The sequence below is a fragment of the Kwoniella shivajii genome, chromosome 1 (assembly GCF_035658355.1).
Source record: "Kwoniella shivajii chromosome 1, complete sequence".
NCBI classification, from domain to species: domain Eukaryota; kingdom Fungi; phylum Basidiomycota; class Tremellomycetes; order Tremellales; family Cryptococcaceae; genus Kwoniella; species Kwoniella shivajii.
The window spans coordinates 1489763-1624450 of record NC_085908.1 but is presented as its reverse complement, the minus strand read 5'-3'; the positions used below and the strand labels follow the sequence as shown (position 1 = coordinate 1624450).

The following is a 134688-nucleotide window of genomic DNA, read 5'->3' as shown; positions in this document are numbered from 1 at the left end:
TATAAGGCAGTATCCGTTCAGGGGGAGATTGATCTTCTTCACCGGGTCTAGATCTTCCAGCTTCGTAAGGGAATGTATCCAATAAAGTAATTTGGAAATCGTAGAAATCTTCATAGGTCCTGTATAAACTCAATGTATATGCAGGAGCAGATGGTTCATCGGGCACGAAGTTGACCTGCAGTCTGAACCAGTAGTTTCCTGATTCGTTATGGAATGAAGGAACACCTAAGGAAGTCAACTCTCCAGGAGGGAACATTGGATCTTGTTCCGGTCGATATACAGGTTCGATCGGTTGATTAGGTGGAGGAACAGATATTCGATTTTGACTTATCCGACCGTTTTGAGACTGATTGACGGAACTTGTGGACCCGGTTCGAGGTAGAGATGACTGCGATGCAGCTGCGCTTGAAGTTTGCGCTGGGGCATAAGGAGAATTGGTCACTGCTTGTTCTGGAGAGATATCGAAGCGTCCTAGAGGAATGGCAGCTGCTTTATAGTCCGCTGTAGCCTTCTTCCATTCTTCAACCGCCGGTACCATGTTGGGATTCATTTCAACAGGTTTACCCGTAGCAGGATCGCGAATTTCGACAAAAGCGACAGGTATCAAACCGGGTCCTCCCAGTCGACCGATTGGCTTAGCGACGAACCTTTATGAATTCAGTTAGATCAGTCATCGGCCTGGACTAAATGCTATGCATCTTTTGACATACCACTCATGATTGCTTTGAGCTATGACCACGATTGATTCTCCCTTCTTTGCGTCCAGCTCATCTGGTCTCTCTGCGTGAAAGTCGTATTGCACGATAGCATAAACGCTAGGTATCGTCACCACCATTAGCATATACATGCTCAATTCTCGATCTCAAGAGTGAGCGCATCGCCCGAAACACTCACGGCTGTTTAGGCTTTGCTCTTGTACCTTCTGCAGATTGGGGAGGAGAGGGATTTGTTCCGGGTGGTGATCGAGGGTCACTTGACTGGGATAGATGACCTTGCGAGGGAGTATATGGTCTGATCGTAGATAGGTCAGATCGACTGTCGGTCGTCCTGTCAATCACATAGCTCACCTTCCTTGATCAATGGACTTCTGGCCTGAAGGATGTCTTCCACCTTTAATGAACTCCTCGAAATCTGCTTTTGGTACCAAACCTCTTGATCCAGTCAGAGGATCTATGATTGGCACTACATCAATTTCTACCCCTTGGCATAATACCTTGCCGCCTTCACGGACTTTGACAGACGTAGGAGGTACTCACTCAGAGCTTCATACCATTCATTTCTCTCACCAGTGACATACCAGAAATCACCTTTATTGTAACTCAACTCTTGCGGGCTCGTACTCCTATGTGATTCAAGAGCTTTGATCACTTTCTGCGGTGGCGCGACTTTCTGGCTCGGTCGACCTAGGGGTAAAGGTGGTGATGGCATAGGTGAAGAAGATGATGATGATGAATTGTTGTGGGAATGATTATTTCCATTTTGATTTTTATCATTCAATGATCTTCGAAGTGACTTCATTGCGTCCACGATATATTTCTCCCTTCTATCGTCCACCCTATGGTGTTATGTTGTGAGAAGATGATGGAGGTACTGATAATACTGGTTCAGCGTATCCGTATGACGTGAGAGGAGTAATGTTCGGAGATTGGTATATCAGAAAGTTTCGAAGTGTTGGATAAATCCCAAAAAAAAAAGGAGACTAGTAACTACCTGAAGAGAAAAGAGTGGAAAATGAGGTTGAGAGATAATTCAGGGATTGGTTGTTGACAGGTTTTTACCCTTGTACCACGCGTCGAGTGGGGTGGGGGGTTGATATTTCCAGTACAGCTGTTAATTCTTTTTGTTCTCTTTTGTTGTCCTTTTCGATATAATCAAACAGCATACAAGGTAAGGGTTTTTCCATATCTTGAATGTACGAGTAGTGTACGTGAAAGCGGCGAGTTGTAACTCATATACAGCCCTTTGTATAAAGGAATATGTACATGCATGCATTTCGATTGCACTCTGATAAATCGAGGAGATTGATTGATTCCCAAAGGTGGTTCAATTCCCAACTGACACGCGCAATTTAGGCTCTGGAACGCGTCAAGTTAGAATTTCATAATTTGACATACGGTTTCTTTCTTACTTTTAAGGCAACGATAGATAGTTTCTCAGCATAGGAGGAATGATCTGGGTACAACACAGGATACCAATGTTGAATCTCATACTATGCGTGCCTTTTCCTTCTCTCACTACTACACGAAGCATGCAAATAGCAGTTCTTCGTTATTACTATTCAAGTCATGAAACAGATTCGCGTTATAACCCACAGATTACTGGCTACCGTAAGAAAATGGAACCTGAATCCACTTGTCAAGAGCACCAACTAATCATGTCTCTCTTGTCCTGACTGATCTCTTTGTTTCGAGATCTCACACAGCAGCCACGACCTGAGCCATGCACACTTGATACATCCAAAGGATGTACGAGTGACCATGATCTTGAGTGGCAAATGTATGAGAGGCGGCGCCCTTGCTCAATACCTGTCACACCTGCCTAGGCGAGATCGCAATGGGAATGTACCATCTTCAGTTGACCTTCTTGATTGAGATGCACAGATTACGGGCAATGATACTGGAATCGTATTCGCTTGACAATTCCTTCATAAACTAAAACTGGAAGAACGATATCGTCGTCTTCCCCTTTACGTACCAGTCAAAACGTTTGCAAGGATGTTCCCTAGTCTTTTGGTGATTGTGATTGTTTTGACTTCAGCATGTCTGGTACATGCTCAACTTACTTTACCAATCTTATCCGATCCGTCATTCAAGTTACTTTCAGGTGAGATAATAGTATCACAACAATTGAATTCATGGGGTGTAAAACTTGGTCCCATATCTTTGAATCTAGGCTTAGATTTAAGCTCTCTTGGCTTATCAAAACGGCAAGAAAGCAGATCAAGGTCATCGCAGAACGTGTCTGTTAAAGAGGCGAATGAGAAGAGATTGTTAGGTCTAGATCTTGGGTTATTGAATTTGGGGTTGAATCTTGGTGGAACAAAGTCGGCGATCACACAATCAACGCAGAGTCAAGGTCAAGCGAAATCAAAAGCTCTGATCAATCTCGACCTAGGTGTGGATTTATCAGATTTAGATATTCTTAATTGGGGCGATGGTGATAACGTCGTTAAAGGTGAAAGAGGTGATACTGAGGTGAGTGCGCCGTGATTACTTCTGCCAATGGATGGTTTGTAAGACCGTAACTGATAGAAAACAATACTTACTTGATACATTGTACATAGTGGTTCACTTATATATCAGTCGGTACACCACCTCAATCCATTCCAGTTCTATCCGACACTGGATCAAGTGATTTATTCATCTTTGGACCTGATTGCGTATCATGTCAGTTAAGTAATCATACATATTACGAACCGATAAAATCATCGACTTGGACAAACGGATCTGCATCGTGGATGTATGGATATGCAGATGGATCAGGTGCGATTGGGTATACATCGTCAGATGTCATTTCTTTCAGTGACGACGTCGGTCTATTTTCGAAGAGCAGTTTTAGTACAAATATGAATTTTGCTATTGCTACTGAAGTTGTAGGAAGTGATTTCGGTCCATCGAAAAGAAGTGGTGTAATGGGTTTAGGATTAGATCCAATGTCCACCTTACCTTCAAATCAAGGATCAACACTTTTCTCAAGATTAGTTAAATCAAACTCATTGGTAGAGAACATATTGGGAATAAGACTTGAAAAAGGTCAACAAAACCAAGGTGTAGTCACTCAAGAAGGTGGTGGACAATATACATTAGGCGGTATAGAAGAGAATTACGTAGTAGGAGGAAGAAATGGTTTGACCTGGACCAACGTTGGAAGTCAGAATTACTGGTGAGCAAGACGATGCACATTCGCTACAACTATCTCCAGATGGTATGAAGCTGATATGTCTTGTTTTGGGGCAAAAGGGGTATAACGATGGAAGATGTATCTGTCGGATCCCAATCTGCTCTGAGTCAAGATACAACTACGCCAAGAAGAGCTATTATCGATACCGGTGTGAGTATACCTTGAATCGAAACTCCATAGCATCCTCCACGGCTGAGTCGGTGTACTGATCAGCTGAGTATAGACAACTTTAATCATAACGTCTAACACTGCTTCATCACTTATACACGCTCACATCTTTGGATCATGGCAAGATCCGAGATCATCAATTTGGTATATTCCATGTACGACTTCATACCCATCTACTGGAAATGTGTTTTTCACCATATCAGGTAGGAAATTTGGTGTTCCGATATCTGATTTAGCATGGAAGAAAAGTTCGCAAATTGATGGAATGTGTATTTCTGGCGTACAAGTAAGTTACTCCTTTTTTAACCTACAGAGCATTGATTCGAGTAACTGTTACTGAGCGTTTTGATGTTTACAGGGCGGTATGGAAGGGTTCACTGTTTTAGGTGATATGTTCATCAAGAATCATTATGTCGTTCTTTCTTATGGAAATGATGGTAATGAGACACAAGTTGGTCTTGGGGATAGAACCGATGTTGCACAGATTCTGTGAGCTTAAGACGAATAATTTGGGGTAGGATAGCCAGATAGAGAGAGATTTGCTTGCTGGTCAAGGATATGTACAGGAGGAATGCTCTACACTTGACATGAACATTGGTCATGAACTTGGACTGTCCACGAACGCTATGATCGCAATTCCGCATGTACCTCATCGTTCAAGGTAGTAGTCAAGACGACTGATAGTATTGCTCCAAAACGCTGCTTACTGTTCCTCTCGATCGATCGTTGACCCTTCCTTTATCTTGATCATGGATGATTGGTGTCCTGCCAAGGAATGAAACAGACTCAATTCAAAGGATGCTATTTCCTAGTTCTAGACTTTCGATCACCCTCCATCGACGGGTTGTTGATACAAAGGCGTTTCAACCCTTTTGCGGCAGTTACTTCCCTCTCCCACATGCATCAGCGCAAGCAAAATGAGGAGACTGTACGGCCAAATATAAGTCTGAATCGAAACATCTCATGTTCTCATCATACATTGAAAATTTCATTTGCCACTCCTCTATTGACGATTAAGCTGTGCTCGGTCAAGATAACCGAATAACAAGTTTACCAGCGATAACAAATAACAAATTAACAAAAGATACCATCCGACGTGAACATCACTTTTCATAAATTCCGACTCCAACCTCAGCATCATTACGAATACATCATCTCAACGTCATACTTTGTTCGAAGTAAAGTATAAGCTTCGTATATCTGATCGAAGATCCACAGATGTGCTCAATCTCGGATCAATAGATCTCCAATTAGATCATGTCATTATCCAATATGACATATCGTCCACAACCTCCATCATCAACAACTTCATTTACACCACCATCAATGAACGAGCGAGGACAAGGTGAAGGATCATTACGTAGGATGCCTTCTGCAAAAGATATAGCCACATCCTCATCAACTTTTGTCAGTCCGTTAACTAGGTTAGAAGTGGAAGGCAGGAGCGCGAGAAGTAGAGTGAGTTTTTTTTTCAAAAAAAAACCTACTTTCACCCTCAATCGTATTGCATATACTCTCGATCAAGTATGAAACTGATATAGCATACAGGCAAACTCAGCATCGAAACCTAATGGGTCAACATCATCGCCAAACACGTATAACCAGTATCAATCACAATCACAATCACAATCACCTCCACCACCTCCTGTCCCAGCATTAGAATTCGGTAACCTCTTTCGAGATTCAAGATATTCAGTAGATTCACTTAGTACAGTTGGATCTCGCTTATCTATAAATTCATATTCAAGCTTTGATACCATCAATCAATCTCATGAAAGTTCAATTAACGATGATGATGATGATGATGACGATGGCTACGAATCACCTTCAACGCCAAAAGCGTCAACTTCGACCCAAGGGAAATCGTATTTTGAACAACAACAACAAAATAGAAAATCATCTCCCACAAGAGGTGAATTGCAGATGAACGACATTGGAAAGACGAGAATGCCCTCTTCGAATAGTCACACAGCTATAAAGGTATCGCCAGCTGATAAAGCTCTTACTCCAAAAAGAAGTTTTTCAGTCACATCCAGACGTGCTCCACCAAACCCAAAATCAGGTCCTGTTCCACCTCAACCGCCCTCTTTCTACCTGTCCCAGAACGACCAACCTATCTTCAACTTGGGTAATGTCCCACCAAAAGGAAGAAACAGATCAGTATTAGATACACGCGCTCGAGAGATTCCTGCGGCTCATCATGCTCATGAAAGAGAAGTCACGTTGGATTCCGCAAGTGTGCACGGGGAACAAGGAAGTGATTGGGGCGATGACGAAAGTCAATTCGAATGGGTTGATACCGAAAACGCACCAGAAGCTACTAATGGCGTCGACAGCTCACGAGGTGGGGCAGGAACAAGTCCGACCAAGAGATTATCGAGATTGGTGAAAGCAGCTGTCATTGGTGGAGGTATTGATGGACAAGGACCAAAGAGACTGAGAAAACCCTTGGTGATACATCGTAGAGCACCGCCGCCACCACCAAACACCACTCCAGCTTTACCATCATCACAACCAAATTCTCCAATAAGAAAACAGAGTAGCTTAACTCCTATAATACCCCAACCGACAGCGATGCTGCCTTCTCAATTACCACATCGATCAGGCTCGCTTCGTGCTGCATCATCTTCAAATACTGCTCGTCGACTACCGGTAAACAATCCAAACATCCATCAGCACCCAGGATTCACCCGACCTCCACAGGAAGCGGATCTATTCATCCCTCCTCAAGCGCCTTTTGCTCATCCCCTGAAACGTCCGTCACCCCTCATGGTCCCAATGAAGGTTGACGATGGACCGACCTCTCCGATGGGAGATGCAGATTCTCGTCGCTCACACATGTCATTCCAATCTGTCGCATATTCGTTCTACGATTTAGATGGAGAACAATCGCCAGCAGCGACACCTAAAGCAGAAGGTGAACTAGCTTTCCCGCATGGAAAATACGTCAAAGTGTCTGCCTCCGCCTTGGAAAGAGAAAGGGAGATCAGGATTAGATCTGATTCTGAGAGATCCAGAGGTAGTGGCGATGCTGGGAAAACACCGGAAGATTTTGTTCATGCAGGTATTGAAGCTAGGGGTAAAGGGGATTTAGCAAAAGCTGCTTGGTATTTTATGAGAGCTGCTGAGGGTGGTAGTGCGACTGGAAGGATGTATTGGGGTGAGTCATAAGTCTGCTTGTGATTGTGCAATTTCAGCTTATCCCTCTGTTTGATGTAGGCTTATCACTTCGTCATGGATGGGGAGTAGCCCGTGATGATAAAAGGGCCTTCGTAGAACTTCGTCAAGCATGTGATGATACGTTGGCAGAAGGTGCTTTGAACTTCCATAAATCACCTGGACATGTCAAACTGACATCTCAGCAGAAGAAGGCAATGCAAGTGAGTTGACACCATTGGTCTTATCGATACGACCATATAGAATATCAAGCTGACAATGAACATCAACAGAAAGAACTTTCTTTGGGAATGTTTGAAGTCGGGAATTGCTTTCTCGAGGGTATAGGAGTGAAAAAATCTCCTGAAGTAGCCATAGCATATCTCAAATTTGCGGCTGGAATGGGTGATGTAGCTTCCCAAGAACGTGGGTACTACAGAACATCTCAAGGCAGATGCTCAACACTGACCTCATGTATGTAGAATTGGGGTTCATATTGTCCAAAGGATCTCATTCTATCAAGAAGGATATGAAAGAAGCATCTAAATGGTACAGGATGGCTGTGAGTCAGATTTATCGACACTGTTTACACATCAGGGTAGGAAGCTGATTTTGATTAGATTGCAAATGGATCAAGCAATACTTTTGGATTAGCTTGGATCTGGAAGGTGAGTGTATCCTCGCATCAGCTGATAAGTATTCGCTAATGATCGGTATATGAAGGATAAATACATGAATCAATCTTAATGATAACGAACTTTACGACAAATACGAACATATGACGACTTCTTGGCGTGCTCGAATGTACTTTTCCCACGAATGAGATAGATCTGATGAAGACCTGATGATGGACAATCGCGTATGAGAAGATTATCTGGAGATGAATGTCATTCTATATCAGACAGCTATACGAAGCATAGTTGTAAAAGATCTAGGGTAGATGTATGTAACGACGCGTGACGACGATAATTCTAATCTGTGCAGACAGGAACGAAGGTCCTCACTGGATTCTGCGATTCTCAGTGTTTCAGCTGCGACGTAGATTTGTGAGAATGTACTGGTTGAATATGAAGCGTGGTCCAATTGTCAAGCTCTATATATACTTTTGTTTGTATTATTGTACACTGAATGTGCAAACAGTTGACTGGCTCTTGGAAAGCATGGTTGAAGGTAAAAAGCCCACGATATGGCATGAGGGCGTTGAAATTGTTGGTAGTTTCATCTTATTGAACATGGACGTCAGTATCGCGTGGGCTCAATCTCAGCGGACTACCGAAATTTCCTATGCAGCTGTGTATCTCGAATCCAGACCTTTGCGTGATCGACTAATTTGCTGTGACGTCGATTCCCTTATTTTTCTCAGCATCAGACTTCACAGACGAAGAGGAAAATCAATCGCGTACTAGGTTGTGCTGTTGTAGCGTTCCGAAAGATTGATTCAGAAGAAAAAACAAGTAAACAAGTGAACACTCTGAGTTCAGGGAATTTTAGGCGACTGCTTTTCCTTGCATACGATCTTTGATCGGTGTCAGTAGAGAGAGATATCGTTTTGTATTCCCTGAAGAAACGGGGTTCTGTTTATGTGCAGGAACGATATACGATATACACTCTACTTGCTCCTTGTCTTCTTCGATTGAACGCCTTTTTCACATAATCTGTGTAACTTGTTCAGCGTGCACATGGGATGAGATATCTCATAAGAATGCGCGAATGATTTTCTCTTCATTCAGGGAGGCAATTGTCATTCCCGGTCCTAAATATCTCTGTGCGCACTACTCGTAGAATACTAGAATAGTAGAATAATATAAATCGGCAATTTCTTCCAGAATTCACGTAAAAGTGATGGGTATACCTTCATATGTGATAAATCACTTTTCCTTCTTCGTCAAATGTGACGGTTTGTTTACTTCCAGGTGAATATTAGCCTCTTTTGTTCCTACCTCTCGAATGCTCAATAATTAATATCTACGCACATACCAGAAGGACCACAAGAATCCCATACGTAGCTGTTTTAGCGCAAGGGAGGAAGTTGAAGTGAGTGCATGAAATGAATAAAATTCAGAAAATATGGCACATAACGTACAACCAGGCTTCTCTCTATACAGTTCTAGTAAGTGTCAAATCACACTGTTATACTCACTATTCACTACTCACTACTACTACTACTACCGTACCTGTCCTGTTGTTTTGCTGTTTGCTGGGGGTTTAGATGTTTGATCTCTACTAACAGGAAATAACAACTTTAAATTCTTTACATTGTATTACTTGTTATGATTGGTCAAGTTTGTTTGGTTTCCTTTTAGAACCTTTGTTTGATCATCTGGTAAGGGAAAAAAAGAATCGGATTCGATTCTTCCATCAATCTATCTATCTATCTATCCTTTCTTTATCCTTTTCGAAATACTTGCAACTCCTAGTCATATTCGCAGTCGTGGTTACAACATCATATTTCTCACTATAGTCATTCTTTAATATTTATATATATATATACACACACCACAAACCCAACTGGACTCGACACACTGAGAATCGACAACGAACAGATTCAAGAAAGAACTAGAGGAAACAAACGAAATCAACAAACAAGGCAAAGCTAAAATACTAGAATAACAATTCCTCACTCACGCTTCTCTCTATCTCTTCGCAACAATCAGACTCGCCTACTATAATACGTGAAAACAATAAGAACGAAGTAAGAGAATCTACAATGGCGGCTGTCGCAAGTAGACACGAAGACCCTTCAGGATCATCTTCGAGGCAACCTACAATAAGTAGAAAGAAGACGAGTGGATCAAGCTCAAAAGATGATGCGAAGATGATCGGTCAATGGCGGATAGGAAGGACAATCGGTAAAGGAAGTTCAGGTGAGTGAAAGCCTCCTTCTTGACCTGGGACGGACGATCCTAATTCGCGTGTACTTGTCAATAGGTCGAGTGAAGATTGCCAAACATTCAGTAACGGGGAAATATGCAGCTATCAAGATTGTACCTAAAGGTTTAATATTGACCTCGAGAATGTCAATGTCCGAAGCTGGTGCAAGAGCAGATAAAGTTTTATTAGGTATCGAAAGGGAAATCGTCATTATGAAATTGATTGATCATCCTAATGTATTAAACCTGTATGATGTATGGGAAACAAGTTCTGAATTGTAAGTTTCTCCTTTGCTCTCATCGAACAACGGTATTGATTCGATCGATCATTTTGTCTTTGTTAGATACCTCATCATGGAATATGTACCTGGAGGGGAATTATTCGATTATTTAGTTAAAAGAGGTAGATTACCTATTTCAGAAGCATTGCATTATTTTCAACAAATCATTTTAGCAGTAGATTACTGTCATAGATTTAATATCTGTCATCGTGATTTGAAACCTGAAAACTTACTATTGGATAAAGATAAGAATATTAAAGTAGCAGACTTCGGTATGGCAGCTTGGGAAGCAGGTGAAAGAATGTTGGAAACTTCTTGTGGATCGCCTCATTACGCCAGTCCTGAAATCGTTGCTGTAAGTTGAAATCATTGTACGATTACAGTATCGCAATTACTCATTTGGCTTGACTTACCATCGTTTTCGGATATAATAGGGAAAAGCATATCATGGTTCTTCGAGTGATATTTGGTCTTGTGGAATCATCTTATTCGCTTTATTGACTGGTAGATTACCTTTTGATGATGATAACATTCGATCGTTATTACAAAAAGTTAAAATCGGTGTATTCGAAATGCCTGATGAGATCAAAGATCCAGCAAGGAACTTACTTAGTAGAATGCTGGAAAAGGATCCAGAGAGGAGAATCACCGTAAGTTCTCCCCAGTCACCTTTATCTTACATCTTACATCGTCATGATTGACTAGTCTGAGAAAGACTAACACGTTTTGATGCGATCCTGCAGATGCCTGATATCCTTCAACATCCCTTTTTCGTTTCAAGACCTGTTCGACCCATCCCTGGCAGATCACTTGTATCTCCTCCTTCTTTGAACGAAGTGGAAAGACCAGTAAACTCACCTGACGAAATCGATGCCGATATCATGGGTAATTTAAAAACCCTCTGGTCAGGTGCAACAGACGATGAAATCATCACTGCACTCATGAGCAGAGAGTGAGTTTTACAACCCCCTACATGCGATTGTGCAAGATGACCGCTGACGTACACAACATCTTACAGGAAAACTTGGGAAAAGGCAATTTACCATTTATTGATCAAGTACCGTAATAAACATCTCGAAAATTACAATATGGATGACGAGGAAGATGTTGAGGCAAGAGCACGTCGACATGCTCGAAAGGCACAAGTTGGATCACCAGCCAAGAGAAAAGGTGGTCCACCTACGCAAGTATCCAACAAACCTAAACTCGCACCTTTGGGTGAGAACGATACGATTGAGAATACACCTGTTATACGACCTCAAGCGCCTACACCTAAAAAGGCTTTGGGCCAATCAAACGTTGCTGAGGATTCACCTGTGTCTCAAAAGATTAATGGTAAATTAGCACCTGTTCGATCACCTATTGGACCTAGACCACCTTTATCCAACAGAGCTTCTTCAAACGACTCAAGCAGTGTACATCAAACGCCTGCAATCGTATTGCAAGAAGCTACACCAACGAAGGATATGCCACCACCTGATTTCGTTCCTTCATCTTCTAATCGACCTAGATCAGAAATCCTTTCTTCTCCTACTTTACCTGGGCCTGAAACTCCTCAATTACCACCAATAAACGCTCCAACAATAGCTAATCAAACATTGCAACATTTCTTCAATGAAGTTGCTGCTCAATTAAACACGATGAACATTCGTTCATCTGTAGCATCAAATTCTTCGACTACCAGTTCAGCAATTTTGGGTACGGATTACCAATCATATTTAGCTTTTGCTGGTGGTGCCACACCCAATAGTAATGGAATGGCATTGCCTCCAATGGAAGAAGGCGCTGAACAATTTGCAGATGCAGATGATGATGAGACTGAAGCGGACGTAGCTTCTATTCATTCAAATTTCACCGCCTCAGGTTTAGGAGGTCCAACTTCTCCTTTAGTAGGTTTAGGTCTAGGTGGTCCACCACCACCTTCGCATGGTGGCAGACCTGGTCTTTACCCTTTGGTTACACCAGGAAACAACAACACTCAAAGATGGTCTTATGCTTCTTCGACTGGATCTTCTCATCGTGGAACATCGGGTGGATCTTACGTTCCTGTTGAATCACCTCAGATATATTCACCAAACCCTAGCATCAACGTGAATCTTTGGGATAATCAATTGCCTCATCCTGTTCAAGCACCTCAACCTATCTTTCAAGCCGAACGACCTGCACCTATACCTCCTCCCAGAGCTAATCGACCAACTCCGATAACGAGGACGACTGTTCCTTCCACTCCTGCTCCTCAAACGACAGAAAGTCTGTTACCTAGAGATGCATCATATGTCATCATCGATGGTTCCGATATGGCATCTGATCCTTCAATATCTTCATGGTCAACTAAATCTTCTGGGTTCAGAGCTCATAGAGGATCAGACGGATTTGGTATGTTGAAAAAGAAGTCTAAAACAGTGTCGATCGATCCCGTTCCTTTCGGTGGTAACAATGATTTACTGGGTCCGGCATCAGCAACACCTTCATTCGCTTCAACCAGTGGCGGCAGTATGAATGGAATTTCACCAAAACGATCGTGGTTTAACAACTTGTTCTCCTTCAAAGCTCCTGCTTGTACACTCTTGGCTCACGATAACATCTCTTCCACTCGTGACAGGGTTAGAAAGATCTTGACTGATCAAGGTGTAAGAGTCGCGTTGGTTGAAATGGATGGTATAAGGGGATTAAAATGTCGTTTGGACGAAATACGTGATCCTGTTAATGGCAATCAAAGTGTAGTGAAAGGTGTTAGGTTCAAGATTGAATTTTCAAGAGCAAATCAAGGTGCCGGCCAAAGTTATAATACTTTAGTCACTTTGACCTTGGAGAAAGGTGCTCAATCTTCTTTCAGGAGTAAGTCTTAACGCCATGCTCCTCGTCAGACTTGTTACCCCACGGATCCAAACTGACGTATCTTTGTCTGTCTATCCACTGTTAGGTGTCTTTGGGAATTTGAAACAACACATTGAAAGCTCTAATCCAATAAGACCGACTTCTACATATGTGAATAGATCACCTATTCAACCTTCAAGTGCAACTATACCATCACATCCTCAACCATTACTTTCTGCACCTCCAGTAAGATGGACTTCAAGTGCACCTACCACTCCTGTCGTACAATCTTCACCTAGGTTCGGTGATCAAAGAACAAACTTACCTACTACTCCGCAAAGTGTACAAATCCCTTCTTCCATAAGGTTCTAATTCATAAATTCTATTTTTCAAGTATATCTTTCGTTTCTTTCTTTTCTTGTTCTGCATCTCCCTATATTGTTTCCATATTCTCACATTCCATATACCATCTCATCCTATCCACCATTTGACACGAAGACATCTACCTCATCTCACCACATCAATTCTTCCTCGCACTGCCTTTACTTTGTTACCTCTTTTCCGATTGGATATTGAATATTATACGTATATTGCCATGGAAAACAAAAAACAAAAAAACATACTCTATTCTACCGTTTGACTTCACTATATACAATAACAATACAATACGCAATACATGACATGACATGCAATGATATACGCCCAAATCAGATGAATTTTGTAATCATGCTCTCTCTCGTGGAAAGACTGGACAAATTCAACCATTTGACTATGATGTCACTAACACAAGTTTGGCGTATCTTGTGATACAGGCAAAAGCTTGCTCCATGCGTAATGTTCAAGTATCCCTCTTTCGTATTTCAAGGCAGTTGCCTTATCCGCCCAAAGGAAATCCATCATAAAATCAATGCATACAACCTATTATAAACGTGTTTTTTTTTCGTATCGTTTTATCGTATCAAGTCATTCAAGTTTTTTCTCGTATCATGGTCCTGTCAAAGTCGTACAAATGGTGACATATGTTATCAACTGTTTTTATGTATTTGTCAAGAGACCAGAGTGTAGGATATGAAGTATCACCAATGAAGATAATAATAATGAGATGCGATACTATAAGCGGCTCTTTGTTTCATGGTTCATCCAGAATTTTGTTGCTTCATGTCACCTCGGCTCATTTATGATGGGGGTGTACTATGAAGGCTTCCTATTGTTGCTGTTGATCGTCGGTAAAAGTTCGTTCGAACCACCACCTGTGTCAGTTGAGGTGGTGACATTCTCACCTGATAAATCGTAAGCAGTGGCAGTACTTGAACTTGATGATCCCCCGATTCCAGCGCCATCATCATGTTGTACAGGTTTGACTCCCGGTCGATGTGATTCTTTGATTGTTTCCGTCGACGAGTTCGGTGGTGGAGGTGATGAAACGGTGCGTTCGTTCTGATTGACATGATGATATAATCATAATTATATAAGCTATCATTCGGCAAATCCACTTTTATCCTTTATTTGGTTCCGATTGTTCTTTGCCTTACGTTTACGATGCATAAGGACTCAAGGATGAGAAAGACTTACTTTTCGAGTATTCAACTTGAACCCTTGCTTGGCGAAATGTTCTGCTAATTCAGTGGGTTTAGGTAAAGGTGGGACTCTGAGTTTTTCGTTGATTAGCACCTATTTTCTTTGTCAATTGTTGATAAGCATGACTCACTGTCTAGGTGAATATACTCTGAAAGGCTGACTTTGACATTCTACTAGACAAGGCGCGGGTACACCTAGATCGGGAGCGATTGCCGTGAGATCGAAACATCTAAATCTCAATGAGTATGTTCCTTCTTGTCTTACTGAGAGATCCTATTTGTGTTAAAATAAGTATATCAGCTTCTGCCTGTTTGAGGGCATCAGGTCATACATTACTTACAGTGAAGAGAAACCATGTGCCCATTCCACCTTCAGGAGCAGGAACTCTGACACCTGCTACATGTAAATTACCATATAAATTCCTCACACCTTTTGAGCCTATTATGCTGGGACTTGCGTTGGATCCTCCACTCTTGGTTCTGGGTGCAAGCGTTTGATGTTGTGAATTTGATTGTGGTTCGACTTTCCGTTTATACACATAGGGGGTTTCAACATCTTCACTTTCTTGCCCAGAATCGATGTCCATACGATCATCTTCCTGTGGAGTCCCGCTTACAGAACGAATATTCGATTCGCGTTCTTTCGAGATCATATCACGGAATGTAGCGGGAGTTGGAGGGGGATCTGGGGTCGTTGTGAAAGGAGGAGAAGGTCTCATGATTTCCAATCTTTCTCCATCTTCAAGTAAAGACACGTCACCATCTTCTCCATCTTCTTCACCATTGACAAAATGGCTTCTGTTCTTATTCTGACGTCCATTCGAAACTTGCTTCTTTGGATTGAACCGCCTTGATGGAACGGTGGATATTGGTTCTCGACTGCTTGACGAATTTACGGGTTTGTTATTGGTTGTCGAGGGTGATGCGAGTTCAGCTGCACAAATTAGATGACTAGGTTCCAGTGTACTATAGAATATCGTAATACCCAAATGGCCGAAAAAATCAACAATGCAATTCGATATAGGAATAAAACCTTTTCATGATAGTCTGTATCCCGTAAGGAATGATAATATCTTCGCGCGTCTGAATGAGGATGAATGAATGAACACTATGATTGTGATTGATTGATCAAAGATTCAAATAACGGACCTGGGATCTACTTCCTCTTCCGAATCTTCCCCTGAACTTTTACGTCTTTTACATTCCACAGCCCGAAATCTGATTATCGGTGCTGGTCCTAAAGGTCTTCTATCTTTCTCCGTTTTCCTTCTTCCCAAGACTGGTTCTTGCGCTACTGCGAGTGCGAACCTTGGAAGTGCACACCACTCCATGTCAGCTCAAGGGTATAGCAATATTTACTAAATAATAGAGTGCTATTGACTCACCTTAAGGATCTTCCTTTGAACATTCCATTTTCGACTGACACGGGAGGGGTAAATACCCAATCGAGATCATCTGCAACGACGTCAGAAATGAGCGAATCCGGTACTATTGGTATGGCGACCATTTGTGAGGCAGAAGTTGATTTACCTGTTCGAGGTATACTAGGCGGAGGAGGTGGATACATCGCTTCTAAATCGTTCTTTAATTTTTGAGATTTGGCAACTATATTATGTGTAAAATGGAAGAGAAGAGTAGATCCGTCGCAGTGGTAGACTTGAAGGAGCAATTCCTATGAAGTTGGGTAAGACAAGTGCTCGTGTATTGACTGTCTTGATGATGAGTATGAATGTCTAGGTGTCCGGTGTTTTGCTTTTCGGATTTGACTGTTTTATGAGTATTTTGTAGTTGATTCTAACCCGATGCGAATTTATAAAGTCGCAACGTATGATACCATGCAAGCGATGGATTGATCCGGTGGTAGGGGTTACAACGTATATCTATGTATGTATACACGAGATTGGGGCGTGCTTGTGAATGTATGCTCCCTGCATGAAGGCTGTTACACCTGTTCTATCGTGTATTTTGATGCAGTTGAAATTATTTTTGAAAAATGAAATGATTAGATCGAGCGTATGGTGTTCGTATGGTGGCGAAGAATGGAAGATGTAATTTACTAATGGTGATGACGAATCAGGACCAAAGTTTGTATGTGCGCGAGATAAGAGAGATTAATTCATATATGTAGTCTGTTTATATAATTTAATGATATATAATCGACAGTAATTTACAAAATGCATGTTTAGTCAATTTCTATGACGACGGTTCAATTGGAATCTCATTCGACATCTCCCCCCTTTTTTTGTGCAAAATCTTCTTCTTCAAAAACAGGTGGTGGAGTGGGAAGGAGATATAATTATATAGGAGATATCAAGATTGATTCCCACATGGAAGAAGGGAGACACACTAGTCAAGTTTCTTTTCGTTTGGCAGATGTTTCCTTACGGCAGGACCGCTGTCATGGTAAAATGCACCGGGCAAGTTTGGTCCATCGGTTTGGATGCAGGGTGCGATGATGCCTTCCCAGTCATGCCCACTCGTAGTAGCTTATTTATAATCAATCATTCATATCTTTTGTAACGAAAAAAATATATCTTTCTTCAATCCATTTTTGATCCGGTTCCTGAGTACGCCCCCCAAATATTTCACCCTGATGAAGTCTCCAAAGAGTGCCACATTCGATGACATATAAATGACATAAGACATCAAAATATCGTTTGAAGGTGGAGGTATAAAATGACACATCGTCTATATCCGATCAATGAGGACACAGCTCGAAATCGATTCATATACAGACTGAGCCTGCTAAAATATGATGTGTGACGGCCGAATCATGCAGAGCAATCCGGTCTATCAAGTGGTATCGTCATATCGCAAAAAGCAATCCATATATGCCTGGATACATCACTTCAACCTCTTACAAGCACTATCGACGTCCCCAGGTCCATATTCCAAACCCAATCCTGAATCCGCATAACTTTTGGATATGATGTTCTGCGCTCTGACCGTTTCTTTTATCAGTCCGGATGTTATTTCTCTCCAGACAGTCTGAACAAGTCCCGAGCTGTTGCTGGAAGAAGACGCATCCTCGTCATCCAAGAAATGTTTATCGACCCTTTTCGATATGACCTCGATTGCTTTCCTCATATCTTTCAATCCATTATCTTTCAATATTTTTTTCAAGGATGATCGATTATATGCCGCGTGCAATGGCACTTCTGAAGGTGGAGTTGTAGTCAACAGCCTTTCAATGCCATCAAAGAAGTCCTATATCAGATAAGAGTCCGATTAGCAAGTTTCAGGTTTGGAGTGACATAAAAGTAGTGAGTCGCCTACCATGAATCTTCCGAATGACCGCCTCAGCATCATTTTTACGTAAATCGACATGTTCTCCTCATACAAGCCTTTGGCACGTTGCAGAGATACACTCAAGACTGGCGAACTCAGTTTCTCGACGTCTTCGACGAATTGATGCATGTTCTCTGACGGAAAGAAATTATAGCGTTCGGCATTAGCATTGAGATTCACCTGGACTAGTGAAACGCCACACTTACCAATCATGATAACATGGTAATTCAGTTGACCTTTATCTTCCGCAGCTTGACCGTCGGCTCGATCCAACTTAGCTAACTGTTGCAGACTTCCGAGAACGCTATTTACTACCTTTTCGTATATGTCGTTGACCTTGCTTCTGATGAGCAAGTCATCGGAATCAACAAGTTGAGCTTCCATTTTTTCAATGAAAATGGGGAAATGTTTGACGAAAAATGCTACTCCTTTTCGTTTTCTGATGGTTGATTTCGACGCTTCGATCACTCGAATTTGCTCATTCTAGACGACGAACTCGATTAAGCAAGATGCAATGACGTTTCTGCAATTCTACTTACGACGAAGTAATCCAACATTTGCCTTTGTCTTGAAAGTTGTTTATCGAATAATTGCGCGAAGAAGATCGAGGTGTTTTCTTCTTCTGCTTCTTTCGCTAACCTTTCAGTGACTAGGATAATTCCTACTATTGATCTGCAATGGCAAGATATATATCAGCACTTGGAAATTTGGCGGCTCAAATGTTCAGATGGTTGAGCGGCCGAAGGTTGACTTACGCTGGAGCCTTCTCAATCGCGGCTTCGGTCCATTGTCTCAATTCACCCTCGACGAATCCAAACACTAAGTCCATCATACTCCTCACCAGTTGCATCATACCTACACTCATACCTTTACTTGCACGTCTTGCAGCTTGTCTCCTGAAATAACTATCCAACTCCATATGATCCGCAAAAGTAGACTCTGTATCAGTTAGATGTAAGAATGCAGAAATGAAGTCTTCTTCAGAAACGATCTGGTTGATCATCGCTGTCAAAGCTTGTCGGTAGAGCTAATTCAATAGACAAATAATTAGCAGTCAGTGCCCAAAACAAAACGTGATGAATCAATACATACATCTGATGCTCTGGAAGAGTAATCATCACCTTTCTTGTTACTCTTAGTTTGTGGATTGCTTGAAGCTGATCCTCCTAGGCCGATAGCATTTTTGGATTTGAGCAGGGCAGAAGGTTTTCCGACGTTACTGGCAGGTCCAGCGGCAACCGTGAAGGCTAATCATATCATATAAGCTCAAAGTTTATTGTAACGAGGATTGCAGAGAGGACGTACAAGCATCATTGGACTGATCTCCCACTGCAGCATTCAGTGATCCCATAAAGTTCATCAAAAGATCCTTCATTTCCGCTTGATGGAGTTGACTCGATGTTGACATGTAGTTCTGCGGTACAGTCAGCACTGTTCGGGTATGGCTCATCATCACAACTTACAGAACAAAGCTTTTGATACCTCTCCTCATCCATCTCCTTGACATACAACACCAGACCTTCGTAAGTCATTAGATATTCGCCCATTGATCTGTGAGGTGAGAGCGACATGGTCTTCTTTGCGGTCTTACGGTACTCCGACAAGGTGGAGTCGGACTGATACAATGTCCGATATCAGCTTCTCCCCAGATTCATATTACGTGGATTAGCTAACCTGATATTTGAAAGTGACATCCAAGTAATCTGATACCCTCTTACAGAATTGAGAACTATTTTCACGATACTCCTGCATTCGAGCAATAGTAGCAGCAACTTCGGCATTGGCTATGAACGACCCTTTCAGTGATGGTCGTCATTTCTGGGCAATTGAACTCACCGCTGTCCATACCTGCTTGTAACGCCTTGTACAAAGACGCTGCAGCTTGCTCGAGAGTTTGCACTCCTCTGGGTGTACTGGGTGATTCTTGCGCGAGTATACGTAAGTCTTCTGGTGGGACTTCGACGATTTGCTATGCGCCCAGCTGTGTCAGCATCGAAAAGAAATCTGAAGAGTTGTTGACAACTTACAAGTAGCTGCCTCAGCTCGTTTAACAGAGCTTGCTGATTGGATGTTTGTACTTGTAAACCTCGATTTTGAGACTCTATGAAGGAGATGTCGTCTGATACAGCCTACATAGCGGAATAATCAGCCTACTGCTATGCAAGACTCATCATAAGCAATAATAACTATCACTTACGTTGAGCTGCATTTTATATCCTGTTATTTGAAGATCGATATCATCTAATTCTAGCAGAGCTTCATCTATATGTCCTAATACCTGAGCTATTCGATCGTCTGATTCCAGGAAAGCGTGAATATTGGCCTTGTGAATCGATGTTAGCTTGGACGAAACAAGGAATATATGATTGGTGGTTCACTCACCGAGTCTAAAGCGGCCAGTTCATCCAACAATCTACCCTCAATAGCATCTGCACCTCCTTTCTTTCTTTCCCCAATCATCGTCCCATTGGAGAATCCAGCAGTCCAATCGAATCCTTCAAGCATTTCTTCCACATTATTCATGACCGCTTGATCGTTTTCTTGGCCGTCATCAAGGGATAGTCCGACCGCACCGGGCAAGATACCAGTTTTTGATTTAAGCAACACTTCCCTTGAAAAAGTAGTATCTAGAGGTGGAGGATGGAAAGACGCTCTTCTAACTAATTTCTTTTCAGTGGTAGGCGCAGGAGCGGGAGCTGGCGCTGACGCCTGAGAAGGGAAGAATGACGTTGTAGGGATCAGAGGGGAAGCTTCTGTTGTTGTGATTATCGGAGTTTGCATATTGTATGAATCAGATTGTATAGGTGGTGGGCGTAGAGTAGAGCTAGGGTTAGACATTGAAGTAGCAGGAACTGTTTGTTCTCTACTTCTCCTCACTGGCGAACTTGGTGGTATATCCCTCTCTGACTCCTGAATAGCTCTCATACCCTCATTAGAAACTTTTCTCGTCATTCTATTGTTTTGATTAGGCCCGTTGTTATCGTATTCTGAAGCAGCCGAGAAATTTCTTAATCCGCTTGGACCTAGCCTATCCTCTGAATTCTTTCTCTGTCCGACAGATGGTGGCGCTCCTACACCTATTCCAAGACCTGTGGAAGTAGGCGGTAGGTTGGTAGGCGTATTTCTAGGTGAAGTTGATCTAGCGATAACTGGGTCAGTTGCAGATATAGATGGTTTACGTATCGACGATTCCCCTAATGGAGATCGACCGAATCCACTTTGTCCTTGTCCAGGTGCTTGACCTTGTTGTGAAGGACGACGCTCTTCATCCATTGAAGGTCTGGATCTTCCATCATTTGAATGAGAATGATAATTTGATCCACCAGATGCCATGGATGAGGATGAACCTGAACGAGTCTGTTTCATGATATTTGGCGGTGCAAGATCCATCGAACGACCCAAGGGAGATGAAAATGACCCGGCTCTATCCATAGGTGGTGGAGAGGGGAAATCTAGATGGGAAATAAATTACAAAGATCTGTCAATTCTCCTGATCGATATGAAGAAGCGTGATAGTTGTTACAGGTCTTACTCACAATCACTTCCATTGTGTCCTTGACCTGGTTGACCTGGCATTGGTTGAGCAGGTGGTGTAAAATTAATCAGTTCCGGTACATCCCCCTTTGTATATGTCTTATATACTTTCACTACAGAATTCAAGAAATGACTTTGATCCTTTGCACGTTCAGTCGTCCAGTGATATCGACGTATAGTCATGGTCAATGCGAAATCCGTTGGCTAAAATCATAATCATCAGTATAAACAAGCGATGTTTGGGTATTTGGACATGAATATAACTTACTCCTATGACTTCGAGGATTCTCACATCTTCTAATTGCCATGTTTTACCTTTTGAAAATGATAGATTATTGTTTCGTTTAGCTTTATGGACCACCACTTTGCCCATTTTCGTTACTGATAACCCGAAACGATATTTAGTGTTTTCAGATCCAGCTGACTAAACTATGCAAAGCACTGGAGAGCTTCTTTCTACTCACCAGCTAGCATCAAGTACCTCGATTTCTGTCCAGCATGAGTATCACCTGGATCATCTTCGTACACTTTCAAGAACGATATCAACGTTTCATCAGGTGTTCCGTCTTCATCCCGTTTAGTGAAGAGGGATGATATGATGTGTTGACGCACATCATCGGATGATGGTTGACGGACGTGTTGACCAGACATTTTGCTATCTATCCGCCTGTTGCTAAACTGAATGATGTACCGGCATTCCGCACTTGTAATAGACCTGGTAGTCAGTATATTCTGGGATGAAACTGTTCAACTCTCACTCATCAACAAGAAGATCACCATCATCATCATCATTGAATGACGGCTGCAGTGGATATCCGGCAATGACCGCATGTCATACAATGAGGCCATTTGATCCCGTCAACATCTCACCTCTATTGAAACGGAGTATGAACCCTACCGGGCTGCACGATAATATCACAACCACAGATCTAGCACACGGAGAATGGATTGGAGAAGTGTTTCATGCAAATGCTAGTTTTTACTGTATACTATGGTGTTTGGAGATGTCTTTTAGAAAAGCATTGAATGGGTATATAACTTTATACTGTATTTTCACCCTGCCTCCCACATGTCATGATAATGCCATGTTCCTTGATCTTCCCTTCTTCGTTCCTGTTCTCCAGCTCGTCGTCGAAATCGTTTCATCCACACATCGACCAATCTACTCTGGTTGTACGACACCAACTTTAGCGGGTCTAAGTACTCTATTTCCAATCATCCAACCTTCGGAATTAACTTCCATGATTTCACCTGGATTATGAGGTGTACCATCTTTCTTTGGTGGAGCAGCTTCTTTTGGAATCATGAACTCAGCTTCATGTAAATTTGGATCAAATACTTCTCCTTTCAAGTTTTCTAATCTTTTCATTCCATGTGATTCTAAAGTTTTGATCATTGTCGATTGAGTTAAACCGACACCGTCAAACAATTGTTGTAAATGTGTGTTATCGATTGGTTGTGGTACTGATTTCAATGCTTTCTGCAATACATCAACTGTGCCTAATAAAGCTCGAGCGAATCCTGCTATAGCGAAATCGGATGCTTTTTTACGTTCCTCTTCTGCTCGTCGAATTGCCGTTTGGTAATCTGCTCTTGCGTATTGAACTTCTTTCTGAGAATGGATGGAAAGGATTATCAGTCACCGTTATTTCGTATACTCGGGTCGTGTCAAAGCCGCGGCTAGATTTAATCGTAATATGAACAACAACACACCTTGAGATCCTTCAATTGCTCTTCCAAGTCTTTGGCCCTCTTGTCACTCTCCTTCTTTGCATTCTCCAATTCTGTTATCCTCTTATCTTCTTCAGCATGAAAAGACTCCTCCTTCTTGCCTCCTGCTGATTCAGAATAAGGTCTCGCCAATCGGTTGAGCGTTACTCGACCTGCTACCATGGGCGGTCGAAGGGGGATTGAAGATCGAAGTGATCGAAGGGGTGAAGCGATGGCTCTTGGATTCATAGTGGCGATATAGCTTGAGTTTGATAAGATTTCGGGTCTGATGTTCTCTCAGCGATGATAGGATACAGGTGTAGGAATCACTTGATTGGCTTTCGTTTTTGGTCTGTTTGTAGTATTCTCTTAACAAATCCAACTTCAAATAATCATTAAATCGTCCTTCATGTCTGGTATGTTCGAAAAAAGTTGGGAAAGACGGGTGGAGGGAATATCCGAGAACCGCATAACCTGTACGGTACCGCTTTTCCTTTAAATGAGGGTGATCAATAGATTAGTGGCGGCGTTTTGGGATATGTATTATAATTCCCGATGGGATTTTGAATTTGATTCCGCTTTTGGGCTTATGTGTTCTTTCCCCCCCTTTTATGGGATCATATCATTCCACTGCTGTATCAACAACCCTTCCCCCCCTTCTACCCCCATCCCTTGCTGGGTACAAGAACATACAACCACAAGAGTGACCTTATGGCTTGAGGCTCATCCTACGTTTGTCATCCACCAACACCATCCCATCCAACACGTTTACATTCACCCATCGCATCTCACAGACCTAATATATACTCAGCGTACGCACGGAAACCTTGAGACGGAGCCCACTAGATACAGGAAGAACGTCACCCACGGCCGTGTTCCCGGCTTCCAATTTCCTTCGCGAATCACACATAGTACAAAATGTCCGAATCAGCTTCAACACCACTTCCTCCGCCAACTACGACGGACGTTTCACCTAAAAGAGCTGAATCGTCCAATGATCTCACTCCCGCTCCATTAGAGGAAACATCTTCCACTTCAAATTCAAAACAACAATCAACGGATGAACCCGTTATTGATCCAGAATTAATGGATTTACCAGCACCTCCTCACCATACAGATCAACCAGCGACTGCCGACAGCAATGATGCCAATAGCAATGGAAATGAGATACAGAAAGACTACATGCCAGAACCTGGAGCCATGGGTATAACTGAAAGTATAGCAAGTGCACCTAATCCAAGACCGGCAGATTTCCCTCCACCTGATCAATTGCAAAATGAAGGTATAGATTTAGATGCTCTCTCAAATCAAATTATAGATGATGATATGCCTGGTTCACCAACCGCCAAAATGATGAGAGCTATAGCACCTCCAACTGCGATAATGACAAATCCAAATTGGGCTCCTGTAAGTTATATTTACCTATTAGATCATCTCTTCTTATCGTGGCACTGCCTTAAATGATATTATCATTGTTTTCATTAATCTCCTTATCGTTATCTTTTCCATTATCATTTCTGCCACAACATGTCATCAAAACATTGCTGATCGCCTTCGTGGCTAATTTTCTCTTGGTATCGATATTTTAGCCCCCTCCTAATGCAAGTGTAAACTTGTTCATTGGTAAGTATTGCGCGCATCAACGAGGAAGACTGCACGTGCTCACCAAGTTATTCTGACAGGTCGTGCATTATTATCGAACGGGAATGATAATTGGCCTTTGGTGAGTCAGATTTTAGTGGAACCCACCCGGTGATTGTCATCGAGCGCTCGCTGACTTGTGTACTCTTATCTCCTCACTTACTGGCATCTCGATGGTCGCAACCTCCCACTTCATTCTGTCTTCATTCCTCCCCCCTTCCCGTCTTCATCCCGTCTTGTCCCTGCCTCTCTTCCACCCCTATTACCTTCTTTCTTCCCCTACGCACCGGCAGAAACCCAATGATATCGTCAACTGGATACGAAAACACTACCCATCAGAATGGGATGGTGACGAAGGAAGATGTTCAGCACATCGAGTAAGAACTTATTTAGCACGTAAAGGTGCGGACATGTACTATGAGAAACTGAATCAAGGGTGTATAAATGGATGGAGAATTCGAGCGAATCATTTGTGGAGATTTGATAATGGAGGATTCCAAGGTAGGGGAATGAAACAAGAAGAAGCACAAGCGAATACACAAAGAGAACAAGAAGCTTTAGCCAATGCAGCTAGAAAAGAAGCTGCTGCAGCCGCTCTCGCTGCTGGACATCCAGGTGTTAAAGTATCAATGTCAAATCCTGGCATAAATGATGGTTTACCTATACCTAAAAAACCAAGAACGACAAAAGCTCCTACGCAAAGAAGAAAATCAACTAAAAAAGATTCGTTATCAACGTTAACTCCCAACAATAACAATGGTTATAGTAATGGACAAGGTGATTTATCTTTATTGACTTCTAATACCGATGATCAATCTTACTATCAACCTCAACAACAACATCAAGATGATCAACCCACAACGTTGTATGGTCATCTAGATCCTTCACAACCAATTCCAGGTCCATCGACACAACCCCATCAACAAAGTGATATAGACCCAGCACTTGGAGATGATACCACGGTCAATCTCAATTCAGACGGTACACCTGTCGATATAAATATGGTCCAACAAGCTATGCAAGCTGCAGCAGGTCAAATGGATGATCTGGAAATGGGTATACAGTTACCGATAGAAATGCAAATGCATTCCAACGAACATGAAGATGCAGATGAAAGGTTCAACTTCGGGGTAGATGTTAATGTAGGTGTGGGCACACATCATCAAAATGGTCAAACCTATGGGACAGAAGGCGGTTATAATTATAACGGTTGATGAACATTTTGATCAAAAACGGAAGGAGGTTAAGAACTGAAGATTGGAATCAAAAATTCCGAAAACAAAATTAAGATTGAGATTGAGTTCATGTGACTGTTTCTGGGTCGTTGTAGATTATCCCTTTCTCTTTCTGTTGATTTCTCTCTCCTGATTGTTTTCGCCATTTCAAATTAACGGGACTGTCGCTTTATACTGTTTTCCCTCCTTCGCTCCCCTGGTTCTACACCAAGAACGCTTTTCCCTCCCATTACATTTCAAGGAAGATGTTATCGTTATTTATATACATTATATACTAATTTTATATACCCCATACGTCACCTTGTCTCTATAATTACCCCCAGATACAATGGAGTTGAAGAGAGATATGCAATAACATGTCATGTAATGTGGTTTCCGGATTGAAACTGATGAAGCATTCTTGCATCTAGTATATATATATATATATATATGTATGTATGTATGAGATAAATAAGCGCAGATTGTTACTCTGTTAAAGAGAGAGTCACGATGAAAATATTGTACTGTCCATACTATTTTACACATTCCTACATTGAGGTGATCCTTTGCACATAGATATTGGCAATAGATAGTCATCGTCCATGTTCCCAGCCCGCTCCCGTTGCTCAGAATCCTCCAAAGATGTTCTTTTGGGTAGCTCACCTCCTCCTTCTACCGCTGATTTCTTCTTCGAATTTTGCTCTTTTACTTCTATCAATGATCTGCACGTAGTATGTCCCGGAAACGCCTTTCCAGGAAACCCAATCTTGATGATATGTATGAGAAGTTGATTTTACGATAGCAGCGAATGTGTCGCACTGCATACAACGTATGAGTCAGCGACTTGTCCACAAGGAATAGAAAATTCCTCAGTACTGCCAGAACATGAAGGATACCTAGCGGGAATGGAATAGGGACAAGACCAATATCGATTATGGGTGATACTCACATTACTTTCATTCATTCTCCAACCTTCTGGAACAAAGGGTTTGAGACTGACAATCTTTGCACCTTCCTTCAGATCCAGGAACATATTTGACAGATCCATGTTGAGTGAAGGGGGAAAAACTTCATTGTTGACAAGCTAATTCAAGTACCGAATTAACAAGTGTGATTGTCTCAAGCAAATTGAATGTCACAGGATGATGGAGGGTTCTGTTCGATGGGAATGGGTATTGTGCACGTACCACAATATCGGCTTCTCTCAGCCTTTTCGCTACGAGTGGATGATATCTGAAATCCCCTTCATGAACTTCGACTTCCAAATTCCCTTTCAAGCCCCACATAGCCCACCGTCTTTGTACTTCTCGAACCTGTAATCTCGCGCAATGGGCTGGGACAGGAAGAAGCTCGAAGCCGTAACTAGCCGGATATAGTACTTCAGTCACACCCTGCTTGTGATGCGATTCGGGCAACTCACCTTTTCGACCCTGCTTGGAGAGCAGCCTGTAGAACGCAATTGCCGACTCCACTGCCTAGATCCACACTAAGGGCTTGTCAGCTGTATTAACAATCCGAAGAATCAGGAAGGACCTACAAAACGGAATCTGGACCGAGACCAGTTTGCTCAATCAATTTACTCATGAAGCTATAGTACAATGTCAGCTTACTCCACAAGGAAAAAGATCAATAGAGGTAAAGCTAACTTATGCCTCAACTCCCCGTAAGCATCTTCTTTTGCGGTTATAGCTTCGGCGACCTCAGCGGGATGCTTTGGGTGATGCTATCCCGACAAATCAGTCTAAGCAGATATCATTCGATCTATACCGATGACCAAACTCACTTCCAACTCGTTCGAATAAGGTCCTACAACTCTGGAATAAGCAGTTTCATGAACGGAGTCGACCAGTTTTGACCATTCTCTTGCTTTCATTGATTTATTTTTCATCCAAGTCTTCATGGCACCAGTTTTCTGTAGCTTTTCCATCTCATGATTATACCTTTTCATAGCAATTAAAAATCCTGGTCCGTCTCTCCTATTCGAAGCAAGGGCTTTACGCAATGCGTCACCTATCGTTTCAGTTGGTATCAGATCTGGGGGTGGGGTAGCGAGGGACCCAGCAAATGGCGAAGTCAGTCGAGATGGGAGTGAGGTAGGTGTTTCAACAGGATCATAGAGAGAATCGGCGGATAATGTACCGAATATTGGAGCGTGTTCAGGGGGAATATAGTCTGTCCTCCTTTATCAGCGGGAAAACTCAAATACGACTCGTAAATGTGCAGCTCACGTTCTAAGATCAAGCGGAGAGTCGTACGCAGCTCCGATACCGGGTTGAACTCTCCTTGAGAAGTAGGAGTCAGGAGGATGAATCTGTTGTTTGGTATGTTAGCTGATTGCGCTTAGCGATTGGTGTGAGTCGTGAAGCTCACTTTTCTCGACATCCTGTAGCAGGATACAGCAATTCTACAGAAGGAGGCTCTGGGCCATTCTCGAAACCGGGTTGTGGAAAATCTGTCATACCCATCAACTCAGTACTTGATTGAACGCAGAAAGATGAGGAGACATACAAGCTTGGTACTTTTCTAGTCCTTTACTTTGGCCATTTCCACCACCTCCAGCCCAGCCGTTGCTTCCCCCTTGTAAGACCTCCTCACATCCTACAAACCCTATCCAACCTCTGTTATATTCCCCGCGCATATCGACCTCTTCCAAACAGAAACCATCTGATCTTGTCTCGACTTCTGCCAAAGTTGGTGTGGATGTTCCTGTGTTTATGCCTTTACGACGTTTTAATTTGGGTTTTGGATCTAGGGCATCTTCGCTTGATGAGCTGTCCGAATCGCTTTCAGATTCGCTTTCTATCCTAGCTTCCGGCGCTGCTTTTCGCTTTGGCGCAGGTGATCTGGCAGGCGAAGACTTGGAAGTCGTTATTGGACTCCGCGATGAATTGTAATTCGTTGATGATGCTTTTTTCAGCAGAGATGGTCTTGACAGAGGGGATGAGGATGATCCATTTTTACTAGAAGACGAAGTTCCCTTCCCATTACTTGTCGTTGAAGGTACTTTCAGGAATACGTTTGAAGGTCTTGAATATGAGTTCGCACCACTTGATTGCGCCGGTCTTGATGGTGTTGAAGTAGAAGATACCTTTTTGACCACTGACACTTTGGACACAACGGTTGTGACTGGTCTCGGCTGCTTGCCTGCTTGATCACCGAAAAATGATAACATCGTCCCACTCGGTTCCCCTATATCGGTCTAAGCTCTTCTCCTATGATTGGTATATGATATGATACTTTGATGATGACGATAGCATACAAACGGATATGACAGAAACGAAGATGAATGGTAGTGGATTTGTTATTGAGAGGAAAGTTGAAAAATAGAGGGCGATGTCCGACATTGAATGAAGAATTTGCCACCCAAAGTGGTAACTCGATAAATATTCGCGGAAATCAGATAAAAATACAATCCAGAAAACAGACATTGGACTTGATTCTTGGAACGTCAAAATCACGTCTTCAAGCTAGTGATAAGTTTCAGTCAGATATCTGTTTCTACCTCAGTGGTGCTAGGAGGAAGAAAAAGATCTATAGGTATCTTATCATGTCGGCTTCAACTTCGTTCCCATCCCTTTCACAAACAGGTCGAGCGTTTCCTTTGCCTTCCATATCAGAAGATACATTGCATTATACGCTGCATTTATCGTCGAGGTACGAACCGACCTCCACGGCATTACTGTTGAACCAATATGTAGAGTCGCTGCTCACCCTACCATGGTTGTGGAACAAGGATTCATGGGAACTGAAAGTGATACCTTCAGTGGGATCAGAAGGGAAGTTGGAAGGTACCATGAGAGTAGGTGATGCTGTTGATGATGAATGGTTGGTGGTTTGGTTATTGAAGAAAATCAGTGAGAAATGGAACGATATAATCATAGGGTGAGGATTTTTTGCTCTTCCTCTCTCACTTCAAAGGTACGTCACAAGCTGACCAGTCGAATCCAGAATACGAGACACAGACGGGGAGTTTTTGTTGATAGAAGCAGCGAATGATTTACCTTCATGGGTTTCACCTGAAAATGCTGAAAACAGAGTATGTTCAGCTTTCTTCCCATTTATCCTAGAGAGTCTACCAGTGATCTAACGCTTTTGGTTAGTTATGGCTGCAGGGAGGACACCTTCATCTCATTCCGTTATCTGTTCGATCTACTTCTTCGAGGCCGAAACAAATATCAGACGATAAAGATATGGAGAAACAGTTCGATCCAGATGCTTATATTAGTGAAGAAGGTGCCCTTCGAGCTGTCAGGACCGGAAAGTATAAGGCGGATGATAAAATGGAAAGATCTGTTTGGAGTAGGATATCATGGTAAATCTATTTCGGCTATAGAGTGGTTTCATTTGAATTAGAAGCTGATGTGATATATCAAATGGTAGTTATCCTGATGGACTGAAAACACATCAACATCAGACAAAGGCTTATCTACCGGTACCAATAGCTCGGGCATTGAAGAAAAATCCTGAATTGATACAAAAGGCTGTCGAAGGGTTCTATGTGAGAGATCCATCACAACTACGTGTTCGTCCTTTTCGCCCTTTTCTGGTCATTCAAGAATGTGCTGTTAACGGCAAGAATGTCTAGACGGCTGCACGTATGACACATTTCCCACCTTCACCCTCGATACTGACACCGGTAATCTTGACTCGAGCAGCTTACGCTCAGCTCCAGGGTCAAGTGATCCATCCACCTCGAGTATTCGGTCCTGAATGGCATGTAGCAGATAAACCGAATTCAGAAGGCGAAAGACGTTGGAGAGATTTAGGTGTCAAAATTGCTACTGGATTCGAAATAATGTACCGCGAAGGAGGGAAGAAAGGTAAAAGTGGGAATGAAGACGACGACATAACGAAACAAGATGAAGGTTACAAATCATTCCTTATCAATTTACAGAAATCAGGTTGGTTTGGAGACGAATTGGAAGGAAGTGAAAAATGGAAAGAAAAGGAAGAAATTGCAACTAGAGGTTACAGAAACATCAAATCAGCAGAGTAAGCTATTCATTCCACTGCACAATGTGAGAAATGACGTTAGCTGAACTCTTCTACCTTTACAGCACTCCATCTCAGCGACCCTCTTTTGCTTATCTCGTCGATTCAGCCATATCCTCGTTCTCCAATACCACCCAAGAAGAATTAACAGTAGACCCTTTGTACCCCGAAGATAGCGAATCATGGCTTGAAGTGTCTCCTGATGAATTGGACGGGATGATGATGCGTGCTTCTGGACGTGCGGCTCCCTCAGCTTCGGCAGACGAAGATGGAAAACTGGAAGTCGGTGAAGAGCATGGTCAAGCATTACAGGATTTAGCCAAGAAAGTAGAAGATTTCGTTGGGGGTCAAGGTGATTTGACAGGCGCAAGATTTGAAGAGTGAGTGTCATGTATTTCAACACCTCTTAGAGCTGCCCTCTTTCATCCGTACCTCTACAAGTCTTTTCACCCATCAGCGGATCTGTATGCACAATAGCTGACGCCAATTTAGTGAACTGTCTGACGAGGACATGAACGAATCAGAAGATGATGATGACGAAGTTGATCAGCGAAGCGCCCTTGAATCCGAAAGAGCAACACGTCTGAATAACCTTGTCCCATCCCTTCCAGCAGAAGAATGGGGAAAGAGAACTCAAGCTCCTTCAGACAGAAAGGAAGATGTGAAACCAAATGCCGAGCTGAAAGAAAAGAAGGAAGTCAAATTCAGTCATCAAGATGTGTTGTCAGACAAAGTGCGACCTCCTGTTTTCGCTAAACAAGAATATGACGGTGTAATTTCTGATAGTGAATCTGAATCTGAATCTGAATCAGAACTGCCTCCAGTAGGTACACTAGGAAGGAAGATTGCTCAAATGAAGTGGTCAGAAGGGGATGTTACATCTGGTGCTACGATTGAGGAAATTGATGAACAAAAAGACGACGAAGAGAGGAAGCAAGCTCTAAAATTGGACGACAACATTGATTTAGATGAAGAAATGCAAAGACGAGTATGGGGAGACGATGACGCTGACGAAGACGACGGCGAGGACGATGAAGATATGGACATCGATATGGCGGGAGAACAAGAAGATTTCTTGAAATTCGCTAAAGACGCTTTGGGAATCAATGAGGATCTATGGAAAGGCATTCTAGGTGATAGAAAAGCAAGAGGTGGTGGGTATCTCTCAAACCAACGCAAAGGTGAGACAATGCTGATCATGGCCATTCATAGCTTTCGTACCCTCGCACTCAGCCTCGTCCAAGACTAAAGTAGATGATATGTCAGGGTCAAATTCTAAAGCGAAAACCACAGCAGATCCTGATAAGAAAGTACAATTCGCTTCGAATACAACCTCTACCCCTGCGAGCACCAAGAAGAACAGTGAGGGAGATACATCTCTTAACTCATTCGAGTCCATCATGAAAGCCATGGATACAGAACTCTCACGCAACAAACCCGCATCTTCCTCGAAAAAGTCATCGAAGTCCAGTACCAAACCTATAATAGACAAAGCAATACCTATCCCATCATCTTCTAATCCTCTACCACCCCTTCCGACAGAAGCGGACCTAGAGGCAATGGATGAAGACGATTTATTAGCCATGGATAGAGAACTGAGACAAGCCCTCAAAGGCGCAGGTATAGATGATGAGGACGATGAGGACGGTTTGGATGTAGAGGAGGCTAGAGAATTAGATGAAGACGGTAAGAGAGAGTATGAGATGATGAAGCATTTCTTGGAAAGTTACAGATCACAAGGAGGTGAAAGTGGTGTAGTAGGTAACTTGTTTGGAAGACTAGGAGAGAAGTAAGAACATGTGACATTTGCATATACACAATATATGCATCAACGATGCCCAAAACAAGAAGCATCTTACCTGAGCATTTTTGCTTGCAGCGTTGTTCTGTAGCATAAACACGTTATCACAGTGTGGTCTCTGCATACGTGGTTTTTCTTAATAGTACAGCCGAATACTGGACACACTGTTCACAGTGGCGATCAGCGATTCATAATGAGCCAGTCAACTACATTTGTAGCTCGAGAGAGTATATCACTCAACAATCTTATCTTCTGTCCCATCATTGCAGTCTTCGGTGGAACTACATTTGTAGCTCTAGTAGGAAGTTTGGCAGAATGTGAGCCGCACACGAAGAGTGGCGGTTTCCCCTTTCTAAGACATCTTTTGAAGAACCGAAGGAGAAGACTATCCATCCTTCTTTTGTTCGATTTTGCACCGGAAAAGTGGTTCTAGGATTACAAATATCGCAAAGAACGGCAGATAGGTCCCAATAGATGATATAGCAAGATGATATAGCACCAGGTGTGCTGAATCCTTTATTTGTGATAATGATAGTCGCAAAAATTCAGGCAGACAGCAAAGCAGCTTTGACCGAGTGGTTAAGGTGACGGACTTAAGCTATCCGCTTCTGGCGGACGCAGAAACCCGTTGGTTAATTCCGCAAGAGTTCGAACCTCTTAGGCTGCATTACAATGACAATCTTTTTGTCTTTACGATGCCATCTGAACACATACTTTTGCTTTTCTGACATGGTAGAAAAGAAAATGTTCGGGGTTACTCGAACAATGAATGATCCGCTGCAGGCTTTGCGAGTTCGACATTAGTTAAGAGGATGCTGCTTCAGTCTGTGCTCCTTTACAAGCAATATCCTAGTTCATTTGCCACTTGCCAATTAGCTTGCACACATCAATCTCGAGCGTGTATTTTGCCATCCGCAATATCTACCATGAAAAGTGCCACTCTCATTCTGGTTGTGGCTGACAAGGAATACTCGCAACCATAAATGCCTTCATTATGTATCGTATGTCGGGTGCCGACGTTCAACTTTTCTACATTGTCATGCATATTCAGCCGAAGAGGATCAGACGGGCTTGGTACTGGGCAGCCGAGCCGAGGGTTCGAGTTCACGCGGTTTCCTAGTGGGTATCAGAACGGCTTGAAAGCTGTATCTAAAGTCCACCGCCAGATTTTCGGCGACTTTCCGAGGCGACCGGTCGCCTCGTCCTTTTCCACTTCAGCAGATGCGCTACCAGTCAAGGGTAATGAACAGGTCCACTCTCAAATCCTGCTTCCTTCCAAGTATGCAGAAGTATCTAGTACAAGGGGTTTCCTTGCCGACGAAAATGCCTCGCCAGCAAAATGTAGCTGTTACTCTTCCGCTCTCTGGGTGGTAGCCCCATGTCGCTGTGAACAAAGATTGGGAACTGCCTGTATCTCTTCTCTCTAAGCAGCAGAAGTGCCGCGATCCAAGATCGAAAATCTGAGGTCGTATTATTTTTGTGGTGAGCGGGGATCCTTACCATGTGGTGTTACACGGTGATGATGATAACCGGTCATGACCGAACAGGTCCCACAAGGTGACACAATCACCTCTCTCGATCACATTGTTTTCGAGATATCAAGAGATAAGAATCAACGTTATAACGCCCATTGATATGCCGATCGAGCCCAGTATTCTACAAGTATACTCATCTTATGTATATACACTATAGCTCTGCAATCATCATGCGATTATCCGCCTCCCTCCTGACCTTGCTCCCGCTGATATCAGCTCTTCAACTCCCTCATATCCCTTCTCCTGGAGATGCTATCAACGTAGTCGACTCTTTCCTTCATTCATCGGATCGACAACATCCATCTGTCACATTGGGATATGGAAATGATATCAAATTGGAGAGTGTAGGAGAAGAATTTACGATATTATCTCATGAGAAATTTCCTGTGAGTTCCAGCGAACATAGAGGAGATATGAATAAAAGCAGTCATATATCAACATGTGTGCCTAAACTTATAACCATACATAGGATCATCGAGTCCGGATCAAATCTACGACAGGTTGGTGTGATCCAGATGTTAAATCTTATTCTGGGTGAGTAATCTCATTATGGCATTACTGCACACCTGCCGTTCTTTCAAACATCATAAGCTTATTATTACTGACTTAAATTGATGCTTAGATACCTCGATGTCGGATATGGGAAAGAACTCTTCTTCTATTTCTTTGAATCCAGATCGAAACCTAAAGAAGATCCTGTAGTCATGTGGATCAACGGTATGTCCTTTCAACTCTGTGCCCCGATGTCCGAACGATGATCAGAATGTGGAGTTAAAGGAAGCAAAGCTGATATGTCAATTCAAGGCGGTCCTGGCGGTTCCAGTGCCCTTGGTCTGTTCATGGAACTAGGTCCATGCAGCGTCAAAGGAGAACATCCAATGTCATCTAATGATACAAAGGTGAACCCACACTCGTGGAATGACAAAGTGAGCTGAATCCCACCTTACTTTGACGGCCCGATCGAAGCTAATTCTGAACTCATAGGCAAACTTGTTTTTCCTTGATGAACCTCTCGGAGTCGGTTATAGTCATGCCGAACATGGTCAAGTGAGCTTTCCCACTCAACGTACATCCGGTATATACATTGACTGACTGTCGCTATCTAGACTGTAGCTACCACTGAGGCTGCGGCTAGAGATGTGCAAGCTTTCGTCTCCATTGTAAGTTTCTCGTAATTGCATAATCCTGTAAGTCAACAGCTAACACAAAAATTTGCGGTAGTTCTTCGAAGCTTTCAAGGAATTTGAAGGAAGAGCTTTCCATATGGCAGGTGAATCTTATGGTGTAAGTTGTTGGTTCATTTTAGGATTAAAGATATATCCGTCTAATGAAGTGTATAGGGTCGATACCTACCGATCTTCGCTTCTGCCGTTGTTGACGGAAACAAACATCTCATTAAACACGGTAAAAAGCCTATCAATTTACAAAGTGTCATGATTGGCAATGGTGTCACAAACGATTGTAAGTCTTCTCGATTTTCGTTAACACATTGTTGCATCGATCAATACTGAATGATACACACAGTCACCTTGCTTGAATCGTACTTCCCTTTCGTATGTGCTGTGTTCGTATATCAATAACAAGAGGCCAATCGCTAATACAATACAACCTGTGTTTAGCAATGTACTCTCAATGGAGATCTGACAGAACCGATCCAGAGTATTGAGAACTGTGTATTCATGGCTGAGAACGTAAGTTTCTTCGGAACCGTACTCTTCTTAAAATTACTGAATATCGACTGTCTTGGTGACAGGTACCGAAATGTTCCAAACTTGCTCGTAAACATTGTATTGAGTCGCACGACTATACAGCCTGTTCAATGGCTATGAACTTTTGCTCGGAAGTCCTCGAGACTTCGTTCTGGCAAGCTGAAGTCAACCCTTATGATGTCACTATGTCCTGTTCCCCCAAAGAGCTGGGAGAGACTTTATGTTATCCTGTAACGTGAGTAATCATCGCTTTATATCATGTGCTGCATCCAAGTGGACGGACGACCGTCGTCACCTTCCGCATCATCGCGCTTCGTATGCTGATCATTCTGCTTCGACTTGTAAAGTAAGAGAATCGGAACGTATCTTAATCTTCCAGATGTACGAGAAATACTTGGAGTACATCCTCATCGAGCGAACTGGTCGGCAATCAATGAAGGAGTCAGCAGGAGGTTCACTCAAACACTAGATATCACGGGTCAGACATGGTTATACGTTGCTGAGCTGCTAGAAAGAGGTGTCAGGGTACTGAATGTGAGGTCTAATCTTGTCTCTAGCCAACGTCGCAACGTCAGGATGAGTCAGCTCTGTCATGTCAGGCCTGGGGGCGAGGAACAAAGAAAAGCTGACTTACTCTTTCCTCCAGTACGTCGGAATGCAAGACTTCATCTGTAATCATATCAACAACGAAATGTGGATGGAAAAACTTGAATGGACAGGTCAAGCAGGTTATATTTCCGCTCCATGGACAGATTGGAAAGTCAAAGGTGAAACCTCTGGTTATTACAAGACTTCGGGTAATCTGACTGTAAGTGTTGGACTTGTGACGTCTGCCTACATCTTGGCCGTTTTGTATTCCCGCTACGATCACAGAATGCTGACTCGTTGGGTTCGATTAGATGCTTAAAATTAGAGGTGCGGGTCATATGGTTCCTTATGACAAACCTGTCGAAGCTTTGGATATGTTGAATTCTTGGTTGGATGCTGTAGCACTTGGTGACAGAGTATAATTGTCCGAAATGAGATGGCTCCATCAAAAAATAAAATCAAAAAGGATGCGATCCCCGTAGACGGCTAATAATCAGATCGGATGTAAGACATTAAAAGGAATAGTCAATGCATATCCCTGCATCCTCTGCTGACAAAAGTGTTGCATGGAAGGATTCAAACCCCATATATATATAAAAACTTGATTGCATTTTAGACCATACTAAACCGCTTATCGGATCAGTCACCAAGAGAATCGATGAAAGCTTGTACTTTGGGTAACATGTCATATCTCCACTACGTTTTATGGTTTGAATGTCAACTTTGATCTAGTGAGGGATGCAGAACCAAGCGGAGAGAATACTTACTTTGTTTGAGCAGGACTGTCTCCCAAGTAATCTCACGTCAGCTTCCCATGTATTTAGCATCCATATACACAGCTAAAAAGATTGCTGACGAGTTTATCTCTTCCATCAACTTTCTGAGCGACATCATCCCATCTCACTTTGACCTATAAATATTGATGACACAGTAGCAGAATTACCGTTTATAGGGTATTGGTTCGAGGTAGAATATGATGAAGAGAACTTTACTGGAAGGAATCCCATTGCATCCCACAATTGTCTAACTTCGCTTTTAGTCCAATTACCCGTTTTCCTATTCTTACTTTCTTCGTCATGTTTGATGCCTGCTGGACCACCTTTGGGTTTCTTGCTTTTGACAGTGGGAGAGGGAGTGGACGATGGCGATCGTTTTCTGCTTTTGAGGTTTGACGATTTTCGTGATGTCGGAGAAGGTGATGGAAGATATTCTCCTTCGTTACCACTAGAGATCATGTCAGGTGAGGATGTACGAGAGATGGAAGGTTTGATATCTTTCATTGTGAGTCGGTGAGTTGACATGTTAAAATGAGGTAACGTATAGGTTCGAAATGAGAATGAATCATGTCTGTCGAAAAGATGAACCGGGGAGACAGAATATTGATTGGAGTATGAGCTTGAGTCGGTTGATCAGAGACATGCCTTTCGTTTGGTTCTTTTTTTCATCAACTTTTTGGTCACTTGACAACGATCAAATTGGTCGGACAAAGTATGTAGAATCTTCGAGAAACGAGTCATTGGATGGGATCGATTGATCGTTTTGACTTCAACCCTCTTTCTATCATCTACCAACCCATTTGTAAATGTTATACAAGTCGAACATACTTCAAACCATGCCAGCTAAAAGAGAACATTCCTCCGAGCTCGACGAGCTCGACATCAAACCTCAAGTTAACACCTCAAAAAAGAAACCCAGAGCGACTGTAACGCCCAAATCAGAATCGGAGCAAGGCACTCCTTCGAAATCCAAATCCACACCCAAGAAGAGCAAAGTCGACAGTCCAGAGAAGAGAATGGGGCCATGGAGTGGAGAAGAGTTGAAATTACTTTACTCAATCATGTGTCCTAAGAAAGTGAGTAATTAATCCATTCATCGTCCAATAAATGGCGTCAGCTCAATCTCTAATCTACTCCAGTATCTCTCTTCCGCATCAATGCTATTTAGCTGACGAGATGAGTGTAGGTTGGAGTCAGCTGGAATGATGTTGCTGGTGAGATTCAAGGTAGAGATACCAAAGCTTGTCAAAACAAGGTAAGTATGTTTATCCCACCACAATACCTCTCATCTTCTTGTACACGCTCATAACAACCCAATCGAGGCTCATCACCTTTTCAACGCTCTATACATCATATCAATATGATCTTCCCTGCCGAGCTGACAATGTATCACCACCTAGTGGTCTCGAATGCAAGGTAAGATCATGCAAGCCATTGAAGATATGGGGGAGTAAGGATATTCATATACTTATCGGCGTGCAATTCTCCGAGGTAGTCCGTAGTATATATATTTGATTCAGGTACCCGGGTACTGGAAAACCTTCTTGCACCAAATGCAAAAATGCGGTTGTTAAAATATGCGTCATTCAGCTACACACGCTATTTTGAGGGTTTTTCTTATAGGTACGAGAAAACGGTACGAGGGTGGGTTCGGAGGATATTGATACTTAAGGGGCTATTCAAAGACATCAAAGTAACAATTTATATCCAGCTATGTGGACTTAGTGCGCCGAGACAGGTTTAAAAGGTATGTAATAATATGAGAATACACGGGAGACCTGAAGCTTTTCCCTCAAACCCTTCATTACACAATCCTCGTAAGCAAGTAAGCGTAACAATTCGTACGGTGACAAGGTCTCTCTATTAGAACAACTGCGGAAAAGCGGTACATGGATAGATATTCAATCTGTTATATTGGGGGTTCTTCCGTCCAAATGATGCATGAGGGGGACCTAGTTTCACAGCTGCGATTGATAATTTAGCTTGGGGAATGAAACGGGTCACCGTCCTAATTGATGTCATGTTCATCCTGGTTTTAGGGTAGACTTTCATATATTATTATCAAGTACTCAGGTTATGCTACTACCTCACGCTAAAATTGTTATTAACACAGTGTTTTGCCCTTCTTTGCATCTGTCGATTATTATCATAGATCCGTTGGGGAACTTGTCAATGTTTCATGCTCATGCACTAAGAGCAAAAAGAAGGGGACGAAGATGGGAAATGAGGTCTGAGCGAACAGGGGTAAGAGGTGAGCATAGTACATGTATGGGTATGACGATGATGAGAATGTATGCATGGGAGTTGGGGACCTGTTTTTATGTGGTAGTATGTATGTAGCATAGGAATGCTTTCAGTAGAATTAATATGACAAAGCGCAGAGAGAGGGAAGGAATGTACGGTATTTCCCACTCAGGGGTTTTGGATGCAAGATAACTAACGTTAGTCTTTCGGTGATCCCTTGCTGCACTTCCTTTTTTTGGCCATAATATTAATGAACAAGCCAAGCTACGAAGAGAGGTGAAAAAAAATGTAAATACACCGTACACCGTACACATGGGCCTCTGATGATACCGTAGTATACTCACTACACTCATTTGCATTAGAATATCGTTCTTGTTAATACATGCTATCCACTATATTGCAAAGACAAATCACAACCACCTCAAAGAGAGAGCAAACAGATGAGACGAGTAGATTGAGGATTGCCAGATTATCATAGGTGAGTTTTGATCAAGAATGTAAACACAACTTCGGCGCAAAGGGATACGACGTTTTTTCCATTCTTTTTGACCGAGTATTTTTATCGAACCCATATTCCCTTTGTGACAAACCTCGACATCATATGCATCCAAACAATCCTTACCATCTTCACATACCTGTTGCTTCATATGCTCTTGCGGAATCCCAGCTTGAACTCGGTTGAAAAGGTGTTCATTTCAATCTGTGACAATCTATCGCAGCCCTTTTATTTATAACTTTGGAAAACCAGCCCTTTTTACACAGTACATCAATTGTCATCATCATCATTTTCTTTCGTACATCTTACAATTCACATCGTTCCTTTGACAACCAGGCTTAATCCTTTCATCACCTCCTACAAACTCTTTTGGCAAGATCAATAAAACTAAATTTTTCAGTGTCTTTTTCTCTCCCATAATTCAAACGATCACGCAAAATAGAATACCAAAACAAAAAATCCCTTCAATCGGTCTATAATCTAATACACTGCGGTTCTCGTTTAGATCCATCTACTTTCCTATATACACAGCATCGATAAGAATACCCAAATAAAAATAAATATATACAACAAATAATTGACAATCGAAACTCACATCTGGTCGCTCTTTTGGGGTATATTTCATCGCCTATACTCTGTCATAACAACACAACATCACAAAAATCATATAAACCGCTTGGACCGTCCGTCTTTGTTTCTAGATACTCGATTGTCGAATACGCAAGACTGTCAATCGAGGTGAACAATTAATAACAATGTCTTCAGCAGCTGCCGCAACTCAAAATGCGGCAACACCTGCTAGTAGTGTAGCTGCTTCAAGATCAGCTGTCTCTTCCGCAGCAGCAACCTCCTCAGCTGCCGCCTCGACATCTGCCGTAGCTTCGAGTGCCGCCGCTTCTTCATTTGCTCCAAGTAGTAGTGCATCTGCATCGGCGGCTGGATCTACGTCTGCCAGTGCATCTGCGTCCACATCTGCAGCTGCTGCGTCATCATCAATTTCAGCCTCAGCCTCAGCCTCATCTTCAATTTCAGCGTCCTCCTCTTCCTCAAAAACTTCGACCGCCAATCTCATTGACGCCACAAGCACTTCCTCGACATCCAGCAAGAAGGGTTTGAGCGGAGGAGCAATAGGTGGTATAGTGGCTGGAGGTATAGTGGGTTTATTAGCACTGGCTTTGATGATATGGATCTGGAAACGGAAAAGAAGGACAAGGGGAGAGAAAGTACCGCCTCCGTGAGTAGCCCCTTTCTCTGATAGTTTCGCTATACGCCGGCATGAAAAACCTGTCCACTGTCAGCTTGCTCTAGGAATAATTCAAGAGCTGACTTGTACATCTCTCATAGACCGCCGATGAGACATGCTCCAGCCTCGAATATGTACGGGACTGGGCGAGCTGCGACTGTGGGTGCCGGTGGAATGAGCCATCAACGTCAACCAAGCGCTTACTCATCTTGTAAGTTCTTCATGACTCAACGATCAGACTCAGCAACTCTGAGCTAACTTGGCTTTCGGTGTAGTAATGGCTCCTCCCCGTCCCTCTTCCACATTCGCCTCCCACTCCCGATCACCCTCTTCACACATCAACTACCCCATCACCACTATGGCAACAATGAATCACGATGGTTCACCGCCCATGCCTCCATCCACATCTTCTAATTCTGGATCTTCACATTCCCCTCCCATGTCAACAGGAACCAATACTCCCGCGAATGCTTTACCTTCTCCCGCTCCTGGAGCTAAGCCCACTCTTGCTCCAATAGACACATCTCTCTCAAGAGGTGGTTCTGCTTCCAGTGACGATCTTCGAGGTGGTGCAATCCGACCGCCCAGGCACGTAAATTCCATTGATCGATTAAGGGGAGAAGGTAATGGTTCTGGACCAGGATCTGAAAGAGCACCTTCACCTGCATCATCAAGACATCCATCTGAATCAGGAATAGATTATTCCAGAGGTAACTCACCTCATACTTCGATGATGGGTTTACCTTCTTCACCTGGAAGACAATCATACTCCGCACCAAGATCACCCAGTGGATATCCCAGACCTGGAAGTATGGCTTCATTAGGTTCATCAAGGTATCTGCACGTCGGACCTGCTGGAAGAGCGCCACATCAAGGTAGACCGATAAACTTGACGATGCCTTCCCTGTTAGGTGCCCGACCAGATGAGAATGGTGATTTTTTTGGTCATTCAGGTAGATACGATAGTGGTTATCAATTAGGTTTGGATGAAATGGGTAGAATGAGAAAAACATCAAACAATACCAATAGACAATACAATGAACAAGGTGAGTTGTTGTTGCGATCACACTTCGCATCCGATAAAGAATTGAGTGCTGACTTTCCGAAACGTCGCCATGAACAGATTATCAACCTTCACCTATACATACAAGAATACCTTCAAGTCAATCGTTATCAAACAGGTCAAGGAACGGGTCAGATGAGAACAGCGATGTACCCACAATACCGGAAGGTGGTGTTCCAAATAGATATCAAAATCGTACGCCTAGACAAGAAGTAGCAGATCCTCATACGGTATTACAAAGACAACTATAATCATGACGAAACGGACCTTTTTTAATCTATATACTTCAAAAACAGAACATCGTAATGTTTTTAGTTCTGTTCCTCACCATTATTTTACATGTTAAATTTTGTACAAAAGCTTTCCAGCCCATTCGTCTCTACAATCTAGAATCATACATCGCTCTTTTTAGTGTCATTTGTTCAAAAAAGTCACATACACGACTCTCGCAATTTCACAAGACGTCTCCAATAGAATGTCAAAAATCACGGACTTTTATAGTGATCTACAACTACGTATAATATGTATGCATTAACAAAAGATGTTATCATTGACTGAATTCAATAGCATCATGCTAGACGATGGGCGGGCCACTTTAAAGTCATCGAATGAGCTGAAATGTACCTCCACTTTGTATCTTCGCGGCGACGTTTAGTTGAACAAGATGTCAAGAAATGTTTTCAACTCATTTTTCTCATGAAACCATACAACGAACAGCTGCAAGACTTTGGGGTTTGAAAGCTGTTCAGAATGTCTACACCCTCCTCTCCTGTCAATACCACATCTGTCCATCCCAATGCCAACCCTATATCTCCACCAAATCAAGCGGCAAAAAACAACTCTACAGCTAAACCATCCTTTACTCCATCATCCTCATTCCTTGAATCACTATTAGGCCAAACACTCTCATTAACACTCACAGATAGAAGAGTGATAGTAGGCCATTTACTGTGTGTGGATAAAGGTGAAAACATAATACTGAAAAACGCAGAAGAGTTTAAATCCATCTTACCTGCAAACTTCGATACTCTCTCTCAAGAAGAAAAAAGTGAATGGGAAAAAGTTAAAAAGAATAGAGAAGATTATTGGCCTAGAAGTGAACCGTTCAATGGATGGAATTCAGGTTGGGGTGGAAGAAGTATTGGTATGATCGGTGTTAAAGGTTCTGATGTTACCAAGATCGAAGTTGAAAAGGAAGTCTTGGAATGTTTGGGTAGTAGAGTGGAGAAGGAGAATAGGGGACTAAAGAATGGTGGTTTTATATAGGAGAAGAAAAGAAAGGTCGAAGGTCGTGTATGGCCGCATGAGAAGTAGAAGATAGTCACGGGAGGCCAATCGTGGAGCTGGATTTGGAGCCCAAGCAGAGAAGATGGATCAAAACAAGTAGACGCATGTTTTCAGAAATCCTTTTGTTGTATATAAATCGATCATAGGAATTTGGACAGTTCCATAAAGACCCCAAAAAGCAAAATAAATGTTGTATGATACACATGAAGCTATATTACATGTCATCTTCACAAATCTTTTCTCCCTGATATACAGGATCAATTACTTCTTCACTTCTCTATACCATTGATCATATTCCTCCCACCCCCAAGCCTTACTTCCGAATTTTCCTCTGGACTGAACGATCTTCCTAATCGATTTCCTTTCCGATTCATCTCTGAAACAATTAGACCACCATTGATCCAATGAATCGCCCCTCATTGTCCCTTCTTGAAAATTCAATAATCCCTCTGAATGGACAGTTGCGAAGAATAATACCAGGGTAGAAGTGTGAGTTTGCAATTGTTCAAATTCACTCAAATGTTTCAGGATTCGAGTTATCCGAAGTAGGTTATGTGAGCGATCACGTAGGTTCTGAACTGCTCAAAGGTCCACCTTATGAGCTATATCCCATATAACACAAGAAAGAGAGAGTCGGATTACACCCACATCGCTCCTTGTAATCTTTAGACAAAGTAAACTTCCCATCATTGAAATCGATTCCATAGAATGAAAGCATCTAAACGTATGATCACGTCAGCTCCGAAGGATCCACTATTGAATAGGCATGGATGTTTCACCATCTTGAAAGACCTTAGCAGTTTGTCGATAATCGCTTGGTCATCTTTCATCTTTTCAATCTCGTGAGACTCTAACGGCTGTGCGTGTGGATTAACGCCTCTTTCACGAATTGGGAAAAACCCTATATGCAACTCAAAGTATCAGCAAAGAAGTATCACAAAGATGCTTTTGCAAAGTCATGAACGACTTACATTGAACATATCCGCTATACCCTCACGATCAGCTATCTTTCCTTCAGGATAGTCTCGTATTTGCTTGAGATCGCTGAGAGCTCACTGATTCATCTCCAATTCAACATAATCTCTCTCGTAAGTTTTCATCCATTCATCATATCTCATCCCGTCAGGCTGGCATGGAGTTTGATTTGTATAGAAGAGATAATTGTTCGACAATGATGAATTTCCTCTTTGTCCACGGTATGAGGAGAGGAAGACATCGATATCTGCGGCCAATCCAACCCAATCTCGTAAGCTATCTGATCCAAGTTGATATCATAGCAAGAGTGAAGATACCTCTGGGACGAGACATTGTAGCTGAAGGTGTGAACTGTCTGATCCCTTGTTGGGACGCTGTTTTAGAGAGCTTCAATCCTGCTATAGTTCTCGGTGACACAAAGAGTAAATGAGGACTATTAGATTTGGCAAGTAGAGGTGATAGTGCTTTGCTTGATTTGGACAATATTGTCATTTCCTCTCTATGAGAATTAAGCTTTGACCTGCTTTATGCTTTGACCTGCTTTTATTTGCTTCTCGGGCACTTCAGTCTCAAACTAACTAACGCCAATTCTCTTACAGCGCTCTTTGTAGACTACTGGCGAGATGGCAGGTAGATAAGTGTGTTTCACATGCATACGAAAGCAATCATCGTCTAATTCCACATATGCATATCTTTGCGATGCAAGTAGTTACTCCAACTCTGGAAGATGCGGGGTAAAGTTAGAATCACGTGACATGTATTTGTCTTGAAGCCAGTCGAAAAGTCGGCAGCCCCAGTCAGAGAGAGAAGAAAGGATTCGTTCCAACACGAACAGCAAAAATCAACGATTTTAGAGATTGTTATTGATTATACCAGTCGATTTTTGGTCTACTTCTTCGGTATATACTCAAATCCAAATTTCTGGAACAGAATGGCTCTCTTACCCACTCTTCGATCCTCCCTCCCCTCATCATCTACGATCCTCTCACTCTCTCGACCTTTTTTTCCTCAATCATCCCAATTCTCACATCCTTATGTCCAACTTCAATATCGATCAATCTCATCGTCTTCATCACGCAATGCAGCGGCAATGTCAAAATCACGTTCTGTACAAGATGTGGAAAAAGAATTGGAAGAACAAAAACAGATGATGGCTAGAGCAAGTAGAACGAATCCAGGTATGGATGTTGGTGTGCAGAATTTACCTGTCTTTGGTGAGTCCAGTTTCACTGTCCTTTTCCCCTGTTCATAGTGTCATTCAGTATTACCTGCGAATTGCTGTACTGATTATCTGATCCGCCCATGTGATGTTCTGTAGAGTCATATATCGATCCTCAAAAACCATTATGGTATTTCGTGGCTTTTTGGACAGATAAAGCATATAGAGCAGAAAGAAGTGAGCGCGCTACATTGACCCGACAATCGTAGGTCATACATGTTCTCTAGCTCTTTCTTGAGCAAGCCCTCGGTTCCGTACTGAAATGAACTTGTTACTGATTTATTTGATGGTAACTGGTTGACAGATTGAACGAAATACTTAAACGAGGTGCATTACCTGGATACGACAAAGGATTCAAACGAAATACAATCGATCCAGTAAGGATGGCTTGGTTATATATGAGACGTCAAAAAATGATTGATAAATCCATAACTGTATTCTCAAATATGTACGAAAATTACATGAAAATACAAGCTGAGTGAGTTGATTTGATAAGGATTGGATGATCTTTCTACATGTCACCTGGAAGTGATATCACTCCTCGAGAAGGACGATCGCTGATTGTCGATACTACCTTCGGTTTCATAGAGGTACAATAGGTCAAGCAACTTCATTAGCAAAAGATAATGCACTTCAAGCAGCTTTAAATGTGATTCGAGGTAGAAAAGATAAAATGTCATGGGAATTAATCAAAGAGAATTCACCTCCTTATTTAGTTTCAAGTAGAATGACAGTCGTGGATCCTCGAGACATGAAAATGGCCGCTCAGGTGGTAATCAGATTTGATACCCAGCAGGTATGTTCTATTTTTCTATTTCTCCGTTATTGTTAACTCCATCTACCTCTGTCTTTGAATGCGAGAGGTTAGTATGAACTTGAGCTCAGCGTTTGCTACTTACGTATAGGCTCTGACAACCCAAAAGAAGAATCAACAACCCGCAAGGCGAGAACAAAGGGTAGTTGAGAATATCATCTTCGAAGTCATGCCAGTTGATATCACCTGTAGTTGGAAAGTCAAAGGGAAATTGATAGAACAACAGGAACCTAAAAAGAATTAAAGCGGGTGGTTGGATAGATCATGATTTATACGACTGCTTCATGTCGATCACCATTCCATGCATGGCATATACACCCTTTTCTTCTTGTGTATGAGCAATCTCAGACGAAACCAGACAAGAGCAAACGCAACAGCTAGTCATAAAATATTACACCAGACAAAAGGTTTTGTTCTTGTCGCCACAGATCGTGATGACCACGTGATGACCACGTGTGATGACGTTCTTCGATCAACCCCAGGGAACATTACACCGCTTTTGTCGATTTTATTGATGAAATATAGGTAGGTTTATGAATATCAGATCCTGTCCATCTTGTCAACGATCAGTTATAGGTATTGCAGTAGCGAGATGTCTGATTCCTCGAGATCACAGCTACAGAGGATTCACACAAGGTGGTCTTTGCTGGTATATGTTCGATCTATAGCTTTTGATCTATCAACTCGATTCAGAGTAATAATTCTTATTATTATCCTTCAAGGTGGAGGATCGTGTCTACGTCTGCGGGGTAAAACGACAGTCAATCGCAAAATCAGCTGATGCATTTGTGAGGTATTTCACGGGCTTCAGTTCACTCTGTTGCACTTTCCTTTCTATCACGTTTGAAAGCGTCATTCACTCTCATTTTTTACCATATGATTCTTTACTCTCATCGCGTAAAGGACTAGCTAGTTCCTCCCCGGTCTTCGGTCAGATTATCAAAGGTAGTCACGTCATAACATCGACTTCTTACGTCTTTCATCTCTGCAACTGACGCTGCGCAATCGTTCTGATCACTTTCATTCTATCCCATTATCGCATATATATATAACCAGATCAATCATTCCACCTAATCTCTTCTTTTACCCCTTCCAAAGACGTATCGCATTACATTCAAGATGCGATTCTCACCTTTGATATTGTTACCATTGGTAACAGCTGCACCAGCAGCCAAGAAATCGATCCCTGAATTATCAGTAAAACAATGGGATGCAATTCAATCGGGATTCACGGATGGACTCCGATCATTATCATCTTGGTCTTGGAATAAGGCTGAAGATGTAATGGATGAACTTGAAGCCATTGCCGGTGTCGATGCAAACAACAACGATGACGATAAATCATCTTTGACCATCTGGCAAGCTTTAAAAGCCGATACCAACTCTTTCAGCAAATTAGTCAAGATCATCGAGGTAAGTTCTACAACCGATCATACGAGTATATCACTAATGTAGCTCCTATTCAACCAAACTCTAGTTCGAAGGTAAATCTATCGATTACCTTGATGACAAAGATCTTCAAATCACTTTCTTCGTGAGTTTACTCCTCATGGCGTTCTGCTCTTTGCTCTTTGCTTTCACCTCGCCCAATCGTCAATTAACATTTCGTCGATTCCTCTATTATAGGCTCCTAACAATGACGCTCTTACTCCCCCCGAGCACCACCACCATGATGAAGACCACGATTCACTCATTGATCTGCTCCACAACCCTTCTCTCCAAACCCTCTCCAATGTCCTCGAAGCCGAGCCTTCTCTCCTCGAGTCCGATGAAAACCGTCACCACCATCACCATCATCATGGAGATGACGACGATCCAGAGAAGAAGAAGAGAAGAAAGGAGATCTTCCGAAAGATCGCCGGCAAAGTGTTACAATATCATGGTCTCACCAAAGCATACACCGCTCAAGAATTAGCTCAAAATTCGACCGTCGCTACAGCTCTCAAAGCAGACGACGGATCTTACGGTGGTCTTCAACGAAGGATCAGGATCGTCAAAAGCTTCGTCCCTCCTTGTGAGTCATTTCACGACCCCACTGAGGTGTCCTTTCGCTGATCGTTTTATGTCATCTTCAGCTCTTACACTCAATTTCTACGCCAAGGTTCTTGTATCCGATATCAAAGCTAGAAACGGTTACTTCCACACATTGAACCATCCTCTTATCCCTCCCGGATCAATCCTCGACGAGCTTTTCCTCTTCCCCGATGAGTTCTCCACACTCACCTCAAGTGTACAGAAGCTTCACAGTGCACACTATCTCGATTGGTCATACGATAAACAACACTCTAAGCCCGGTCACCCTAGATTCCACGGTGCACCTCTGGTCACTTTGTTCGCTCCTTCCAACGAAGCTTTCAAAGCTATTCCAGCTAAACTCAAGTTCTTCTTATTCTCCCCCTTCGGTGAAGACGCTCTCACCAAACTGTTAGCTTACCACGCCGTTCCCAAGACACTTCTTCTTTCAGAGTTACTTTACACTGAAAAGGTTCATAAATCAGAGATCAACGGTTTCGCCGACACTTTAGGCGATTACGACGTTTTCAACATTGGTGATGATGTTTCCTTCCACAAGGAATTCGAAATTTCACCTGCTCTTCCCAACTCAACTTTGAGGATCGAAGTTGATAAAACTAAATTCTTACCCGTCGAAGGAGCTGTGAAGACTACCATCAAGGTCAATGGACAAGAAGTCAAAGTCATCGATGTACCAGCAAGAAACGGTGCCACTCACGTCATTGATCACATCTTGATTCCTCCTCACAAGCACCATGACCATAAAGGAGAAGATCTCGCTCACCTCGATACTTGGCAAAACTGGGAAGATTGGTTCCCTGCCTGGGTCGAACAAGCTTAAGTCAATACTTAAAAATGAATGACAAAGATCAAAGTCGGACGGAAAAACAAGCTTATAAGAAATAGTGCGAATCTGTAGTTAATAGTTATTGAATAGCATATGATGAATGTATCGAAGTTTTGTCTTGTGTATCGGGTCACCGAAAATTCTCTGAAACCAACAACACAATCGTCAATAGTCATAGACTGAATAAATCGACTAACTAGGTCGCTCATTGGCTGGGAAGGGGAGGGGGAAGAGGAGACGCCGCTGTTGACTTGGCTTTGAGGGCTCGGGAGGAAGGGGGGGATGGAGGGGGGAAGGAAGGGATGCGAGGAGGGTAAGGGCGTCCGTTTCGAGAGAGACGCGAGGAGGAGAGGGGAGGGGAGGGCAAAGGGGATGCAGCTATCTGACTAAGCGTAGAGCATCGGATAGACAGCCAAAGCGATCGCGTTACTATACTTAGTCATTCAACTGACGGCGTGCTGAAACCGAGACATAACTTGTTCATTCCACAAAGCGTTTGACCGATGTCTCCGCAAAAGTGGTTTATACCTATCTGTGAGGATGTGACTTTGATGTATAAGACTCTGAACTGGTTTGCACTTTTGAAGAGGTTGCAGTACGCTGGTGTACCCGATCAGAAGGGGTGGCCGTCCGGATAAGATGCAGAATGATCCCCTGACGAAACGACGGCTTCTTATCATCTCTCAGTTAGCAATCCCTCATCCCAGAAGAACCTGATCTGCACTTTGCGATTAGTCGTTGGAATTTTGGGAACCCATATCACGAGAATCAACAAGATCAGAAAGTTGTATCTAAGGCGTGTGGAGGGTGAGTCTCCGCTGCGCAGACCAAAAAGGTTCCTCGACAATTCAGAACTGTTTGCCTTTGAACGATCGATTTCTTCTTCATCAACCGGAGCTTCATTGTCGCCATCACATACCCAATCTCAAACGCGTCCAACCTGATATTGTTGCTTTCAGAGAGAGTTAACTTGCATACATGAAGGGGGGAACACCAGCAGATCTAGAGGATATCGAACTTCTAATTACCAATTCGAGTAAATCAATTCACCGCGGAAGATGCCGATCTCATATTTCAGTTACGCACAGACCGCCTATGGTGTGATCATCCTCAAAAAACACCATTTATTAGGAATTATTCGACTCGTATCACACTCACTGCATAAACCACCAAATTGAATTCTGAAAGGTGGTATATCTCTTTTGACTCTCTCAACTATCATCATCAGAGCATACACCATCATGACAACTCCTTCCTCACCTGGCGACTCTTCGCTCGCTACTTCGGTATACTCACTACCTGCAAAATCCCCAACCGAAGCGGAGCAATACAAAGCGAGGGCATCCAATTGGAGATTTTCGACATTATGTGCTTCCGTAGATAACAAAGATCAATATGGAGCGAGCTCAACTCCTATCTATCAGACCGCTACTTTCAAGGGAATGGATGGTCAGTATGACTACACACGTTCTGGTAATCCAACAAGAGGTGGACTTGGTAAGTCACGATACTGCCCCTTATCAGCTATTTTCACTAACGACTTTTTCGCTGTAACAGAAAACCACCTCGCTCGATTATACGGGGCAACGCAGACCTTCGCCTTATCCACCGGTATGACGTGTCTTGATATGATTCTACGTCTTGTCAAACCTGGAGAAACAGTCTTAGCAGGTGATGATATATATGGAGGAACCAATCGACTTCTCACTTATCTCAGTTCCCATGGCGGAGTCAAAGTAATTCATGCCGATACCACAAATATTGAAAGTCTTCGACCTCATCTTGGATCTGGAAATAAAGTTAGAATGGTGTTACTTGAATCTCCGACAAATCCATTACTCAAAATCGCTGATTTAGAAGAGATATCAAAAGAAGTCAAGATTGCATCGCCAGATGCATTGATAGTAGTGGATAATACTATGATGTCTCCTTATCTTCAACGACCACTAGAATTGGGTGCCGATATAGTCTATGATTCCGGTACTAAATACCTTTCGGGTCATCATGATCTTATGGCCGGTATAATCGCAGTCAAACGACCTGAAATCTGCAAAGATATCGCATTCTTGATCAACTCTGTAGGATCTGGACTAGCTCCTTTCGATTCCTTCTTACTTCTCAGAGGAGTTAAAACAATGTCATTGCGAATGGATAGACAAATGGCTACTGCTCAACTAGTAGCTATATATCTTGATACATTAGGTTTCTTAGTTCATTATCCAGGCTTGAAGAGTCACCCAAAGAGAGATATTCACTGGAAACAAGCTACTGGTGCTGGGGCTGTCTTATCTTTCGTCACTGACGATAAAGCCTTGAGTGAGAGGATAGTAGGTGGAACTAGACTCTGGGGTATCAGTGTATCTTTCGGAGCAGTGAATAGTTTGATCTCCATGCCTTGCTTGATGTCGTGAGTGACCCCTCCTATTGATTCCCATTTATCTATTCTTTTTACTGTTTCCCTTTCACGCCTATTCCGCTCTTGTTGCCTCGTACTGATATCCTTGCCTCCTAGCCATGCTTCCATCTCGGCCGCTGTTCGTGCTGAGCGAGGACTTCCCGAAAACCTCATTCGATTATGTGTTGGTATCGAGGACCCCCGAGATCTTATGGATGATCTCGAGCACTCACTCTTATCAGCAGGCGCTATCACACCCAATCTTTCCCACTCACCTCTCTCACATTCTCGTTCCGCCGAACTCTACGTATCTGATCCGGAAGCGTGGATTCTCGAGCGAGCCAAGGGATTCAAGCGACCTTCTACCGAATCTAGCGCCATCGATAAACTGGTATCAGGCGTTAAGAAGGGTCTTGGATTCACACCAACTGAGCGAAAATCACTCGAGGAAGATATCGTTGTTTCAGCTCCTGGCAAAGTCATTCTCTTTGGTGAACATGCTGTCGTTCATGGAGTTACTGCGATAGCTTCTTCAGTGAACCTCCGATGCTTCGCTGTATTATCCCCTCGATCAGATGGCAAAGTAGGATTAGAAGTACCAAATGTTGGTGTAGAAGCCGAATGGGAGATCTCAAAATTACCTTGGGGTTTATTACCTGTTCACTCAAATTCACATCGACACATCGCGGATAAAGATCTCGATTCATCTTTACTTCAAGCAATCGAAAACCTTGTTCACGATCACGCCGAATTAGGTCAAACCGGTCTCAACTCTTGTATTGCTTTCTTGTATCTTTACATGGTAATGGCCGGTGCCGATCTCAATGCGTATGTTCCATTCGTCTCTCTTCTGCTCAGAGTTCACGAGGTGTATGTGCTGACCACAATTTCCGTCCACCAGTCCATCCGTTACATTCACAGCTACGGCAAACCTCCCTATCTCCGCTGGACTAGGCTCGTCGGCTGCTTATTCAACCTGTGTAGCTTCAGCACTTTTGATCGCCCATTCGCATATCTCCAAACCTACTAACAACCAAAGACGACTCACGGAAGGCGATACAAACATAGTAGATGGTTGGGCATTCTTATCCGAAAAGGTTTTACACGGTACTCCTAGTGGAATAGACAACGCGGTATCTGTAAGAGGCGGTGCCGTCGCTTTCACCAAGTCAGTAGGAGGTAGGAAGGGCGGTTTAGATGGATTGCATGGGTATGTTTAACATTTACGCTGTGACAAAACGAGCTAACACCCTTGGGTATGTGCGATAGTTTCTCTTCAATCCGACTACTACTTACCAATACTCTGGTACCAAGAGATACAAAGACTCTGGTAGCTGGAGTCAGTGCCAAACGGTTGGCTGAGCCCCATGTAGTAGACCCCATCCTTGATGCTGTCCAATCAATTAGTGATGAGGCTTCGACTTTGCTTAGTGGACAGACTCATGTAGACAGAGAGGAGTTGATCTCTCGTCTTGAGGTATGTGATCCTCCATTTCTTTATGATGCATGGTCTTGTGGCTGATCGGTTCGCCATTAGATTCTCATCAAAGAAAACCATTCTCATCTTGTCAACCTCGGTGTCTCTCACCCTTCGCTTGAGGTAGTAGTTGCTGCCACCGCTGCTGAGCCTTTCGGTCTTGCTACTAAGTTGACTGGAGCTGGTGGTGGTGGATGTGCAGTAACGTTGATCCCAGATGGTGAGTATCAACACTTATCCCTTGAGATGTAAAGAGACTAATCAAATTGGAATATTGCAGATTTCCCCCAATCCTCCCTTGATGCGTTGATAACTACTCTTGAGTCTCAAGGGTTCCAACCTCATCTCACTTCCGTAGGCGGACCTGGACTAGGTATACATGTCTCCAGACCTAAAGAGGATAAGATTCGTACATCAGAGGAGGGAGAAGGTATGGTCGTACCTATACGTGCTACACTGAGGGAAACCCCTATCGAGTCATTGGAACAATGGTCTCAAAGAATCGGTAACTGGGTTCATACGTAGATACTCATAAAAAAGAGAACAAGATTTTGACATTATTCAGGATTGAATGGCAGATGTTCCATATTCCTCGAGTGTATATGTATGTACGATATCTGCGGTAATGCTTTTGCATGGTGTCTCAATGCTCGATGTTGCCGAAAGTTACACGCATCGTCTCTTCTGTCGGCCTTCGGTGATGTGGAAGTGATCTATTCTATTTATATAGATATTGTTTGTGGTATTGACCGCTCAGCTTTTAAGCTTGAATTTCTCACCTCCACTTTCCGACGAACCAATTTCCCACCATTTCAACTGTTTTTGTTTTCACCTGCTGAGCTTCTCAACAATTTCTATCATACACAGTATTGAAGGACAAGAGCACATCGTAAAGCAGATCATCAGTCGTCAATTGAATAGCACAAGGTCGTTTTGACCTATGGGATGGTTCAAGTATATCGCAAGACGCATTCATAGTAAGTTGGAAATGTCAAGCAGAATCCGCTTTGTTTTGTCTAAATCATCTGCGCCCTCTCGTTGACTGTTGATCGTTCATTGATTGATGATATGTAAAAATAGTCCCGATCCACCTCCAACACCACTCTTAGCTTTCTTCCTTCGATACCCCAATCCATTCGCAAGACACGTCCTATCCGTAGATGTACTTTCTAGAAAAGTGAATCCGGTCACAGGTCAAATACATACCACTAGACTGATACTGAAAAGAGGTATTTTACCTAAATGGGCTACTAGATGGTTACCGAATGCAGGATTATCAGGTGGAAGAGGATTAGATGCTTGGATATTGGAAGAAAGTATAATTGATCCGCCGGATTGGGGATCAAATCCAGCTTCAATCTCGGCATCAAAGGCAGGTCCAAGGTCAAGCTCAAGTTCCAGTATCAATTCCAATTCCGCTTCAAGTTCAGGTTCAAGTTCAAGTTCAGGCTCGAGATCGAGATTACAAAGAGGAGAAGAAGAAGACATCGATAGTGATTATGGAAAACAACCTAGATTGAGAGTACAACAAGGTAATTTAAATCATAAGAAATTGATGCATGTGATTGAAGGTGGTGAAATCAGAGCTGGACCTAATGGGTAAGCACGATTCGACTAATGTCCGATAGAATTTGCATCTTGGACTTTGTATTCTGGTTACTCATATTCTCAATTTGCGTAGCACAACTCTGCATCATACGACGGCTGAAGTGAGATCAAGTTTTGGTGGAGCATGGTCGAATCTGATAAGGCAGCGAATAGAGTCATACGGCTTAGGGAAATTTGAGAGTAATTCAGAGACTGTGAGTTTTACCCCTTTTTCGCATCCAGTCCGACCAAATGATCGCACGACCATTGGTCATCGGTCGCACGACAACTCCATCGCACCGATCCATTACTGCCACTATGATATCGTAACTGACTTACCCTTTTTGCAGTCCCGTAAAGGGATGTCTTTGATATTAGAACTCCTACGTACCCGTCATCCATTACCTGAAACAGCAGAATTCGAGTTCTACCCACCACCACCACCGGGATTCAATGATTCATGGTCTGATAGACCTGGAGCTGGAAGCACCAATATAGGGAAGTCGAAAGAAGGTTCGCCGAGAAGTTTCTTCTTGTCGCCTGGAAGTATAAGGGAGTGGGTCAGAGCAAGGAGAGAAGGTGGGAACGGGAATGGAAATGGAAATGGCAATGGCGATCGAGGGAATGGCGAAGGGTGAGGTATTTCAAGATTGAAAAGCAACGAAAAGAAAAGCTATAAGAACGTTGATCTGTTAGGAGTATCGTGTCATTGGTCCTATCATAGGAGGTCATCTGTATGCATATACAATCTGCGAAAACTAGGATAGATGGTCGAATGGATCCTCCGCATCTTATGGATAGTTTGGCCTGCAAGCGAATACCCATGGAGACAGTGGAAATGTCAACACCTATAGAGCTTAGAGTGAGTGGATTTGATAGTCGTGAGAGCGTAGGATATGTTACCTCTTGTCAAATCTTGTCCCATAATCAATATTTGATAGAGATCATCGAGCGCGAGATTGATCCGTTCACATGATTCATGTTTTCTCACTTCAATTACTCACTCGCAGGGAAAGATATCTCTGTTCAAAGGAGCGAAATCAGCCGCTACTTCCTGCCAGTCCCTCTCTTCAATAGAATAATTTAGGTAGTTGTTTTCCATAACGTTCAGAAGGCCTAACAGGTATGGCAGTGGAAAGCGAGATGCAACTTCCATCGAAATGAGTTGGAGACTAATCACGGGACAGGTTTGGGCTCCTCCCCCATATCGCATTGCTCTCTTAGCCAAAGCAAGGCCGTTTACATGACTTGCCAAACAGAACAAATTATAAGGCTGAGCTCTCGCAAGAGGAAACATCCTCACCTTGATTCGTTCTTGTTACAATTGAACAATCATATTCGTCGCACAGGTCAAGTGATACTTCGTATTGCGACAATCTTGGGGAGAGTGGGGGGCGCTGACGTGCATGAAGTCTAGGAAGATCTTCAGGTTCAAAGGAGAAGCCTCTGTGGAAATAGGATAAGTGATCATATTCGGATCGTGGAGAATTACGCGCAGGACCATGCTGTAAAGGGTCTATTCAGAGTCATGTAAGACCAATGGTGAATACCCTGTAGCTTACCTGTTCGTTTCGAGGATGTACGAATGAACGTTAAACTTTTGATCTTCTGAACTGATCAGCAGAATATCCGCGTCTTCATTCTTTCAGTCCTTGCTGAAGAAATTCGTCTGAGACTTGATGGTTTGGCTTGTTCCCATCTTGCGATTGATTATCTTGATGACTTGCGAAAAGGAAGAAGAGAAATGAAGACACCAAAGAATGGAAAGATTGAAGCAAATATAGCACCTTTGAGGGAAGGATAACATGCCCCGAGACACATTCATGCTCGGACTCCCTTTTGTTGCCAGCGTAAAGGGCTCGAGCGTGAACCGATTTCCATCCTATCTAGTGTCGCAAGAACATTGCATTTTGTGTACAAGAAATAGAGAACATGGACGGCCTGTACATAGATCCATTTGTCTTCAAGAAGCGATCGCCGATGTTCCCCCTATATGTGTATCTTTTGGATTGCAACATAGTAAGTCGATCAGATTCGAAACTTTCTCAATCGAGCAGAACACCGATCGCAAAGGATATGTAGATATGGCCCAAAATCGGATCAGGTACCACGTAAACCGATTCTGCCCAACCTTTTTACACTGTTCAGAAAAGCTGTTTCGTACCATCACTAGAGGGTAGACCGATCAGCCTGACTACTCGTGACAAGCCGGGAAAATTCATGTGACTGACTATTTCCAGAAGTAACCTGATGTGTTCTCTCTTGTTGCGTTATTGATAAGTTTGACCAGTTGGGCTAAGTGCGTGAGGTGGTTGTATCATCAGTCGTCGTCTTATTTTCACGCCTATAAATCATCCTGCCCGCATTTGAAAGCATGAGAGCCGATGACTTACGTATGATATCTTCTACTTTCATTGGGGGTTTCGCTACGCCGAATTGGTCTGCGACATATTGTCCCATTGCGGTGTCTAACCAACCTGGATCGATGAAAAAGCTTATAAGATGAGGCTCTTCGAAGTGTATTTGTCGTCCCTGCGACTTGATCAATTGGGACCCGCCTGTCCTTCCTGCTGAGACTGAGGAATATATGTGCCGCCCTGCATTTAGAAAGAGGTGAAACTCACCAGGTAACCGACAGCTGCCTTTGAACTCCCATAGACACCAACATTGGGATCATGGTCAAGACCAATTGAGCCTAGAGCAGAAGAAATGATTATAAACTTGCTGCCTTCTTTTAATAACGGATAAACTGCCTGAAACAAGACTAGAGGTCCTTGAGTATTGACTCGATAATGATCCCGAAATTCGGCCAAATCGATATCCTTCATTGGCGCGTAGTGACTACCCATACCTGCGTTGGCAATAACCTGAAGACGATCGTGTCAGTACATCTTCATGGACATCATGTATATAAACATGACACGGTACGTATAAATCAAAGTGGTTGATGATACACTTACAACATCAAGCGTTTCAATGTCATATTTGCTTTTCAATTCCTCAACCGCATCTCTAGCATCTGTTTCTGAAGCGGAATCTATCTTCACAGCGATCACACCGTCTAGCTGAGGGGCTTTACTGATTTCTCGAACACCTACGATGACCTTGAACCCTTGAGCATGGAATGAGCGAGCTAGGCTGAGACCGATTCTGTACACGAATGTGAAAGGTATTTTAGCACTACCAGCAAACGCAAATAGCTGGGATGAAGTTTGACCTTACCCTCGATTGCCTCCGGTAATAAGGATAGTCCGTTGTGTCGACATCGAATTTTACACCTGTCGGCGTATGAATTACAGGTGAACAAGTAACAAATAGACGTCGAGTATTTTGAACTTTAAGTTATCAATTACTGCAACTTGCTTTTCCACAAATGCAGTCGCGGTTGAACACCGAAGCTCGTAGCCGGATATCTCCGTGATCGTTGTCGTAACGAAAGCAGGCCTGTCCACATCGTCGGTGACTTGTGAGAATAGCTAAATGCGTTGACCGAAGAGAGGAAGAGGTTTCTACAACTTGAGTGTACTCAAGAAGTACTTGATTCAACGCAAGTTCCGGATTCCTTGATCTACTTACACTGGAAGTGGGTCATACACAATTTCATACATAGAATTAGACCGGGTGTCGAATGATGCTATGATAAGGTATATGTACAAGTTTGCGTTGGGCGATACAACGATACATGAATGGGACAGGCAAGCTTATCAAGGTCCTGATATCTTTCCTATTTCGCTTTCCCAACCAACAGCTTTCTCGAAACCGTTTCTGCCCATTCTGAAATCGCTTATAGCTTCCATAGCTTGTCTTTGCGTGTTAACGACAAATGGACCATACTGGTAATAGATATGACTGTTAGCCGAGAGAGGCGATGGAACGGACTGTCGGAGTATGGTGATGGTCAAATCTCACCTGAACAACGGGTTGATCGAGTGGTTGACCGGCAACTAAGATAAATCTAGTTTCTTCCCCTTCTTCTCCTTCAGGTCTAGTGAATTGAACTCCTTCTTGTCCCTCTTGAGATGACAACACCAAGGTATTGTATTTATCATAAATCTTGGAATCGTCTCCGACTTGAACTTTACCGCTTATGACTGAGGTGAGATGTATGCAACCTTCAGTATAGAAAATCCGTCAATCCGAGAGATCAGATAAGACTCACTGTAGAGGAAAGAAGTCCATCCTTGGGGAAGAGTTTGATACACCGATGCCCCCGGTTTCTGAAGTCTGAAATTGAAATACCAACAGCCTCCAACAGGTCTCACGAAACCTTTGGTACCATGGGATTCTCCTGAGATGATCGTAATTTCGATTCCGTCTTGTGGATGGATGGTAGGTATACTAAACGAAGACAAATCTCAAGTGAGTCGCTTTATCACCTGAAGAAAGGATCCGAAAAAGGCTCACTCTTCAGCTTTCTTCTCTTGATAACTTGGCTCAATGAATTTCTGATCTGAAGGTAAATCTATCCACAGTTGCATACCTACTGAGTTGACTGCCTTTGAAGGATCAGGATCGAAATATGGCATTTCAGAATGCATGATTCCTCTTCCTGCCGTCATCCATTGTACATCTCCTGGGTTCAAACTATAATCCAGAGACGAAAGACGAAATACAATCAGCTCATACCATTCTCCAATGAGCTCAAGAAGTCTCTGAGAAGAACGATGATAAACGATGAAAGCCAATACTTACAAGCCCTTGTTACCTAAAAAATCTTCATGTTGAAACATACTTTTTCTCGCGTTAGCCATTTCGGCAGAAGTTCAGAAGAACTTACCCTTCTATCTGGTAGCTTACGGTAGTCTGCCCTCGATGGGGATGATCAGGGAAGCCAGCTCCTTTCTTGACGGTAGCATGATCCAGCCTTTATCAAAGAAGCAAGAAGTAGGGAACTGTCAGTTTGAGGTTGAGGAGCGGGCAAAGGAGAGTTGACAAAAAGGACGATTGTACTCACATCAGAAATGGGCTAAGCTTTCTCAATTCACTTGATCCTATACTTCTTCTCACTCTAGCACCTACACCTTCAGATACTTCATTGGCATAAACAGCCTTGATGACTGATCTTGATGATTGAGCTGAGGTGGACATGTTCTTCGTTATGTTCTGTGAAATGGCGGTCTTGGATTTGGTTAGTTTTGAGAACTGTGGACTCATCAAGCTATCAATCTAGATTCTGTCTGTTTATATACCTTCAGCGACGTATTGACCAATGTTACTTTGAACGTTTCTGGTGCAATCCATGCATACATGTTGGCCCTTCTCCTTTCATCTTGATTTACATATATTGACAAATATCAGTGAATGCTGACAAAAGCCGATCAAATATTCGAGATGATGACAGTCATCGTTCAGATTTAAATTCCTAATACGGTATTTCCGTTTGTTTGGTTCTTCCGATGGGATTTCTGGGATATACCACGTGATTTGAGACCACTTCGGCAATGAAGATAAAAGATCCCATAAGTTTATGAGTATAAAGACATGGTCTGAGTGAAAACATGATTTATACATTGTATGATAAAGACTATAGTACAACTCGTTTATTTTGTGTGTATGATCAATATTTACTTCTGACCCTTAGACTGCTTCTCCTTATCCTTCCGTCCTCCGACCTGACCTCTAGCCAATAAGCACGACTGCGTAGACAAGATGAAGAATGCGTTTTTGATTTTTATGGTACAATGGGAAGAATGATGATATGTATATATGTATATGACAAAAATTCATGTATGGCCGACCTAGCAGCGCCAAAGTTTTGGAATGATCAGATCTCTCGAAAAAAGGTTTGAAAGATAGCAGCGCACATTTATACTCTGACTGTCCTTTCCCTATCTCTGCCTCGGTCCCTACCCCTTTCGTCCTCTGAGGCCTCGATTTTAGCATCTGATCCTCTCCTGCTCCTGGAGTGGGACTGTCCGGGGAGACCTTTCTCCCTCCTACTCCTGCCTCTTCGCTCCACTTCGCCATTCCCATCTTCTTCTCCGCTGGCGTCAGCATCGTAAGATATTTTTCTGCCATGCCTAGAATGAGAGTGTGATGCAGACCTAGAATCGTACCCAGTTCTTGACTTATCTCTCCTGCGAGATTGAGTTTGAGAACGAGAGTGACTTGTTGAAGAAGGTGTACCAATCCATTCTCTGATTTCCCTTTGACGGATACGATCCATGTGTGGGTTTTCTCCGCCTACGGGTAAAACTATATCCATGGGTAGACTTCGGACCATTTGCTGAGCAGGAGATTCTGCTTCCGCTGGGACAGCAGGTCTAGCCGCTGGTACTGGAGCAGAGACAGGTAGTTCCACATATTGAGGAAGTTGCGGACGAGGGGAAAGGTGAGTTTTTGTGTTGTTCACCTGAGCAATGGGAGTTCTATTCGGTATTGGTGATGGAACGACTGACGATATTGAAAAGGGAGCGAAGGATCGCAGGTAGGTAGAAAGATTCCAAATGGCAGAAGCAGTTGAAGTTATTGGTTTAGCGGGAGCATGTATGCCTTGATTTGAAACCAAAGTGGTTGCTTTGCCAGGAGCATATGCTGATAATCGTCTTCTAGCGAAAGAGGAAGAACCAGTTGCTGATTGATCATCGGTCGAAGTCATGAAGTCAATATGATCACCATTATCAGTCAACGGATCTACCAGTTCCGATACGGATATTGTAGAGAGCGTTGGAGTAGTACCACCCATTTGCAAGTAAAGATGTGACTCAGTCTCACTGGGTGCAGTAGCAGCAACAGTAACAGGTACGCGAGAGACTTCCGTTGGGAGCGGGACTGATTGGAGACCAAGACCGGTAGAAGAGTTCGCTGTCGATGGAGACTGGACCGATGTAGTAGATGTCACACTCGTGAGAGCCTTTACTATTGGACCTACACCAAACCCTCCAAATGATGTAAGACCAGCAAAGGCCGAACCTATTCTTCCTTTCGGTGTGGTACCAAGTAATCCATTCTCTCCATCATGCTCATCTAAAGACGCTTGACTAGGTGGGGGAAGGTTGGCAAGTACTTCTCTTCGTGTGCGAGATCTACCTCGGGGTTGGTAGCTGCCTTCGAAGGACTGGACACTGGGATCACGGCCATCCTCGTCTTTAGGTGGCAGACGCTTGACTTCGTTGAGCCAGCTGACAATGTCATCTCTGCTCTTTGAAGAAGCTGATGAAGCTATCATCGCAGCTACAGGACTCGGTGATTTACGTGAGATAAAACCAGGCCGTGCCGCTGGAAGAGGGGAAGAAGTGGGAGGTTGACCAAAAAGGGGAGCGGCCATAAAAGCGTTGGAGACTCCGGATCGTTTGGTGACACTAGGCCTGACAGTTGTGTCAAGTGGAGTTAGTGCTTTAGGCATTTTCATGGGCGATACATCGCCTATATCGACGGCTTCGTTATCGCTACTTTCAGATGTTGAGCAGAACGCTGAATCTGATATGACGGGCGTATTGGATCCTGTCGTCTTCGACAGTTTGTCGAATCCCTTCATGCGAGGAGCCGAAAGTCCAGTATGGCTAGGAGAAGCTGTCATATTGACGGAAATGGGATTCGTCCTACGAGCGAATTGAAGGGTTTCGATGGTTTGAGTAGGTCGACGAGAGTTATTCATTTTAATAGGTATCGGTGCGACCGAGTTAGTGGCAGGGAAGGAGAAGGCTCTTCTGTCTCGAACAGAAGGCTTTGAGCGGAACGAAGTAGGGAGAGGAGCGAGAGGGCCGATCGACGGTCGACGCACGGGAGAGTTATTAGCTCGAGGAGTAGGGTGTCCGGAAGGGGATGTTGCTTTAGTGGGGGAAGGGATGAGACCAGGGGGGACAGGAGATGTGAGAGGTATGAGACCATTTGGGTTAACATTCGAATTGGCATCTTGATCTCGACAAGCCTCGCTGCAATACGGGCTGCGAGGATCCCGCTAAGAGGCCAAAAGGTATAAGCCATGTCCCGCCTCGATCAAGACGATTCCAAACTCACGGTCTGCTTTGAGCATGTCAGACACCAGGCTACGTCCATATCCATGTCCATTGTGATGAGATGCGAAGAGGCGCTGGAGAGATAAACATTAAGTGCTGATAAATGGGATGATAGGAGAGGGACATGCTTACCGTGATAGCGCTGTACTCGATAGCAAGCGATCTAGCTATAAAACTCTCCAGACTATACCGATCCTGTCACACGATGTCTAGCTAATGTTGAACCTGGTGAAGGAGAGGTGTTACAATCGTTTCACGAAAGGTATCTGTAAAATCTATAACGATGTGAAGAACGAGTTAGGATGATATTAACCCAGACAAAGGAATGGAAGAGAGTATCAAGTGTTGATTGGTTCAAAGCGAAGCCGAAGAAAAGGTAAAATGATATCGATGAGGTGATTGTGGAGTTTGGGTAGGTAATGGTGTTTGGAGATACGTGAAAGCGGTCAGACCGATTTAGGGTTATGGTTTGGACATATGGTATCAACGACCAATGATACAAAATGATAGATGAAGAAGGAAAAAGACAATCTATCAGTTTTATCTCTCCGCATGCTAAGTAATAAGGTCAACAGGAGATCTAAAGTGTAAGATTGTCTCATATCCTCGTTTTTTTGGGGATGTTATGGAAATTTGATCACAAGGTATGAGTCAACGAGAAACTGAATGGAAGGTGTCGGATGAATAAATGACGTTAAACTGTATCCCCCAAACAGAGGAAAAAGGTAACAATACAAAGGATCATTCCTATCCAAATTTCTAGAATTCAATAAATTCTGACAAAATGTGATCTGGGATAAGAGATGATTGGAAGGCATCAAAAAGGGATGTCAAGGTATGCGCAATGACTAGGGGAAGGCGATATAGTGTGACAGTTACGAGGGTCGGATTAGGTGACCTGCGAAATGGCAAATAAGGCATCATGATCATGTAGAGATCGATTCCACAAAATCGACAAAGGATGGTATGACGCCGATAGCCGAGGTTTTGATTGAAAAAAGGAGAGAAGCCAATGCTTGAGAGACAACGATTTCAAACAAGGAGAACACTCACAGAGATTGTCGTTGTCAACCAGCTAGAGGACAGTCACGCAGCTATATTCTGGATCCAAATGAACCGATTTGTTGTGGTAACCGATATATTTTGCACTCCAATGCACGATACTGTATGATAAGTTGAGTGTTTTTACTGGCCTTACTTTGAACGCGCAAGATGTTGGTAAGAGATCGGTTTTATATAACAGTGGGATCTGAGGTGGCGATGTAGTTGACGGTATGATGCGTGTCCGGAGGGTGGGGAAGAACAATGAGAGATGATTTGATGGCTAGCGTTGGCTTAAAATCTAGGAGAATTCTTCAGGATCAAAAAGGTGTTTTGACGACCAAAGGACCTATTGTGAGAGAAATGGAGAATCATGAGGTGGGGGAATCAAGGAATGTATGTCAGCAGATATACAGGACAAAGCGTGTACCTCAGAAAGGATCCAAGGATAACGACCGTCATCAAAAGGAAAGCCTCGCAACGCCCCGACAGTCTGTTAGATGGTTGAAGCACACAACAACCCCTAGCGGTATTCCCTGTTGCCGTATCATGACAGATTTGCAATTTGTCAATCCATCCGGGAAGTCACTGCACAAACCACGCATAACACTACATCAAGTACGCAACTGACGGCAAAAGATAAGAATGAGATGTGTGAAAATTCAAATATGAATAACAACAACGATCAAAAGAGGCACATCTGTTGTACGGAAGCGGGAAATTAAGAGTGACGGTATGTTTCGCATGCCAAGAAGCAGCAAAAACGAATGATTACGGCAAAGGCTTGAATTGGTAAGACAAAAGTTGAGAATGCACTCATCGCACCATTTTAATCATGAAGAACAGATAAGAAGGCTGGGAGCTTTTGAAAGAGGATGTATGGGCGATAAAACTTCAGAACGGGTGGTCAGACAAGAAAAATGAACGACCATCTACAATGGAACAAGCTAAATTGCACGATATCAAATCAAGCCGGCCGTGATTCGGAGATCGAAGCGATGAAGGGAAAAGAAAAGAAAGAAGGATTCCGATCCTTCAATCGCTGGTGAGAAGAATAATACTCACCTCGATTAGGTCCCTTCAATGCACTATGTTTGATGGGTGTCCAAGCGCCGAAAGCCTCCTTCCTTAGCCTACAAATTCCTCCTTCCTTCTACTGCATACGTCGTTAACGCTTCTTTTGCCGATCCGACTTTTGATAACTCAAGGTTGTATGTCCGTATGGATAATGATATGTAACGGACAAAAGGTGGTCGATGGGTTTTGTTTCAAACAGAATAGATGTTTGTATATGAATGATGGCGTAATCAAAGAAAGTGATGGTTTTCCCGGGACCGGTAAGGTGGAAAGTGATCTTGTAAAATCGGTAATAACAAAAGATCCAAGATGTCTCTCAAGCAATAGAGACGAGTACGTATGACTTCTTTTGACGTCAGATAATGATACCAGAGAGATTCCGAGTTACTGCGAGATTATAGTTTGAATGTTCTTTTGGCCAATAGCTGTTGTTATGCTTGATATTCTAGAATCTTTGAATGACGATGTTTTGCTGTGCTTGACACCGTGTGATGAATGTGATACCCCCCGATCCTGGCACGTTTTGTTTGTTCTGGACAACTATGATCCCACACTAGAATAGTTAAGGTCGAGGAACAGAAAATGAGAGTGCGTACTTGAAATCAAGAAAAGAAGCTTTTGGTGGTAGTTTTGTTTTTTTCGGACAATTCCGATGAAGGGGGAATTTGAGAGAGGTTTTGATTTGATCAGGAGATGGAATCTGTAGATTTTGAGGACAGGCCACGGGAACTGCGTAGCACCTGATTATCGAAGTTGGTTTTAGGGGCGATGTGTTATTGTTGCATGATGAAAAATGTGTTGCACATCAAATATTCTATGAGAAACAGAAGTCGATAGACAGTTTCCTATTTTACAGTTAAAACTGTTGTAAGGTGGGTAAGGTTTCAATACGCGGTATGTGCTGTGTGGTGTTTTTAGTTTTGTGAAAAGATGGGCCCGTAGCGTGAAATAAAGATATTTAAGGTTGTTGAGGGGAGGTGACGGAGGAACTAAGTTGAACAATTTCCGTTTCTTATATGAGATAGATCGGCTCAAGTCGCTGCTGAGGTATTTCTTCTTACAAACTCAAGTTTTAGGGGGAAAATGAGCTGCCGATATATCGAGAATAAAACGATCGATTTTGTGATTGATTATTGAATGATTGATTGATTATTTATTTGAATCGGTCGCGATAATCGTCTTACTAATGATGGATGACTTAATTGACGGATTGCTGTACTGTTTACGAGGTATGTACGGTCCACGTCGATGTGTATTTAATCATATGATTTATATAGAGCAGCCGATACTCTCCCTATGAATATGCACTGCTTACGAACGTGATTTTTTCATTGGGTTTCTAACCAAATCATATAAAGTATGACGACTACTTTCAATTCCCATCGGTACGAATATTCCATAAAATCACTCATAACGTTGGACGTTGAAAATCACTCGAAATGAAATGACTGAATTTGGTAACCTGAGCCTCGTTCATGGGAAATTGCACCAGGTGATGATTTGAGTTTGGATTTCAGGGGTTTTATGCCATAAAGTTTCGGCATCATGAATGCCGAGAGAAGCATGTTTTGGAACGATGAAGGCATTCAAGCGGTATAGCTGCAAAGGCTTTGATTGTGGGGAACCTCAAGCCCCTCATGCATAGGTCAAGGGACTCACTTTTACTGGAGCCGAGAAACCGATTAATGACGTGCTCCCCGTGTACAGCTCTTCAGATTTCTTTACGTGTTTTCACTAGGTTTTACGGAATCTACCGAAATACTATCGATATAGTTGTGACATCTTTCATCGGTCTCGAACGGGCTGGACTATCGAGATGAGTGAAATTAGCTTTGGTTAGACGCGCTGTCCTTAGGAAGAGCGTTCCTGCTTGCCGGTAAAGAATTAAAAGACTAATTTCATGAGATCGCTTTGTGTTCAAGTCTCCAAGTGATCTTTCACCAATCTACAAGAAGCACATTTCCGCTCATCAGATAACTTTTTTCTTGGGAAAGAATCCATGCGCATAATTCAAACCATATCTTCCCCAAAGCTTGACAAGAAACGTCCACCGGGTCGAATAAGTCTTGTCCCGAAACAACGTCGATCACATGATTCTTCCGATATATGCCATACAAATGCAACGGGTTCATATTCTTTTGATCCGATGGAATAGACGCCTTTTAGACGCCACAAACGACATCTGACGTATCGTCCTCGAAGTTGGGCTCAGGATTTTCAGCCCTTAGGTAGACATAAGCGCTAGTTCACAGATTTCCCAACAAAAATGATGCGACATTCCGATCCATCTTTCATAACTCAGCATACGAGGTCGACCGAATGACCCTCTCAGGGAATGAAGGTACACTACGCTTCTCAAGTGGGATATGCTGTACGCCTTGACGCATCGTTTGACTAGTGGCATACCTCATTCGCTGGACAGACGAAGCGATGTCACTTCTCAATGACCTGAGAACCAATGACTGCAGCCAAGCCGAGCTTGACAAAGGACAGTCATCAAGCACTGAATCTTTGCGCCGAGTCTGCCGAAACGCTTTTAGTCAGTGATGACCTATGATCTGAGCATCAGATATCGACTTTAGGGATGTGGTCCGCGCTTTAATGGGGATAGGGGAATCCATACATGGTATACTTCGCGATCCTCATTGGGTGATGATTACGCTTCAGAACGATTCTTGTATAGCACTTTGAGCAAGAAATCAATCCTCTACAAAGATGCACATCCAATTGACAGAATTGGATCACCTTGCCAGCAGGGCGCAAGAGTGCAAAAGAAAACCAACAATGTTTCACCCGGCTTCAATGAAGAACACGCAATCTACAGACCGACTTCCTACTGACATTTATCATGTCGACGCTCAAACGAAGGGTCAGCCATGCTACGTCGCTTTCACTCTTTAGTCATCATGCATCGCTTTAGGATTCCATGATATATCACATATCTACAGGACAGTGACGTGGCAATAATCACATGTGCTCCGTACATGTGTATTCTTTTTGTTATCAATGATCTGCAAGAATTGACCTCCACTTTTCAGAAGTTTATCTTGCCGCTTTTTTGTAACGACGTCAGTGTGAACAAAAGGAAGAATTTCTATTTTCACATATGTGTCAATCACAATCGTAAATCATCGCCAAAGAAAGACAACAGGCTTCAACAGCCAGACGTATCCAACCCCTTTTGATAAGAGCGACGCCTTATTGTCCTACTTATCTGTCAGTCCGGTGTTGGAAGAGACCAAGGATGCAAGTCACACGATCAGCTCAAACGTTTTCTTCCAGTGCCCTTCGTTCAGCAGCATCAACATCTTCCATCGGCCGAAATGTACACCTGCGATTTAGATCAGCTCAAACAGATAGATATCTTACTATTCGCGATTTCTTCACTCGACAAGGATCTACCTCCACTCGTAATCCGCGCCAATCCTCTTCTCCCACTGCTCTCTTTCCACATAGGCAAAGATCGGTGCTTTCACGTCGGTGGGCTTCAACGGAAGATACCAAAGCTCCTTGTCCGAATTGTCAAGGATCAGGTCCCAACACAAACGCGAATACTCCTTTGATACCTCCGATACCACCACCATCACCACCAACAAACCATGGACATGCCCAGGATTACGCACCTTTCATTAGGAGACTGATACAGAATTCAGGAGCGATATCGACGAACTCACCTCATAGACCTACAAAAGAGGAGTTGTTGAATGCTGCGAGTGGATGGTGGCAGCGATTCAGAATCAGAATGAAATGGTTTACTATCAGAGGTTGGAGAAGATTCAATACAGATGATTTGAGCGCTTTTGCAAGTTGGTTTGTCGTTGGTAACAGTAAGTCATCGTCACCTTGCTTGCTCAATAAAGTGAAAATAACGACTGATACACTTTTGTCCAATCAGCATTGTGGATTCTGGTTGGAACGTGAGCTACTTAAAGCTGCCGAGACCCCTGTATCGAGCTGATCTATTGGTTCACAGGACTACTTTCGTATCCGCAGTCTTCGCTACACTCAATTCGCTCTCTTTGCAGGAGTATGTCGCTAGATGGATCTCAGACTATATGACGTATAACACTGGAGTGACTGTAATGTAAGCTCATGACGATGTCCTATTTTTTGAATAATGAGCTGACTCTACTTGTAGCTTCGAGTCAGCCATCGTTCCAAAATGGGCTTCATCCACTATCGTGTTCAAGAATGTGTATCTTTCCCGTCGTTCTAACCCCAAAGAGGTACAACCAGATAATCAAAACGCCAAGTCGACCAAGACAGCCACTGCAAAGCCTCCATCACCAATACCATTCCTGTCTTCAGCGATATCTCCAGATACATACCTCGCTCCTCCGCTAGCAGGTGAAACGGATAATTATACCATGTATGATGTCAATATAGATGAAGTGGAAGTTTCACTCAGTTTAGCGAGGTGGTTAGACGGGAAAGGCTTGATTAAAGATGCGAAAGTCAAAGGTGTGAGAGGTGTCGTCGGTAAGTTGCTTGAATTTTCCCACGAGTATCGCATCCAGCTGACTGATAGAGCAAGATCGCCGATCGGTATGGTGGGACACTGCTAAGCCCCTTTCTCCTGCTGATTACCGCCATGAAACTCATACTGGAGATTTTGAATTCGATTCTTTCCATATAGAGGATGCCTTGATCACAATCTACCAACCTGGTGGTCAGAGACCCTACAACGTATCCATTTTCAGTGCTGCTATTGGGCCATTTAGAAAACGATGGTTGTTTTATGACCTAATGTGCGCAGAAGGTATGACTGGCCAATTCGATAATTGCCTATTCAGTTTACATATGCCTCAAAAACTGGGAAAGACAAAAGAAGATGGAGATCTGATCAAAAGAATGGTAAGTATGCCCTCAGATGTATTGACGACATTGCCTCTCACCCCTTTAGCTGATTGATCATTGATGTTTCAGGCTCGATTCCGAATTGATGGATTACCAATTGAACATGCTCAGTACGCTACTGGACATACGGGACCTATGAGTTGGATAACATCAGGAAAACTAGATGCTGTACTAGATATCAAGTTCCCTTTTCATCCAGATGATGAAGTCGATATCAAAGCTATTTTCGATGAAATTTCAAGAAACGTAGTCACTATCACGCATGGTGTACATCCCGAAGATCCTAATGTAGCTATCAAAGCCGCCATTCAAGCTACCGAAACATCAAACTCTAGTCGGATAATCCCTGGTCAAGCAAGATTGGCTAGGCCACCTCTGAGAGCTCCGAAAACTTCTTACGAGATATCAGAAGAAGAAAGAGAGGAAAGAAGACAAGTCGTCGTTGATATAGATCTGAGATTCAGAGACCTCAAAGCAGCTGTACCGATCTATACAACAGATCTGAGCGTCACGAATAATGCCTTGATCAGACCTATCGTCGCGTTCATCAAGTGAGTATCAAAAACCGCTTTCCTCAACAAAATGATGTGTTGCTTACCGCTCGTCTTCATGAACAGCGCCAATAGGACTTTGGTTCCCATTCATTGTCAAGTAGCTGCCGATCTTGTGAGTATCAAATTCTATCAGATAAAATGAATTAAGCTAAGTTCAATGATAACCAGAATGACTTCGACGGTTCATGGACTGTAAGTTTAGTTCCCACTTCAAAACATCTCTGCCCAAGTGCTAATAATCCTTTATGATCAATACAGTTGTTTGAAAGTAAGTTTATGTGTTGTTGGAAGGGCTGCGAGGTCGAGGCTGACATTCCCTTTTCTTCATTCATAGCTGGACTAATGACCTCCTTATCTGACCAAATCTACGCTGCTCTCGCCCATCATGTATCCTCAGAGGCAGCCAATTCTAAGAGAATCAGACAAGTCGGCTTTTGGGGCATTCAACGAGGAGCTGAAGTGCTGGTGGATACGTTGAGGAACGTGGTTGATCCCGTTCACGCGCAGCTGGCTGCCGCTTGATCAGAAAACAGGAATATAGAATTCAGTGATCAAGGAAAGTCCGATTGTTTCCTGGCGTCGGTTGTATACGATGTTGGAAATTCACGATCATAGATGGATCTATCATTGTATATACTAGTTGTTGTTACTCACCTATTGGACGATGATCGTATTGAAATGCAAAAACAACACACTTCTCACATAGAGATAACTCAATGTTGGTCCATCTTTGTTGACATTGATTGATGAGCCACGTGGTATATCGTCACTGCACGGAATAAGCGGTCGCGGACCATGAATCAATGCATAAGATGTATTTGCTCACTGTCATCCCCACATCTTCTGGACCATCTGGTTGGGCATTCTCATTCTCCCCATACCTTCGAGCACTCCTATGAAGGGATTGCAACTCGGCGAGGATGGGTAATATATCATCCATGGCTAGGGCGTAGGTTTACTTCTCATCTGTTCCCAGTATCTGACCGTGCTGATCATCTCATTGTCAGCTCAACGGCTCTAGACTCCTATGTCGCAGAGTTGGGCAATGACATATCATATGATAAAAGGTCAGCTGCCAAGAATTCTCCTCCACGAGGCTTGGCTTAGTAGAGCTGATCTGAATGATGTATCAGTCTTTCGTCTTCCCGATTCCTCAAAACAATCTTAGCTCGACATGCCTATGGTCCGATAGTGTTGAAGATATTCATAAAGCCTGATCCGGCTATGTCATTGAGAGTGATACAACGACGTCTGAAAAGTAAGTCTTTTGTACCAGCCGCTTTAGCAGTCGAGCAGCGATAACCCCAGCTAATATTGATTGTCTAATAGCTGAAAGAGATAATCTATCTGATTTACCAAATGTCAATACGTATCAAGCGTTTGTAGAAACTGATAAAGCTGGATATTTGATTCGACAATGGGTGGGATCAAATTTATATGATAGGGTCAGGTAAGTCCAACATTATCAAGAAATGGATACGCCTCTGGCACAATGAAAGGAAGCTGAGCAAGCGGAATCTTCGTATAGTACTCAGCCATATCTAGCTAGTATAGAAAAGAAATGGATAGCGTTCCAGCTTCTCACCTGTCTAAGAGATGCTCGACTAAGAAAGGTAGATCTTCATGGCTCTTTCGGGGAAGATAAGAGAAGGCTGATAAGTCTCTGATCATAGGTTGCTCATGGAGACGTTAAATCCGAAAACATACTTCTGACCACAGATTTAACACTTCTTTTAACTGATTTCTCCAGTTCTTTCAAACCAACTTATTTACCTTTAGATGATCCATCAGATTTCTCATTCTTCTTTGACACCTCTTCTCGAAGAACGTGCTATCTAGCCCCGGAAAGGTTTTATACTTCCGATTCTAAATTGGCTGAAGAGAAAAGGAAGATACCTGGAGAAGGAGAATTTGAAGGATGGGGTAAAAGAGATGGAAGAGTAACCGAGGGAATGGATGTCTTTAGTGCCGGTTGTGTCTTGGCTGAGATGTGGACGGATGGAAGAGCAGTCTTCAATCTAAGTGAATTGTTCGCTTATAGGGAAGGCAGCGTAGGACTGGAGGGGTTGCTGGATAACATCGATAATCACGAGGTCAAGGTGAGTCTGTACTTCACGCTCCTCAGTTCCACCCAGATGCGGCTTACCCCTGAAGTGCGGGTACTAAACCTTACATATAGGAGATGATTGCCCAGATGCTATCCAGGGATCCTGCCTCACGACCATCGTTCGATCTGATCTTATCCACTTTCCGAGAGACCATCTTCCCCGAATACTTCTACACTTTCCTCAAAGATTATATCACTTCCTTATCTGAAGTCACTGAACCTGTCGCACCCAGTAGTATGGAAACTACTTTCTTACAGAAATCAGCCGGGCAATGCGGAATGAAGATAGATAGGATGTTGGATGAGTGGGAAAGTATCAGTATACATCTGGATAAAAAGGCTTCGGAAGGTGAGCTACCAGACTTCCGCACAATATTCTCTCAGCTGAACCATCGTATGAAAGATGGACCCGCCCTCCTTCTGCTGAATGTAGTCACATCCTCCATTCGAAATTGTATCTGGCCTTCTTCTCGTCTTCACGGCCTTCAGCTCTTTCTTAATCTCCTTCCATATCTGTTTGACGAAGACAAGGTCGATCGCATTGTGCCATTCATTGTTGAACTTCTCTCAGACGATGTCGCCATTGTTCGTGCAGAGGCTTGCAGAACTCTTGTTATCGTTGTGGAATCTGTAAATTCGATTACTCCTCAAAATTCAACTTTCATCCCGGAATATCTTTTACCGCAAATGCGACACCTTTCAACAGATAGTGACGTCTTTGTGAGAGCCACATATGCGAAAGGATTAGTAAGACTAGCCGATGCGGCTGTAAATATGTTGGAAATGAGTCAAGCTGCCAAAAAGATAGGTGGACCGGGTCCCGAATCTTCGGGTATAATCGAAGTAAGTACGCTGCACATGTGTTATACCTAATCTAGGAGCCTGGATAGCTGATAAGATTCTCCGAAGCCTGACTACGACTCTATGCTCCAGGAGATCCAATCAGTTGTCGAAGAACAAGCTACCACCCTCTTGGTCGATGTCGCTCCTCCTGTCAAACGTTCAACCTTAGCCTCCATATCGGACTTGTGCCTTTTCTTTGGTCGTCAGAAGTCCAATGAAACGGTTCTAAGCCATATCATGACTTATTTAAATGATAGAGACTGGATGTTGAGACTTTCTTTCTTCGATGGAATTGTCAGTGTGGGAGCTTTCATCGGAGTCGGTGCGATAGAGGAATATGTCTTGCCATTAATGCTACAAGCGCTCGCCGGTAAGTTTAGTCTCATTACACTTTGCGCTGTTCCTGTTGATTGACATTTTTCATAGACCCGGAAGAAGCTGTCGTAGCCAGAGTGATTGGTTCAATGACTAGCTTGACTTCATTAGGCTTATTAGCCAGAATGAGATTATGGGATGTCTTCACTGCTGTTAGAGGGTTTCTTTGTCATCCAAATATCTGGATTCGGCAAGGTGAGTGTGGCTAGTTGACAATCATGAAAATGATATTCACATTGACCGTTGCGCTACAGGAACCGCGGGATTCATCGCTGCTGCTGCTCGAAATTTGCCTCCAACCGACGTTTGGTGTATTTTGTATCCTGGTATTCGCACAATGTTGCACTCTGACATCAAGGAAATGAGCGAGGAAAGCATTATGTCAGCTTTGTTGTCTCCTGTAAGTATCAATATACTTTTTGGGAGATCAAGTATGGTTGACTTTGTGTTGCAGCTGCCACGAAGTACCCTTGTTGCAGCCAAGGTCGCTGCTTTGCACAATACCCCTTCTGGATACTGGAACATCGCTACAGGCAAGGGAACAAGCAAAGCGAATCTAGTCAAAGCCTCTCAGAGTCAGCCAAGCTCCACGTAAGGCATTCATACTCTGTCCTTTCTGATCAAGACTCAAGCTGATGATGGTAAGAAAATAGACAACACTTGCGAGACAAAGGCATCACAGAACGAGATGAAAAGAAGGATTTTATCGTAAAGCAGGCTCATGCTTCCAAAGCGTAAGTTGGACATGCGTTTGCAGGAATCAACTTTACACAATGACTGAATGAGAATTTAGTCGCGAATCAACGGAGACATCGTCATCCCCTGATGCAGATCTTGTAGCTGGCAAATCAGTATCTCTGACTGACCTCGGCGTCACCCCGCAAACAATTTTCATCAGTCCACGAACAGTCGGCGTCGACGCCAAAGCCGATCTAAAACGCCTACGACCTCATCTCTCGGACTCACCTGCAAGCCGGCGGACATCCTTTGCAAGCAGAAGTAATCGCGGCCCTGTCGACAATCCGCTTGATGAAATCCGAAAACGATTGGCTTCGCTTGAGCCATTGTCCAAGGCAGATAAGACAGCTATCGAACCTGCTTTGCCCTCACACACTGAGTCTAACGCCACACCTTCCGAGTCTGGGTTATCAAATTCCATCGACCTTGCTGCGATGACACGAGTGGGTCGGAAAAAGGTGGACTCAAAGGCCGCACCTGCCATTGGCGCCTCCCATACAAACGCTATCGGTATCAATACCATCCATGATGAACTGACATCGGGTAGGATGACTCCCATAGCTACAGGAGTATTCGTCCCGACCACACCTCGTACAGTGGCGCCTTATAGTAGCTCTTACGAAGGTCAAGATCCCGGGGTACGAGCATTCTTAGAGCAAGTCGATTTGGAAAATTATCGAGAACCACTTCTTGATTTCGGCCCACGCATAACGGCAAATCATAGGAAACGAACACCTAGAGTGAAGAACACTTCATCAACACCTCAAGGAGTAACGATGATAGCTCATCTAACACAACATGAAAGAGCCATAACGGCCATCGTCACTTCGCCCGATAACTCTTTCTTTGCTACTTCTTCACAAGATTCTACAATCCTCATTTGGGATTCTGCAAGACTTGAAAGAAACGTGGCAACGAAACCTAGACTCACATACCGAATGGACGCTCCTGTAGTTTGCTTGTGCAGAATAGAAAATACTCATTGTCTCGCTGCTTCCGCTGAAGACGGACAATTGCACGTTCTTAGGGTACACGTGACCAGCTCTGGAGGATCGACGAAGTATACTAGAATTGAACGTATACGTTCTTGGACAGTCGGTGAAGGGGAAGGATACGTGAAATTACTATCCCATCTCCAAGGTGAGTATTAATTCAGCTCTATTGATCATGCTGGATAGGTATGGCAACGCTGAAATATTTGCTACACTAGACTCGTCCCTTTTGCTGGTTACGTCAACTTCGATGATAGCGATCCTCGATATAAGGAACATGGAGATCACAAAACGATTCCAACATCCGCTCGAGCTAGGGTTAATCACATCTTTCTGTTGTTCTACTCACTGGCTGGTCATCGGCACTTCAACTGGAACTCTCAGTCTTTGGGACTTGAGGTTCGGTCTCCTGTTGAAATCGTGGAAAGTCGGTGGAGAGGTGTCATCTCTCCGAATACACCCATCAAGAGGTAAAGGAAGGTGGATCATGGTTTCCATCATCCCTCCTGCTCTACAGGGCAAAGCGACGTCGACTGATAGCATTGATGACAATTCCGGAGCTTTGGTTGAAGTGTACGACATAGAATCGTCTAGATTAATGGAAATATATGAAGTCCGATCTAATCGACCTAGTAAGAACCCTGAACCACCAAAGGAGGTTGAAGATACGGTTCCTGATAAATCAACATATATATCTCAACTTGCTCAATCCGCAGGTATGGTTGTAGATAATCTGACCAAGACGATGACCTCGGAAGATTTTATTGGTCCATCTCCAAGTCATCCTTCACCAAGAACAGTCTTAGACATGGTAGTAGGACAGACCTGGAGTTCGTTACCCAGAAATGACGAGAACCTCTTAATGTCTGTTCCTGAGTTGGAATTGAAGAACAACGGTATTGGTTCCTCATCAAATGGGGGTCCAGGTTGGATGATCACCGCTGGTGAAGATCGAGCGGTTAGATATTGGGATTTAGTGAAAATTTCGGATGGTTTCGTCGTTTGTGGATCCCAAAAGGAAAAGGATGTCGCATTCAAGTGAGTTGACAACCACATCTTACGTTTCTAACATCTCATGTTTCTAACACCTTCTATATATTCAAGCATCATTGCATATTTAAGTTGATATCACATGCTGATGGTTTTAAACTAGGCAAATCACCAATAATGGTCCAATACATACATATACGATACCAAACGTACATCGGCATCCGAATGTGCCGACTAAAGAAAGAGAGAGACAACCCCTACGTCCTCATTACGATGCGATATGTACACTCGGAACGGTTGAAACTCCTTTTAGTAGCTGTGTCATCACTGGAGATAGGAGTGGCGTAGTGAAGGTCTGGAGAATGGAAGGGGGCATTGTATCGAATCGGTGATGAGGATTTCCGAGGAGAATTTTAATTTTGCCTGTAAATAGACTGTGGTCAATCTTCGGTCTGCTTTTAGATACCCCGCATCATGATACACAAGGGAGTTGTACTATAATTATCACAAGTATGCAGAGAGAATGCATGTATGATGTGCCTCTCGCAATGGACTGGAGCAAATCTGCATCTTTTACTTATCTTGTTTTATTATACTTGAAAAGCCTATTTTACTATATCTTATGAACAATGATTGAATACTATTCACACACTTCCTTCTTTTGCCCTTATTCTTCATTCTCTTCTGATTTTCAACCAGAATATGCATTCGAGGTGATATCGGCACCTTCTGCATTCCAGTTAACGTACCATAATTTGGTTTCTGCACAGACAACCATTTTGCCTTTACCTGTAAAAGCGAAATTTGCAGAAGTGGTACCGAGGTATAGCCTTCCTATCAATAGACCGGATGGATTATATACGTTGATACCATCTCCTGTACCGACGTATACATTTCCATGGACGTCGCAATGAATACCTGATTTCGGAATCGATTTGTTAGGCTGAAATTGTAGTTGCATCTATGTATTCGGGGAGATATTGAACGTACCATCTGGAACTCTGATCTCGTTATATGCAAACAATTGTCGATTGGAGAAATTACCTTCGTCATTCACATCGTATCGATATCTATAACAAGGTTTCGTCGTTAAATCAGCTGAAGACTCCAAATTTTCGACCATTTGGTGGATAAACAACACACGTACATAGTAGATGGATTGGTGTAATTATATCCCCAGAAACCCTGATCGCGTACAAATCGTCAACAACAACTAGATAAAATGCGAGAATATTCGAAAAATCACTTACAGAGCTTACACCTGAATCAGTGACATAAGCGTACATTCCATCAGGTGAAAATGTGATTCCTACGTGATAGATAGATAAAAGGTAGTCAGCTCCATGATCAGTCATGAAAATATACTCCACGTATGAACTTTGACTTACCGTTAGTCATATGGAAGCCATCGGCTACAGCTCTGACAACTCCGGTATCATAATTGAACCTATACACTTGAGTGGGTAAAACTGGATTAGGTCTAAAAGCTTGTACCCAACCGAAAGGTCCATCCGTAAAGTATAATTCGTGATTTCTTGGATTAACAGCTACGTCATTCAGAGAATCGAATTGTCTTCCATAGAAATTGTTCATGATCACTGCATCATCACAAACATCCGTTGTCAACTTTTCTAAATCAGATGAAGTGAGAACCCCAAAGTGCAGTAAAATTCAATTTACCTGTTGTGTTATCGTGGTTGTTTGGGTCAATGAGGTATAGCGCAGGTGGAATATCATTTCCTTGTCCTTCGGCTGTATAGACTATTTTTCCACGGAAATTCGTTCCTCCTATTTGCATTTCTCTTCGGTTAGTAGTGTCTATCTTGAAAACAGAGCGACACATCCTTGTCTCACTCACCATTAGGGTTTATAACTCGAACACCGGAATCAACAGTAGTAACATTAACATAACCACTTCCATTTCCTTGTTTGACTATTCTCTCAGCATCATCAAGGTATATTTTCTGTACTATAGCAGATTTATTGAGACCTGTACCTGCAGCTACAGGTCCCGCATTTTGAGCGAAATAAACCGAGTTTGTTTCTGGGTGCCTGCGTTATGCATCTATGTAAGTGTATAATCGGAAATTGGCCCAATTCGACTTACCAGACCACAGCTTCGTGGAAGATAGGATCCGTAGCTGTATAAGCCAAGAGAGTCAAGGTGGGATCTGATCCTATGATATCATAAAATGAATCATCGTATATGTGGAATGGTTTAGCTTTTAATGAATCTGATGTCGTTCCAGGTGGAATAAAATGCTAAATCACCGTAAATGATTTCGTCAGCACAGCGTCTCTTTTTGTCAGAGTGTAATTTGATACAAGCTTACAGAAGTTCCGTTGAATTGGGTGCCAGTAGGTACTGTGTCTAATACGGCGAAAGAAATGGGACTGATCTTTTGAGCATATCGCGGTACACTGGCTCGTGCGAGTTGGGCCGTACTAGCTAGCACGCCGAATATGAGGGCTTGGTTCAACATTGCGACGAGACCGATGAGATGCCTTGCTTTTGATGAGAAGTATTAGAAGGGGGATAGTCGGGGTGGGGGTGGTATCACATTTATACCTTTCTTCGAATGATACAATCCCCAATATTGGCCCCGACCGGTTCAGGTGGGGCTTTGCATAGACCCCACAATGCTGAGGTGGATATCGGTGTCAAGGTACAGAAAGAAGGCTCATCACAACGACGCTAAGCAGTGCCTCAATTCCTTGTTCGAAGGCTTCAAAATGATCAAGAATACGGAGAGGATTGAACAATGTTAGTTGTGACGTTATTCTAGGTGGATGTTATCCTATTAATCGAAGTGGATATCGACAAGTGATACCCTAATATCGGTTCCTAGTTAATTAAAGACCGATATCCGTCAGTCTTTCATCCCTTCTGACTTTGAAATGGATAACGTGTATCGCGGGAGCTGGGAAGGAGCTCAACTACGCTCCCGATCGTCGGCCAATCCGGACTGCATGCTCTTGTCAGCTTCTTCATGATAGCTTCCAAGTGGATCCAGCGATGAGATGTTCGGCTTCTTTTCGATTATGGGATTTCGGACAAGATAGTACAGGAGAGATACTCCGGCAACATCGTGGGAAAGCTGGTGCATAGTGGCTTCGGCCATGCGGGGCACCTGAATTGCACGTGGTGTATGTCTAGGCATTCAAAGCGAGACAAAGGTAAAAGAAGCAAACGTTTTCAAAGTCAACTTCACTCCCTCTTTTGCGAACATAAAAGATTGAGCCTCTCTACAGCACACATGGCTGCTCACATCCCACTTGATCGAAACCAGAAACGAAAACACATCTGGTAACCATGTTTACCTCCTCGGGATCTAACCCCCCCACTGATCGAACGCCTCTTCTTCGACCTATATTCACCGCTGCTCAATCTACTTTTCTACCACGCCACAGACATAGACGGCATCAGAAGCACCGTGTACCTGTATTCTCAATAGTGTTCACCTTGTCAGCTTTGATATGCGTAGCATTTCTGGCATGGGATGTATCTTCTTTCGGTTATTGTTATGTCACACCGCTTTGTCGGGCTTTATCAGGTAGTAAAGGTCTTGAGCAACTTTGGTGGAGGAATCAGGGACCTTGTGCTCCATTCAGGTCTCAAGGTCTTGGAGGTGGGAAGAGAGGACTTCCAAAAGGATGTGAGATAAGTCAAGTCACAATTGTACGTTTTTCTTTTGTGTTATGTCAGTGAGAGTCCTACTAATTCAGGTAAAAATGACGTTCGATCAGCTACATAGACATGCAGCTAGATATCCTACGGCAGCAGCTGGTGAATGCATATTATCAGCGTTGAAGAAGCTCGATGATCGAGAAGTGAAAATTCCAAGTCGACATCCTGAATATGCCTTTCTTGCCAAGACTGACTTGAAGTTAAGAGATTGGAAATTTGATGGATTGATGGATCAAGGTAGAAAACAGTTAGTCTCAGCCTATAAGACCGCTTCCATCGGCCGGAGTAGCTGACTCGGTGATGGTATAGATCTTGGATGTCGGGTAGACAACTCAAACAGATGTATAGCCAGTTCATCGGTAAAGCAGAGGGTGTCTTTACGCGTTCTTCTGGTGGTGGCAGAGTAGTTGAGACTTCGGGTTACTGGCTTGAGGTGACCATCTGAATCTCGTTTCTGAAGCGCATCTTTTCTCACGCCAGACGCCACTTTCGAGCGTTAGAGCTGATAGTGCTTTGTTATCATTACGTAGGGCTTTCGAGGCGATAAATTTCAGTTGAAAGAAAAATCTAAATTGCCTAAAACAGATGTGGAGATACCGGAAGGAGAAGTGAGTAGCTGTAAAGGCTTTGCATGCGGATCAAATAGCTAAGAGGACTCTTAACCATCTAAAGGATTACAATAACACTCTCTCCGTTCATTCCTGTCCAGCATTCCAAAACTTAGCTCCTAAACTAAGCAAATTGAAATTCGAGGACCTTACACCGCTTCTCGAACCTACGCTAAACAGGTTAAACACTATTCTTAAACCTCATCCACGACTCGAGATGGACGATCTGGTCTGTCTTGGTGATATGTGTGGATATGACTCTCAGTCGAAAGGAGAGGATTGGACAGGCTGGTCGAAGTGGTGTGGAATTTTCACCAAGAACGAGTGGGAGATTATAGGGCATGGCAAAGATCTGAAAAGATGGTATGATCTAGGTGAACAGAGTGTGGGTACAGACTAGTCACAATGCATCAGGGCAATGTGTGTGGGCTGACCTTTGAGATACCTTATAGAGATACGGTCCTACCATGGGAGTGAGTAGCACAGATGACCTTTGCGACTGTAATGTCAATCATAAAGCTGATGCCTCATTCTTAGGCAGGCTACGTCAATGAACTGCTTGCTCGACTCACCGACTCTGAAGTGATCGACAGTACTACAGTCAATCAGACTTTGGATTCAGACGAAAACAAATTTCCTAGAGGAGGCAAACGATTCTTCGTGGTGGGTAAAATACCAATCGCCAGGATAGAATACCCGCTGACCTTTGATCATTCATTGTAGGATTTCGGCCACGATAACGAGATTTTAGAAGCTTTATCAGCCATTGGACTCATGTTGGTCAGTACACTTAAGCAAATGCCTTCAGCTTCTTATCGAGTGTTGTGCTTCAGCTGCTGACGAACCCTTGTAGCAACATAGACCGTTACCTACAACATTTGTTCCACCTAAACGAACATACATTTTATCTCGCATAATCCCATTTGGAGCGAGAATAGCTTTTGAAAGAGTATCTTGCCAAACGGGGAACTGGGAACCTGATCCTGAAGCTGGAGATGAGTACATCGACAATCCAGATCGAGATAGTGATGGCAAACGGGATTATATCAGGATTCTCGTCAAGTGGGTCAACATTCTTTCTTCCGTATCTTCTCGATAATCGATGATGCTAATCGGGAAATGTGTACAACATTCAGTGATAAAATCGAAACTGCAAGTCATGTTTCATGTGAATTTTCGGGTTTAGCAAATTTCGGTTTGTGTGAATTAGACGCTTTTGTGGAAAGTCAGCAGTTCTCAAAACAAGATGTTGATTGGTCTATATGCTATGAAGATGATGTGCAAGGACAAAGCCTGCAAACGGCATGATACTGTCCATGAGGAAGATAAGGAGATCTTGTATCAGTATCGTATATAATGTATATCCTGTATGATTGTGGTATTTATGATTTACGAAATATATTTATGATTGGGTATAGGTTAATGCAGATATAACATACTTATCACGCTACCCTTCAACACTTCAATTTCTGCGTGTCCAAATCGGTGTTGTAAAATAATCAAAGTGGTTTGGAGGATCAAATCGACCTGTTGCTTGAACTTGTTTCAGGGTGCTCTCTGCAATTTGCAAGAACGACTCTGGCATTCCTGCTAAACGTGCTGCTTTCTGCGATTTTTATAATAGTAATGATGAGTTGCAATCAGAATAATTCATCTTTTGACCAGCGGGGAACAGGGAGATTTGCAGACTTACGATAGCATGGGAATGATGATTGATCCCAGGTCTCAATTTATATGAATACGAGAAATCGCCGTCCTATTTTTTGGATTTACTCTAAAGTCAGTTAAATACTTCGTCAAAATGCACTCTTTCCATTCAGTGCGAAAACACGAAGCAGACTCACGACTTCATCGACATCTGTGCACCAATATTGTACCCCTTCTCTTCCTTTCGCCCCGATTTCCCCATCGCTAGCTATTTTGTCATCATTATACCCCAACATCTTTCCTAATTCATGATAATGAGTAGCGAACATTGTTCTACATCTGATTTGATCTAGTATATGATCTAAAGTAGCGTAGGCAATCGAAACTCCAGCTTGTAGAGTTGTACCTCTACCGATTTCATCCATTATAACTAATGATCTGTTTGTGGCGTGCTTAAGGATGGAAGCGGTCTCGACCATTTCAAGCATGAAAGTACTCCTATCTCTCCATAAATCATCTCTTGCGCCTACTCTACTGAATACTCTATCGACAATTCCGATTGTAGCTTTGGTAGCAGGGACGAATGATCCACTTTGAGCTAAAATAGTGATCAAAGCTGTTTGTCGAAGTAATGTTGATTTACCACCTTGATTTGGTCCCGTGATGATATGTAGATGCGAAGAAGGTTTCATTGTTGTGTTGTTTGGAGTAAACGTTCTTCCTGATGAGAGTAAAGATGATTCAATTGAAGGATGTCGACCTGCCACTATGTGTAGCTCATTGCTGATTGATAATCATTAGCCAAATTGAATTCCCTTCAATCCAATTGTAGAATTTTGTTAGTAAAGAATGCGAAGTCACTTACGAGTCATTCAATTCAGGTCTTACCCAACCCATTTCTCTGGCATTTTGAGCAAAACTCATTGTCAAATCGATCTCATCAATCAATTCTGCATTTCGTTGGATTTTCTCAAATCCTTCGATGACCTAATACTCAAGAATTTAGTTTCCTTAATATTCCTATCATAGTGCTAAACCGCACTTACCATATTGCGCAGATCCCTCTCAGCTCTCCGTTGTGCCATTGAAAGAGTTTCAATAGCTATTTCAGTCTTGCCACCTAGAGCTGACCATGGCTGGAATACGACATAACCGTTAGTCGCAGCGTTTTTCTCTCAGTCTACAACGACACGCTTACGCCGTACGCATAATATGCAATTTTACCACTTGTGCCGCCGATTCTCTCTAACGATCTAGCCTTTTCAACCTTTGAGATATCAGTCGAAGTGATTTGAACATGATATCCGTATCGAATACCTTTGAGGAGTTTGATACTTGGTGCATCTGGAGGTATCAATCATTAGCTGACCAACGTGAAAATCCACTAAAACCGAGAAACATACTATATCGTTTTATTAGATCTGCTTGTAGCTTATCCTTTTGAATTTTGAGCAAGGCAAGATCATCATGCAATCTTTGCAAATCAGCGGAAAATCTTTTAGTGACCATTCGTAAGTGAGCTTCATTCGATTGACATGATGTTTTGTTTCTTGAGAAGACACTTACGTAGGAAGGATCCACCATTGTCTATCCTCTTTTTCCTGTTTTTCCCTCTCAATCCTCTCTTTCTTCGTTTCTTTCGTTTCCTTGATCGTTGACTTTTCCCCTTCATCCACCAACATAGCGTCTCCGGCATCTTCCATGCTCTCATCGCCTTCCTCAGGTGATATACTCCGCATAATAGCATTTTCGTCAATCGAAATTTCGATCTTCTCAGCCAAGTCTCCCAATGGTTCGAATTTCTCGATGAGATTTTGAAGCCTTTCCATCCCTTCTCTGATCCCGTCACTCTGAATAGAATGTTTCTCATAGTTGACCTCATCCTTGATTCTGTTCAGTAGACCTTCAACTGTTCTTATCCAAAGGCCTACATCCCATATATCCCTATTACTTCCTCTTTGTCCCCTAAACCTCTGCACAATACGCATTACATCTTCCATTCCTCTCAAACTGTCTCTTAGCTCTTCCCGAAGATCCTCTCGATCATACATAGCTTGAACAAGTGCTAATCGATCGTTGATAATTTGCAAACAAGTAGAAGGTGAAGTCAAAGTTCGAATTAATAATCTGTGACCTGATTGAGTGATGGTTTTGGATATGACAGACAACAAGGTTCCTCTACTTGACAGAGGTGAAACGTTTTGTCGTTCTCCAATAGCTACTAAGCCACCTGGACGAAGAGCATGTCGGATTTCTAGAGCTTGCAAAGTAGCAGCATCAATTTGCATTTGAGCTTGATTATTTTGTCGGCTAGGTTGACTTAAAGAAGGCATTGAATCTCTCAAAGCATATTGAAGCTGATATCGTAACAAAGCAATAGCCATACTCTCTGTAGACCTAGACTTGGTATCTAAATCGGAAGGGAGGTCATCGGTCCCCCATAGAGGAGGTGATTGATGTGGATTCGCAAATGATATATGAACTCCAAGAATCTGTAGTAAACTCATCAACTCTGAAATACCTTCATCCAATTCACTACTCGATGTATTACTGTTTCCTGTCCAGTTTGATTTTAACGATTGATCAAGTACAATCTCACGAGGTGCTATTCTAGCTAACTCATCTTCCATATTTGACAGAGTAGTTTCTTTAGTAAAGAATTCACCAGTTGAAGGATCTGTATAAGCCAAGGAAAGTGCCATTCCTCCTCCTTCTTGATCGGCATGATTCAAAGATTCTTTCCCCATAGCGATAGCAAGAAGGTATCTTGATTCACTTCCATCTAACCAACCTTCATCAATCATCGTACCAGGAGTAATAACTCGATAAACCCTTCTTTCTTTTAATCCAATTGATGCAGTAACCTTTTTACCCACAAACGCAATAGCTCCTTCCTCATCATATTCTTCTACCAATACAACCGTATGTCCAAGCTCTTGAACTAAAACCTTGAGATACTTGTCTAAAGCAGCCACTGGGAATCCGGCAAAAGGAAATTTACGTTCTATCATAGGTGGTGATTCTCCAGGTTTACTAGGTCGGAATTTAGGATCTCTGATTTTATAGGATTTCTGAGCGAGCTTGATATTGAGAATAGAAGATAGATGTCGAGCGGGTTCGAAATATGACTACATGACGAGACGAATGTTACAGTCTGAACCTCTGTTTTCTTAAGGATATGGGGAAATTCCGGAATATGAGGGAGGACAAGAACCGCTCACTTCGTAAAATTTTCCAACCCTTGTCAGAAGTATACAATCAGGAAATCTTAGCCAGTTTGTGTAGACTTCTCTAGCAAGTGTAGAGCTAGGTATGGTTCCTTCTTCTATAGCTTTTTCCACTTGAGCTTCTTCATCGATTGCAGAAAGAGATACTTCAGCTACTGGAGGTAAGACATTCGTGAGATGTAAGCCACATTGTGTATGCAAGTATTTATGGAACTGAAGAAACCACTGACCTGTATCCGTATGTGATTTCGAGCTGAGGTTGGATATCTCAGTATCCGGCCTCCATGCACCGAGAGATTGAAGCGGCAGACCATCTGCACCTAGCTTCTTCTTCGGCAGGTCTTTCAGATTAAACTGGCTCTTGATTGATCTCTTATCGTTGGATTTTGCAGCATGGCAAGCACCTGAGTACGAGAACTTCCTCGTAGAGTTGGAGCTGCATGAATCAATCACGAGTCGTACCGCTCTAGAGTGCTGACACAATCTCCCCAATCGCATGGTCATCGGTCATGATAACATTTCGTCCAGATGTGAAGTGACTTTGATCTGTGAGGCTCTATTCTTTCCTGAAGATGAGAATAATTCTGAGCAGCAGCTAAGTCACTTATGTTTCAGAGACTATGCAGCTTGAATAGACCGAATATGGTGATGATCTTGAAAGCTGTGAGATGTATGTGATGGGTCGAACAGATACGCAACTTTGACCTGTATCATAACAATTCAGGCACGGTTTATAAGAGATTATTCCCAACTCTATCACTCTATCGAATAACTTCTCACTTCCCTCAACTTTCCTTTCACAACTTTCATCTTCTTCGTCATCATCATCAGAGATCATCCGTGAAACCAATTTTTCAAACAACATCCTCCGGGCGCTTCACAAGAATCGGCAGAATGAATGGCGTAACTGAGAACCATGCTTCTTCATCTTCATCTTCTTCATCTTCATCTTCACGTTCTCGAACCAATATAGTCTACATCCCGGAAGGAGGATATGAAGGTCAACCTCAGCCTGCATTTGACTACCATTCACTAGATGGACAAGATCCTTCAATATGTATAGACAACGGTGAGCTTATCTGTGCAGTAGAATATCAGCTGAGCTACGAAAATTAACAATGAGCTGATTATTCCATTCCTGATTAGGTGCACAATCGTGGAGAGCAGGGTTCAGTTCAATGTCCACTGCCTATATAGATAGACCGAATGTCATAGCTCGTTACAAAGAAAGGAAGATACAGAAAAACCTGTTGTTATTTGGGAGAGATACAGAAGTAGATGCGAATTCCAGGAGTAATATTAGATCAATGTTTGATGGTGATCTATTGATTCATTCGGATTTACTTGTAAGTATCAAAATAAGTCACACCTCACAATCCATTCTCATCATTAATCGATCTTACCCGAGGAAATACTGTGAGCTCACTGGAATTCACTCGCTTAGGAATGTGCATTAGACTATACATTTTGCAAGTTAGGGATAGATTCACCGAAGATAGAACAACCGATTGTGATGACTGAAAGACTAGCCAATCCCTTATTCAGCAGAGCGAGTGAGTTTTCTGCATCCTATTTAGTGACGTTCAATCAGTATGTCCTGGCTGATTCGTCTGGCGCTCTTAGTGACCTCTGAGCTCCTGTTTGAACTCTACAATGCCCCCTCAGTGACATACGGCATAGATTCCTTATTCGCGTATTCGAGACAAGAACATCAAGATGGTTTAGCTATTAGTTTGGGTCATCAAGCCAGTACCGTAATACCCATCATGAACGGGAGAGGAATAATGAGTCGAGCTAAAAGGTAAGCTGAGAAGTCAGATCGTACGGATTGAATTTCATAGCTGACATTTTCACAGAATACCGTGGGGCGGAGCACAAGCTTCTGAACTGATGCTAAAACTAGCTCAACTCAAATATCCTTCCTTCCCCTTGAAAGTGACTCCTTCACAAGCGACTGTAAGCACGCTTCTCTTCTTTGGGAAGAAATGACAAAAGAAAAGCTGATATTTTGATCTACAAGTTCATGCTTCGTGAGACGTGTTATTTCTCCACAGATTACGACGGAGAATTACGTTCTTTAGCATCACCACAAAAATTGTCAGAGATCACCAAAGTCGTACAATTCCCTTATACGCCACCTGTAAGTTGCAGCTGTTCCATTTCGATTGGAGCAAAGAATAGCAGCTGATGCACTTTCAACCCTCGAAGGAGGTGAACGAGAAAACCGAAGCAGAATTGGCGGCAGCTTCGGAAAGAAGGAAGGAGCAAGGAAAGAGGTTACAGGAAATGCAAGCTAAGCAACGAGCACAAAAAGTAAGTTATTTCATTATACCATGACGCCGTTGTGCGATTCACTAATCAGTCTGCCATCTTCAGCTCGCGGCCAAAGTTGCTGAATTGGAAGAATATAAACTTCTTCAATCTGAAAGATCACAATTCAAAAAAGCAGATTTCTTATCACGATTACGTGAGATGACTCCATTTGAGACTGAAGCGGAATTAGATAGCTATGTTAAAAAGACTGAAATTGAAGTGAGAAAAAAGCAAAGAAAAGATCTAGGAATGGAAGATGAACCTGAAGAAGAACCTGTTTTCCCACTTGTTAACAGGCCAGATGCTGAATTGACAGAAGAAGAGATCAAAGAGAAAAGAAGACAGAGACTGATGAAGGCCGGTTGGGATGCTAGAGTCAGAGCCAGAGCGGAAAAACAGAAAGAAAGGGAAAGATTGGTAAGTTTCTCATTCTCAATGCAACAGATACGTAGTCACAGCTAATGCGATATTCTTTTTGTTGTAGGGGGAGGAAAAGCGACTAGAGGAAGAAGAAAGGACTACCAATCCTTCAGGATGGTCTTCTCGTCTAAAAGAGGAACAAGAGGTCAGTGTCTCGATGTGCTTGAATCAACCAACCATAAGCTGACATCTGCAATCGTAGTCTGTCATTGCACGTATACAAGAACGTAAGAAGCGAAAGGCGCAACTAGGAGACAGGAAATCTGCAGCAGCTCAAAATAGGATGAAGAATATCGCTACTTTGGCTGCAGAAGAGAAGACCAGTAACAAGAAAAGAAAGAAGGGAGAAGGTGAGTAGATTTACTTGAAGTCCTATTCTGATAGTTGTTAGAGGGAAATACTGACTGGTAATGCTTGCTGAAGATGACGACGGCTTCGGGATGGACGATTCCGACTGGCATGTATATCGAGAAATTGTAAGTGGAACCTGTACTATGTCCAGGGAGCCCAACCTTATCTTTACTTGCCGATTCAGGGAGGTGATGAGGAGTCTGAAGCGGAAGAAGATGATCAAACAGCATTAATGTCAATCGAATCAAGATTGTTACAATACGATCCAACATTTGATGAAGAACAAACTTTGATAGGAAGAGCAGAAGCTAAGAACAAACTCATTAATGCTTTCGTTCATGGCGGATTACCTCTCAACCAGAAGTATGACTTCGAAGACATGCAACTGAACCATCAACTGCATTTGAACGTAGAGAGAATACGTGTACCTGAGACTTGGTTCCAACCTAGTATGTGGGGGATCGATAGTGCTGGTCTAGGTGAAGTTGCGGGTTGGGTTTTGAATGGGTTTGATGAGGAAGAAAGGAAGAGGATCATGCAGGCAAGTCCTGCATCTTTTCATATTTCATATTCTCAGCTCGCAACCGATTTTCTCCAGTGAGAAAGAGAAGTATGAGCTGATGGTGATCAATCGTGATTTAGTGTATATTCATCACTGGTGGATCGGCAAATATCCCAAATTTGATTCCCAGAATGCGTAATACTCTCACACCAATCTTACCGTTCAGAGCACCATTGAAGATCGTATCTTCATTGGATGGTGGTGATCCAAGACTAGAAGCTTGGAAAGGTATGGCTGAATGGTCATCCACAGCCGAAGCGAAAGAAGCAAGAGTCACCAGAGCGGAATACGAAGAATATGGAGGTGAATGGTTGAAAGAACACAAATGGGGTAATGTGCCGCCATGAGCAAGGGACCATGAATATACAAGCGAGAAACACATGCCGTGGTACGCGTGATGGACAAGATATGTAAAATTACTCGTACATGTATACGATAAAACGATATATGCAAGATGAACGATATGAGATAATTTTTTGGCTTTCTACACAAGCCCACGTATGTCTCAAGGCAAACCAAAAGCTTAATGACAAGCCAGGCCTTTTCCATTACCACCTCCGCCTAGTACAGCACTGCGAGAGATGTGTGAATTAGCCTAGTAACCCCTAATATATCACAGGGCTTTCGGTGAGACGAAGAGAAAAGTAACCCACCCTACATCTATTTCAGATTCGTAGCTTATATGACCCAAGAAAGCTCCTATGATGATTGACAAGAACAGATATGTATTGTACGTCATAGCTACCAGCATCAACTACATATATAGAGAGAGGGAGAGACAAAGGGATTAGTCACATACATACATAGGATTGGAAGGGGATTAGTATCGATCGAAGAGGATACTTACCCAAAATGAAATACCAACTGATAAAGCATAAAGTGATGCTCTTATCATACGCGTTTGAAGTGATAGTTTCGTCCTACAATGTGCGTATGATCAGCTTACTTCGACATATCTTTGGTGATCACAGTGAGCTATAATTAGCAGTAGCAGCAATCCTCCTTTATAACCAAGAAATTCCGCTGAATGCCCTCTGATATCTCTCAGTAACGCGGACACGGATCTCTCCAATCATGCAAGGGGATGACCAGCTCGTCTACTGACTCTGGATTGGCTCCATTTTAGAAGAACTTACATTCCAACTTTAGTCAAAGCTCCACTTTCGACAACGCTATAACCATTCCCAACGGGCGGTACGATCGAACTTTCTCTTCGCGAATTCACATTTGAACTTGAATTTAAATTTGAGTGCGAATCTACCCTTCTATTAGGTACTGACGTTTGATATAGTGATAAAGCGATTTTACGATCTAATGATTTTATCGAATGTAATAAAGTTGAATATCCAAATGAAATTACCACTACTAATATACTGAAAATGAAAGAAGACCAATAGTCATTACGACATTTCATTAGCATATTTTCTTTGGCAAGCGTAACGAGCACGATCGATGATTATCACAAAGAGAGAGAGAGAGAGAGAGAGAATGAGCCAACTCACCATGAAATGAACATTGTCATAGGACCTGAAATATGCCATGAACGAAACACTACACATGTATCTTCAATTTGATTATTCCATAGCATGTTCATCTGAATCATCACCAATCATTAAAGTCATTTCAGCTTGACTCATTTCTTTCAGACGTGTTCGTGCTTGGCCAAGGCCAGGCCAGGCCAGGCTTGTTGCCGATACTGACAAGGCGGATTATAAACTCACCGAACAAGATGGAGTCACATCATGTCCCATTCCAGGCATCGAATGTCCTGCGTCCCCATGTCCAGAATGATCACCGTGGTCCATTGATTGATTGATTCTCCAGTAGATAATTGGTATTCTATTCATATATTTGAAGGCAAACAACAAGAGAGATCTGAGTGAAGAGCCATTCATTGAGTGCAATTGTAATTTGTTGTTGTTGTTGTTATTGGTGTCGTTCCTGATAACCGGTCATCCTCACTCAACCTGAAATAATAACGGTGGCAAAATATGCTGATGTTGCATTCAACCAAGTACTCGTATCCGGGATTCAACTAGCTCATGATCATGTCTCGTGGACTCATATCGTAAGGTGTCTATATACATATATTGCAGCCACTACAAACAATGATTCCATACCAAATATGTCCCCTTGAATCACCCCCTCGCCACTAATTCATCTCGATCTCCAACACTATCGCCTCAAAACCAAAGCGACCAGCAAAATCAATATAGCCAATAAGAGAGCGATAACGGTCATTGACACTGGACATGTAAATCAGCACATTTTGTTCCAGCGCAAATGCCAGCTAAATGGAAAGATAACTCACCTCCTCCGAAAGATGCGGGAACGACAATTGCTCTAATCGTATTGTCTGCACTTGCAGATACGAGCAATGTGGCCGAGGGATTGAACCGAAGAGCAGTAGGTGGGAATGAGTGTGCATGTAGGATTTTCAGGAGGGGCTGAAATGTCAAACATGGTCTTTAGTTCAATCACAACTCATACCCGTAAACGTTCGTGCGTCCAAGGTGATTTGAAATCACTTTCAGAATCACTATCACTCACAGCCAAAGTCTTTGAATCTAGTATACCTATAGAGAGATCGGAACAACCATATGCAAGTAGTTTCCCGTCGTTACTGTTACGCCCATTTCACATCAGCTCTGATCTTCAGTGGGAATATCACTTATGATTTTACTCTTTCTTTGATACATTGGAAGGACTAAATGACACTTACCTGACATCAAAAACAGTCACTGGTTTACCTCCGACTTCTCTCCTGGTAATCACATCCCATTTACCAATTTCTTCAGTTTGAGAACCTTCTTTCTCCTTGCCTTTACCTTTTTCTGGTGGTTGGTTTTGCGATTTGATCTCTTCTTCTGTCAACGGTGCATGTGAAGGTGGTGAAACGACACCAAAGGTTACCGCGAAAGCTTTTCTCGGTGCACCTCTTTTAGCTGATTTAGTAGCGTTGAGTATAGCATGAATGGTCAGCGGAGATGAAGGAGTTCGTGAGAATCTAATGCACGTCACAAGTGGTCATTAGTTATTTCCATACTTTGTAATGATGATAACGTATTGAACCTGTCATGGTAGTTTGATCAAGTGTACTCACCTGGCAGATCTGAAAGCTACAGGAGTTATATCCAAACTTGGTGTATAAATAGTTTGTTTCAACTCCAACTTAGTATTTCCTTTCTCTCCATTCTTCACGTGGTATAAGAACAATGCTTTGGTAGTTGTAATTCCAAGCTAGATTCAATTCATAAGCCTCGGCGGCTCGATATCCTTAATCGATGAAACCAAAGAAAAGGAAGGAGATTGAGATGAGCTTACCCAATCACCGTTGGCACCACCCCAATCCAGATCTACAAGTTCCGAATCAGTCAAGAATGTTGGAATGCATACTTCGAGTGAAGGATAGTGAAGCAGAGTGACCTTATCATCTGTTGTTCCGATTGCTAATAACGTCGAAGAAGGGGATAGTGATGTGAGTTTCTAGATTGGCCAAGAATCAGTATTCATTGTGCATCAGAGTATCATTGTGACGATGCGTGATCAACTCACTTGATATGGATAATCATCCGACCATTCAGCGTCTATGGTCTTTTGACTTTTGACGAAATCGACACTATCAATCCAGAGACGGACACATAACGCATTTTCAATCGTCAGTACGTATTCCCAGAGTATCACAGTCATCTTAAGGAAACTAACCTTTCGTCTGAATAACCAAATACTCTACAATGTTCATTCTTCCCTTCTTTGACATTTGATGAAGAAGCATTTACACCAGTGATCAATTGTTTGCCCTTTAACCAGAATGATCAGCTTTTCGATGCTCAATGCGTTGTATAGCAGAGAATAAGCTTACAGTCCTATCTATCGATATAGTCATTGGAGCATCTTCCTCATTTGATAAAACATGTTCAGACAGGTACTTGACTGATTTACCATCTTTCGTTACTTTGCATACTTTCTATGTCAGATCAAATTGCTTATCGTTAATGTATATCCCTCTTAGCATGCAATAGGATGAACGGAAGATGTGTCGAGCTGTTGACTGGACTTACAAGCTTATTCTGTATACCGCTTCTACTGGCTCCACCACCACCTCCGAGTATCAAGGTATCATCATCTGCCCAATCGAGACAGTATACAGGGAACGAAGGTGTCGGATGAGGATGATGCGAAGTCCTCGTCATTGTTACTAAGATTGCAGCGGAGTGGCGGTATGAGGCAGGTATTGCTTTCCTCACTCAGCTAGTCGAATCTCTCTTGATCGCTGCTGTGCACTGTAATCAATCTATTCTAGCACTTCGTCACACGGGAAACGTAGGATCTTGGATGGTACGCGCTGACAGATGAGTTGATTGATAGGTCATCGTCGTCGTCGTTGTTGTTGTTCACATATCCTTCACTTGCTCATCCGTCATCCACGAATCGTTCAAGCGCGGAAAGGTCATTACGTAATATCAATCCACCTTATGCGTCGGTAAAGGATTCAAAGGAGAAGCCGATAATTCAAGAGTAGAAGAAAAAACAGGATCATGCATTTATCCCAATTCAATCAACCTTGTTCACTTTCTCTTTACAGAACTCATCACCCTCAACCGATCACACATCAGCAGCAGCAATATATAGAACAGCGCGATGAGACCCACGTTACCAAGCCTAGTCAATATTCTCGTACCCGTAAAAAGGTCAATCGATTATGCTGTGTATGTTGTGACCTTCCATCAAATCGGCCGAGCAGAATGGAGATACTGATCCAATACATAATAGGAAAATCAGAGTTGCATCTGATGGTAAAGGTGTTGATACCAATGTCAAGCATTCGATGGTGAGTGGTTTGGTTCTGGTATAAGGCGCGAGAAAACTCAGCTGATATTGAACCATGTGTGGGGATTCTAGAACCCTTTTGATGAGATTGGTGAGTTTACCATTCTTCATGTTTATGCGTTTCAACAATGATCATCAATTTGAGGGATGTGTGGGAAGATGTATATACTGATATTCTGCCCACCCACCCACCCTCGCAGCTGTTGAAGAAGCGATTCGACTTCGAGAGAAAAAGCCATCAGTAGTGACGTCCATTACAGCATTATCGATTGGACCACCTAAAGCAGTGGATACGATTAGGACAGCGTTGGCCATGGGTGCAGATTCTGGTATACATATCACTGTTCCTGAAAATACTGTTGTTGAACCCATTAGTGTCGCCAACGCAATCAAGAAGATCATCCAAGACAAGAAATTCGATTTGGTCATAATGGGTAAACAAGCTATTGATGATGATTCAGGTTCAACAGGTGGAATGTTGGCCGGTTTATTAGGTTGGGGTCAAGGTTCTTTCGCATCAAAATTAACTATTGAACAAGATGGTAAAGTTAATGTTACAAGAGAAATCGATGGTGGTTTGGAAATTATCGAAAGTAAATTACCAATGATCGTCACCACTGATCTCAGATTGAATGGTGAGTTTTTTAAATTTCATAAGTGTCATCATGAAGGTCGGTTTTGGGAGCTCACAAATCCAACTCAACTCCCGTGCTTGATAATGACAGAACCTCGATATGCTTCTTTGGTGAGCTAGATTATGCATACAGAGTCAATCACCCAATGGAGCTGACTTTTCCCACCATTTCGTGTCAAAAGCCAAATATCATGAAAGCTAAGAAGAAGAAGATCGAGACTTTCAAACCTGAAGATTTAGGTCTTGACTTTGTGAGTTACTGACTTGGTTCCTTGGTTGTAAATATCAGAGACCTCAAATACCATGCCGCGCTGCGAGATTTATCCCACATATATACAGTGATAGAAAAACGCTTATTGTACATTCTAGACACCACGATTCGAGACTATCTCAGTTTCTGAACCTGCCAAAAGACAAGGTGGTGGAAAGGTTAGCTTTCTTTCTTGTTCCTTATCATCGAGAGATTAAAAAGTGGAATTTTCAATTTGGTAATTGCTAATCAAAAAAATAATCTGACATAGGTCGGATCTGTTGACGAACTCGTAGCTAAGATGAAAGAAGCTGGTATCATTTAGATTTAGACCGTAATTCGGTGGGTAGAGAAGTGGAACTAGAGGACAAAACCCTCTTTTTTTAACTGACTAGTATACAAACGACTTTTTTGGTGTTGTCTGGAAGGAAATGCATCTATATCAGGGTTGTCGAATGGCAATCGTATTACATCGCTCGGCATTGACAAAGTGGTGACACGAATGATGGCAGCAGAATCTCTTCAGACTATGGGTATAGAATGATTGACCCAGCGGTGTAGTGAATTTTTTATGTATGAGCGGAAACACGAGGCTTACAAATTCCCAAGAGAGTAAGAGTTTCGTTTGCAGGCGAAAGGGGTTCGTTCATACACTCAATCTTCTGTTTATTTACTCATCTACTGTATCTACTGTATCTATACCTTATCAGTCCATTTTAACCAATTCTTGTCTTCACTCAATCTCCATTCACCGTATCGACTCAGTCACCCAATCCGTTCCATCGAGAGGAGAGATTTATTCAGATCGGGATGATTAGTAGGTGTTGCAAGAATGAAATTAATCAAGGAAGAACTTTGTTCTCTTTTCAAGAGGTTCAAAGTCTTTTGCTTTGGCGGGGTTTCCAGGTGGTCCGGAAGGTTTACCAAATGGTAGAAGAGCAGTGTTCTAATCATGCGAAAATATCGGCATCAGTCATTCATCCGTCCCAGCCTTTCAAATAGGTTCAGGTTCAAGATTCAAGTACGTCCGAAATCACTCACCTTCCAAGATGGAGGTAGATCGAATAATTTATGAATATCAGCTTGGATTTCAGCTGACATAGCACCGAAATGCTACGATACGAAACGAATCGGCAAAAATTCAGGAATATCTCTAGTCAGCACACGTAATCTCGCTGATGAATATCGTGTGATTCGAAAGTGAGGCTCACCTGCAAGGAAGCTCCATAACCTTCAGTTTCGAGCGCTGTCCAAACTATATACTGAAGGATACCAGCAGAGTTCTCGGACCAAACAGGGAAGTGCTAATTGGTGATACCAAAAAAGGAGAACAAAGCGTAAGTAATCGTGATTTCTGCTTGTTCGCTGCTTGATTCGTTTTCGCAAGATCGATTTCGGAATGGATGGAATGATACTCACTTGAGATAAGAAAGGCATCTTGGCACTGAACCCATTAAGGATATCTTGATCTTCAAAGAATAAAACAGTACCATAACCTGATTTATATTGAGTTTCGAATTTGTTCGTGTAAAAATCTTCTTGACCCTCTATAATTCATTCAAATATAATTGAATTAGTACAGTGAGCATATATTGATCGTCATTAATCGAAACAGGCCCAAAGAAAAAAGATAAAAAGACAAAAACCAAGACATAGACAAAGACAAAGGGGATTCAGAAATTCAGAGGAGACTCGGGCTTCGTTCTTAACTCACTATCACCACCTAAAGTAGGTTTAAATCCTTTTAAAATTGTATCCCATAGTTCCTCATTCTTTTTACCTGTGACTAGTACTGCTCTACTTTGTTGTCCGTTGAATGAAGTAGGAGCGAATTTGACTGATTTTTCAACTAATTCTTTCAATTGATCGTTTGATAGAGGTGATTCCTTTGTAATGTTATAGTATGATCGTCGGTTCTATCATCCGGAATGAATGAATGAATGAATGAATGAATGAATGATTAGCGTTACTATCGATATCGAATACTGAGAACAGAGATGATGAAGAGTGGGTAACGAGATTATGAAACTACTGTCTTCTGAGCTGGAGAGGATGAAAAACCCCGGCACTCACCTCGACAGCTTCAAAGAACTTAGCTGAAGACATCTTGTTAATTGAAGTACCGAAATATCGGGTGATAGGTAAAGTGGGTAATGAAGCGAATCTAAAAAGGGATGTGTATGATGCTGATGATTTAGATAATGATTGAATATTGGGTAATAGGATGAATTGTATGATGATCAGATAAGTAGTAGCGTATAATAATGATTTCAAGTGAATGTTCATCTGTAGCTAAAACTGATGATTGTTAACCTGTTCGTTTGGGCTATATATATATATATATATATATATATTGTTTCACTCTCATAGAAGATACTAGATGACACATCATGTTTCCATGCCATCACAAACTCATCTCATCTCACATCCCATCTCACTGATCACGCTATATCTCAGGGGGGTGGATGATCGCATACGAGTATTTGTTATTAATAAGCCAACAAAATCAGGATCCTCGGTCATCTTCCCTATCTACCTATCGTTCCAGCGGAAAAACAAAGATACGAGTTAGTCAAGACCGAGCTGATTACAATTCAAACTGTTCGATCGACTATAAATAAACCTCATCACTCGAGTAATCTGAATAAGCAATGGGAATGGAACCAGATCCCATTCATGATACCCCAAGCAATGCTTTGATATTGAGAACCAAACATCATCCGGCCGCCGTTTCCCCTTATGCATACTACTCGGAATATCTCTGCGAATACCGACGGATGTGCCGTTACACAAAGTATTGATAAGCCATGTCAATTTAATGACAATCTTGCACCTAAACATAACAACATACATGCATTGGGATCTTTGAGGAGTCCACTATTGTCCAGGAAATGAGGTGAGAATGATTTTACCTATGTACAACTGATACAGATATCTACAACTACCAGAGGGCTACGTACAACGATCTCATACAATATCAGTCAATCAATACAACTACGGTTCACCCTTCACCAGCTTCTACGCTTTCTTGGCTTTCTTCCTCTTTCCACCTCCATCGTCCTGACTGTCAGCATGACCATTCGATCCATCCCTTTTCACTCCACCACTCGTTCCTTTCTGACTACTTCCTACTGTTCTCTTCACGACTGATTTAGCAGGAATCTTCACGAATTCTCCTTGTTCGACAGCTTGAGCATCGTCATCATCTCCGACTATGCCCTGGTCTTCTTCAAAGGCAGCTACATTATCGACTTGGCCGGCATCGATGAGCATACCAAGAAGCCTACATTGCTTTGATTCAGCTTGGTTCCAACATGGAGGTCATGTCTGGTAATCCACTGAGGACCACTAAATGGCGAAGCGAAAGGAGTTGGCTGTACGGGGTATAAATGACATTGATTGACCAACTTACTCTTTGTACACTTTCCTTCGCTCAGCCCATTCTTTTCTCCATCTAGTAAAGTCGACATCGATTTTCTTGATATCCTCCGTTGACATTGGATTGACAGCAGCTTCACCATTGGTAGAAGCACGAAACGGCGCAAGGGCTTTAAGGGTGATCTCATTCTGCGTATTCTGTCAGCCGAGTCGTCATCTACCAAAGTATGGAGATCTGCAAGCCCGACTAAGCGGATGTTTGCAAGACACTCACGTCAGCTTTGACACGTTCGATCTCTGCAGTCAAGTCTTTTGTCTTGGGCAATGCTTCTTTATTCGCGAGTTCTGTTTAATCGCGTCACTACGATATATTTGAAATGGCTGTTTACCTCAATATGCCTACCTGTTTGAAGAGTTTTGAGCTTTTTCCTCTTCTCCTCCAGATCATTCTTGGTTTCTTTGATTTCGCTATCGAGAGCCGAGAGATCTTTTGGGGCCAGTACCTCGAGAAGCGACTACCGCATTGAATGTGAGCTTTATTCCCAAGCGAAGGCAAGCGGGTGGAAGCGTGAAGCTTACCTGATTATACAAATAGATGAGCTGTTTACCGTACGGCTTGACGGTAAGTTGACCTCTTTCTGATGCACAGTATTCAATCAGCCGTCATCATCGAGCATGATTGAAGGATCGAAAAATAGAGTATCATACAGAAATGATGCGTGGGGATTCTTCCCTCACAGAAAGAAAAGGAAAGGACTACTCACCAGCAAGAGTGGCAAGTACTTTGACAGCAGCAGCTTTTGGAACTCGATTTTTTAGATTTGCCGATACGTCAGCTAGCAGTGGTGGAATATCGTCAGTTTCTCATCACTAAGTACATTTGCTCATTTGGTATCATTGTGGTGGTATTAATTGGCAGCGGTGAGGAGTTGAAGGAGGAAGGAAAGTTCACCATTCGCATAAGGCCGATTTTGCTACGATAGTTGTTTTGGTAAGCTCGGTATGATGCTTTAGGCTATTCAACGGAGCTTACCTCCCTCATATATTCGAGTACCATCTAGGTGCGAAGTTAAGTCAGCTTGATTTCACACCCCCTGGTCGTGAAGCTGATATTCACCTCTTCCGCTAAGCAATGATCCTCTCGTCAGCTTTTTACTCTGATTGATGACGAGGTTTCCGAGGCAGTTCACCTTCGTCCCCTTTTACTTGTTTCTCTTTCACTTCCTTCTTTGGAGCCATTAGGAGGCTCAACTTCAGGATCTCACTAATTCAGTCAGACTATCTGATTGTTGAGATGGGATATATAAAGGGAAGAAGAAGGTGGATGATGATATGATCCCATACAAATGATGGTTTCCAGAGTGAAAGAGAGGAAGAAAGTCGCGTCAACCTCCACCAGTAATGTCCGGAATCAAATACTGATCACCCTGCCTGATAACGGCAAGGGAATCACGTGGTGGGTCGTGAGGCTGATAATAGTTCCTTCCGTTGCCAGATTTGCCGCCAAAGATATCAGGAAGAGAGTTGAATTTATACTATGCCAGGCAATGGAAAAAAGGAGACATCCACTGAAAAACTCATTCCACAGTAGACTTGCCATTCATCGTCTTCAACGACAGCACATCACCTGAAAGATCGTTTGATCAGATCTGTCCATCGATCCTACCGATAGACGACAACGATACTGTTCCTGCTCGGCACTCGAAAACAATAAGAGTACAAGGGCAATATGCCGCCTAAAGCAGCTAAAGATGACAAGGTAAGTAGTTGTAAATCTCATGTCGTCTGATCACTGCTTTCGTCGCATATCCACCTGATACTGGCCTGGATATATGGGCAATGTGAAGTTGATACTGATGTGCTTGTCTGTTCGTGGTATAGACTTTTGGTATGAAGAACAAGAACAAATCTTCAAAAGTTCAAGCGTATATAAAAACTGTTCAGAAACAACAATCTGATGCAGGTAAATCAAAAGCAGACGTTAGTAATTCACACCTCATGTTCCGCATTCACTAAACGAAAACGAGCTGACATCTATCTCTTTTGTGTAATTTGTTTGAATAAATGTAGAAAGTCAAGGAAGCTGAAAAACAGAAGAAGGATGAAGCTAGAGCTACTGCTTTAGCTAAAAAGAAAATGGAAGCTGAGTTATTCGGTCATGCTCAAATTCAAAAAGTACCTTTTGGAACAGGTGAGCTTCTCCCTCAAATTTTTTTCGGAATTCGGAAATAGAAAGCTGATATTTCATGGTTTCGAACAGACCCAAAGACTGTGAGTTAACCTATAGGAAATAATCAAGGGGTTGAATCAACAAATAGTGAATTGACATTATTCGATCTCAGGTACTTTGTGTATATTTCAAAAATGGACATTGTGAAAAAGGTAAATTTGTCAATGTCAATTATCCTCGAGATGAAAACAATAGGACCTTTCAAGCTGATATGTCATATTTGACGTAAAGGTACAAAATGTAAATTCTCACATGATTTGAACGTTGGTAGAAAAGTTGAAAAACTTAATATATACGAGGATGCCAGAGCGCAAAAGACAGCAGGTATGTTTCCGACGTACTCATTATTGGAAATAATGTATAGGTGTGAGGGCTTTCAGGTAGTAGCTGAATCTTGGTTTGTTTTTTTGTTCGGATAGATACAATGGATACTTGGGATGAAGAGAAACTTCGAAATGTTGTTACTCAAAACGAAAGTAAACAAACTAACGCAACCGATGTGAGTATTCCTCTCCTCTCGTCCACCGAGTCTGTCAGTCGAGATAGATCGGATCTAGACAATCCAGACGCTGATATAACGGACATAAATACAGATCGTATGTAAATACTTTATTCAAGCAATTGAAGATAAGAAATATGGTTGGTTGTGAGTCATTCTCACGAACGCAATTGAGAGAAGTATCATATTGACCGATCGTACTCTTCTATAGCTGGGAATGCGTATGTCCCATTTAAACCTCGATTCTTACTTTATATGCCCAAATCTCACTGACTAGCTCACATTTGATAGCCTAATGGCGGGGATAAATGCATGTACCGACACGCATTACCTCCTGGATTCGTGTTGAAATCAGACAAGAAAGCGGCAGCAGAAGCGGCGAAGAAAGATAAGATATCTTTGGAGGATTTCCTGGAAGTAGAGGTAAGTCATTGGTGTTCTATAGAGATCTGTCAAGCATTTCTGCCAATTTCTGCACCTCGGCAGAGATTCGCTGACTCTTTTTAACGTGATTACTTCCTTTTCCTACGATTTTGTTTGCTTCCATCTTCCTTGCTCCCGACGTCTTCATTTTCACACATCCGACTTGAATATCACAATCACAGCGACACAAGCTGAAAGCACCTCTGACACCTGTCACACCTGAATCATTCGCTTTATGGAAGAAGACTCGACAAGAGAAGAAGGCAGCTGAGCAAGAAGCGTTCGAAAAGGCTAAGGCTACACAGAGAGCAGCTGGTAAGATGACAGGAATGACAGGTAAAGATATGTTTGAGTTTGGTGGTGAGATCTACGAGGACGATGAAGAAGGTGAAGATGATTGGGATATCAGTAGGATGTTAGCTAGATATGTGAGTGTCTCATCTCACGAGCAAGTTTCACGGCTACTCCGTCATTCGGGATAATCGATCCAATGGGAAGTATAAGTCAGTCATATACTGATTATCTGTATTGCGTGACATGTGTTGTAGAGAGAAGACGATACGAGACCTGATGGATATGACGATCAAGAAGGAGCTTCAAATTCAAATCAAAGTCAAAATGCGAACGAGAATGATAACGATAAAGATGATGTTGAGACAGTAACGAACGGAGTGGGAAATGTGAAAGTGACAAGTTAAAACAGGTTGACAAAGTGTGTCAAGAATTCATTTTTCGAATTGATCAAATTTCTTCCCTTTCGTCGGTTTCAGCATTACATCATTTATTGCATTTGTTTATACATAACACAGTAACAATCAATCTCTATTGAACTTTGTTCCTTTTGATTCTTTCTCACCTTCCAAAATAATTTCTTCCAATAATATATGAGATGTATTGTATAAATCACAAAGTCATGGTGCATGTACAGTAATCTGATACATCCGATGAGAATGAACGAATGCCAGAGACATGATCATCGTCATCGTGACCCGTTTTCTATAGCACGACTATGTTACACGGGTTTCTGTTTTTCTTTTCAAGCTTAACCTAAAATTGTCGGGTGGAATAGATCAAGACAATGGTCACATCGTATGACATATATCGTGACTGGTCATAAAGCATCTCAAGAGATGGCTTTATTGAGGATTGAGGAAAGACGATAAACAATAAATCCAAATGAATCGTTATACCTTTCTGACAAGATAAAGCAATGATGAGTTGATACTATTCATTTCAAGGACTGAATTCGTTGGAAAAATGTGTATAAATAGGACGATGTCTTTTTCAAGAGAGGAAACGAAGAATGTCTTCTGTGAAATTTTGCTTCATCTAGAATTATTCATCGGTAGTATTGATAGTACCAGACTTGATCGATCGACTTGGACAATCTTTTCTTTTTCCTTCTGATTAATACTACATACTCCATTTTTAGATACTGTATTGACTCCACCAATCTTTAAGTCAGGCAAGATGAACCGTGTTTTGCTTTTTGGGTATTTGCTTTCTTTCTTCGTAGTTTTAGCTACTCCTATCCCTGATCCCGAACCTGCTTCCTCCGCCCTTGTCCTCTCTGATCTTCCGCCGTCCTACGAAGCTACCACTACTACTCAGACCGACTTCGTTGTTGGTTCCTTCTCCAACTCCGACACGAAGGATGGTGTGGAAAAAAGAGGATTCGCAGTAGTATCGCCATCCGACACTGCTTCTGCCAGAAAAGACTTTTGGTGGCCCGATAGTGCGATTAGTGAAGATGGCAAGACAGGTGCTGTTGAAAGGGGTGATACCAATGCTGAGAGGATCAAGCGGTGAGTGAAATTGAGATTTACCATGACCCATCCACTGTATACATACTCCGAGATCTGAAATGGAGAAATCGAGGGTTCAAACAGTAACCTGTTATACTGATTTATGGCTGTGCGCTGTAGAGGTCTACCATTATTAAAACCTAAAGCACAATCCACCAAGACCCGTGAGTCATTATCCATCTCCCCACAAGTTATTCGGTATGACTGACTTGTTTTCCTCGGGATTCTGTTATAGAGGTGCTCAAACCTCGAATGTCCTCACCACCAACTAGAGCTGGTTCACGTACTTTCATAACTTGTTCAACGAATTTGAACCAACCATGTAAGGGTTCTCTTTCCCCATCTAACCTTTCTCATGATTTTTCATTTTTGATCTTCATGACTCCTAAGTAGTCAAGTATCGGTCACGGAAAGCTAATATGTTTTTTACTTGATTATAATTGTTTTTTTCGCAATAGATACATTCGGATATCAAAATCAAGTATTTGGTTCAAAACAACAAGCAGTAGATGCATGTGCATCATTTTATTCGAATTCAGTCAATACCGTATTCATCGGTATTCAACAGGTAACTGAAAATACTTTTAATTGCGCTAATCCTCAAACTGGTACTGGAGATGCTTGTACTTTTGGTAATTTCGCTATTTATCAAGCATAAAAAAAGTACAAGTAGCATTCTCTGTTTCCAAATCTCGTTTGATCTGTCGTTTTCTACCGTTTCGTCATTAGGACAATTTCAGTTCATATCCTGCCTCTCTTTCTTCCCTGGTCAACCTTCCTTAGTGTAATGTCTTTAGGACAATAAAAGTAACGGACTTTTGAATACGATAGTACAAGTAGTCTCGTTTAAACCACGGTATATTAAACTCACTTCTTCTTCTTCTTCTTCTCTCTTTATATATATACAAATGTCAATGTGTTCACTAATCAGATTAGATCAGTTTCAAGAGCAGGTTTGGCATCAAATTACGTAATGTGTGCTCGGATGTTACCGATGACGTCTGAGACAAAACCAACACCTTCAGTCTGATCTTGAATTCATGTTGATGTTGTATCTATTGACTGTGAATCGTTCATTGATAAACCATCATTGGAACTCACTTCATATCTCATCAGATAACTTATCCACGTGAGAGGGGGAATATATAACATAAGCTGTACAGTAGAAAGTATAAAGTAGAAGGAATTGCCAACGCAGCGATCGAATTGCTAGGCAGAACAAATGTCGGACATACAAAATATAAAGATCATATCTACTGAGACTGTTGAATTACCAAAATCACATATCGTGTATGTGATACAAAGTGAGTCATAGACACCAATTAGGCAATCTTCCTCCTCAGTCCGTGCTCCCTACCATCTTCCTCTACTTTCTCGGCGGGCCCATGACTAGTATACTAATCTGATCACTCGGTTCGATGTGATAGTATCAACTCCAACTAGAACATGGACTGTTCAAAGGCGTTATTCAGACTTCCTGGATCTACATACAGAATTGAAATCGTCAGTGGGGAAAGAACCTCCCGGGAAATTACCTGGAAAAACTTGGAACTGGAGAGGATTGGGTGATGATAAGGTGAGTTGCAACGTATTTAGTGAAAAAACTGGGACGAGGATGTCCTGCCATGGAGAGGTCAAGGACGGATTAACGATGGAGCGCCGGCTACTATACGATGAAATTGCAGTTATTGGTCTGCATGGATGGAGACTGGTTAGATGGACCCAGAAAAATTTCAAGAGGTATCTTCATCGATTTCATAGTACTAACTCAATCCCCTCCATCATAGCTAATACGCGAAAGACGTATATTACTCGAACAATACCTTTCACTCCTTTTAACATCAAAAGACTCATCGTTTCGATCCTCATATGGATTTAAAGATTTCTTATCTATCCCTTCAGTCACTCAACAGCCCACGACATTCACATCTTCATCGTGGTTATTAGAACATACATCCCTTCAAGCGTTATTACGTTCAGCCAGATCATCATTATTGAAAAGAGATGCATTAGCAAATATGGGTGATTCAACTTCTTCAAGATCGAGTGGAATAGAATCAAAACGTCTTTTAAAAGATGCTCAAAATCGCATATCAACCTTATCTGATTCTTTGGATAATTCAAATTTATCTTCGACTTTGGGTCAAGGTGAGAAGAAACGAAGAGAAGAAATGATACAAGAGTTACTCGTTGAAAAATCCAATTTATCAAGAATGGCTGAAGCTGGAGTGAAAACTACTTTCAACTCAACATCGAACTCAAACGCAAACTCAGGCTCGAATCCTAATTCAGCATTTTCGTCACATACATCATCTGCTTTCGCTCCCTCTGCAAACGGAGGAGGAGGAAGTGGAGGATCAATCAATTCTATACCTGGTGGATTCCCTCATCAAGGTAGAGTATTCGGTGTCAAACCTCAAGCTCCACAGGAAACTGCCGAAACTAGACCATTGGATGATAGAGGATTACTTCAATTGCAATCTTCCAAAATCGATAATCAAGATGATCAATTAAAGGAATTATCTCAAATCTTACAAAGACAAAAGAAAATGGGTGAAGAGATACATCAGGAAATTGGCCAACAGAATGAATTACTTGATGATATTGAATCTGGCGTGGATAAGACAGGAAGGAAATTGGGCAAGACAAAGAGGGAACTAAATCGATTAGGATGAGATCTATCTTTGTGTGAAGTGCACGCATATCAGGCAATGTTTAGTGCTCCACAAAATCTTGAATCATATTGTATGTCTTTGGAGGATAATAGAAGACCACCCGTTTACTGGAAGGAAGGAATGTATATACCAATATCCTGTAAATTGTTGTACGTTAGTCTCTGGGATGGATCATTTTTAATTGGGCTTGTTTAGCTCTGGCGAAACGGTAACAAGGGAAGAAAGCCGGGTTTGGTATAGTGTATACATGCAATGTCACAGACGATCCCGCTAAGGGGCTATACAAAGGGTTTTCTGGTAATACACACATATGTTAAAAAGCGGATGATGGGGTGGAAGAGGAATGATAGATTTTCGATAAATAGTCATACTTTTCGGACATATGATAAGTAGGTAGTATCGTTCTCTTCTGTGAGATTGTGTGATTGATCGCTGTGTGCGAACTATTCCTCCTATCTCATCATCCCCTTCAGCTATCTGCATTTTTGTTGTTGAAAACGGATAGCGAAGTCTAATCGAAATTGAAAAACTCACGGTCAAACCGAGCTTCTTCGCAGCTTCCCAGCCAGCGACGTTCTTCGCAGCTTTTCTGAAAGGTCTGATGGCTTCACCTAATTCTATTCCATCAACTGTACATTTGATTTTCCATAAAATACCTATATTAGTTTCTAATTTCTCTTCTTCCCATCTTAATTCTCTATCTTGATTGGACGCATACATTGAGACTAAGGAAGACATACCAATACTTGCATGATCGATCCTTGCAATCTCGGCATCTGTTTCCAATAATACTTTTCCATCGATTGTTGATCCAACGGTTGAATGATGTTGTTCCCATTCTTTCTTCATGTAATTATAGAAGAAATCGTATAATGGCTCATACATCTCTCTTAACCAATTGTCGATGATCTGAATCCCTTCACCTAATCTATCTTCGATCGGGAATGAAAAGTATAATGCTGCAATATAAGCTTCCATCAACGCTGCTCTAACGTCAGTCTGAGCTCTCAGTACAGGTAATAATTCGGGATGTCCATTGATTCTTTGAGGAAGGTTGTATAATCCTGATATATGAGAAAGTGTAGCGTTCGATACTAGATGCGCTTTCAATTTCTGTGACAGGATAAAGAGTCAATTAGGTGTTTTCTGTGATTTCATCTAAGCAAATGAGTTAGACAACACCTACAGTAGCGGTACCAATAGTCAATCTAGGTTTAGTCTCATGCAACCAAGTGGTGACTATTACTCCTAAAATACTATCACCTACATGTTCTAGTTTTTCATAATGTTTCGAAGGATTATCAATTGGATCTTCGAATCTTCCCCTAGATCGTTCGAACAAGCTCTGATGAGTGAAAACTTGTTTGAGTAAATCAGGATCGTCAATGGTTGGCATAGGAGGAAGGGCAAAGACAGGTAATTGTTCTACGGGAATCAATACCGCTTTGGAAGTGGGTTTTTTCTTGAATCTTTTGGAAGGAAGGGGAATGGGCAATATTGGAACTGGAATATTGGGTTTGACATCAGCCTTGATATCAGGGACATCAATGGAAGGAGTTCTTCCTTCCACTTTTACCTGATTTAAAGTAGATGAGGAACTGGCTACTTCCAAATTAGAAGGGATATATTCTAATTCTGAACCGGCTTTCCTTTTCCCGAGCAAGGAAGGTGAAGGTCGCTGTGAGATAGGTGGCGGATGCATGCGTCGCCCGGCTGTTACCGAAAGATGAGGATGCTGAGGTAAAAAAGGAGAAAGCTCTACAGTACCAAGTCGAGGGGTCATCCTCTCCGCCTTGACAGATCTGTCAGTGGTGATTGAAGCAGGTGGGAAGAAAGGAGTGTTGACACTAGATCTGGACAAGTCCTCGGAGCACGTATCCACTTGAGGTGGCGACAGAGCCATATCAGAAGCGGCTTGAAGCATGTGACTCTGCCTGGATGGGTCCGAAGGAAGATATGAGCTGGAAGTGAGAGAAGGAAAAACCCTAGGTGCAGAAGGACCTTCGAAAGGTCGATTGATCTCCAGTCGGCTGGCTTGAGGCCATTTGGATATCCTTTGAGGTCGTTTATGCATTGAGAGCGGGATCCAAGGGGTGTCTATCTCAGTCCCGGAATTCGAATCTGGAGGAGGAGGAGGAAGTGACTCTAATCTGTCGCCGTACATCGAGGTGCGATAGGATGACATCTTATCAACAGTGTAGACACAAGTGTGCTACCCTGGTACAGCTGTCAGCTTTGAATTCGAGGCATCTCTGTGAGCTGTACTTACTCGGATGTACACTTGTTATCGTGATGAAAATGAGACACATGAGAGAGGAAGAAGAGGAACAAATAGGTCCAAGCAAACTATCGCAAAGATGATTTTATATGCAGGATTCAGTAAACTCAACAGTGGACGTCCAAAGTGGAGGTGTGAATTACGTAATTCATCGGCTGTCACTTTTTCCCGACGGTTTTTCCCCTGTGTTGTTGTGAATTCATCATCACCAGACATCATCCTTGATCCTCTGCTTCTTCATTAGCAAATCTCATTCATATCTCGTTGGTCACCAGAGGTAAGATACTGTATGATCACACGCAAGGTCAAATGTCCCATTAGAAGGAGGAATAACAAGAAAAACAGTCATTGCTTACTCAACAAAGAGCATCTTTTCCCCATGTCAAAATGAATTCCAACAACGCGTCGGCTTTGATATCTGAAGAGTTCCCTCAGGCATCTTCTAGCCGGCATCCATCACCCACAACCATATCTGTACCAGTCCAAGATTTGATCAATGGTTCCAGTCTGTCTCCCTTGAGTGATAGGAAAGGTAAAGGAAAAGAAAGGATGGTCAATATCGATCTTGATCTCGAGCCTGATTTCAAAAGAACGGAAGGAGGTCACGAAGAAGATTCATATAATAGTATCAGTGAGGATGAAAGGAACTCTACGGTAGGCTCAGATACTGAAGGGGAAGATGAAGAGAATTGTAAGTAAAGCTCATTCTTGACCCCTAGCTCTTTCTCTTCTATTTTCTATTCCATCAGACAGTTTCTACCAATTATTGATGATCGTCATGTGGGTCCATTTGGCATTTCATATATCAGATGAAGCAGAACGACAACGTCGTATACGTGAAAACCAAGTTATTCTAGCTGGTCTGGGTATCGAGCCATCTGCTTCCTTTCAAGCTGGTTCAGGCTCTGGCTCAGGTCTCATCAATGCAACAGGAGGATCATCAACGTCGAAAACCCGTAATCGTAATTCATCACCTACACCAGGAAGGAAACGCAAGAACGGCAGTGATATACCTATACTGGACAGATCAGGTCATATAATCTCATTACCACCTGAAGGTAAAACTCATACAATGGCATGTATCGAAATGCCAAGTGATCGAAAATTGAAAAAGAGAATATCAGATGGAGAATATATAGATTGTTCAAAATGGTCACAAGGTGAATGGAGAAGATGGAAATACGGTTTTGGAAAAGGAGGTGATATACCTCCTGACGAAGATGAATTTATAGGTGGTGTAGGTAAAGATTTCAGATGGAGAAGATGGAGAGGTTTAGAAAAAGAATTAAGGAGTGAAATGAGAAGAAGAGGTGAATTGGTTGAAATGGATGCTAGACCTACTCAACAGGTTATTACAGTACCAGAGGGTGTATCCGCTTATTCAGTAAGTAATCTCGAAGAAACTGGACTCAGAAATTTCTTTTATGCTGATACCGATACTGGTGCGCTCTTCAGCTTTTACCGGGTGAACCATGTCATCAATGTAGAAGAAAATCAGATAAACCTAAGATGAAGTGCAGGAATGTCAACCCAATTTGTCGAGCAACTTTCTGTGAGACTTGCTGCAAGCGGTAAGTACTTTTCCTCGTCACTTGCGTCTTGTATTCATCCGCATCCTCCCGTCACCTGAAACCCCTTTTTTGGGTAAATCTCTGCCAGTCAAGAGGATAAACGGAACTTGAAATTATCCTTTCATCCCTTTTTCCTTGACCCGTATCGCCATCCTTTCACTAATCTCGCTTCCCATTTACTACAAAAATCTAATCATAGCGAGTATGTGTGCTGACGCCGTATATCCGTTCTCGCAGATACAGTTATTTCGACTTTGACGAAGAGTCTCGATCCTTCATCTGTCCACTGTGTAAAGATATCTGCAACTGTTCGAATTGTATACGAAAGAAGAACCTGGCCCATCTTTTAGGCGATTCAAAAGGGAAGATCAAAAGACAGTCCATCAAGTACTCAATGGGAGCTGAGGCGGAAGGAGAGATGACTGTTCAAGCATGGCTGGAAAAAGCTGTCAAAGATGTCTCTAGAGCGCCGTTCGATTTAATCAGAATAGTTGATCAAGATAAAGATGTCATTTCACCTGATTTACCACCGGAAGAAGAAGAAGATATTGGAGATAAGATAATAGTTCATAAACCTAGAAAAATGCGAGCTAAGAAAATGAAACTGGGTGACAAAGTTGAAAAGGAAACAGTGGAGAAACTAGGGGAGGAGAAACCAAAAGCTAAAAGAGGAAGGAAGAAGAGGATTCTTGATGAAAACGGTGGAAGTAAGGTTGATCAATTTGATGGAAATAAAGGAACGATGAAATCTAACAATTTGGGCAACTTGATAATCAAGCTAAAGATTCCCAAATTGTCGGAAAAGCGATTAGATGTTATTCCGCCCGAACGTGAGAGATTGAAAGAAGTTGATTCGGATGGAGATACAGTTGGAGATTGGTCTTCCCATAATGGAGAAGGTGAACAAGTTGATGATTCAAGTTCAGCTTTATCTTCTTTACCGTCTGATTCACCTCCGATCCCAGCCAGATTCCCTTTTCCTCCACGATCAGTCTTCTCCCAGATCCCAGATACCAATGAATATCTATCAACTTTACCTAGTACTCTCCAAGATCAAACTCAAAGTCAACCTGTTTTAGTGGAATCAACCAACGACATACCTCCACTACCATCACAGCCGATGCAATTCACCCCGCCTCCTCCTCTTCTGGTTGATGCAAACACAATTCGGTCATCCCCAGACATCAGTGGTGATGAACATGCTCATCCCAAAAAAAGGAAAAGACCTCCACCAAAAGCGAACATCGTTCGTGCCCCCAGACATAGTTCGTTTTCTACCAAGTCTGATCCGCCCACAATCGTGAATGCGAACGGAAATCCTAATCGTACCCATCCTGCGGCAGAGTCAAAGCATCTTGCTATTCCCACGAATGACAATCAAAAGTCTGAGCGTGATTCCGAACATACTATACAGATGCAAGGCCCAATTGATCCACCTGTTCCTAGATTTTCAATACCGTTAGAAAACTCAGATTCAAGAATGGAAATGGGGATGGATAACAGACTGGGTATTGGACCTCCTGCATTACCCAACTTCATACCTCCACCTTTACTTTCCATTCAACATACTCAACCACACCAATATCTAAACGGACTTGAGCAGAATCGGCCTTTTTCATATTGGGCACCGCGTGCAACCCTCATGAGAGGTGAAATGGATACTTTGTATAACTCATCGATACACCAAGACCAACGTCCAGAGTATCAGCGACAACAATTCCAATACCAGAATCATCAACAGATTGCGTCGAACGCTACTCCCTCCTCATCGTACCCCACGATTCCGCTTCCGGCAGACTACTCTTCATACAGTTACAATCCCACTTTACCGTCAATGACTATGCACTCGGATGCGACCACATTCGCGCCCCGATACAGTGAAAGTCCTAATGTAGGGATTATGGGAGGAAATAATGGACCTCCACCTTATTCACATTCACCGATTAGAAGACCATTGGTCCTGAGTCCAAACACAGAACGACAATATTTGGTCATTGATAGATCTCCTCACTTCCATCCTGCACCCATACCTCATTCTGATCAGCCTTTTGACAGGACAACTTCGATAGTGGATCGGCCATCCAGACCGACTGCAGACCTCACTTCCAATTTTAACATGAATGCGAATCCAAATTCCTCGAGCGTCATTAATGGCAAGAGCGAGAGCACGGTCCAGGATACCGAAAGGACGAAATGGAATGGTAAATCTCTATCGAAGACCAAGTCAAAACCGAACTCGAAATCGAAGACAGATGGGTTTGATACATTTGACTTGTTGAGTCTAGCTGCGGTTGAAGCTAGACAAAATCCGAATTTGGGATATAATCTTGATGCGAATAACAACGTTAACGATGTTTGAATGAATACTGAGGAGGAGTCAAGGTTTACCAATTGTGTATTGTAAATTACATTGAGTTGTATAAGCAGGATGCTATGAGAAATCATCTTGTTCCTTGACAGTCAGTAATAAAGGTACGTAATGATCACCTGGATGTGCACATCTGTACTACATGAAAATGATATACGTATATACAATACTCAACTTGACGAGTTAAGGATCAAGTGGGTCAAAGACGATGTGTCGGAGGGTCTTGCATACATGACACGGATTAATTTGATATTTTGATGTGCGCTTTCAAAATATGTTTTCTTCAGCATACGACCTGTCTTCGTTCTTCCCTTTCCATCCCGAATTGTTCACTTAGATACACATCCGCCTCGCTTTGTGATATACACATTACCAATCGTCTTATTTGACTTATTTGACAAATTCTACCAACCTCCGTAAAGATCTTCAGTTGATTCAGTCCCAGCTTGGACCAATCTATTTCTCTCTTCAGCCTCCATACTACTTCGATCCCAAGGATGTTCTTTGACGATTCTACCACCTCTACCTCCGGTCGGATAATGACTTGAGGTAGATAGAGTACTCCATTCACTTTCAAAAAGAGGCTGTAGAGCAGGTTGAGGAGACTGTTTATCCTGTTTCCTATCTTTGGAACCATATGCATCTCTTTGAGAAGGAGATAAATAAGTTTCCTTTTCTTTCGGTTTCCGTTTGCTTTTGTTCTTTTTACCATTTTCGGAAGCTTGCTGTCGCTGCTGTTGTTGCTGTTGTTTGTATTTAGGTATAGGTCTATTCCCATTTGATGGAGCACCCAGATCCAAAGAGAAAGTCTGTCGTCTTTGTGAAACAGTGATTTCATATACTTCTTGTGAAGCTAACCATTGATCTTCTTCCTCTTTGCCTTTTACATTATCACTTTTCAACGTAAGCGGTGTAGAAGTATGTGTGTTGACTACTCCCTTTTTCTTTGAAGGTGAAGGGTGGAAGAAGAATGATGGTATTTGACATTCAATACCTCCTATAACAGTAGGTTGTATTTCTTCTTTTTCGTTGTTCTGGCGCTCTACCTCTGCCTTACTTTCATCGTACAAGTCATTGGGAGGAGGATATATCTCGATCTGTGATCTCGAGGCAAGTGCAGCACGAGCGTAAGGAGTCAATTTGACGTGAGAAGGAATAGATTGTATGATAGGTTTTGGTGAGATGGTTTGGAGTGAAGGTATCGTTCGATCGGTATTGATGTCTGTCCCAGACAAGATTGAAGAGGACTCGATGGCTTCTTCTGTGCCTTTGACCTCGTCGGTATTGTCTACCTGAGTTTTCATGATTATGCATTCGTTTGGAGTTTTTGCTTGTTGAGCTGACGTGATCGTTTCGAATGTGGAATCCGACATAGTCGTGTCATTACTATCCTTTCGGTCATAAGTTTCCTCATCGTCATCGTCGATAATCAGATGTTCTTCCAATTCATCTGATTCCACTAAGCTATTTGATCCAATCATATTTTCAATTTCTTGATGGACTCCCCTCTTCTCCTTGACGATCCGAACCTTTCCAATCTTGACATCGGTCATCATCAGTCCTTCTTCACTTGCGCTAGAGTCAGCTTGAGGCTCAGGTGAAAGTCTAGCTTGAGGTCTACAACCCTCTCCGTCATTCAGCTGCGGGAAATCTGTTTCATTCATAGTGTAGCTTGGCATACCCCAAGCTGTAACTTCTTCACTAGATGAATTTGCAGTAGAGCTGTCTGCTGATGAAGATGAGATCAGAGGCGAGGTTGATACACCAAGTGGAGGAAAGTCTTCAGATTGGTATATACGCCCACCGTGAACCAAGGGGATTGAGTTATGCTATAAAACAGGTATTACAAGGATCAGCACCGGTACTAGTTGATTGAGGGGAGTTCACCAGGGATTTGGCTTACAGCTTCAAATTCAATTTTATCTGTGAATACCATATGACATTCTTCGCATTCATAATACGTTCCAACTGTATGACTAGGAAAAGTTTTCTGGAGATGTATTTCACTTTGTCGGCTGAAGAGGTTCGACGCAGATCTTGATGAATCGGACGTGTATGAAATTGATGAAGATGATAGCGAAGATGATGAGAGTTGTTCATGTGACGTAGGCAGGGTGGACTTGATGGGTCCTTTGATAGTGTCTAACATACTTTGAATACGACCGAATTTCTTCGATTCAGCACCATGGATCAATTGATAATGCTGAAAAGATTTCAACTGGCATCAACGACCTATAACGTCAAGCATAAACTGAATGCTGAGTAGACTTACGTCCGCCGCATCTTGAGCGTGATTGAACGTCAACAGACAATCAGCGCAGAATACTGACCATGGGTGATTGAGGGTTTTGTGCTGACGAACATATCTAATGTCAGCTCGAATCTCCATTCTGAACAAAGTAGCTCACGGTTCGAAGAGAATAGGCATTTGGAACTTCCTCAGAACATACTTCGCAGATTGGTACAGGTTTATCGGTCTGCAAGTCGAAAGAGTTATCAGATAACGTACATTATTACTTGATACTCCAAGACAATTCAAAGCTTACTTCTGGAGATACTGATATGTTACTGGGTGCACGATGTTCTTGCGTGGACGAAGACATACCGGATTTAGCTCCGGTAGTGTGGACGGCGAAGGTGTGCTGCAATAAAAGATTAGCCTCTCCTGAAGCCACAACTGAAGGTATTTATTGAAGCGCATGATACTCACTTGTTGCAAAGCCAATAAATCAACAAATCTCTTATGACATGGTCCACACCAAAAATCATTTTTGATCTTCTTATTTCCATGAGCTAATTGCCACTACAATCGAAACCGAAATCAAAGGTACAGTGGACGTGAAAGGGGTGTATCAGCTTTGAACATCTCCTTTACTGGCCAAAAGATCTAAGAGCGAGCGGATTTGACTCGATCGATATAGTTTGAATAAAGGATAAAGGATATCAACTTACATCCGGACCCGAGACCGCACGATCTACCAGATGAGGTGGTGTAGGTCGACCTGAATAATCTTTCTTGCTTCCATTATCATCGTAATGTGTTTTCGATGTATAGCTTTCGATTGGGTTAGAGGGACTTTCCTACATTGTCATGAAAAAGAGCACGTTCGTCGGTCAGCTCACACATCAGTCACTCTACCTCTCTTAACCACTATGCTGTAATGTGATATCACGACTGTAATATACTTCCCATTGCAAAGTCCTGGGCAAGAGGGTATCACTCACCTCATTCCAGTCACCGTCACCGCCAACATAGATAGGTCCATCTTCATTCTGATTATGCTTTTGCGTCACAGCTTCATCATTCAACTTGATCTCCTCGGTCGAACTTGTACCATGGTAAGTCGAGGGTAAATGGTGTTTTCTTCCACATGAACAATGACAATCGCAGTCTCCTATTGTGTTCGGTGGTTCGACAAGTAAGAATAGGATCAAGAAGAAAAGTTCCAAGATCATACTGAATGGCCTCGTTGACAAGAATTTGATCAAAAACATTTACTCCCTATCACCCAATCCACCACCGACCTAAAAGGGAACGGGCAACACCAGACCGAAGTGACGAGTACCCAAGATCGAGGGATAGCAGATTAAAGCATTGATAGCCAGTATCTCAAAGGTGATACAAGGTGACTCAAGTCCATTTGTGGTGAAAAGATCGTTCAGTAACGATTGCAATTGGAATGACCTGCTTCAATTTTGGGTGATTGCTCAATTCTTCCAAGTCAAACACGCGCTAAACACCCACAATAGACGTCCGTGCGCAATAGACCGGCGGTTCATTTCCACACACAAAAAACAACATCATTTGATTGACCATATGAGATATGCATGCTTGCTGATACATAATCCTTAGTACTGCCTCGGATGCGATACAGTGGATAGTTCCCCTTCCCGTAAGACATTAGAGTGCATGATGATGAAACTATGATGACTATAAACAGTTTTGTCGATTGACCGCGTTTATCAGGCAGCGGTTGCCGATGATGACTTGAGAAGCCTTGACGACATCGAGTCAATCTCAACTTAATATAGGAACGGTCGATGAAAAGAACAAGATAGACAAAAAAGAAGACTTCAAAGAACCGAAGAGGGGAAGAAGATGATGATACTTGGCATAACGTAAGTCCAATTGCTGGACTCATTGTTTGATCAATTGATGGACTTTCACCATCAATGCTGATAACCCTTGATCAGACTCCAGGTTTACCTCTGGATATGCAACTTCTTTCTTAGCCTTGAAAAGAGCGACTTTGATAGCTTCACTCTTGTCTTGTCCGATAGTCATCTTTTGAGCGATATATTCAACCAAATCCTCGTCTACAGCAAAAATCAGCTTCCCGTTTTATCTGTCTCTATTTCTGCTTCCCAGTGATAGATATGCTGGAGCAGAACTACTTGCCAGTAGGTATTATCCCTCTTCCCAGATGTAGATCTTGACAGCTCCTATCCGCACATTGACCGCCTCCCATCTCTGCTTGACAAGCTGTCAAATGAGGATTTGCCTTTAGCATACGGGTTAGTACAATCGAACTTAACAGTGGTCGATCTACGAAGTCTGGATCCCGCTGCTCGGAATTTGGACTTATTTGAGGTACATCGTCTACTTGAACGGAAGGTGGAAGATCAGAATCGATGGTTTTACTGTTTAATTGAGGATACCGATTCAACAATGGCTGGTAGTTGGTAAAATGCTACGTCAAAATTTAGTTTGGACCTCCGTTGAATCCCTCTCCACGCACAGTCACTGAGCCTTGGTTAGATGACTCGGCAGAAGGTCTACTATGTCGTATGACGGAGGGCGATAGCGATCGAGGGCGATGCTACATCGAATGTACTTAGTGAGGTCTCATTACACTCCTATCATGCTGATGTGCTAGCTCGTACCTCGAGCTCGTGATGATCCACCGTATCGTCTTCGATTTCTGATCGATGTAAGCGAGAACATCTCGAGATCGGACCTACCTTGAGTTTTCTCCATGGGTGACCGTGCTAGCGAAAATTCGAGTCAGTACGTTCACCGAGGTTAGTCTTCATCACCAACCCTCAGTAATCTCTATGACATCTGAAATCACCATATCAGTATCAAGGAGAAGAAAAAGGATCAGCTCATTACGCACCTGGTACAGGATCTACTTCCATCGCTTCGGCTTCAGCTTCAGCCTGGACTAGTTCCTTTTTAAGTTGTCGAATATCAGCAGTCATGGGTGCTACACCGTAATGATTGTGATCAGTGATAAGCACAGATACGGACAAGGTGTCACTTACATTCTTCGCCATATCCAGATGTCCCGATTGCTCGACTGGCTACTTCGGCGACACCTTGACTCGCCGTCTTGTTCATGGGAGTTACGCTCCCAATAATAGTTTCGGGTTTTTTGAGTCTGGCTGCCATTCTGGCAGCTATCTGATCTTTCAGTTTCTGTATACTCGCTTCCTTCTCTTCTAGTAGTCTTTGCCTTTCGATGATATCACCCTCAGTGTTCGGCGTGAACACTGCATTGTACTCTTCCCGGTCGTCATCGGAAGAGTCGGAATCCGAATCGTCTATATTGATCATAAGCCGCTGAATACGTTGTGCAGCTCCAAAAGGTCTTCTCTTAGCTGGTGGCAGTATGCGCGCTGGTGCAGATGTACTTCGGTTATCCATCATATCTTCAGCATGAAGTCGCTTCACACCTCGGGGTGGTCGAATGGGTAATGATATCGGCCAGACGGGAAGGGTGGACGGAGGGTCCAGAGTGGAGGCAAGCGTTGAAGAAGGAATAATTTCTCCTTCTTCAGGATCATCGATGTCCATCTCTTCCTCTGCTTCTTCCTGATCTTCTACCTTTCCTTGAACAGCGGCCGCAGCTTCAAGAACTGCTTTCTCAATGTCTGCCATCTGCGCATCGATAGACTTTTGCAAATCAGCCTCTTCATCGTTTGTAACTGATTCAGATGTTGACTGCACTTCGACTGTTGTGTCTAATATTGTGTTGGCCAGTTTGGGTGCTGCAGCTCTTCGACGTCGCATACTTTCTAATGCTTTCCTCCGACTTTCGAGAAGCTGGTTTTGCAAATCCGCCTCGGATGAGACAGAAGGTGGAGCAGGTGGCGGAGGAGCAGTAGGCTCAGGTGGAGGCAGAGAAGCTTGAGAAAGGGGAGGGGAGAAAGGAGGCGTTGATATGGGGGCCTGAAGTACAGCGAAACGGTTGGAGGATTCCAACCTTTCCGACAAGGTTAATCGGGACGACCGATTCGAAGGATGTCCTTCTTCCAGGCCATCATCGTAGTTAAGGAGCACATTGGATATGGGGTTTAACCCAATATCCCGGCCATAGTCCATTTGTCTCTTTCCTTTCTGTCGTGACGATTGAGCGGGTGCACCTAAAGATGCTGGAGTAAGATGGTGTGAGGATTTGCTTGATTCACCAAATTGTTGGAGATGATGAAAAGGCGCATGTGGTGGAATATTCCCTTGATTCATAGGAAGTCGGGATGATTGACTAGGTTTGTAAGTTTCAATTCTGACGGGTTGAGCAGCTGTTGAGGATACTGTAGCCTGTGAGATCAGACTATGAGGAGGGTGCCGATCGGTAGGTGCACTCATTCTTTCTACTCGTGCATGTTCAACTGAACTTTCCGATCCGTTACTCTTTAATCTTTCCACTTCAGTTGTGACACCATTTTTGACTGTTATCTCCACGTCTGGACTAGGAGATTTGTCTTCGGGTCGGACAAGTGGGGCATTCGAGTCAGTTTCACTACTTGCTCTAGGTAATTCCCTCGTTTCTAGCCAAAGAGCTTTACGTTTATTTGTTCCTTCCACTATCTCTTCGCAAACAGCCATAACATATTTTGCAGTAGCACCGCGTTGAACCAATAGCTCTGGAGATACGCCTTCGAAAATGAGGTTTCGGATTATCTCCATATATTGGCTGGCCTCATCAGGGGATATATCTAGAAAGAAATAGCCGCCATATTAGCACAAGCTCAACGGCAGTAGGCAGAAACTCACCTGAAGCAGCTGGAGCAACTGGTTCATTTAATTCCAAAGAAACTTCTGCTTCTTCTTCCCTTTCTCTTCCTTTACCGCACTCCTCTATTGGTCTCAATGATCTGGGTCCAGTGGGAGTGTTAGAAGGAATGGGCGAGCGTGGTCTCTGAACAGGTAATGGCGGACGATGTTGGTGATTTTTCTGGTATTGTTGAGAATTCATTTCTGCCTTCAATCTTCGATCCCGTTTCTTTCTTTGGTTCTTCGTCAAGGCATTGTCAGCCAGATACGGGGCAGGTCGAGGCGGAGGCGGTAGTCGACGTGGGGGCACTGATGCTGGGGGAAATGAGGGCTTGGGGACCGCTCTAATTGGTATGGCATCTATTTGAACTATCTCGTCTTCGCTGATTTCTCCTTCTTCCTTGTCCTCCACGTTGGTACTTTTTAGATATGAGCTTGAGCCTGGGTTCGGTGGCTTGATGGGGACGAGAGTCGGTTTGGGAAGTAAGGCAGACATGGCGCTTGAACCAGACAATGGAGCGGAAGTACTTGTTGACGCTGAGGTGTGATAAGCCGGTACTAAAAGTTGAGACGGTATAGACTTCTTGCTGGGTATAGTCGCATATGATGGAGTGATCGTCTTGAGGCTTTGATGATCGGAGTGAGAATCGTTATTGCTTGACGATGAAGAAGATCCAGGGACCGCATTGGTCGTTGAAGGAGCAGTGACAGAGGGGTCAGGTATATTATCGGTAGTCGGGGGAGATGATTGATCGATTGCGGGGCTAGCGCTCATCGTGGACGAGGCTGACCCCATTGAGAGTTGATGTCGATTCGAGTAATTAGTCGATCCGAAGAGTGAAGAGTCGCAGTTTCAAGATGGGTTAAACGTGAGGAAGGATAAAGTCAATTCAGCTGTTTATCACTTTGGATTTCTCGGAGGTGTGCACTTTGTTGACATTCGCGCTTGAGAGTGATATTATTATTCAGTCATTTCCTCAAAGTGAGATACGATCCGAAGCTTTGGACATGATGGGAGTGAGCTCGTAGATCACTGCTTGGACAATGTGGGAAAGGATAACGATAAAGGAAGGAAAATATGAATGAATATGTGAATGAATTGGGCATCTCAAAAGATGGAAAGTGACGGAATCAAATTAGTTTGCATGGCAGGAGGTGGATGTTTATGTGGCAATGGCATATCACCCGTGGCGGCGAGTATAGATAATCATGTAGCTAATCTTGGGCCGACTTCACGTTCTGGGTCTGGGTTTTAAGGTGTTGGAATGTTATTGCTTCGTGCAAGGAATGTACCTTTGGATGAGGAGGCCGTGAGCTTACTGAGTGCGCAAGGGGAAAAAAGTTGACGAGGTTCTTTCAAACCACACCAACATCCTCGTCGTAGTAAGAAAGCTGGTTGCTAAGCAAAGCGACCAGAGACCAGTGACCAGGACGATACGAGCGAATGACTAATGTGTAAAGACCATCCTTTTGCTTCTGTTAACGAAGACGTTGGGTCTGGATATAGACTCGCTTAGTCATGAAAGCGACGTCTTGAAGTCCTTTCACCTGCACTGGATCCCTCGGACCTCGGTTGAGAACTTGCCTTCTACATAGCAAGCATGGTTCTGCAGCCTGTACACTTTCCCCACTGGTCAACCTGTATAAATACCTGTATGTGAATTCCATCTGTTGAGTAATAGAGATTCAATTGACGCTCGCCTTATTGCCTTTTCGATGACAATACAAACAGAAAACCGCACAAAGCACGTTGCTCATTTGCCACTTGGCAGCAACTCAGCATCCCAAGGAACAAAAAGAACTGCCGAGGCGGAGGACGAGCAGAAAGTCTTAAACCTATATGACTTCGATCCGACTCCTCAATCGCTCAAGGAACATGTTCCAATGCATTTGTACGATATCAACTTTATCTTCCCGTTCCAGTGCTTGAGTTCTAAGTATGTGAGACTAGAACCTCTCATCGTGAGTTGTCTCTCTCTTCCCATACCTCTTTGAGAATCCATGAGGCTCTTCGATCAATGGTCCGGTGGGGAATTGTTTAACTGAAAAGGGCTGATGATTTCTTGACGATCTTGGCAGCCTTCAAAACACCTCAAAGGCTTCTTGAGTTTACCACCTGAATCATGGACACATTTCGGTGAATTAGGTCCTTACTCACGAAAGACAGCTCTGGAAGATATCGAAAGCTATAGACTTGATCCCGCATGTTTATTGCTAGCTGTGATTGACATACAAGTGGAACAAGCAGGTGAAGATGGGTTTGCAGGTGTTTACGCTTTGATTGAAGTGAATAAAGATTTTATGGTAAGAACAATTCGTTTTTTAGCCTTATTCACCTCGCCCAGCAGATAGGGGTTTTGAGGTATATGCTGTCTGCTACTGATCGAAGGGCTGATATCCGTTGATGATATGGTTTTGGCATGTTCACTCTATTTAGCACGCATTATTTGGAATAATAAACATCTTGCCCAAATATCAAAAAACACACATAAATACTCACGCAATGTATTTGACCCTAAGGTACCTATTCGAGGCACTTCATCTAATAAGAGTACAATACGATGCAGTTACTCATAATACTGCATCAATCAAATCAGCTGGGCGGTTTGGTTTTCAACAAGAAGGAATATGTAGGAATTTCAATGGTCTAGTCCCATCTTTCAAGAGGGTCAAAGAGAAAGCTCAGGGCAAGTCTCAAGATATGTGGGTGGGTAGTATGACTGATCACGATTGGTCTAATGGGGGTCGAAGGAGATTGGAGGTCATGATGCAGAGACCGGTCGTAGATACTAAAGAGCTCCAAGAGATTGAGAAAGACAGCGGCCAGAGTATTCCAGATGGTTATGGTCACGGAAAATAATGATATGGCAATACTCAAGCTGAGATCCTGGTGTCTCCAAGCTTTGCAATGGTCTCTGAAGACCTGATTGTCTTCCATTCCATTGACAAAGACGCCCAATTTGCGAGTGAGGACAGTATGTACATAGACAGTAGTTTGTACAGAGATGAGGCCGCTGAACGGAATGACAGTCAGAGAAAGTAGTGAACAGCACAACGATGCATGGTTTTCTGAGCATCATATGACTTTGATTCACTATTCGTACTATACACAAGTCGCCCACATTCAGTCTTCAGCTCCGTCCATCCGAGTCTTTTTGATACATTTACATGGCCCAGACTTTCGCAGAACCATCTCTACCACCTGAAACCAGGTATTTATCTATGAATCTCATCTTTTCAGCAGGCTTGATATGTCCATTGGTAATCAATCTTGAATGTTGATGTGTCGTTCTATTATACACTTCGACTCCATTTTCTCCTGTACATGCCACGACTTTTCTACTATCGAATTGAAGAGCTGTGACTGGATATTCAAATTTGTGGACTTCGGCAGCTTGTCCCATTCGTAAGTCCCATATCTACCGAATCGTTAGATAAACCTGATGATATTTGAAGACAGCAGAAGTGGAGGCAAACTTACTCGAATGGTTTTATCTAAACTGCCCGTAACGATGTTGAGTTCATCGAATTGAAGACATGTCACAGGTGATGTATGTCCAACTAGAGTTCTATGGGCTTGACCGGTTCTCACTATAACACAGGGCATCAACGTTAGTCATGAATGTGATACGTTGTCTGTTTTGGGCTCCGATGAAGATTCACTCACTATCCCACATTCGGACTCCACCGTCTCCACTTCCACTGGCCAAAGCATAACCCCAGAACTGGACTCCACCCACGAAATCTTGATACATCTCCCATGAGCCATCTGCGTATGGTGGTGTTGGAATTGCGAAGTGGTTTCCCGCGACTGCACTCAGCAAGCTTGAACCCGACATGCCGGCAAAAGAAGCTCCAGGTGAAGGAAGAATATCGTCGTAGTGTATTGAGCCAAAGGAGGTCGATGATCGATGCTTGAGTCTAGGAGGCGGAGCTGGGGCCGCTACAGGTGCAGGAGGTGGATTTGAGATTGCCCATAATATATCCATCGTTAAAATACATTGTCCAGTGGCGACATCCCACTGTCTAATGGTCTTGTCCGATGATCCGGTGACCTTGATCATTTGGTCGATCAGTATAAACAGTTCTGGAGTAGACCAGGGGGATTAGGACTCACCAAACAGCCGTCCTCGTAGTATAATGCTGTCACACTCTTGCTATGTCCTTCCAAAGTTCGCACGCAAGGGCTGCTGATCTCGATTTGACTAGCTTGTGTAATACCACTGGGACCTTCTTCCCATTCAAATTCTTCTTCCTCTCTACCTTCTTCAGCAGCAGCTCTTTGACCTGCTATCCTTTCCAATGGATCTTGTCTGGCCAGCTCCTCAAGCTGTGACTGTAGCCTTTCTTCGTAGTCTTCTACCATCCTCAAGTCCCATAATCTCACTGTACCGTCTGCGCCTCCAGTCAAACATAAAGTGTCCTCCACTTGAAGAGCTTTCACAAGACCTGTGTGACCCCTGAGTTGTCCCATTTCTTCTCCATCGCATAAATCCCATACTTTAACTATATCATCTTGACCTGCTGTCACGAGCATTCCATATGGTTCGTTGAAATCTAAGGCAGTTATAGGTGCAGCATGTCCATTCAAGGTCTACAATAATAGAAATTCACGTTAGCGTGATCTCGCAATGTCCCCTAAAATGGATCAATCTCACCATAAAGGCAACTCCAGAAGGTAAATCATCATGTTCTGAAGGTAAGAACGCAGGACCTTTCCTCCTTCTTGAGCTTTTCTTACTGACAGCTGCGGCTGTAGATGATGGTAAAGCTCTGGTGCCAGCTGCAGACTTGATAGCTGGGGAAGCCATCAGCTCTTGAACACCTTCCAACTCATCATCTAATTCCAAATCTTCTTCTTGCAGGTGTAACAGGGAAGTTTCCAGCCGCCGACGTATATCTTCCAAAACATCGATTTTCGCTGCGACTTCCAGTATTTCCGCGTGGATGAGGGACTGTTCAATGGTCACTTGTAATCAGTAGACGCCATCGACATGTCATACTATATCTGCAGGTGACATCGCATACCTGTCTGACGTGAAGATTCTCCTTATCCTGTTGTATCTCATCTGCTTGTTGAACCAAATCTTCCAAATTTAATTTCCCTTCTAAATGTCTACCTTCACTTATCCTTCTACTTTCCCTCTGTCTCTTCCTTCTCTTAGCTTTCTTCCCGACGCCTAATTCAGATACGTCATCCTCCTCTTCTCCTCTTTCTGTCAGAAGTCCTCGAGCCCTATCTCCCAATCTCTTCAAACCCAGTTTCTCCGATCCCATATCTTGATCAACCAATCCGCCTCTAATCAATCTTCTACGTTGCTTTGCTAATTCCGACGAAGGTATGGTAGCTTTGAAACCCTTTATCAGACTTGGAATTTCTTCTTGGCTTCCAGAACCTGTATTATCCAGCGACAGCGAAGATAGCCGATCGACAGCCTCTAGGATAGCTAAAGAAGAGGAAGTTTGTTGAGTACCAATATTCGATAAACCTTGTGGAAGGGAAGTGGGTAATCGAAGTAATGAATTTGGTCTACTGGGCGGTTTACCAAGTGATCTTGATGGTCCATATGTATTAGCAGCGTTCAAGAATCGAGGTTGCATGAGTGATGGTGCAACTGTCATATCAACGTTAGTTCCCACAGCCAATCGAGTTGTACTATACATTCAACTGCTGTGTGTGTAGACTAATACTTACGATCAGATAGGATTCTAGTACTTTCTGATCTGCGATGTTCAGATTGGAACGAGCCCATCAATACTTCTTTCGCTATTGACAAAGTCCCGTTGATTGATGACATGTAAGGAGATGAGATAGGATCTAAAGCCTGACGAAGAGGTGGTTTTTCGTTACCATTATTGTTGTAAGGCATCGTGCCGGTGCACAGCAGCGGAGGGCGTCGACAGGTGATTACCAAGCTGGACTTGTTCTATCCCTTTTCCGATGACTGAGAAGACCAAGACGGCGGTCTACTTCGATAAATGAAAAGTATGCTTGAGAATGATTGAGATATAGCGAATCAAAAAAAGAGATCTTGACTCAAGAAGGGTGATTTTGCATGAATGACCTCAGCGGCGAATTCCATTTTAACCGGAACATTTTTTGGTTCAACATCTCTTGAATTTTGGATAGATTCGCCTTGGTACTTGGAAATTAACAGACCTTGCATTTGTAGGATACCCATACAGCAGTAACATAGGCATAGTGCGCAAGGAGATACAGGAGTATGGCTCTGGTGACGATATCTGGCTTCCCTTGTTCTGGAAAGACCACACGAGCTGAACAGTTAAAAGAATACTTCGAATCAAGACTCTCTGCCGAAGGATACAATGGACCTGAGTTGATAGTGGCTTTGGTAGATGATGACATCTCTCATGTACCGAGATCAAGCTATGATAGTGAGCTGCTCATTTGTGTTTTGCGATTAAACCCGCGCGCATTTTCACTGGAACTACTTCAACGTCTGGAGACTGGTCTTGCTAATTCTTGAGACTTTCGATTCTCAGCCAGTGCACTAGAGAAACCTGCAAGGGCAAGCCTATTCTCGAATGTCAGTCGGTCCTTGGGTACAGATACAATCACGATAGTGGATTCGGCAAATTACATCAAAGGCTTTAGATATCAGATGTATTGCGCTGCTAGAGAAGCTAGAGTCAGAGTCGCTACAGTGAGATACGAAGTTTAGGCTCGAAACCGGACACATACTATGTGTATCCTGATCTCACAGGGAGACATTGGCTGATGCGTATCTCTGATAGATACACGTAGTCGCTCCTCCCGATATATGTAGAGAACGGCATGAGAAAAGAGGAGAATGTTCATATAAACCAGCTACGTAAGTAACTCTTCCATCGCTTATTCTGCTTCGGTCGTCTACATCTGAGCCAGTCGGCATTAATAAAGCGAGATGTGACTTAGGTTCGATAACCTGATTATGAGATTTGAAGAACCGTCTTCAATGGTCAGATGGGATTCGCCTCTATTCACTATTCCGTGGGATGAGGAACCCCCCTATGAACATATATGGGATGCAATCATTAAAGGTGATAAGAGACCTCCTCCTGCCGCTGTGTTGCAAGTAAGTCATCCTCACTACTTCCTAAAAGTCAAGGACGGTCCTCTTGTGCTATGCATGCTCGATGGTTTCTAACCGTTATGAAATGAATTTAGAGGAACAAACCACCACCGAATACACTTCAGACTCTCACAGCAACCACTCAAACAATCGTCACCTCATTACTATCTCATGTAAATTCATTACCGGGCTCGTCAACTTTCCCAATACCTTCACCGCCAGCTCCATCGAATGGTTCACTAGTACTACACCTTCCGGCAAGGCGGGTGACGTTGAGTGAAATGCAGAGGTTGAAAAGGCAATATGAAGGTGTACAAGTCAAGGCTCAAAAAAGCGGTGGGTTAGCCGCTGCTGGAAATTGGACAGAGGGAGAAGTAGCTACTGGATTCGTAAGGTTTTTAGAGGAAATCTGGGAGACTGGATAGAATGCATTATTATTTGAAATTAGAAATCTAGAATATCATGATCATCTGAGTTGATATGAGTGATGCATTTGTATAATATCAACAACATCTGGGGGTATAACTTGTGCAGGGTATCGACCGTTGAGGTGTATTCTAAATGCTCTATGGTCTATTGGAATGCGAAATACGAAATGCGAAATGCAGAAACCCGATGGTCCTGAATGTAAAATTTCCTCCACTATCCAATCTTCCGACGCCTTCCTTCCTTATAGTAATTCAACCTCTTTTCCACTACGAAAAGGAGTCACCATGTCAGCTTGATTCATTGGTGACGATACCAAAGAGAGACTGAACATGCACTTACAAGTTTCGATATTTGCATTCGCATCTATCAAATTCACCATCTTCTCGGCGCTGCCGCCGTAATCAGGGTGATTTTTGAAACTGAGTTGCCTGAATTGCTCTGCAATCTTTGCATCAATAAAAACTCTTTTTTCCGGATTGAGGTAGTCTCGAGGAGGGTTTTCAATCTCCAAGAGTTTGTAGTATTTCAAAGGATCTGGAAGTATAGTAGGATAATGTGACATCATCGTCGAGAGAGAAGGAGCAGGTGCTCTCATATTCTGACGAATCCTGTCAGCTCGTATACGAGCTTGAGAGATATAATGATCGTCCAGTTTGGTTCGCATCGAGCTACCGTATCGGGAAGTTCGATCTTCCGTTACTGTAGAAGTTGAAGAAGGTGTCGATGCCGATGTACCCGCGGTAGTAGACCTGGTTTTGGCTCGTGATCTGTCAGGCGGACGTGCTGCAAACAGGTTGGAGCTAGTTGTAGTCGAACTTCGTTTGATTGGAAATTGGGGTTCTGTTAGTTCACGCTTTTTGTCCAGAAGACAAGCCAAAGTATAATCACTATGGGGCACAAAGACCTATCAACTTCGAGTCTAACTATGCTACCAAAAAAAGGAGAGCTGCTCACTATAAAGACTGAGAATTACCGTCCTTGATGGGTCCAAATTCGGGCAATATCCTCTCATTCTCCCACATCGCAGCCGTCATCGGACCTCTGCTCCACATTGCATCAAAAACAGTCTTCACCAAATCGGCAATCTTTGTAGGAGGATCAAAAGCGGCGTTAATTATATTTTCATGATGTTGTGATCCATCACCCATCATCCGTCGCTGGAAATGACCCATAGTGTGTGCCTGAAAAAGATCGCATAAGACCGATAGTCAGCAAGCATGTAGTATGATTTGGAGGAAGAATCCTGCAGACTAATTCGCATCGCTTGACACTCACCAGTACCTCATCATAAGGACGAACACCGCCCGTTTGCCAGTCCACTTTGAATGTATTAACGTCAACTATTGGCATTTGCGCGTCCATGATTCCAACGCCCCGACTCAATTTGACTTTGTACATCAATCCTGTAGTGGAGATATACGTGGTCAGTTTGCGTCCAGGTGATGAATCCGAGGAGAAGTATACTGGTCTGGTCGGATCTGCAGTGGGAACGGTGATATTTATAGGAACTTACGGTAGACAGGTATAGCGAATGTTTTCTACGATGGGCCAACATCCTAAAGTCAGCCCAATCCTCTCTGCTGATACGAATGCATTATGGAAGGCTTGGGCATAGAAAGGGTACCACTCACGATACCATACGGTACTATAGCTTCAGAATAGATTTCACCCGCAGAAGCTTGTAGACCTATAATTTTCTCTTCTTTGCCCTGTAGATCTGGAGGCCCAAAAGCGAATCTTGGAGCGGTCAACGGATCCCATTGTTTTTGGATCATTGGATCACTTTTCATGCCCGCAGTCGTATAGATAGAAGGTGATTCATCTGGAAGGAGATGATTCGCATGCTCATATATTCGGTTGAGTTTATCATTACTATTACGTATATTCCACGGTGTGAATACGCCACTGAGAAGCAACACGTCTCAGCTTTTTATCAGAAGAGTAACGACCGGGAGAAGTCAGGGGAACACTTACCTAGCCCAATGATCTCTAGGCACAGCTGCTATTGCTAATCCAATATCACTGTTGTATCTCGATTCTGCGAATGGCTCGACCAGACCGTTGAGCTGATGTACCTGAACAGCCATTTTCTGATCGCATAGCATATGGACTTGCCAGAAGGGTATTAGGGAAGGTTCGATTGCCAATACGTTGAGTCTGTTCTCATTCTAAGTCATCCGTTTAGCATGTCAGCATCGGCAAATTAATCACAATAACAGATCATCATCGATTTTAAAGGGTTTGAGGACTTACCCAGATTCTGCGTGCAAGTACTAATCTACCCGAAGCAAACGGAATGCTCATGAAAGTCAGAGGATAGTCGAATCGTACTCGTTTGTATGGATCTTGCCCTACCAATGCTTGATCAAGGTCCAAAGCCGGAGAGAGGGTATGGTTTGAGCGACATTGTCGAGAGACTTGCTTTCGAGACAACAGGCGGCGAAAAGGACCTGAGTAAGAGGATCTGAGAAGAGGGATCGCCATCTTTGGGAACTAGATCATCCGCCAGAGCGGCGGTAGATTGAGCAGACAGATCGAACACGGGTATATAACTAGATTTGCTCTTGACAGTGGTAACTGATTGACGAACAACAATGAGAAATATCGGACAATAGAAAAAGTATCCCATAATTCCTTTCCATCAGATCGCAAAGCTCACCAAAGGTCCCAAACACGTGGCTATAAACATAGGGCAAATTTGCTTCCGTGATCAAACCTCCACACTCGGAATGAGATCCCGATCACAGAAAATAACAAAAGATAGAATCGATGGGCTTTTCGGAATTCTGGTCCAATTGTATCTGCAGGTTTCGTCATTCTGTCATTTGTAGAACGGGACAATGACAGGAAGAAAAGGCAAGATGCCTGAGGAACTGTCAGATCCCGATGTTATAGACGACATAGAAGATACGGTCCAGGCGGGCAAGGGGCTTGCTCATTCACCTTTCATCGGCTTCGCTGCCGGGTTATGTTCTGGGTGAGTGCCGAGCATGGACCCATCGTGGTGAGATTCAGCAGCTGATATCATATTTGGGTAGATGGACGAAGGTGAGATTTTTTGTCTAGAGTAAGATTTGACATGATCCTGATCAGACAACCTGATACCTTTTACAGCTTGTCGTAGGTGAGATAATTCGGTGTTTGACCGGAAGACCGAGGTTGCATTGCTAATCATGAAGTCGATCAGGCCATCCGTTTGATACGATCAAAGTAAGCTTGAATAGTCGTCAGAAGTATGCTTCGCTAATGCGAACATCATAGACTCGATGTAAGTCATGGATCATGCCATTGATAGTCGCATAAGCTGCTTACGAGCAACTCGGCCTGTAGTACAATGTTCTCCTCCGGGGACATATCTGGGAGCGTGGGAATGCGTCACAAGAACAATCAGCAAAGAGGTCAGTCTACCAATCGTTCGCAATCAAGAAGGTCATGCTGAACGGGCTCATCAATCAGGGTCCAAGAGCGCTGTATAAGGGAGCAAGCATACCGGCTGTATCATGGGGGATAACAGACTCGATCTTGATGGGAAGGTAAGTTGAACCTGTCTAATAATGTCAGCGATCCATCAACCAGATTGGCTGATCATGACTCACACAGTCTACATAACTACCGAGATATATTACTGCGGCATGGCTTTGCCGAGCGAGATCTTGCAAAAGGCGAGGGGCAGAGATTGTCTTTGTTGGGACACAGCGTAGCAGGTTTATTCGCAGGTTGGACCAAGTGAGTCTGCTCAATGACCTATTGCAGTGTAAAAGCTGACCCGTTTTGTAGCGCTGCGATAGCGCATCCGACAGAGATGATAAAGTGTAAACTTCAAATGCAGCTAGTACAGCCTGAGAATATGCCAAAACAGTTCACTGGTCCTATTGATGTTGTGCGACAAACAGTGGCTCAGCAAGGAGCTACCGGAATGTGGAAAGGACTGGGTGCAAGCTTCATCTATAGAAGTTGCTTTGCTGCCATGTTTGGAGGTAGATTGAATTCGCCTTCTGTACTGATATGCATGCTCTTCGAACTCCGCTGATGGTGACTAATATAGGATTTGAGATCTTCAACAGACTCTTCAAGTCTCTCGATGGGACAAGATGGGAAATGTCAACTGAACTGGCCAATTTTTTGGCAGGAGGAATGGCAAGTAACATGTATTGGTTTACCGCACTACGTAAGTCAGAACGAATATATCTGCTACTGCTATACACTGCTTAAATATACTGGACTTGGTGTAGCGCTGGATAACGTGAAGAATCGAATAATGGGTAAGTTCATTTTCGCGTTTCTTCTTCATCTCTAGGATCACCGATATACTGACTCACAGTACATCAGTCGATCCAATAAAAGCACCACGGTATAAAGGGGTCATCGATGCATATAGTCAAGTGTGGAGAGAGACCTATAACCCCACGAAGGGATTCGGATGGAATTTCGCAGCCAGAACACGGAACTTTTACAGGGTGAGTGAAAGTACAGCACTCATCGAAGCGGGAGCCGAAGCTGAGATACACTTACATGTATAGGGGTTCGTTCCTGTCGTGTTAAGAGCATTCCCCACTAATGCTGCTGCTCTTGCTGTCTGGGAAGGGGTAATGAGATGGTCTAATGCGAAAGCATAGTAGACAAGAGTCAAAAAATGGCAATACAGTACAGCCACAACCACCATGTCGTTTTATGTTGCGGCGACATTGGGAGATGACAACATGAGCTGTCACCGCGTAGATTGCAGGGTAAGGCATAATCGATGTATAGATTAGATAATTCACTTCTCCTTTCATTCCAATAAGATAAAAGACACATTGCATGACATGATGTATCGACTACTGCATCCCACTGGGATCCTTTCGAACCGGAACAACCGATTGTATGAGATATTTAATTGTTTTTCCCCTTCGCACATATCCTACCGTACTCCGTACTCAGGAGCGAATTCACTCATTGAACATATAAGCCAAATAAAACCCGACTGCTTAGAAATCTTGCGCCTAGACTCTGCTGGGGATGTTCTCAACAAAGTTGTGTTCGCCTTGTTTCTTTTCACCTTCTTCGTCATTCAAGTCACCTAGATTCTCTTGTGCTCTTTCTGCTGATTCAAGAGAAGTGTTGTCAAAGATCTCTTTAATCTCTTCCAATGTTCTTCCTTTGGTCTCGGGGCTGCTCGACGTACCAAGTACATCAGCATCGATATTTCGAAGATTCTAGGGGTGAAGAAGGAGACAGAGCCACTCACAAGAGAAAAAATTGAAGAACTAGGAAAACGACTAAAATCACATCATATACAATATAATACTTCCACCCTATTGCTGATAGTCCAATTGGATTGACATATTGGTTGAAGAACCTAGCTCAAAGTCAGTCTCTTATCCACCAGGATAGTAATACACAACGGATCGAGTCGAAGCTGTACATCTTGGGAAAAAACACTCACAATGCGACGTAAATACAGAATTGAGTGATTGAGTAACCTTTTGCTCTAAGGGAATAAGGTAAAACTTCAATAGGATAAGCCGACTGAAGACCTGTGAATCCGAAATCGTATGATGCTATTTCATAAATGGATACAAAGTCAAATTCATCAGCTCGTCACCCAATTCCAGATACCAAGAATCGATGTACTATCGTCTTGGAGTAAACAATGTCGAATATTAGGGGGGTGTTGGAGATGCAAAGTCATACTTACCGAAGAAGAAGAACAAGAAAGCGACTTGAGCATAACCGATGGAAGGTTTTGCAGTTTTCTCAAATTCAGCGGCTAAAGCTGTTATAATGATATAACAAAGTAACATTCCACCTGTTGAAATGAAGAATAAAGGTCTTCTACCTAATTTATTTGCTGAAAGAGCACCTGCTATTGCCCAAGGATAATTCCATATATTGATACAAACGTTGATTAATGCTTGCGTCGAGGATGATGTCACTCCAGCAGCAGTCAAGATTGGTGATAAGTAATATGTCACGATACCGTTCTATCAAGGTGACAAAATACACTTCTTGATCAGTACTCTTTCGCAACAATGAAAAGATCAGAAGATACCGTGGAACTCACTCCAGACCATTGACACATGAAACCGACCAACACACAAATCAAAAGTCTATGTCTATTACCTTTTGTCTTGAAAAAGGTCAAGTAAGAAGTACCATGTTGACTTGATTTTTCTGCTTCAAGAGCCTCTGTAATTTCATTGTATTCAAGTTGAACGAGTGCATCGTTGGCATCGCCATTGGCCTAAATGAAGAGTTGAAAGTCGTCAGTCAAAGGTCTATGATTAGCGTAGAATGGATTGCGCACTGACATGATACTTAGCTAAAGTTTTCAAAGCTTGTTCGTTTCGACCTTTCGATACCAACCATCTAGGTGATTCAGGCATAAGGAAGAGGGTACTGAGCCAAACGGAGACGAGATTAGTAACATTGCAAGGCTTCGTCAGGTTTAGTAAATTGAATAATAATAACTTACACTATAAGAAGTATGACTTCGGGGAAGATTTGGAATAAACAAGGCATTCTCCATGACCAACTTCCAGACCAGAACAATGTACCGAAAGTACACCAACCAATTATCGTTGCCCCGATATACCATGAACAATTATACAGTAAACTTGCTTGACCCCTCATTCTAGGATGAGAGAGTTCCATCAATAGAGTAGGAGCTGAAGTTCCAGTCAGAGCAATTCCAAATCCAATTATGAATCTTGATCCCAAGAAAGCACCTGGGCCATGAGTGAAAGCTTGTGCGATACCTCCAACTATAACTAATATACATCCTAAAGCGAGTGACGATCGTCTTCCAAAGCGATCCATGCAATAAGCTGAAATCGGTAACGCAGGCAAAGCACCCAACGAAAATGAAGCAATGACCAGTCCCAAGTAATTATCGGATATATCACCCAAATTCTCATTGACTATTCATCCCGTCAGCAATAGAAATAGAATTATGATAACTATTAGCCGCAGACTTTGTTGAGAAATATACCTGATGCCCTTCACTCACATTGAGGAATGATCTGTAACCCATTAATTAAAGATCCGTCGACACCACTTCCAATGGCTGAACTGGTACAAATGGCCATGAAAAAGACCAACTTTCGTAATCCTGGATCATTCCACCATGATGCAGCTGTATGGTTGGGTACATTATTGAAAGCGAAATCACCTGCCATTTTGTACAGTGTGCACGATGCGAGATCTTGGAGCGTCGATTAGATATGCGGGGCAATCAGTGGAGATGATGGGACACCACCATTTCAACTTAAACAACCTTCTTATAGGCTTAATTAAGTATCGATATCTTACACCGCAAGTCGCATTTGCCGATTTGTTAGAAAAACTCGTTCCGATGCCTACTCGGTCCGACAGCTTCAGATCGAGTCGGCTCGGCAGGGCACGTAGATGTATTTATAATTAGGGCATTCTAGGATGATGCAAGCTTATGTGATCATCTGAAAAGAGACAATGGGCGCTACGGCTCAAGCCCCATGGCACCAGTCGAGATTAAGTAAATTCAGGACGGGTTGAGCTTTACCGTACTCATACTTAATCTGAGCGCCTGACCTGATGGACTCTGATCGCACTACTAGCATAATCCCGAGATGGCAAGAGGCTCACCAACTCTATTTTTAGATGAACTCGATGGTATGATGGTTCGGCAACTAGTGGGAAAAGATTAAATCTGTCAACCCAATTCGG

The 134688-nt window shown here is 42.8% G+C and overlaps 47 protein-coding genes across 47 annotated transcripts in view; 25 read left to right on the top strand and 22 right to left on the bottom strand.

Annotated features, from left to right (window-relative positions):
- The window catches only part of IL334_000621 (uncharacterized protein), a gene marked incomplete at both ends in the record, with an annotated part of 2420 nt that extends 902 nt beyond the window's left edge, over positions 1 to 1518 (bottom strand). The window contains 5 exons of the mRNA XM_062932387.1: positions 1 to 647; positions 711 to 815; positions 895 to 1011; positions 1068 to 1170; positions 1257 to 1518. The exon at positions 1 to 647 is cut by the window's left edge and continues 902 nt beyond it. Coding sequence (XP_062788438.1) covers positions 1 to 647; positions 711 to 815; positions 895 to 1011; positions 1068 to 1170; positions 1257 to 1518 — 1234 coding nt within the window. The remainder of the gene's footprint in view (positions 648 to 710; positions 816 to 894; positions 1012 to 1067; positions 1171 to 1256) is intronic.
- Positions 1519 to 2714: 1196 nt separating this feature from the next.
- IL334_000620 (uncharacterized protein) lies at positions 2715 to 4561 on the top strand (the record flags this gene model as incomplete). The annotated part of the gene is made up of 5 exons (XM_062932386.1): positions 2715 to 3194; positions 3284 to 3882; positions 3960 to 4050; positions 4124 to 4354; positions 4427 to 4561. The coding sequence occupies 5 exons, from the start codon at positions 2715 to 2717 to the stop codon at positions 4559 to 4561; spliced, it is 1536 nt and encodes a 511-aa protein (XP_062788437.1).
- Positions 4562 to 5340: 779 nt separating this feature from the next.
- On the top strand, positions 5341 to 7971 carry IL334_000619 (uncharacterized protein; the record flags this gene model as incomplete). Its single annotated transcript, XM_062932385.1, has 7 exons — positions 5341 to 5526; positions 5617 to 7228; positions 7288 to 7448; positions 7518 to 7650; positions 7707 to 7786; positions 7845 to 7892; positions 7948 to 7971. The coding sequence occupies 7 exons, from the start codon at positions 5341 to 5343 to the stop codon at positions 7969 to 7971; spliced, it is 2244 nt and encodes a 747-aa protein (XP_062788436.1).
- Positions 7972 to 9931: 1960 nt separating this feature from the next.
- On the top strand, positions 9932 to 13564 carry IL334_000618 (uncharacterized protein; the record flags this gene model as incomplete). Its single annotated transcript, XM_062932384.1, has 7 exons — positions 9932 to 10088; positions 10153 to 10372; positions 10439 to 10730; positions 10810 to 11025; positions 11119 to 11327; positions 11394 to 13213; positions 13299 to 13564. 7 exons carry the CDS (start codon positions 9932 to 9934, stop codon positions 13562 to 13564), a joined length of 3180 nt encoding a protein of 1059 aa, XP_062788435.1.
- Positions 13565 to 14383: 819 nt separating this feature from the next.
- IL334_000617 (uncharacterized protein) lies at positions 14384 to 16336 on the bottom strand (the record flags this gene model as incomplete). The annotated part of the gene is made up of 6 exons (XM_062932383.1): positions 14384 to 14629; positions 14765 to 14840; positions 14901 to 15043; positions 15111 to 15735; positions 15919 to 16077; positions 16155 to 16336. The coding sequence occupies 6 exons, from the start codon at positions 16334 to 16336 to the stop codon at positions 14384 to 14386; spliced, it is 1431 nt and encodes a 476-aa protein (XP_062788434.1).
- A 1277-nt stretch (positions 16337 to 17613) lies between these two features.
- On the bottom strand, positions 17614 to 22242 carry IL334_000616 (uncharacterized protein; the record flags this gene model as incomplete). The annotated part of the gene is made up of 16 exons (XM_062932382.1): positions 17614 to 17976; positions 18046 to 18191; positions 18264 to 18540; positions 18597 to 18729; positions 18813 to 19084; positions 19150 to 19304; positions 19363 to 19471; positions 19521 to 19673; positions 19732 to 19841; positions 19894 to 20026; positions 20085 to 20186; positions 20255 to 20380; positions 20440 to 21509; positions 21594 to 21795; positions 21860 to 21972; positions 22056 to 22242. The coding sequence occupies 16 exons, from the start codon at positions 22240 to 22242 to the stop codon at positions 17614 to 17616; spliced, it is 3651 nt and encodes a 1216-aa protein (XP_062788433.1).
- Positions 22243 to 22753: 511 nt separating this feature from the next.
- IL334_000615 (uncharacterized protein) lies at positions 22754 to 23550 on the bottom strand (the record flags this gene model as incomplete). Its single annotated transcript, XM_062932381.1, has 2 exons — positions 22754 to 23203; positions 23305 to 23550. 2 exons carry the CDS (start codon positions 23548 to 23550, stop codon positions 22754 to 22756), a joined length of 696 nt encoding a protein of 231 aa, XP_062788432.1.
- Positions 23551 to 24219: 669 nt separating this feature from the next.
- Positions 24220 to 26156, top strand: IL334_000614 (uncharacterized protein; the record flags this gene model as incomplete). The annotated part of the gene is made up of 4 exons (XM_062932380.1): positions 24220 to 24708; positions 24891 to 24924; positions 24984 to 25024; positions 25236 to 26156. The coding sequence occupies 4 exons, from the start codon at positions 24220 to 24222 to the stop codon at positions 26154 to 26156; spliced, it is 1485 nt and encodes a 494-aa protein (XP_062788431.1).
- Positions 26157 to 26815: 659 nt separating this feature from the next.
- Positions 26816 to 29328, bottom strand: IL334_000613 (uncharacterized protein; the record flags this gene model as incomplete). Its single annotated transcript, XM_062932379.1, has 10 exons — positions 26816 to 26974; positions 27106 to 27240; positions 27344 to 27518; positions 27577 to 27642; positions 27694 to 27744; positions 27803 to 27879; positions 27940 to 28328; positions 28385 to 28467; positions 28527 to 28608; positions 28665 to 29328. 10 exons carry the CDS (start codon positions 29326 to 29328, stop codon positions 26816 to 26818), a joined length of 1881 nt encoding a protein of 626 aa, XP_062788430.1.
- A 375-nt stretch (positions 29329 to 29703) lies between these two features.
- Positions 29704 to 32941, top strand: IL334_000612 (uncharacterized protein; the record flags this gene model as incomplete). Its single annotated transcript, XM_062932378.1, has 8 exons — positions 29704 to 30038; positions 30105 to 30192; positions 30257 to 30468; positions 30537 to 30678; positions 30742 to 31148; positions 31214 to 31528; positions 31641 to 32302; positions 32361 to 32941. 8 exons carry the CDS (start codon positions 29704 to 29706, stop codon positions 32939 to 32941), a joined length of 2742 nt encoding a protein of 913 aa, XP_062788429.1.
- A 1713-nt stretch (positions 32942 to 34654) lies between these two features.
- On the top strand, positions 34655 to 37203 carry IL334_000611 (uncharacterized protein; the record flags this gene model as incomplete). Its single annotated transcript, XM_062932377.1, has 14 exons — positions 34655 to 34870; positions 34954 to 35018; positions 35107 to 35201; positions 35289 to 35410; positions 35469 to 35531; positions 35591 to 35644; positions 35706 to 35768; positions 35825 to 35945; positions 36009 to 36037; positions 36104 to 36175; positions 36238 to 36428; positions 36541 to 36727; positions 36840 to 37001; positions 37093 to 37203. The coding sequence occupies 14 exons, from the start codon at positions 34655 to 34657 to the stop codon at positions 37201 to 37203; spliced, it is 1551 nt and encodes a 516-aa protein (XP_062788428.1).
- A 217-nt stretch (positions 37204 to 37420) lies between these two features.
- On the bottom strand, positions 37421 to 38082 carry IL334_000610 (uncharacterized protein; the record flags this gene model as incomplete). The annotated part of the gene is made up of 4 exons (XM_062932376.1): positions 37421 to 37477; positions 37549 to 37563; positions 37638 to 37691; positions 37774 to 38082. The coding sequence occupies 4 exons, from the start codon at positions 38080 to 38082 to the stop codon at positions 37421 to 37423; spliced, it is 435 nt and encodes a 144-aa protein (XP_062788427.1).
- A 311-nt stretch (positions 38083 to 38393) lies between these two features.
- Positions 38394 to 39011, top strand: IL334_000609 (uncharacterized protein; the record flags this gene model as incomplete). Its single annotated transcript, XM_062932375.1, has 3 exons — positions 38394 to 38633; positions 38744 to 38812; positions 38958 to 39011. The coding sequence occupies 3 exons, from the start codon at positions 38394 to 38396 to the stop codon at positions 39009 to 39011; spliced, it is 363 nt and encodes a 120-aa protein (XP_062788426.1).
- A 2041-nt stretch (positions 39012 to 41052) lies between these two features.
- On the top strand, positions 41053 to 42854 carry IL334_000608 (uncharacterized protein; the record flags this gene model as incomplete). The annotated part of the gene is made up of 4 exons (XM_062932374.1): positions 41053 to 41531; positions 41642 to 41751; positions 41816 to 42586; positions 42664 to 42854. 4 exons carry the CDS (start codon positions 41053 to 41055, stop codon positions 42852 to 42854), a joined length of 1551 nt encoding a protein of 516 aa, XP_062788425.1.
- A 499-nt stretch (positions 42855 to 43353) lies between these two features.
- IL334_000607 (uncharacterized protein) lies at positions 43354 to 43869 on the top strand (the record flags this gene model as incomplete). The annotated part of the gene is made up of 1 exon (XM_062932373.1): positions 43354 to 43869. One exon carries the CDS (start codon positions 43354 to 43356, stop codon positions 43867 to 43869), a length of 516 nt encoding a protein of 171 aa, XP_062788424.1.
- A 282-nt stretch (positions 43870 to 44151) lies between these two features.
- IL334_000606 (uncharacterized protein) lies at positions 44152 to 45198 on the bottom strand (the record flags this gene model as incomplete). The annotated part of the gene is made up of 6 exons (XM_062932372.1): positions 44152 to 44468; positions 44539 to 44608; positions 44670 to 44791; positions 44862 to 44875; positions 44947 to 45112; positions 45183 to 45198. 6 exons carry the CDS (start codon positions 45196 to 45198, stop codon positions 44152 to 44154), a joined length of 705 nt encoding a protein of 234 aa, XP_062788423.1.
- A 598-nt stretch (positions 45199 to 45796) lies between these two features.
- IL334_000605 (uncharacterized protein) lies at positions 45797 to 47142 on the top strand (the record flags this gene model as incomplete). The annotated part of the gene is made up of 5 exons (XM_062932371.1): positions 45797 to 46079; positions 46184 to 46289; positions 46389 to 46562; positions 46673 to 46880; positions 46990 to 47142. The coding sequence occupies 5 exons, from the start codon at positions 45797 to 45799 to the stop codon at positions 47140 to 47142; spliced, it is 924 nt and encodes a 307-aa protein (XP_062788422.1).
- Positions 47143 to 48017: 875 nt separating this feature from the next.
- Positions 48018 to 49752, top strand: IL334_000604 (uncharacterized protein; the record flags this gene model as incomplete). The annotated part of the gene is made up of 4 exons (XM_062932370.1): positions 48018 to 48311; positions 48376 to 48432; positions 48525 to 48912; positions 48974 to 49752. The coding sequence occupies 4 exons, from the start codon at positions 48018 to 48020 to the stop codon at positions 49750 to 49752; spliced, it is 1518 nt and encodes a 505-aa protein (XP_062788421.1).
- Positions 49753 to 50999: 1247 nt separating this feature from the next.
- On the top strand, positions 51000 to 54155 carry IL334_000603 (cystathionine beta-lyase; the record flags this gene model as incomplete). Its single annotated transcript, XM_062932369.1, has 7 exons — positions 51000 to 51255; positions 51316 to 52165; positions 52271 to 52981; positions 53055 to 53363; positions 53423 to 53630; positions 53691 to 53850; positions 53911 to 54155. The coding sequence occupies 7 exons, from the start codon at positions 51000 to 51002 to the stop codon at positions 54153 to 54155; spliced, it is 2739 nt and encodes a 912-aa protein (XP_062788420.1).
- Positions 54156 to 54575: 420 nt separating this feature from the next.
- On the top strand, positions 54576 to 55855 carry IL334_000602 (uncharacterized protein; the record flags this gene model as incomplete). Its single annotated transcript, XM_062932368.1, has 4 exons — positions 54576 to 54607; positions 54711 to 55229; positions 55312 to 55432; positions 55568 to 55855. The coding sequence occupies 4 exons, from the start codon at positions 54576 to 54578 to the stop codon at positions 55853 to 55855; spliced, it is 960 nt and encodes a 319-aa protein (XP_062788419.1).
- Positions 55856 to 57447: 1592 nt separating this feature from the next.
- IL334_000601 (uncharacterized protein) lies at positions 57448 to 58483 on the bottom strand (the record flags this gene model as incomplete). The annotated part of the gene is made up of 5 exons (XM_062932367.1): positions 57448 to 57512; positions 57611 to 57749; positions 57842 to 58084; positions 58178 to 58367; positions 58440 to 58483. 5 exons carry the CDS (start codon positions 58481 to 58483, stop codon positions 57448 to 57450), a joined length of 681 nt encoding a protein of 226 aa, XP_062788418.1.
- A 438-nt stretch (positions 58484 to 58921) lies between these two features.
- IL334_000600 (uncharacterized protein) lies at positions 58922 to 60305 on the bottom strand (the record flags this gene model as incomplete). Its single annotated transcript, XM_062932366.1, has 7 exons — positions 58922 to 59050; positions 59127 to 59308; positions 59377 to 59555; positions 59622 to 59801; positions 59910 to 59948; positions 59995 to 60081; positions 60172 to 60305. The coding sequence occupies 7 exons, from the start codon at positions 60303 to 60305 to the stop codon at positions 58922 to 58924; spliced, it is 930 nt and encodes a 309-aa protein (XP_062788417.1).
- A 718-nt stretch (positions 60306 to 61023) lies between these two features.
- On the bottom strand, positions 61024 to 63227 carry IL334_000599 (uncharacterized protein; the record flags this gene model as incomplete). The annotated part of the gene is made up of 2 exons (XM_062932365.1): positions 61024 to 63117; positions 63177 to 63227. 2 exons carry the CDS (start codon positions 63225 to 63227, stop codon positions 61024 to 61026), a joined length of 2145 nt encoding a protein of 714 aa, XP_062788416.1.
- A 5310-nt stretch (positions 63228 to 68537) lies between these two features.
- Positions 68538 to 71226, top strand: IL334_000598 (uncharacterized protein; the record flags this gene model as incomplete). Its single annotated transcript, XM_062932364.1, has 10 exons — positions 68538 to 69120; positions 69189 to 69210; positions 69267 to 69377; positions 69432 to 69772; positions 69828 to 70147; positions 70220 to 70701; positions 70768 to 70816; positions 70873 to 70896; positions 70963 to 70972; positions 71039 to 71226. The coding sequence occupies 10 exons, from the start codon at positions 68538 to 68540 to the stop codon at positions 71224 to 71226; spliced, it is 2130 nt and encodes a 709-aa protein (XP_062788415.1).
- A 398-nt stretch (positions 71227 to 71624) lies between these two features.
- IL334_000597 (uncharacterized protein) lies at positions 71625 to 77141 on the top strand (the record flags this gene model as incomplete). Its single annotated transcript, XM_062932363.1, has 16 exons — positions 71625 to 71653; positions 71712 to 71771; positions 71838 to 71962; positions 72034 to 72154; positions 72233 to 72317; positions 72378 to 72803; positions 72884 to 73160; positions 73215 to 73654; positions 73721 to 74024; positions 74081 to 74224; positions 74284 to 74429; positions 74484 to 74620; positions 74683 to 74763; positions 74823 to 75907; positions 75978 to 76797; positions 76913 to 77141. 16 exons carry the CDS (start codon positions 71625 to 71627, stop codon positions 77139 to 77141), a joined length of 4509 nt encoding a protein of 1502 aa, XP_062788414.1.
- Positions 77142 to 77440: 299 nt separating this feature from the next.
- IL334_000596 (uncharacterized protein) lies at positions 77441 to 79232 on the bottom strand (the record flags this gene model as incomplete). The annotated part of the gene is made up of 9 exons (XM_062932362.1): positions 77441 to 77667; positions 77740 to 77819; positions 77897 to 77934; positions 78000 to 78058; positions 78138 to 78347; positions 78430 to 78537; positions 78608 to 78801; positions 78857 to 79011; positions 79083 to 79232. The coding sequence occupies 9 exons, from the start codon at positions 79230 to 79232 to the stop codon at positions 77441 to 77443; spliced, it is 1221 nt and encodes a 406-aa protein (XP_062788413.1).
- An 830-nt stretch (positions 79233 to 80062) lies between these two features.
- IL334_000595 (uncharacterized protein) lies at positions 80063 to 82353 on the top strand (the record flags this gene model as incomplete). The annotated part of the gene is made up of 10 exons (XM_062932361.1): positions 80063 to 80428; positions 80497 to 80684; positions 80747 to 80870; positions 80968 to 81045; positions 81110 to 81430; positions 81498 to 81518; positions 81583 to 81708; positions 81769 to 81825; positions 81899 to 82107; positions 82182 to 82353. 10 exons carry the CDS (start codon positions 80063 to 80065, stop codon positions 82351 to 82353), a joined length of 1662 nt encoding a protein of 553 aa, XP_062788412.1.
- Positions 82354 to 82507: 154 nt separating this feature from the next.
- Positions 82508 to 86430, bottom strand: IL334_000594 (uncharacterized protein; the record flags this gene model as incomplete). Its single annotated transcript, XM_062932360.1, has 10 exons — positions 82508 to 82651; positions 82739 to 82801; positions 82890 to 83475; positions 83558 to 83679; positions 83739 to 83828; positions 83891 to 84036; positions 84096 to 84187; positions 84259 to 85820; positions 85914 to 86355; positions 86399 to 86430. The coding sequence occupies 10 exons, from the start codon at positions 86428 to 86430 to the stop codon at positions 82508 to 82510; spliced, it is 3279 nt and encodes a 1092-aa protein (XP_062788411.1).
- A 383-nt stretch (positions 86431 to 86813) lies between these two features.
- IL334_000593 (uncharacterized protein) lies at positions 86814 to 89912 on the top strand (the record flags this gene model as incomplete). The annotated part of the gene is made up of 13 exons (XM_062932359.1): positions 86814 to 86988; positions 87066 to 87265; positions 87364 to 87472; positions 87543 to 87720; positions 87776 to 87875; positions 87940 to 88059; positions 88128 to 88232; positions 88296 to 88649; positions 88717 to 88797; positions 88855 to 89002; positions 89076 to 89128; positions 89188 to 89544; positions 89646 to 89912. The coding sequence occupies 13 exons, from the start codon at positions 86814 to 86816 to the stop codon at positions 89910 to 89912; spliced, it is 2247 nt and encodes a 748-aa protein (XP_062788410.1).
- Positions 89913 to 90088: 176 nt separating this feature from the next.
- On the bottom strand, positions 90089 to 91370 carry IL334_000592 (uncharacterized protein; the record flags this gene model as incomplete). Its single annotated transcript, XM_062932358.1, has 6 exons — positions 90089 to 90137; positions 90219 to 90319; positions 90413 to 90485; positions 90702 to 90938; positions 91068 to 91159; positions 91287 to 91370. The coding sequence occupies 6 exons, from the start codon at positions 91368 to 91370 to the stop codon at positions 90089 to 90091; spliced, it is 636 nt and encodes a 211-aa protein (XP_062788409.1).
- Positions 91371 to 91740: 370 nt separating this feature from the next.
- IL334_000591 (uncharacterized protein) lies at positions 91741 to 93758 on the bottom strand (the record flags this gene model as incomplete). Its single annotated transcript, XM_062932357.1, has 10 exons — positions 91741 to 91811; positions 91877 to 92012; positions 92116 to 92188; positions 92288 to 92572; positions 92669 to 92805; positions 92890 to 93051; positions 93121 to 93184; positions 93271 to 93365; positions 93428 to 93532; positions 93627 to 93758. The coding sequence occupies 10 exons, from the start codon at positions 93756 to 93758 to the stop codon at positions 91741 to 91743; spliced, it is 1260 nt and encodes a 419-aa protein (XP_062788408.1).
- Positions 93759 to 94206: 448 nt separating this feature from the next.
- IL334_000590 (uncharacterized protein) lies at positions 94207 to 95604 on the top strand (the record flags this gene model as incomplete). The annotated part of the gene is made up of 8 exons (XM_062932356.1): positions 94207 to 94274; positions 94339 to 94396; positions 94468 to 94486; positions 94596 to 95030; positions 95121 to 95140; positions 95212 to 95280; positions 95399 to 95458; positions 95551 to 95604. The coding sequence occupies 8 exons, from the start codon at positions 94207 to 94209 to the stop codon at positions 95602 to 95604; spliced, it is 783 nt and encodes a 260-aa protein (XP_062788407.1).
- A 513-nt stretch (positions 95605 to 96117) lies between these two features.
- IL334_000589 (uncharacterized protein) lies at positions 96118 to 97385 on the bottom strand (the record flags this gene model as incomplete). The annotated part of the gene is made up of 6 exons (XM_062932355.1): positions 96118 to 96225; positions 96321 to 96392; positions 96491 to 96583; positions 96699 to 96826; positions 96994 to 97195; positions 97353 to 97385. The coding sequence occupies 6 exons, from the start codon at positions 97383 to 97385 to the stop codon at positions 96118 to 96120; spliced, it is 636 nt and encodes a 211-aa protein (XP_062788406.1).
- Positions 97386 to 98297: 912 nt separating this feature from the next.
- Positions 98298 to 99896, bottom strand: IL334_000588 (uncharacterized protein; the record flags this gene model as incomplete). The annotated part of the gene is made up of 10 exons (XM_062932354.1): positions 98298 to 98562; positions 98692 to 98846; positions 98932 to 99002; positions 99061 to 99172; positions 99237 to 99295; positions 99422 to 99493; positions 99610 to 99631; positions 99691 to 99714; positions 99775 to 99782; positions 99848 to 99896. 10 exons carry the CDS (start codon positions 99894 to 99896, stop codon positions 98298 to 98300), a joined length of 837 nt encoding a protein of 278 aa, XP_062788405.1.
- Positions 99897 to 100386: 490 nt separating this feature from the next.
- IL334_000587 (uncharacterized protein) lies at positions 100387 to 102507 on the top strand (the record flags this gene model as incomplete). The annotated part of the gene is made up of 12 exons (XM_062932353.1): positions 100387 to 100416; positions 100539 to 100637; positions 100728 to 100848; positions 100918 to 100928; positions 101000 to 101039; positions 101119 to 101211; positions 101307 to 101386; positions 101481 to 101533; positions 101598 to 101607; positions 101678 to 101809; positions 101992 to 102237; positions 102358 to 102507. The coding sequence occupies 12 exons, from the start codon at positions 100387 to 100389 to the stop codon at positions 102505 to 102507; spliced, it is 1065 nt and encodes a 354-aa protein (XP_062788404.1).
- A 772-nt stretch (positions 102508 to 103279) lies between these two features.
- IL334_000586 (uncharacterized protein) lies at positions 103280 to 104272 on the top strand (the record flags this gene model as incomplete). The annotated part of the gene is made up of 4 exons (XM_062932352.1): positions 103280 to 103614; positions 103735 to 103778; positions 103850 to 103936; positions 104073 to 104272. The coding sequence occupies 4 exons, from the start codon at positions 103280 to 103282 to the stop codon at positions 104270 to 104272; spliced, it is 666 nt and encodes a 221-aa protein (XP_062788403.1).
- Positions 104273 to 104836: 564 nt separating this feature from the next.
- On the top strand, positions 104837 to 106289 carry IL334_000585 (uncharacterized protein; the record flags this gene model as incomplete). Its single annotated transcript, XM_062932351.1, has 3 exons — positions 104837 to 104918; positions 105042 to 105190; positions 105402 to 106289. The coding sequence occupies 3 exons, from the start codon at positions 104837 to 104839 to the stop codon at positions 106287 to 106289; spliced, it is 1119 nt and encodes a 372-aa protein (XP_062788402.1).
- A 443-nt stretch (positions 106290 to 106732) lies between these two features.
- On the bottom strand, positions 106733 to 108474 carry IL334_000584 (uncharacterized protein; the record flags this gene model as incomplete). The annotated part of the gene is made up of 3 exons (XM_062932350.1): positions 106733 to 106741; positions 106824 to 107402; positions 107476 to 108474. The coding sequence occupies 3 exons, from the start codon at positions 108472 to 108474 to the stop codon at positions 106733 to 106735; spliced, it is 1587 nt and encodes a 528-aa protein (XP_062788401.1).
- A 480-nt stretch (positions 108475 to 108954) lies between these two features.
- IL334_000583 (uncharacterized protein) lies at positions 108955 to 112497 on the top strand (the record flags this gene model as incomplete). Its single annotated transcript, XM_062932349.1, has 4 exons — positions 108955 to 109258; positions 109377 to 109951; positions 110023 to 110138; positions 110376 to 112497. 4 exons carry the CDS (start codon positions 108955 to 108957, stop codon positions 112495 to 112497), a joined length of 3117 nt encoding a protein of 1038 aa, XP_062788400.1.
- Positions 112498 to 112910: 413 nt separating this feature from the next.
- IL334_000582 (uncharacterized protein) lies at positions 112911 to 115962 on the bottom strand (the record flags this gene model as incomplete). Its single annotated transcript, XM_062932348.1, has 8 exons — positions 112911 to 114335; positions 114410 to 114709; positions 114779 to 114859; positions 114915 to 114983; positions 115053 to 115148; positions 115217 to 115309; positions 115459 to 115587; positions 115732 to 115962. 8 exons carry the CDS (start codon positions 115960 to 115962, stop codon positions 112911 to 112913), a joined length of 2424 nt encoding a protein of 807 aa, XP_062788399.1.
- Positions 115963 to 116644: 682 nt separating this feature from the next.
- IL334_000581 (uncharacterized protein) lies at positions 116645 to 120299 on the bottom strand (the record flags this gene model as incomplete). The annotated part of the gene is made up of 7 exons (XM_062932347.1): positions 116645 to 116823; positions 116906 to 117197; positions 117246 to 117326; positions 117391 to 117428; positions 117624 to 117713; positions 117772 to 119445; positions 119504 to 120299. The coding sequence occupies 7 exons, from the start codon at positions 120297 to 120299 to the stop codon at positions 116645 to 116647; spliced, it is 3150 nt and encodes a 1049-aa protein (XP_062788398.1).
- A 920-nt stretch (positions 120300 to 121219) lies between these two features.
- On the top strand, positions 121220 to 122363 carry IL334_000580 (uncharacterized protein; the record flags this gene model as incomplete). Its single annotated transcript, XM_062932346.1, has 3 exons — positions 121220 to 121465; positions 121583 to 121807; positions 121941 to 122363. The coding sequence occupies 3 exons, from the start codon at positions 121220 to 121222 to the stop codon at positions 122361 to 122363; spliced, it is 894 nt and encodes a 297-aa protein (XP_062788397.1).
- A 304-nt stretch (positions 122364 to 122667) lies between these two features.
- Positions 122668 to 125373, bottom strand: IL334_000579 (mitochondrial division protein 1; the record flags this gene model as incomplete). Its single annotated transcript, XM_062932345.1, has 7 exons — positions 122668 to 122922; positions 122985 to 123094; positions 123171 to 123558; positions 123621 to 124097; positions 124162 to 124458; positions 124532 to 125118; positions 125199 to 125373. 7 exons carry the CDS (start codon positions 125371 to 125373, stop codon positions 122668 to 122670), a joined length of 2289 nt encoding a protein of 762 aa, XP_062788396.1.
- A 354-nt stretch (positions 125374 to 125727) lies between these two features.
- Positions 125728 to 127001, top strand: IL334_000578 (uncharacterized protein; the record flags this gene model as incomplete). Its single annotated transcript, XM_062932344.1, has 5 exons — positions 125728 to 125899; positions 126008 to 126168; positions 126260 to 126336; positions 126420 to 126579; positions 126672 to 127001. 5 exons carry the CDS (start codon positions 125728 to 125730, stop codon positions 126999 to 127001), a joined length of 900 nt encoding a protein of 299 aa, XP_062788395.1.
- A 217-nt stretch (positions 127002 to 127218) lies between these two features.
- Positions 127219 to 129489, bottom strand: IL334_000577 (uncharacterized protein; the record flags this gene model as incomplete). The annotated part of the gene is made up of 8 exons (XM_062932343.1): positions 127219 to 127271; positions 127345 to 127892; positions 127960 to 128186; positions 128281 to 128408; positions 128519 to 128543; positions 128637 to 128910; positions 128980 to 129173; positions 129259 to 129489. The coding sequence occupies 8 exons, from the start codon at positions 129487 to 129489 to the stop codon at positions 127219 to 127221; spliced, it is 1680 nt and encodes a 559-aa protein (XP_062788394.1).
- Positions 129490 to 129845: 356 nt separating this feature from the next.
- IL334_000576 (uncharacterized protein) lies at positions 129846 to 131621 on the top strand (the record flags this gene model as incomplete). The annotated part of the gene is made up of 13 exons (XM_062932342.1): positions 129846 to 129982; positions 130044 to 130053; positions 130120 to 130129; positions 130193 to 130215; positions 130267 to 130273; positions 130336 to 130403; positions 130462 to 130538; positions 130606 to 130731; positions 130783 to 130982; positions 131051 to 131173; positions 131238 to 131267; positions 131335 to 131462; positions 131526 to 131621. The coding sequence occupies 13 exons, from the start codon at positions 129846 to 129848 to the stop codon at positions 131619 to 131621; spliced, it is 1035 nt and encodes a 344-aa protein (XP_062788393.1).
- Positions 131622 to 131987: 366 nt separating this feature from the next.
- IL334_000575 (uncharacterized protein) lies at positions 131988 to 134162 on the bottom strand (the record flags this gene model as incomplete). Its single annotated transcript, XM_062932341.1, has 8 exons — positions 131988 to 132156; positions 132233 to 132343; positions 132431 to 132545; positions 132683 to 132968; positions 133049 to 133228; positions 133296 to 133383; positions 133460 to 133904; positions 133994 to 134162. The coding sequence occupies 8 exons, from the start codon at positions 134160 to 134162 to the stop codon at positions 131988 to 131990; spliced, it is 1563 nt and encodes a 520-aa protein (XP_062788392.1).
- Positions 134163 to 134688: the final 526 nt, after the last annotated feature.